This window comes from Sinohyriopsis cumingii, chromosome 1 (assembly GCF_028554795.1).
Source record: "Sinohyriopsis cumingii isolate HCF-2022 chromosome 1, ASM2855479v2, whole genome shotgun sequence".
NCBI lineage: Eukaryota > Metazoa > Mollusca > Bivalvia > Unionida > Unionidae > Sinohyriopsis > Sinohyriopsis cumingii.
The window spans coordinates 43,722,268-43,846,562 of NC_142961.1; the positions used below are offsets into that span (position 1 = coordinate 43,722,268).

Sequence of the window (124,295 nt, forward strand, 5' to 3'; positions counted from 1 at the left end):
CAATCTAAATTTTCTTCTGATTCTAAACCCACACCTATATGCACACACTCAACAGTTATTATGCCGTTCTGGATCCGTAACTACCGTTATTATATTATATGTATGTGTGCGTTAGTGCCTGCGTTTGTGCATGTTTCTGCATGTGTGTATGTATCAAACATGTTTCGTGTTAAATCTAGTGACTGACATTTTATTATTTCAAAATCCTTAGAACGCTTTTTTTTTTTACCGACTGTCAATATAAAAAGAAAAAGTGAATAAACATGAATTATTGTTATATAATATATGTTTAGTTTACATCTGGTTCCATTTTTTAATTTCACATTAATATTTTTTGTGTTTGGTTTTTCGCATTTTTAAATTGTTTTAATTGGCTTACTCTATGAGCAATGGGCAATTGTGGGCACGTGGTTAAATGAACTGAACTGATAGAAAGACAAAATTACAGACGAATAAAAGGATGGAAGGATGTTCGAATATTTGAATGAGCATATAAATGGAAATAAAAGCGCATAGACGAATCAACGGAGATTTTGACAAGTAATGAGTTGTCAAATGAATAATCGATGGAGGAGAATTTTCAATAATGGTGGTGTATTAGTTTAGACAAGTCAGCAGACCATTAAAACGACAACAAACACTTCAAAAGACAGAATAGTTATGACTGATTCTGCACCAATTCGATCGGTTCGGAATAATTGAAACCTGATATAGACAACAAATAATTTTTTGAAGAAGTCGGTTTTTGAACACTACCAAACACAACATTTCCTACCGAAGGCATCGCGTGTATTTCAACTTTCTTCATTGTCTTCAACGAACTTCTTCATTTATTCTCACCGGTTAGGATGCCGTTCTTGATCCGAACACAAAGTATATATACATGTGTATCTGTGTGTAGTTCTCGTGTGCGTCAAACCCTTACTGTGCAAAGGTAGGTCACTCACATTTACAGCAGTTCGAAACAGAAGGAAAAAAATGAAAAACGTGTATTGGTATTTATGTAATCTATGTTTGCTTAGTTTTTGTTTCATTTTTTAAAATCACATTAATAGTATTTGTTTTTGTTTCATCCCATTTTTCAATGGTGTTTGCGACCTTTCTTATAATTAATAGACAATTGGGGTACGGATTACCAACGGAATCGATCGACAAAGTTGCAGACCAATAAAATGATGGAAGGACATTCAGACAGATGAATAAGGGTGGCCAGATTGGGAGGAAAACGGACAGAAGAAAGTACAGACGAGTCAACCGAGATTTGGACAAGTAATGGTGTTGTCTAATGAATAATTCAATAGAAGAAAATTTCCAGTAATTAAATAATATTCGTTTACACCAGGGGTCTCAAACACGCGGCTCACCAAGCCATATCTTGTGTCCCGCAAAATGATTGGCAGCACAAGGTGTCATGAGAGATAGCAAAGATGGTGCGGCCTTTGGGCCATCGAAAATGGCCTCATGCGGCCTTCGGGGTGGTTTAAGTTGGAGACCCCTGGTTCACAAAATACGAGATCGTTAAAACGACAACAAACACTCCAATAGATTGAATCAGGTGTGCCGATTCTGTGAAATTTCGGTATAAAGGAAACTTGATATGCCCAAAAAATTAAGTTTGAACATACTATATCAGACACACATTTCCAAATCTCTGTTGATGCAATATTTCCACATTTTCAGCGTTTAAGTCGCTTCTTTTATTTATGTAGCCATTCCTTGTCTCCCTTGCTCTCCCCTTCCTTGTGTGCCTCCTCATCTCTCTTTCCTAGGGTCATTTCATTTTAAAAATGGACTAGTTTTGCAGTTTTTATGAATTTGTTGTGGTTGTCTTCCTGTTTTGTTATACATTGGCTCTGGAGTCTGGATGGACCGGAATTGAGAAATGATCCAGTGTTTGAATTAAGTGAAGATGAATCTCAGGAGTGGCTAAAGCGTGCGAGGGAGTTGATTGCTTTCGCGAATAACGATTTGAGTTATGTACCTGAGATGACCTATAAGAGCTCCTCATGATTACTAACAAGCTAATGTCAAGGAACAAATCTACACCACTTCCAACTACCTTCTCTCCAGTCGACCTTCCGGACATGTTTGCAAATTTCTTCCGTGACAAAGTACAAACCATTAGAGATAAGCTTGACACCATAATTTTAATTGACTCGTCGTCACCATACAGTTGGGATACAGAATTTGAACGGCAACCATTAGAAGCATTTTAACCTGTCTCTATGGATTTCGTACACACAATCCTGATGAAGAGTGCACCAAAGTCATGTGAACTTGATCCAATTCCAACATCACTGCTGCTTGAGTGCTTAGATCCAGTATTGCCTTCACTAACTGATGTTATTAATACCTCTCTCTCATCCGGGGAATTCACATCATTTTTCAAAACTGCCATTGTAAAGCCTCTGCTGAAGAAACCAACACTAGACCATAACGATTTAAAGAACTACTGCCCAGTTTCTAATCTCCCATTCATATAAAAAATCTAGAAAAGGTTGTTCTATCCCAGCTTGTATTGCATCTAAATTCAAACAGTCTTTTTAGCAATGTACAATCTGCATATCGCCCTTGCCACAGTACTAAAACTACTCTTCTAAAAGTAGTTAATGACATTCTCTCTGCGTTGGATAGCGGAAATATTACAGTCCTCACCTTCCTTGATTTTTCTGCAGCATTCGACACAATAGACCATGATATATTATTTCACCGTCTCCGTCATGTATTTTGCATTCATGATACAGCCTTACTGTGGTTCAAGTCCTACTTTGTCAACAGGACACAAATTGTATCTGCAAATGGAATACACCCCAGCCCAGTTCATCTATGTTGTGGTGTTCCACAAGGGTCTGTTGTTGGACCTGTTCTCTTCATTCTGTACACTTAGTCTCTCTCAAGTGTCATAGATCATCATCCAGTGTCTCGCCAATTGTATGCTGATGACACTCAAATATACAAATCTAGCCACCCAACTGAAGTTGATGCTACCATCCAAGGTGTAGAGAGGTGCATTTCTGATGTGAAATCATGGATGACATGTAACAAGCTGCAGATGAATGATAATAAAACTGAGGCCATTCTGATCACAACACAGAGACTTTCTCATTCACATCCTTTACCTCAAACAATAAATATCAGCAACACCAACATTAAATTTACACAATCAGTACGAAACCTAGGTGTTGCTCTGGACAGTACTCTCACATTGCACCAACATGTCATGAACATATGCGAGGCTGCATATCTTGAGCTGAGACGCATCAGCTCAATTCGCAAATATATTTCAGTTGATGCCACTAAAATACTTGTGTATTCATTAGTACTTTCAAGACTGGACTATTGTAATTCAATTCTGTCTGGTTCATCTCAATATCTGCTCCAGAAACTTCAATAAGTTCAAAACACAGCTGCTCGGATCATACTTAGAGTACCACGATCAGAGCACACCTCCCCGCTGCTCTGTATCCTACACTGGCTATCCATTCGATCCAGAATCAAACACAAAAGTTGTTCTCTGTGCTACGTTTCACTGTCGGACTCTAGTCCAACATACCTATCCGACCTCACCCATGTGTACACACCAGCAAGATACTTACGCTCTTCTTCTGACAATCGTATACTCATTATTCCAAGTATGAAAACAAAGTCATATGGACAGCGTTCTTTTGCATACCAGGGCCCAACAACGTGGAATGAATTTCCCACTGAAGTGAGACACAAAGACACAGTGATCACATTCAAGAGGGCTCTCAAAACTCACTTATTTCGACTGCAAGAACAAACTTAAAGACCTAATAATGTTTCCTACCTTAAATATTCTCAGCATGTTTTTTTTAATGTTTTCTAATTTCATGGTGTTTGTTTTTGTAATCATATCATTATATGTTTTTTATCTTATAGGTGTTGTCTAATGTTGTAAAGCGCTTAGAGCTTCTACAGATTAGGCGCTATACAAAGTCCTCATTATTATTATTATTATTATTATTATTATTATTATTATTATTATTGTGAAGAGATTGAAGGAGAGAAGGATCGCTGGGTGAAGCAGCAGCGTCCAGTGCAACGATAGAATTATCAGTAGAACATCGAAAAATAAGTTGAAGCATTTTCATTTGTCAGAGTCCGAGTGAGATGATTTTTGGTACTGGTTGAATAAGATGACTCGTGTTCAGTTGGTAGGTCGTGCGATATTTTTAAAATCGTACTATGTGTTCAAGCGTATCTTTGAGAAGACAGGTCTTCACGAGCATGCGACAAAATTAAGACAGTCTCTAAAAAGAAATTCATCGAGGAGTATGAGAAAATTATTTCGGAGGCACGATCGAAGTCAAAGTGGCTGTTGGAATCTACGAGTTGAGTTTTTTCAGGATCGCCAAACCACTGGACGCACGATTTCTTCCCATTTGTAGAGACGAAATTTCAGCTTTGAAGAGGATTTATTCATTTTTTTAATTCCTTCTCGTAAAACTATCCTTGGATGGATTGTTCTGAATAATCTTTGAGTGTGTATGTAATTGGAATATTTTTTGAACGGTGACATGATCTCCTACTTTGAATTTGGATCTAAAAAATAGGGTCTCTGCGACATTTTGGGGGGTTTTGGAAGATGCTTCCTCTGGAGTCATTCGAATGCCAGGTATGATTGTATTGGCTGACGATATTTAGCAAGAAATCTAAGTATCAGTTGGTATTACTTTTGGTGAATCTCTTCCACATGCGATTTTTGAGAGTTCTGTTAAAACGTTCGACGATGGAGGCCTTGACGGGATTATGTGTGCTGTACAAGGTAATATTTGTTTAAGCCAATCAGAGACGGTTTTGTTATAAAATTCACTACCGTGATCTGACCAAAGTTTATAAGGCTTTCTGAGAGGAATGACCCAGGCGTATTTACTGCCTTGAGATATTTGAAGTGATCGTTGAACGCGTTTAATCTCTTACATCGACATGTGATGCCCATATCTCATCTACGTCCCCGGCGATGACTCTGCGTCGTGGAAAATCCTTGCGTGCGGGTTTATGTATTTCTTCTGCGAGTCCCATTCCCAACTTATGTTTAGTGCTAATGATGCCAAATACAAGAGCTCGGTATATAGGTTCCCTGATTATTTTAGGCTTGAGTTCCTTTAAGTCCCTCAGAATGAATCGATCACATCCCGCTTTATCGTTATCGTCGGGATGATCTCGGTAACAGATATCGTGATGGCATCGACACCGTTGAAGCGTTCCTGATCTGGCAATTTCTGATCATTTTCATTCAGATGTTGTTCTAAGGGATTCCATATCCCTGTATATTATGTCGTGGCAACGTCCATCAGCCACGGGGTTTAGGAAGCTTTCCGATGAGGACATGGGCATCCATGGCTACCCCGAGAATTTGTTGATGTCCACATTCTTATCAGTCTCTCACGTACATATTTCTTTCCACGCGAAGGTCCTCGAAGCTCGTATGGAGATCGCAGTCTGCAATGGTGCATTTTGCATAAAAGTCATGACACTGAGCTTTACCGGTGATAATATATGCTTATTTAGAACCACGCAAGGCACACCTCGATTTGATCATGATGACTTATGGCGACCTACTCGACGGGGTCGGCACTGTACGATTCGGCTTCACATTTAAGACACTACGAGTTCATGATAGTTATATGAGGAGTGGATTCTATTTTAGATCTAACACCGTCTCGACGGGAGATTGTCCCTCCTGCCTTTTCTGGATGTAATCGATGCAGTATCATCCACGGGTGCCATCGTCGATGTATTTAAGTAAACGAGTTATACACAGCTATTTTAAATAATATTTTGAGATATTACACGACTTCATCGGGAGGAGGTAAACAAAACGAATCGAAATACTCCACGTCATCCCAATGAGGATCTTTGACGATGGCGACCCAGTGAGTGCCATGTTAATCCTAATAATTTTGCAGGTTAGTGATGCTGCTCTCGTCGGAGGGGATGTGTTCAGGAAGCTGAACTTTAGACAAGACGCCTTTGAAATTCTTAACGCTGCATGTAAGATGTTTTCAAGATCGGAGTTGCTTAACACCTTTTTTCTCATGCCTTTACCACGCGCGGTTTTCGGCAGCTGAAGTCCTTTTCCGAGACCTAGCAATCCGGTCATTAACGATTCAGCGATTCCTGCTAACAGAGATCCGATGAATCTTCCTTGTTTGGACAGCTGCGTCAAGGATAAGTTCAGGGTGAGATCTTTCCGCCCATCCTTATGGTAGGCGACAGACGTCGCATGATGGTGCGTCAGCATGACCCTATCAGGTCCCATGAGTGCTGATGCCTTCAGTCTGACTGAGACAGGTCTTTTATGCGTGGCTGCCACAACAATGCTTTACTTCTGCTGTGGTGACAACAAACTACGACTGGTGCTAGATTAAATGCTAACTTTGTTTCGTTTTCTGGTTGAGATCTTTTGGTGTTCTCTTTTACAAACTCTGCTGCCATGCATTTCTTTTCCCATGACTGCTTTTTGAGTAGTTCTGGTGATGCGATTCAGCTAGTCCTAACGGTGCAAAGACGGAAGCAAATAACTTTGGAGCCATGGGCTTGACAAAGGTAATGATCGCATCTGCTATTCCGTGACCATCTCTGCGCTTAGATTACTTTTTTCCTGGTATGATTGTTTATACGAGGATGTTTATTATTCCGATGAGTAGATTGAAAGTCATGAATCGATCTGAGCTCACCAGCCGTAACAGAGGTAATCTCCTCCTGGAGCGACAAGTCATCTGATTTCGATGTCCGTAGGAGAGTCTTTCAGACGTTTGGAGTGTTTGGAGACATCGAAGTGAAGGATATGATACAAGTTTGCACACAATCTTCGAGCAAAATCTGCATGCCTGTATCTAAATTCCAATCACATTAGCGACATCCACCAGAGATTACACAGGAATCCGCGTCAGCAGGAAATTCATTACTCATCTCAGCACCTGTTTCTGTATGTGTGAAGCACCACATGTCACTAGCGCACGATAGCATATAGTCATCACTGTACATGATTTAGTTCAGGATCATGCTGGCTGGAGATAAGTAGCCATTGATTTCTGCCACGGTCTGATTGGTCATTTAATACTGTACCGACTTGAGTAACGACCATCCATTATTTCGGAGCGTTGCTTACATCAGCTCCATAGATTTCACCTGCCACAGTTTGCATTTTCCGCAGACTTCCAGAAAGGCTTTATGGGGAAGCAGATACACGTCTTCGTCACGCGTCTCTTTTTTTCGATGCGTGCTTTATTTGAGGTTGGTGATGTTGGTATCCTGGTACTCGACGTGCTCGTACTCGGTAGTCAGAGACGAAAATAATCGGAAGAAACTCTCGATTACACGATTCTATGTAGTATTAGTGTGATAAAAAAGTACCATGTTCGTTTTAATCCATTTGAGGACATGATGGCTCCCACGGAGAAACTTTGTACACCGACCTTTCTCTTCAGGACTTCTTTCTTTCTTTCGGATCTATCGCTAAAACCCACTGCAGTTTTCAGAAGAGCCTGTTCGGCCTGCATAGACAGATCAGAGAACGGAACAGCCTGCGTCACGGGCATGATTTGGATGGCTATGTTTTGTCCCACGACCGTTCTTGCGCCCGAGGTTTCGCTGGTAGCTCCTGCTTTGGTTGGTTTGTGGAAAATATGTGGGGCTTTCACGGCAATACCTGAAAGTGGTGCTCGCACGGAAGGAAATAGCTACCCACAATTTTACGTCTTTGTACTCGTTGCTTAATTTACCTGCGACCATTTTTATGCTTTTCTACATCTCACATGAAGATAATTGATCATTCTTTCGTTGTTATCGACGACATTTCCCGACTATTCAACCACATGGTATTTTCCGAGATTGCGTACGTGCTCTAGATGATATAGCATATGAAAACCTTTGGAAAAATTTGCATGAGTGAGCCTATAGGAACATTAATCGACGTGGAACAAATCACGCTGCAGAATGAACCCACGGAGGAGAGCGATTCCTGAGTGATCGAGCAGTTGATGAGGAGGCTATTGACGTCAGTGATATTGACGTGCAGATCTCCTGCTTATGCTCCATTTTGCGTGAGAGTAGTACCCAGGCTAAACCCCAGGAGAGATCCGATCGTGTTGGCAGTGTCAAATCGTACGATGTAATTTCCCAATTCTGGTACGAAGCGTAGAGTAACTCGGTTCAATTTTAATATTGGCAGACACTTCTCCATTAGCGGTGATCAAGCGTGAGATTTCCGTCAAAATGTCCGTGATGTTTTATCCCTCTGAGGAACTCGTGATTGTATTTTGTTGATACGGGATCACGTACGAAAGCCGATTGTTGTTTACAGTGACGTTAAAGAAGCTGTTCCATATTCAGCGGAGATCAACGCGATTTCGGCTGCTGGTCTAATTTCAGCGGGGGATAATACCTCACCGTAGAAGAGACCGATCGAACAACAACGTGGTGTCAATGATAGCCATTCTATATCAGATCCTCGTACAAAATGCGATACTGATCCGACGTCACCAAATTTTGATCCAGAAGATGATTGAGGATTTCTACCATCTCGTTATCCATTTCCGCACCCACATCCCTGCTTGTTAAGAAGCAATCATTAACTTGAGTCGCGAGACAATCTCAGCGGGAGTGTGGAAGTAGCGGATACTACCACCTCTTCTAAGTACTTGTCTTTCTATGTCATCAGAAGAACCTATGTTTACTAATTGCTTTTTCACAGAGTTAGATTTGATTTGTTTTCTTTTCTCCTCTTGACATTGTTTTTCTATCTTCTTCAACTCTGAAAACGTCAGTGCCTCTGCTTCTTTTTTTATTGTTATTTCGTCTCCTAAGTATGAGTAATGACAGTGATAGCCTCCGTCTCTCGGTAATAGTTCATCTTTCCTTTTTCATCCATTGCTCAGGAATTACCTCCTCATCAGATTTCTTCACTGGATGAGCACTGGGTTCTTGCACGGGAAATAAAGGTCTAGATCCAAAGTAATTGACTATTTCCTTGACTTCGATTTCCCCCCTCACTGCAGCTTTGTACTGTTTTGACTCTCCAAGCAGCTGTCTCAGGTATCCTTTTTGGCTTTCGTCTTTGATGTTTGGAATCCATGGTCCCTATACTCGGTTGACGTCAGTGACCATTGCACTTGCAGCTACCGCTTTATAGTAGTTGCTCTCGGAAGACGATTCTAACAACACATTATTTTTTTATTTCCGTAAAGCACTCCAACCATTATTTGCTTAAAGTTAAAGGTGGCTAAAACTTACTTCATGTATCAGTTCACCTATACCTTGTCTAGTCTTAGCTTGCTCACGTAGTTTGGCTAATTCCTCTTCCGAAAACTCTTTCTGAAACTTTTCTCTTTCCAGCTGAATCCTTTCTTCCTCTTGTCTTATCGTGTCGAGAACAGCATCAGTGACCATCTGTTTTTCTTTCATCTTTTGCAGATATGCGGCTGTTTCATTTTGTTTTTGTCTCATTTTTTTTAGTTCAACCTTCTGACTTTCGCTCGTCTCATCATGTCGGCGACGTCACCTACGAGAGTAGGTGGTGCTAACTTCTACAGCAATCTCTTCTGTTGTTATTGGGTAGATTTCAGCTTATTCAACAACTGATCTTGCTTGAAATTGTACGCCGTTTTGGCCTCGTCGATCTCTATCAATAGGGATATAAACAATTCTCCAGCCACATCACACTGAAAGGACTACTGACCCACTGTGTTCTGAAGAACACGTTGACGTAAAGCAGCTCGTTCACCGATACAGGTTTTAAGAACGGCCTCGCGTTGACGGTGACTGGTGACTTTTTAAACGACATTCTCCTATAGTAATCAGCACGGTAAAATTCTCAGAGCCTCTGCGACAACTTTCAGTACTCGTTTCTGCATCGCGATGAAAGGTCATACAGTTGTCTGTAGGACGATGTAGCTGAGGCATAGCAGTCACGAAATTGTGGGGCTGTAATGCCACTGCAGTGGTCTTTCACGATAGCGTCAATGTCTCGGTAATCGAGTCCTGAAAACAGCAAAAACATCCCGTATTCCGTCGGATGTATTTAGTCACATCGTAGTACGAATGTGTCGGATAGAGGCTGTTGCAGTGCTTGTGCCTCGATGACGAAACTACCTGCAGAATTTATTCATGTTCTCTGAATGAATTTTAATGTCGTCAAACACGATCATCATGTGCTGGTCTGAATCCATTTCTTCCACAGGTTTAATCTCTTCTGGATCCTCTATTCACATCTTCGGTGACATTGTCTCCAAACTCGTAAAACGTGTAGTATTTTTTCCTGATTAAGCGTGTAAATTATCATGTGATCGTATTTGTGTATGTTATTCAGGAGGCCAATGCTGAGCGATAGACGCACGTAAATGTCTGGAAACACCATTAAGGGTATTCCAAAGACGACTCAGTCGAGTAACGGTACAGCGGCTATTTATGGAAATGTGATACGATAAGCTGTCAATAAAGGTGGAGACGCACTGACTTGCAATGTGTTTTTCGCCACGGGAGCACCATTGATGATTATGGACTACCCCCAGTACCCGACACCAATTTCACTCCAAAACAGTATGTGGATACTCGCCGCATCAAAAACAATGTGGGATTTATCCCACCACTGTCAGGAAACACAAATAATATAAATGGTATCGTTGTTTCGTCATCGTCAGAATACTCGACGAAGCACAAGGCCTACTTCGTCTTTGCTATTCCCGTGGCTTTGGCTAGAGCTGCCAGCGAATGGGCTACCAACGGAGTCACGACCAATTTTTGGTGGCAGGTACAACTTCCTTTTGCTGTGCCGATATGGAAATTTCAGGTGCGTGAACGTGCTGGTGGTAAAGAGAGAATATGTCTTGGGGTATCAATGACATCAAACAGATATAATTTATAACCGCTCCACTAACATTGGATTGATTCCTTTAGAACGTTATGTCACCAACACAATCACGAAGTATTCTACGTTTAAATTGACGGCGCTCACAGCGGAGCTTGATAAACTTGGATTGAGTTATTTTCAATTATTTACTAGGGATGATCTGGTATAGATCATGGCGATAACCGTTAGCATCACAACAGGGCTACTTTAGTTGCTGTTCGATGATACATAGAGACAGGACGTGACTTACGCTGACTACGCCCAGCTTAAGCAGACTACAGAAGTTCATGCGGAGTTGAACTATGTGAGGCATGCGGGTAATACCTCATTGGAAGTGGCAAACTAGCGATGGAAACATCTAGTCATGAAACGGTCTCATCTGTCTGTGTGACACATGCGCCATGAGCAGCTCAGAGAGGCTTTCGATAGATACTGGACGATATTTAACGTTTGTAATGATTGGAAGTCAACACGGTTTGTAAAAACCATCGAAGACCTCGTCCATGTCATCATTCACGAATTACATCCATATTTCGCAGAAGTGATCGTGAGAACTGGCTATGTCAAACGACGACGTTTTGGTCGAAAGAAAGACGACAAGGCCCAAACAAAAAACACGACTGCATTGACAAAGTGATTTCACGAAATAGTTTTCGTGGTCAACGAAAACTGCGTGGCACAGTCAACACACGTACATTTCATTTTTTCAACAGGTGGGACTGGAGTACAAGGATGTGGAAACGATTAAGGCAGTGATGGCGCTTGACGAACGCTCTGCTAGCGGAGGAACCGACGATGGGAATACAGCAGGATTTGATCTAAATAAGGTTAGAAAGAACATGGTTTACTATCCGCTATATGTGGAGCATGGACAAGCAGATACCATACTTGTGGCGGCAGCGTATCACTATATCCAATGTCTAAATATGAATCCCATAGAATTTCATCTTAGAACAAGTCTTCGGAGTCAGTGGAAGAAAGGGCATTTTAAATACTACCCTGAGGCAGAGCCAGAAATGAATAAGGCCATCGATGAAAGAACTTTAAAGATTGAGGGATATGATACTATCCTGAAAGAAAACAGAGTCCTTCATGTGAATATTGTAAGAGTTGCCGCCATGTTATACTTTATTTACACATATCACCATCATCTAGATACCGATCCATTAACAGTAGTGTTTGCATACACTTATCTGGAGGCGATTAACCTTCAGGCCTAAACAGAAACCCTTGCCAGTCTTATTTAAACTGAATCAGCCCACCTCGAACGATACTACTCCACTCTATCTCACGAGTTAACATTGGGTAGATAGTGACATATCGGGCCGAATCAAAAACAAAACATTAAGTGTCAACAAGTATAAGGAAATGCAAAAGAATCCGTTGACCGATCTAAAGACATTGTTTAGTGGAATGAAGCCCATCCTCGACTTCAACCATATGGACGAGAACTTGTCGGTAGAGCAGCGTCGAGAACATGGATTGTATTACCGCTATTACCACCCATGAGTCTACGTGTACAAGCATGAGTATCGACGTTACAAATTCATCTTAAGAGTCATTTATATGGTCCCACTCACCGTGACGGCCACTGGAGTGATTTCCACAGGAGCGCTGGCAAATCCGGTGATGTTGATTGTATCTGGTGCTGTACAAGCTATGCAGACTCTGATAAAACGCTTCGAGCCAGGATTGCAGGCCACAAAATATCACCAAACAGGCCATGCTGTCCTATCAGAAAATGATCAATAAAATCCGATCGCACCAGCGTGGAGCTCCCTTGGATATAACCTGGCTGATTCATGAGGTCCGTTGACGATTTCATTGTGGACATGGTAGAAAATCAGTGTGGTTTGACGCTACTTAGCCGATTCGGAAAGGAGTATGACCAAAAATAAGAGATATAATTCTATAAAAGATGTCTGTAATCTCACATCAATCGGAGACTCGAGACAAAGCCATCGCGACCGTGTTACGAAATAATGCTTCTGTGACGCTCGAATTAACACTGACCAAAACACAAGGACCAGCGAGATTGTAAATCTTACTAAGGCGAGATCATAATGAGGAGTAATCTCGGAATGGCATCGTCAGGATCTATTACGATTTGACTAGACAACACAGCATGCGCTTTATGAATGTAAAATCGCTCAAAATTATTAAAATTGATATAAACATGGCTGAAGGATATTTCACAATGAAGTGGATCAGACACTAGGATATGACCTATGTCATTGTGGAAAATTGAAAGGATCTCGAGGATGCTACCGCGAGCTTTCTCATATCAATATTGCTATCAGCGTAGCTCTCGCGATCACCAAAGGGGTAAGGATAGAAAACGATCTCCTGTTGCTTACGCTGGCGGAACAAAATAACTCTATGACAATGGCATTCTCAGCATCATCTATACATCCATTTCAAAAGCTTCATCTCTTGCACGCATCGGGAGGATCTCTTCATGTTATTGTACAGATGAGTATAATAACACAATAAATTACGAAAACATAGTTTTTGAAATAGTTTTGCTTTCCGTCAATCCTTATGTCGAAATTACATGGTTGATTATCTGAGGTATCTCCGTTGAGATGGAAGACGGAATATCCAATAGGAACTACTCCTCGATGAGCTCCAAACACAAAACGATGACTGTACTCGAAATTCTCACTCCATGGACAAACTCATGAAAGATGGAGTAGCCTGTAGTGCTAAACCTCACCACGTACCTGTTTTTCGTGCGTACTCAACGCACCGCTCCCTCCGTATTAGATTCGTAACGACTAAATACGGGATGCACTTTCCACATGGTCATGCTTAATCTTGGTCAGAAACTCGTTGAACAAATCTGAATGGTTTTGGGGTTTCTGCGTAGTTCTTGATTTTTCGTCGTAATCTTTAACCACCCTGATGTTTCGTCCACCGCAACATTGACACACCTGGAGTTGACTTCGACCTCTTTCCTGGCACCGCAAACAGTGTTACATCCCTGGACACCTATGCTTGATCAGAGTATAATGCTATACACAGTACGCTCTCATGTTTGACTTGTTGCACGTTTCCGTGCTGCCCTGAGGTAATTGTGCACACGTATTCGTCACACGCAAAGGAATGCGCCTATATAATATATTATATTGTTCATATACAATCAATTAAAGATAGAATCTCTATCACCGCAAGACAGACTAAAATCTTGTTCAATATCAACGAAATCTGATCGAGGGAAAGAGTTCATCCTTTGTCATGATATTGCTTGTCGACTCAGGAGTATCGCTCGATTGTTAAATGTCACTCAAACTCCCTATCCCAGATCGAATGCCGCTCTATATGATCTCATCGAACCAGTCAGAGCAGACCTCAGGACAATGCCAAAATATCATCCTCTCCGTCGTGAGTACCAGGCACTAGCCGAACGATAAATCCTCACCACGCATCAGTACCTGAAGCAACTGCGAGACAAGCATAAACTCTCACGGGAAAAACCACTACTTTCCAAACTATTCGACTTAAGCATGAAATCCTGAGTCGATCACGTCGAGCTCATATCGAGAAAACACTACCCAAAATCGATCTGCAAGCTCTCAAACGACAACGCGATCATATCATCAAGGATTTATTTACGATCAGTTCCATATTACACGGCGTAAAGTCGATGGGAAACTCATGCAATGCATGTTGCATCCTACCATCAAAAAAAATAACTACGCGTACACACTGCTATCAGACTTAACATCAGAGTAACTTTCAACATTTATCTGGTCAAGGAACACAAGAGCCTCGACGTGTGGATCAGAGCCAAATCTCGCATCGTAATTCGCAGTGATGATTTCAGCCACATCTTTGACATCGCCTGGTCGTTTATTCAGCGTCGCATCGAAGATTATCAAAAGTCAGGACTAGCATAAGTCTTCAAACAGTCAACTCTATCTCGTTTCAAACTTCCAAATTCACACCTATGCGTGGAAGCAAGTACGTACCGCTACCCAGGAAAGCCTGCGTCAACGTAAAATATAACGATGTCTACTGCCTCCTGTGGGCTATCCTTTCCGCGCTACATCCCGCTGTGGATATTTACAGTCGCGACTCCACGTAAAAGACATATTTTGGTAGCCTCTATACTACCGGAATCACCTTACTTGTATCGGTTAAAGACATCCCTAAAGTAGAAGAGCTCAATGAGGGACCATCCATCAATGTGTTTGGACTCGATGACAAGAAGGTGGGAGATAATGAATTCTGATATCTCTTTATTCCAATAATACATATCACTGGGGCATGTTACAACTCCTTCCCATACCATAGGTGATTTTCCCTGGATCACAGAACAGTTCCTCCAAGAAAGACAAGAGGGATATCATCATGACTGGGGCTCTTTCGTTGAAGTCGATCTGGAGTATCCACCACAACACCGTGACACTTATAACGATCATCCCCTCTGCGCTGAACCATTCCTCATCACAGCCTCCATGCTTTTTACACAATCACTCGAACAAACAACCCGGTTTGGTATAGGAAATACCAAACTAAAAATTCAAGTATCCAATCTCGATCACAAAACACGCTACAAGTCACATCATCAACTGCTCGAGCAACCTCTTCAGCATGGACTCGTTCTTAAACAAGTTCATAGAGATCACAAGTATAAAAAATCTCCATGGATGAAATCCTATGTCGACTTCAATACCCAACATCAAGCCAAGGCCACTACGGATTCAGGTAAACAATTCTTTAAACTCGTGAACAACAGCGTCTTCCGAAAAACCATGTAAAATATCAGACGCGGAAAGAAAATCGAAATCATCAATAACCAACGACGACGATAAAAGCTTGTAGCCAACGAAGCCTTCGTCAGCATAAAACTCTTTGACAAAGAACTTGTTGCCGTCGAATCCAGAAAAACACATCTAATGATAGATAAACCCATCTACGTCGGTCCAACCGTTCTCGACCTCTCCAAAATGCTCACTTCATCAAACGACACTATGAAGATAAGACCTCGCTGCTCATGAAGGATACCGATTCACTCATCTGTGAAATTCGTACTGACAATGTCTACACAGGTCTCTTTCATCTTCTAGATCTCTTTGATCTTAACTATTATCCAGGAGAGCAGGCCATTTCTCAGCAAAAATAATAAAAAGAAACTTGGAACGTTCAAAGATAAAACTTGTAGGATACCCATCACAGAATTCATAGGACTTTGATCCAAAATGTATTGCATCACGATCGATATGATACCTTCACAAAAAAAAGACAAAGGAGTCAAAAATCCTCGGTCGGTCGCATTACCACCATCGATCATTACAGAGAGTCATTATAGGGACATCTGCGTTACTACTCAATCAGAACGTTCCGATCACAATGCCATCATCTCATCACCATGCTCATCAACAAACAGACGAATGCTTCTTCGACGATAAACGCTACTCCAACTATGGTATTCACCCACTCATACATGAACATTATCCCATGAAGTGAGCCAGGACCCTAAAAACGTGAGCCAGAGCACAGTAGTAAGGTTCCATGACAGGAACACCTCACCAGTTGAGCCATTTCTATTTTTTTTAAAAAGTGCACAGTGAGCTAGAAACCCATAACACAGTATGAGATTTAAACGGGGGAGATCTCTAGGTTATTTTTTCATCACACAGAGCAAAATTACATACAACTCCATAACCTGTATAATTTGTCACTTAAGTGTATTAAAGGAGCAATGAGAGACAGGCACCTCTTTTTCATCAAATATTGTAAACGCGTGAATGTAAATCGATAGGCTTTTTTTCCTCAATGCTTTTGTTCTATTCAAATATTTAGCTGGTACTGCAGTCCATAGTACGTTTTCAAATTATTAATGAAACTGTAACAACTTTCTTGGTGAAATAAGTTTAAAGGTAAGTCAACGCTGTTTTAAAGGGTATTTGTATTGATTAATAAATGATCCCTATTTAGGGAACTCTTAAGTGTCTGAATAAACCCTAGCTTATGTAGATGTCGGAACTAATGATTTATTATGATGTGTGAAGAATTTCTATTTGTTTCAAGGACATATTTATTTGTTAGTCAACGCTTAACAGGTGTATGATTCTATTCTCCGGAGGACATCGCGATAGTCAATTATGCCATCCGAATATCACAGCGGTGTTTAGTGTAGACTAATTGTTTTGGGCCTTTTTATATCTCTTTCGCTTGTATTTGAATGTGTAAGGTTATTTTGAAACTGGAAAACCGGATAGATACATTTTTTGAAAGTTACACGAATCAGTCGACGAGTTCGACTGTTAGTTGGCAATTTTGAAATGACTCTTTGGGTACCATGTTACGATAAAATCAAAATCGAACTTAAACCTTTTGGAAACAACTTGAAAATATCCTGAGTACATTACAGATCACTGCCAACTCACCCATTTCTGGGTTGGTTGAAGTCTCTTGCTCGACCACTGTTGGTATATGAGAAAGCTTGCCAGCAGCTTTCCTTGAGCAGGTATTTTTTTTTCTGGGGTTTTCTCCGCTTCTTCCTCGACAGTTATTCTGACCGCCATGTAAAGCCTATGTTGTGCTGAAAAACGGCGTTAAACCCAATAACAATTTAGTGAAAATGTCCTGACCAAATTTATAGACAGCCAAATAGATAAGTAATTCTACTGAATGCACCTACAATACAGATCAAGAGCGAAGAACGATATTTACATGACAAAATCCTAATGAATACATGAAATAATGACACAATTAAGTAACAACTGTAGCAAACGAATCAAACTGAATATGATCTCATTTTAACTCATTATTCTAGAAGAACATGCCTTTGAAAACAAATCAGGTTTTTGTTTCTTTTTTGGGCATCAGTTTAACAGATATGTATCGATATAACATTAGATGTCTTTATTTGTGCCAGAGGTGAAAAGATAATTATTAGACGTTTTCTTGTTTGGGTACCGGGTTAGAAGCGCCAATGGACAACGTTTTATTATTTCTTTTTTAATATAGAAGAGATTCAAAATATACTGAACCATCTATAATTATATCCTTAGAGAGTGTGGCCAAAGTAATATGCACAAAATACAAAGAGTAATACTCCATATACAACTAAACTGTATTATCTCCCCTTTTCAGTGACTCCCCATCCCACCCTGCCATTTGCAAACCTGAAATAGAATTAATTAAAAATATGCTATAAAAAAAAAACTTGATAACCGTACTGACTCAACCCCGCGCGAGACACATTGTTGTTTTTATACGGAAATCACGCGCATAAGCACATCCTGAATGTTATTATGCAATCTTATAAAATGTTTCCTCGTGTATTTTCAATATAACAACTTTATGATTTCCTAACTCTCTGGTAAATTTCCACCTTCGCGCAATGGTATTCCTATAAACAGATTGACCTTGATGTGATGTCTACTTTACTTGAAATCGGATTAACCTCTATTTTGCCTAGCCCTCCAGCTTCCTCCCCAAACTTTGTCTTCGCTTATTTTCCCCGGCCAGTGAGCTGGCTCCCCCTGAAGTTGTTCTCAACCTTGATACTTAATGACTCTTCCAATGCCTTACACATAAAAACATAAAGACGCAACCCACTATTAATTATAAATAAACAAATTAGTATTTACCCATAGTTTCAAGTGATACTGAAAATAACCAATAATAGTAATTAGGGGTGTAGTGCCGTGGGAACGGCGTTCCTTTGTTTTTTTTTTTTTTGCCCCCCCCCCCATCTGAGTAGCATTCCATCACGAACTTTTTTATTGCGTTCTCTCATTTATGTATTTAGCATAACACCATTTTTAGTAATAATGAAGATGAATTATGGGGCTTGGTTTGACCACATCTGATATTAAGATGAAGAAACGTTAATGTTGTTTGTTTTTCAGCAGTAGCTTTGATACCTTTAACTAGTTTAGAAATAGCAAAAGTAACTGCACTACATTGCTAAAATAAATCTTCCGTATAAATTGAATAGTTTCACCTGGAAAAAAATAACAATGATACGAGAACCGTCAGCGCATAATGCAATTAACCTTAGAATAAATGAAAAATATGATTCCATGCTGAGAATGTCTACAAAAAAAACCACAAATAATTAGAAATATCTTAATTCTGATAAATAACAGCTTAAAAAAAAACATGAAGTTAGACAATTTAGAGACAAATTTTAAGATGAATGTGCTTAACAATTCAAAATATAGTTTGCATTCCAGACCCCACTTTTAGAAATCGATACAGATAATTTAGCGCAGGGTAATGAATACGTGCATTACAATAATGGCAATTACATGAACTCGTTACATTCATTGTTCCAGTAAACGCTACTTTCGATATTAATATAATCAGGGTGGCCTAGTTGTTGGCATTGCTGACTCAAGAGTTAGAGGATTGCATTTTTGCATTTTGCTGTAGTGACGTTATGGAAACATTGACCCTGTTCCAGTCAGCATAGTCACAAATGTATTCCCAATCTCGTAGAACCACAATCCTAATCCTCGTTCCATCCCTGGGATAAGATTATCCGAATTAAAGTTTTATATGTTCATCTTTTGAACCGTTTACAGTTTCAGTGCTTCATGAATGCGTTTTCTGCTTGTAATTAGTTATTACTTATACATGCATGAGTTAAACTGGAATTGACTTTAGTTTTTTACCCAAACTTTCTAGCATGGTAGATGTAATACAATGTTTGATGTTTATTTAGCTTTTGAAAATAACTGTTGTTGCTGTGGGCTTGGCGCCATTTTTGAGCACACGATAGACTATGTATGGCGGCCAGTTCGACTGATAGAGGATGACCACGGTAAAACCACAGGGAGAGCCACCGAGACTTGGGAACCTACACGCAGGGTTTCTCACATCCCCGCATAAGCCACGAGAATTAAAACCATGCGATCATGCAGTGATCCATAAAGACGAGCACTTTGCACCACTGGGCTACCCAATGACCCTGAATATAATTGTTATATTTAAAGTCGATATATTAACTCCCATGATCTAATGCATTTTACTGAGTATTAATAACTGAAATTAAATAAAAATTCTGTTTCAACCGATATTCAGCTGTAGGTTGAATGGATCTCCTCCATGTTACAACTTTAGGAAATGATTTTGACGCTCTGGCCAAACGGGCCAGTGCTGTACAAGAATTCATGACTAAAATATATTTCAACTTAGACGCGTGGAAGGATTCAATAATCCAGATAATGTGTACAATTTTACATACCCTTTCATTTCTAAATAAGAAAGCATTTGTTCTTAATCCTCTATATTCATTTCAATTTAAATTACATTTGACTTTGTTCATTGTCATTGTCTTGAGGAGCTATCACCAAACCACCATCTTGCCACGTTTGCATAACCGCGCGTAAGGCCATGTAACACTTAGGTCAGAAGAGTGTACATGATATCACCGTAACACCCGAGTCACCTACACGGTCAGCCAGTGATGAAAGTGAAACATATTTATGGTCAGAGAAACGCTAAATACGCTTTTCAGACTGTAATGGATTATATACCATAAACTTTCGAATATCCACACTGGTCTATGCTTTAAAGGTAGATCTATTCACATGTTTACCTCTAACAATATGCTGATATATTTGGTCTACAGAAATAGCTTTCTGAGTAATGTTATTTCACAAACGTGCTGAAGGTGATTTCATAAATTAAAAGAAGACTTTCTTAAATGTCAGCAAGCAGTATGTATGTATGTATGTATGTATGTATGTATGTATGCATGTATGTATGTATGTATGTATGCATGTCTGTATGCATGTATGTATGTATGTATGTATGTATGTATGTATGCATGTATGTATGCATGTATGTATGCATGTATGTATGTATGCATGCATGTATGTATGCATGCATGTATGTATGTATGATTTACGCCATTGAGTAAGAGGAGACACTGCAAGAACGTTAACAAACAGGAGAACTACTATATGGGCAATAGTAATTGCTGTATTTTTAGCATGCTCGAACTCTTGTCTGATCTTGTATGAAAATCAAAAGGTTCTCGAGTAAAATATTTTTGCTGAATTACTGAATACCTGTCATTCTCGTATTGTATTTTCTTTTGTAGTGGAGTATATACAATAACATTTTTTGAATATCCGCACCAGTCTAACCTTTAATGGTAGCTACATTTGCATGTTTACTTATAACAATCGGCTGATATATTTGGTCTAAGAAATTTCTTTATGGGTTGTGTGTTACAAGTCATTTCGTAAATTAAAAGAGGACTCTTTGAAATATCAGAAAACAATGTATGTATGTACGTACGTACGTACGTACTAGTTACGAAGACCGCCAAGAAAATAGTTTTAAATATTCAATGAAATCGCTTACATATTCTTAAACTTTATGCGCTAATTTCTGATTCCGTAGCTTTTTCTTCCTTTCTCGTTTCATTAAATTCTTCAAATAAATCCAACTATTCATAAGGCTACATACATGTTGGTAACAAAATCTAGGTTCTATGCGTATCTTTACGTGACTGAGGCCTTCAGACAAAACGGTTTGTTTTAGTTCTTTATTACATTTTTTTATCGTCTACATTTTCGTTACATTTTCAATACGTTTCCGTAGTACAGAGCCTATAAACCGGTAAGTACATATAAACTTTATCATTCTTTACATAGAATCCTCCTGAAATTAAAGATAAGTTGGAGAATGAATTGTTGTCATGATACATCAATAAATGATTTATTCTTATATTGATACGATAAAACATGAATGTGATAAAAGGGTCAAAACATACATTTATAGTTGATAGTTAATAAACATGGCGAGGTGAATTGGTACTAGCTTCGTAAAAAATACTTCATGTGTGGGTGTCCATGCACCGATGGATCCGTTAAAAAAATAATTTTTAGAGCCAGTTGGGTAGGTGGCGCCTTTGCTATAAGAACTATTTCAAAGTCTAGCGGTTCAGTGCTATTATTTTAGCTACTATTTTGGCTACCCCTGAACAAGGTTTCATGCTTTAACATTTTGACGATGACATTGCCAGGAGTAACGATTATAAGAATAACTTAACTACTACTGAGGTGATAAAGTCAGGAAAATGTGACGACCATTAAGCATGAAGTTTTCAATACGTTTTGAGGTTTTGAGCAAGACTTTGTAATAACATGTTTACGATTAGTTAGTCAGATATTTTCATCAACCTTTTGGGCGTTAGTGAGACATGTTCTTCTCCTACAAATTGCGATTTTTAAAGATAAAGATTAAAGGTCAACAGACCCGTGAGTTACGCTTTCTATACTACTTGCCAATAGTTAACATAGCAACTAGTCTACACTCCTATGTCGATATCGAAAGTATCATTTACTGTGAAAATACATGTACTTAACCTGGGCTGAATTATCGGTGTAGATACATTGACGACAGACCTAGTAAAATGGGACCCGAGCACAAAATATTCTTTCTTTTATACTTGTAAAGACAGTGATCGAACTATTGGGTGTTAAATTACCGACGCATTTAACAGGTTTAATGCATACTGGTATCTCTACCACGCAAGACTAGCCCATTTATTGCATTCACCGCTTCTTTGAGTAAATAAATAAAAACAATCATTGAACCATGCATTAACTAATATTTGACATCATTTTGTTTGTCTTCAATCGAGTACATCTATCTTGAACAAGTTGCTAGAATTAAAACTTGTATTACAAAAGACTAAAGGGATTTTGTATATGTGAGCAATCTAAAAAAAAATTCTAAATCGAAATCCACACCTATATGGACACATTTAACAGAAAGTCATTCTGGATCCGGAACCACCGTTATTCTAGTGTATGTGTGTGTACACACTCGATAGAGTAACAAGATGAACTGGGTTGTGGCCAGATCACAACAAAGATATTAAGAACGGTAGCAGTAGCGAAATTATGATGTTTATTCATAGACGATTTAAAGGTAGAGAAAACCTATACCAAAACTCGTGTGCAACAAATCCAAATATTGGACATTTAACACAATGATGCGCACGGAGGTAAATAACAGAAATAATGCTGATCCTAACTGAAACGAATTGAACTTTAAAAACGAAAAATGTTCTGATATTGAACAAAATGAAATGAAGAAGCAAATATTAACGAATCCAACAATGTGTTTCCATTCAAATAATGATAAAAAAATTCACAATCACGAAAGTTTTACAAAATACGTTTTCACTCAAATAGTGATAAATTATGTTTTCACTCAAATAGTTAATAATGATAACTTTTTCATTCAAATAGTGATAAATAATAGTAAACACAATAAAAAAATGTTCTCGCAATTAGATATAATGACGTATTCCTGGTCTTATAGTAATGATGGTTTATATGCTCGAGTAGTGACAATGATATGTAACCCAAAGATGGGAAATAACCTGTGGAGTCCAGATGGCAAACACATGACATCTTCAGTCCCACCACTGTTGAATGGTCAAGGAACCAGCACGAATGGCCCGCCCCTCCCAGTCTTCCCAAGAAGGCCTCAGACCATGCAGGCCCGTTGGTCCCGGAGCTTTGGCTCCTCAACTCGAGATAACCACAATATCCCACCAAGCCAACGTCACCACTGACAGCAGCACACTAGGTACCTACCAAAGTCACGAAGGACCACCACTCGACATCCAAACCACCACCACGGCTAAGAACACCCCATGAAATAACAAGTTCCACAGCTGACAATATGGACAAGCCCAACGGCTAAACTGTGGCCCAAAGTACACATCCAACACTGGCAGTCACTGGCTTTCACGTAAGCCACATCACATCAGATCACAGACAGACATCTCAGTAACAAAGACGGACAACATCGACAGCTTTACAGTCGCCACACTGTCCAACACAGGCAGCTCAAACAGACAGTGTTGACTTTGACAAAACACATCATCACTCATCACAGTCAAAATAATGCCTGCAAGACAACACAAAAACAAAACACATGAAAATATAGATCCTAAATCCATGTAATATCGGTGACACGGTCATGTATAACATATAATAAAATGTGATTAGTTTGTAAAAATATTATATAACATAAAATAAAATGTGATTAGTTTGTAAAAATATTATCGGGACCACTGCACAAGGTTATCATAATCAGATTCATAAATGAAACTGTATCTGACAAGAACCTTACAGAACTTGAAAAAATAGTCTCTCGTCCCTTAATACATGCAACATTAATGTAAATGTTCTATTCAGTTGCAAACAGGTAAACTAGAAAACAGACTATAATAAATCTAACATTGCATTACATAGTTCCGAACTATCCAAAATATGCACAACATTAGAACAATACTCAAAACAATTATATCTTATAACACTAACAGATAAACAATTCACATACCTCTACAGCTGGAGATAAACGCCGTAAATTTATTAGTTTGGTCCATCTAAGACTACATCACAGAGAGGACCTCCTAGTGCTGAAATTTGAATGATTTTATGTTTTGTTGCCCCCCCCCCCCCCCCCCGCCCATAGTACATGTAGTGCTTGTATATTCAAAAAGAATTTTGACAGATTTATTAATTTGGATTAGGGTTTTGTACACCGTCCTACTGTATTGTTTATAGAGCTCCTTAACCCTGGCTGGTTTCGGATCATTAATTACCCTAGTGGTCCTTGCCAGGGATCTATGTTGCCCCATGTATCTTATATGCATATGTATGTATGTATGTATCCATGCATGTATGTGTGTGTGTGATTAAGATTTTTAACGTAGCTTTATCAATTTTTCAGTTATATCGCTACGATGACTGCAGTGTGGCAGTTTATAGTGATGTCTAGCACTGGGGCATCATGCCGTAGATATCTAGCATGATGTCCCACCCAGTCACATTATCATGCCACCAGGCCGACCAGTCCTAACACTAACCTCTTAATGCTGAGCGTCTAGCGAGGCCTCTGTTAGTACCATTTATATAAGTCTTTGGTATGACTCGGCCGAGGTTCGAACCCACGAACTACCGCTTCCGAGGCGGACGCTCTAACTACTAGGTCACCGGAGCGATATATGTATGCATGTATGTATGTATATATGTATGTATGTATGTATGTATGTATGTATGTATGTATGTATGTATGTATGTATGTATGTATGTATGTATGTATGCATGTAAGTATGCATATAAATATGTATGTATGTATGTATGTATTGTTGACTCAGACAAAATGTGTGAATGCTCCTTCAGATGTTACTCTCAAATGTTGCTTAGTATCGACATTTAATTATATGTGCTATTTAAATTTATTCATAAGTTTTAAATCCACAGTTTGTTGGATTTCAAAAGGGAAAAAATTAATGCAGTGCTGTTTTATCACTGTGACCGTCTGATCTTTAATAAAACCAAAAGACCTTGAAAGTTTACTCATTTACTGTATATCGGAAGTGACTAGCTGTGTCCGATTCGTTTTGGGGGTGAAGTGTTTTTAATTTCTAAAATGTACAATTTGCCGTACCAACAAGAATATTATCGCTCTATACACCACCTGCTTAACATGTTTAATCTTCATCAATGATATAGTCCACACTTTTGCAAACATGGGGAATTTAGTCTAGTGCACTCGTTCGTGCATTCTCATTTTGAACATCGCTTACATCAATTTAAAGATAATAGTTCAAAATACTCCATAATCAAACTAGACTGGGGTTTGTCTCACCCAACACACGTATTGCTTACAACACGTCACCGTGTCCTTGACCTCTTAGAAATAAGAACCTTTGGAATAGCTCTGTCTCTCTATCGATCGATTCTGCTGCTTGTGTTTCAGCTCTTGCAAACAGAAATTTCTTCTTATATGCAATCGTTACAAAAATATATCAACAATATATTTTATATTCAAAACATATTCCAGCTTCAATTCTAGTTATACGTGATCCGAAAGGAAAGCAAAATGTTATAATAAAAACGCACTATAATGCTCATGATTTGTCTTAGCCTATCTATTAGGTGTCATACCTGTTCCACTTTTGATTCCGCATTTAGTAATTATACATATCGTATTCGGTTAGGAAGTCTAATTCTGCCTTACGTATTTTTATCTAGCATCTTGAGCTACGTCTAGGTAATAATTATTCATATACACAAATGTTTTTTTTTTTTTTGTTTTTTTTTTTTTTTGTTTTTTTTGTTTTTTTTTTAAATCTGACATTACATTAACTTATCTTAGTTACAAAGATCGCCAGGAAAATTAAGTTTTAAAGTAAATGCATATATTCATATGGATGCAGTAATGTTGCTGAAAAACAATCATGGTTCAATGCGTATACTTATGTCACTTGACAGAAACCTTCAGGTAAAATTATTTGTTTTAGTTGTTTCTGTTAATTTTTTTTTTATTCAGTACAGTTCATTAAGTTGCCGATAAACCGGTAAATACATATAAACTTCATCATTCGTTGTACAGAATCCTCCTGAAATGAAAAACAGAAGTTGGAAAATGGATTCTTGTCATAGCCTTGGTGGGATGTTTCTTATTTATGCATCTTACGGCATATAAATACGTTAATAGACATCAATAAATTCTTTGTTCTCATAGTAACAAGATAAAATGTGAATGTGATAGATAGGTCAAAACAAATATTTATATAGTTTCATAGTTAATAAAACAGGGCGAGAGGAATTGGTGCTAACTTCGTATATTATACGTTTCCTTCTGTGGGTGTCCATGCACCGGTGGATGTGTTAGAACACTTATTTTGATAGCTAGTTTGGCAGGTGGCCACTTTGCTAAGGTTTCATCTTGACGATGGCATTGCCAGGAGTAACGATTACAAGAATACCTTAGCTACCACTCAGTCAGGAGGTAAACTAATGAAAATGTGACGATCATTAAGCAATAGGTTTTTTAACACGTTTTGAGGTTTTTAGTCAGAGTTTTTAATAATATGCTAACGTTAGAGGGTCATAGATTTTTATCACTTTTTGGGCGTTAGTGAACGATGTTCATTTCATAGCAATTGGATGATCTTTCAGGCAGCAATTGCATTTTCTAAAAGGTGGTTATTGGTCATGATTTTCAGCAACATTGTGCGGACCTCTGGTTCAAGGTAAAGGTTAGAATTGAAGGTTGAACGTTAGAGGTGGAGATCAAAGGTCAAGAGGCTCAAGAATGAAGTTTTCTATACTGCTTGCCAACAGTTAGCAAAGCAACTAGTCGACACTCCTAAGTCGATATCGAAAGTAGCATTTACTGTGAAAATACGTCAACTTAATCGGAGCTGAATTATCTATATGCATATTTATGACAGACCTAGTAAATAGGGACCAGAGAAAAAACTATTCTTGCTATTGTAATTGTAAAGACAGTGATCGAGCTGGTGCGTATTAAATTACCGACGTATTGAACTGGTTCCTTTCATACTATTAGTCTTTACCACGCTTGCTTGAGTAAATAAATTAAAAGCATAATTAAATATCAACTAACAAGTATTTGAAATCATTTTCTTTGTCTCCAATCGAGTTAATCTATCTTGAACAAGTTGTTAGAATTAAAACTTGTATTACGAAAGACTAAAGGCATTGCGTATATATGGGAAATCTAAATTGTCTTCTAAATCTAAATCCACACCTATATGCAGACACTCAACATTTTGCATGCCAATCTGGATCCAGAACCACCGTTATTCTATGTTGTGTGTATGTGTGTGCATGTGTTTGTGTGTGTGTGAGACACCGTTATCGTGTTAAATTTAGTGACTGACATTTTCGTCTATCGAAATCCTTAATACGTTTTATTTCTTTTTACAGACTATCAATATAAGAAGAACAAAGTAAATAAACATGAATTATTTTAATTTAATATATGTTTGTTTAGATCTTGTTTCATTTTTTAAATTCACATTAATATTTTTGTTGTTTGTTTCATCGCAATTTTAGATCGCGTTAGTGGGCTTAGTATACGAGCAGTGGGCAGTTGGGGCACGTGGCTAAAGGAACTGATGGAAAGATAAATCAGTAGTCCATTAAAATGACAACAAATACTCAATACGATGGAATAATGTGTGGCTGATTCTGCACTCATTCGTTCGGTTCGGAATAATTGAACACACTATATCAGACATACATTTCCGGCCAAAGGCATTGCGTATATTTAAACATTCTTAATTGTCTTCAACGAACTTCTACATTCACTCTCACCAGTTCAAAAGTATATATATATATATATATATATATATATATATATATATATATATATATATATATATATATATATATATATATATACATGTGTGTCTGTGTGTAGTTTTCGTGTGCGTCAAACCCTTGTTGTGTAAACTTTGGTGACTGACATTTCTTCTGTCAAATTCCTTTTAATGTTTATTGTATCGCAATTCGAAATAGATAGAAAAACATGAAAAACATGTATTAGTGTTTATGTAATCTATGTCTGCTTAGTTTTGGTTCCATTTTTTTCAAATCACATTAACAGTATTTGTTTTCATTTCAACCCATTCTTAAATGGTGTTTGTGTACTTTATTATGATCAGTAGACTATTGGGGTACGAATTACTAACGGAACTGATGGACACAAAAGTTTACAGACTAATAAAATGGTGGAAGGACGTTCAGACTGATGAGTGAAAGTGTAACCGGATAGGTGGCACGATTGAGAGGGAAAAATGACAGAAAAAAGGCACAGACGAATCAACCGTAATGGTGTTGTCTAATAAATAATGCAACGGAAGAAAATGTCCAATAATTGAATAGTATTCTTTTATACAATCAGAGATCGTTAAACCGACAAAGAACACTCCAACCTGGTATGCCAATAAATTATTTTCTGGACATACTTTATCAGAAACATGTTTATAAAGCTCTATTAATATTTAACATTTGCAGTTTTTAAGTCGCATCTTTTGTTTAAATATCCACCCCTTGTCTCCCTCGTTCTTCCCTTTCTTGTGTCACTCCTCATCTCAATTGCCCAGGGTCATTTCACTTTCAAAATAGCTTAGTTTTGCAGTATTGATGAATTTGTTGTTGATGCCTTCCTTTTAAATTGATATTATAATTATTTTGTTGTTGTGTGGAAGGGTGTTATTCTTTTTTGTCACGAGCGATCAATGACAACCAGAAAAGTCTTTCTCGTAATACATAAGGTTATCATTAATTTTTCGACCAAATTAATCATAATGGGAAATACAACGTGATATACAAATATATTCGATGAAAAGTACAGTGTATGGACACTGTATCAGGATTTCACTATCTTTTTCTAACTCCCCATCTCTATACTAATATAGTACCCTTTACATCAGTTTAAGTCAATTAGACATTTAAAATGCTGACACAATAGAGCACTTATAACACAGCAGTACAGATAAATGGGGGGTTCTGGCTCATTTTTCATCAATGCGTGACGAAAGAATGACCTAGAAATCTCCCCCATTAAAATCTAATCATGTGTTATGGGGTTTCTGACTCAATCTGCTCTTTTCTAAAGATAGAAATGTCTCACCTGATGAGGAGTTCCTTCCATGGACCTATACTACTGGGGTACAGAGAGAGATGGCTCACTATGTTAGAGATGTGTTTGAATTATAGGGAGGATGGAGTTTCCGATTTGGCTCTGGAGTCTGGATGGACCGGAATTGAGTAATGATCCAGTGTTTGAATTAAGTGAAGATGAATCTCAGGAGTGGCTAAAGCGTGCGAGGGAGTTGATTGCTTTCGCGAATAATGATTTGAGTTATGTACATGAGATGATCTATTGTGAAGACAGTGAAGAATAGACGCAGGAGTGGGTGAATCGTAGTTATAGTCATCAGCGTCCAGTGCAGTATTACATCAAACATAAGTTGAAGTGTGTTCATTTGTCAGATTCCGAGCGATATGAGTTTTATTACTGGTTGAATAAGGTGACTCGTCTTCAATTGGTAGGTCGTGCGAAGTTTATAAAATTTGAGTATGTGTTAAGCGAATCTTTGAGGAGACGGAAAAATGTCAGTTTCTGGAAGGAGCATGATCGTAGTCAAGGAGGCTGTGGGAATCCACGAGTTGAATTTTTGCAGGATAGCCAAATCACTGGACGAGCGATTTATTTTGATAGAGATGACTTTCCAACTCTGAAGAAGTTTTGTTCTGCTTTGTTTTGTTTGTTGTAATTCCTGCTCGTAAAACTAGCCTTGTATGGGTTCTGAAACACCGTTGATTGTATAGGTAATAGGGGTGGATCTTTTAATGGTGACATGATCTCCAGCTTGGAAATTGGATATAAAAATTAAGGCCTCTGCGACCTTTTGTTTTTGGTTTTTGGAAGAGGCTTCCTCTGGAGTCATTTGAATGCTTCGATGCCAGGTATGATAGTATTGGTCGACGATATTTAGCAAGAAACCTAAGTATCGGTTCGTATTATCGCTGGCCATTGTTTAGGCGTATTATCGCTCTTCCACATACGATGTTTGAGATTCTGTTAAATCGAACGACGACGGAGGCCTTGATGGAATTATGCGTGCTGTACAAAGTGATATTATTTTTTAAGCCAATCTGAGACGGTTTTGTTATAAAATTCACTAACGTTATCTGCTCAGAGTTTATAAGGTTTTCATTCAATTTTATCCAGTGCATCCACGATAAAAGTACCTTTTCTGTTCTTGAGAGGAATGATCCAGGCATATTTACTGAAGACATCGATGACTGTCATGACATATTTGAAGTCATCGCTGTACGCGCTGTATCATATTGACGAGATCCGCTGACCATATTTCGTCTATGTCAACGGCGCTGACCGTATCTCATCTATGTCCATGACGATGACTCTGTGTCGTTGAAAATTCTTGCATGCGCGTTTATGCAATTCTTCAGCGAGTCCCACGCCCAACTTTTGTGTATTGCCAGTGATGCCAAACACAAGAGCTCGGTCTAAAAGTTCTCTGAAATTGTATTAAGTTTTCAGCATGACTCGCACGCACCCCGCTTTATCGTCGGGATGATCTCGGTAAAAGATATCGTGATGGCATCGGTACCGTTGTAGGGTTCCTGATCTGGCAATTTCTGATCGTTTTCATATAGCTAATGTTCTAAGGGATTCAACGGCCCTGTATAAGTATGTAATGGCAATGTCCATCCACCTCGAGGTTTAGGAAGCTTTCCGATGAGGGCATGGACATCCATGGCTCCCGCGAGTATTCGGCGATGTCCACATTATATATAGTCTCTCACGCACAGATTTCGTTCCACGCGATGGTCCTAGCAGCTTGTATCTTGATCGCAGTGCCTGCAGTGGTGCATGTTGTATACAAGGTTATGATACTAATCTTTACAGGTAACAATGTGTGCTTCTTTAGAACCGCACACGGCACACCTCGACTTGATCATGTGTCGATGATTCTTTGGTGACCACTTTGGTTTTACACTTAAGACACTACGAGTTCATGATGGTTATATGAGTAGTGGATATTACTTTAGATCTAACACTGTCTAGACGAAAGATTGTCCCTCCTGCCTTTTCTGAAAGTAATCGATGCAGTACCATCCACAGGTGACATCGTCGACGTTTTTAATTTGTAACAAGTTATACATAGCTCCTTTATGTGCTGTTTGGAGATATCGCACGACTTCATCGGGAGGATGTAAAACAAACAAATCGAAATAGTACACGTCATCTTAGTCAGTGCCATGTATATCGTAATAATTTTGTAGGTTTAGTATGCAGCTCTCGTCGTAGGTGATATGTTCATGAAGCTGACCTTTAGAAAAGACGCCTCTGAAATGCTTAATGGTGGATCCTAAGATGCTTTCAAGATCGAAGTTGCTTATCACCTTCTTTATCATGCCTTTACCACGCGCACTTCTCGGCAGCTTAATTCCTTTTCCGAGTGTGAGCAATCTGGGCAGTAATGATTCAGCGATTCCTGCTTACAGAGGTCGGATGAATCCTCTTGTTTGGACAGCCCGTCGCGGATAAATTCAGAACAGGGCCTTTCCGCTCAGCCTTATGTTTTGCGACAGAAGACGCTTGATGATGCGTTAGCATGATCGGATCGGGTACCATGAGTATTGATTCCTTCAGCCTGAATGAGACAGGTCTTTTATGCGTGGATGCCACTGTAATGCTTTTTTCAGCTGTGGTGACAGCGTAACTTCGACTGGAACATACTACATGGTGTTATACTAAATGATATTATATTTTCGTTTTTTGGCACTGGCCGAAGTCATTTGTCGTCCTCTTCAGCAAACTATGCTGTCATGCATTCATTTACCCAGGACTGCTTTATAAGTAACTCCAGTGGTGTCTCCCTTGGTTGTAGCTAAAACCGAACGATGTAAAGACGGAAACAAATAACTTCGGAGACATAGTTTTGACAAAGCAAATGATCACATCTGCTATTCCCTGACGATCTCTGCGCTTAGATTACTTTTTATCCTGGCATGTTTATCTATAAACATGTATTCATTTTCCGTTGAGTACGTCCGGAGTCATGAATCGGTCTGAGGTCACCAGCGAGTAACATAGATAATCTCATCCTGGAGCGACAGCCAATTAGCTACACAATGGAGTAACAATTGTAAATACGACTCAAAACTCTTGTAGACGGATATGCCTTTGAAAACCAGTACGGCTTTTACTTTTCGAGCTTCAGTTCAACGAATACGTATAGAATAAGATGATCATATTTTTGACTTACGTGTAACGATTAGCATTTTTCATGCTTGGTTGAAGTGTTAAAGCGCCAATAGGCTTCATTTTTATTAATTCATAGTTTATAAAGAATAAATTCAAATATACTTACATGTTTATAATTATATGCATAGAGACTGTGGTTAAAGTATATGTGCAAAATAAAACAGTAAAACTGCATATACATGGAAAATATATCATCCCTCATTGCCACCCTCCCTACCCTAACATGCCGTTTGCACTTATGGTTCAAGTAATATATGGAATGGAAACGAAATCCTATAAACCTTGTAACAATGGGACTATTTTGGTAGAATGTAGCACTGGGACATTTTCTGACTGTATTGATTGCTTACAAAAAAGCAAGGAAGGAGTCGGTAACGTCGAAGTGGATACTACATAACTAGAGTGTAACGCGAGATATCTTGGATGGCAGTGGGACATTTGAATCAAACTGGCGACCAAAAGATGGAATATTACATCCACTTAACTTGGTAGTATATTTTTGACATAATATGTCTATCAAATGACTTTTTTCTTAAAGTAACTGGTTGGGCATGGAGATCAAGAGGTATCCCATATTCAAAGACGAACGAATATGCTAAGAATTAGTCGAACCCGATTCCATTTATTTCCAGTGTTTGTAGTCTGCGAGTCGCTTTAATCAGTCTGTAGCTTGTTTGCACATTCCAATGCTAAATAATTTTTGACCGACCACATGTTTCCGTATTCATTGGACAAATGTACTATTTGTCCACCCCAACCCATTCCCCACATCTGTCTGAAACACGATTGTTTAAAGTCGTAATGATTTCTTTACATCTGGTCGAACATTCAAGCATAATACAAATTGGAAATAACAGCTTCAATATATATGATGTTTTATTCGCCTATCGAAAAATAATTATACCCAATTATCGATCAGGTTTCATCCTGATAATCTAATTTCATTGAAAAGATACCCATTCGAATCATCATATCCAATCCTTAGTCACGCAGTAATATCCGGTAACTCCCACAACGGCAAGGGAATTAATTATAAAAACATATGCAAAGGAATCTTTATAACCTTGTAGCCATCCTCACCGCATCGACGCTAACAGACGACACACCTGTCAAATTTCACATATTGTGCGTGAGACACACGCATCCTGTACAAAAAGCAAGCTTACATGCACATCTCTTGATACTTAATAAATCTTCACACACACACACACACACACACACACACCTCTCTACTAATATCTAATAATAGACACGTGTTAGTTTTCATCCTTATTTTCAAGTGATGCAGACAGTCCACATGACCAGTACTAATGAAGCTGAATTAAGGTGCTTGGTGTGACAAGATCTGACATGATGGTGAAGAAATATTTTACAAAGTCTGATGTGTCATTTACAACTAGATATCAATTTCGACATAAAATGTATCAAGGAATCGATTGGAAAAGGAATGCTTGAGAAGACACCTTGGTAAATGTACAATGTTAGCAAAATATCGTTGTGTCTACCCTTTTCCTTCATATTCGCCTACTAGTAAAAAATATTTGTGAAAAATAATAATATGACCGAGTTCGTGGTTATAATTGAACACCAGATAACGACTGCAATAATTCAAATCTGAAGTATTAGTAAAGTTCTCATTGTGTCACCAACAAACAGAATATTACAAGAATGAATGCGACCCGGTTAGATTAACGAGATATCTCATGTGAGGTCATTTGTTTTGATCACGTAACAATACAGTCTCAGCGTTCGAATAGCGGAGGGCAACTCAGTAGAATATGAAGTACGGAACCAGACTAAAGAAACATTCGTGTTATTTATTTGACAGAAGTAAGTACTACATGTTTGATCGATCTACACAAAGCAAAATTAACCACCTCATTCAGAAAATAAAGTTTTCGCATAAACTAAATAATTTCATCATGAAAACAATTCACAAAGATGTAAGGAGAAGTAACCGTACATGATGCAACAAACATTATAAGGACTAAGGAAATGTTTACCATGTTGAAGAAACTTCCAGAATAACCTAATAAAAACACATCAGATTCGATAAGCACAGACAGGAAATAGAATAAGAATTGAATGAACTTGCACATTTATATATACGTTGTAGTTCACAAGCGGTACAAATTCATCATAAATTTGACATCATCGTCATGTTTCAGCAAAGATCATAACCCATAAAGAAACAGCACTATCGTAAACAGAACTATAAAGGATATGTATTCAGAAAATACTATTAAAATCTTATATCGGACTGATTATAGTCAAACTTGTACTTCGTCCTTTTTTTCTTAATGGTCTACAAACGCTGGTAAATACATTCGATGTGCTAAGCAGTGTTTGAAGAAGATAACTAACATGACAAAAGCTAATTTAAACAACCGATACTTTAGAGACGAGTCTTCAGATGAATATGCTTACTGATTTAATATAAAATTTGCATTCCCATCCCCACTTAAAACGTGTTTGTTCCATATCGATGTAGGTAAATCACTTCAAGTTTATAATGACATGAATTGCCAAGAACGATGCTTGCAAGAACTCGTCACATTATCACAGTGAAAGTTATTTTCTTTTATCATAGATGGCGTGGCCTCGTGGTTGGCACAATGACACAAATCGATTTAGAAGTTAAAAGATTTCAATTTCACACATGTCAGTTTTGTAGTGACGCTATGAAAACAGTTGCCTTGTTCCAGCGAGGATGGCATCTCAGCAGAAGTCATCAAGTTCGGCTGTAGCGTGCTGCTCACAAACCTGCACGATCCCCTCTGCCAGTGCTGGGATAAGGATAGTGCCTCAAGACATGAGAGACGAAAATATCGAAACCCTGTACAAGAACAAGGGCGACAGAAGCGACTGCAACAACTACAGAGGCACATCCCTTCTATGCATCGTGGGTACAGTTTTCGCACCCGTCATCCTGAACAGACTGCAGACGCTTGCTAAGAGAGTGTATCCAGAGTCGCAATGCGGATTTTGCGCAGAGAGGTCCACAATCGACATGATCCTCTCCGTCAGGCAACTGCAGGGAAAATGCAGAGAATAACACAGATTCCTCTTCCTGGACTTTATAGACCTCACCTAGGCGTTCGATCTGGTCAGCTGAGACGGACTCTTCACAATCCTGGCGAGAGCTGGATGACCTCCAAAGCTGCTAAGCATGATTCAGTCCTTCCACGATGACATCAAAGGCACAGTGCATTATGATGGCTCAACATCCGACCCCTTTGACATCCGCAGTGGAGTGAAGCAAGGCTGCTTCCTTGCCCCCACGCTGTTTGACATTTTCTTCGCAGTCCTGCTCAAACACGCCTTTGAGACATCCACAGAAGGGATGTACCTGCAGACGCGATCAGACGGCAGGCTGTTCAACCTGGTACTAGTGAAGGCAAAGAGCAAAGTGCGTGAAGCAACAACCAGGGACATCCTCTTCGCAGACGATGTTGCTCTAGCTACTCACACAGAAGCTGAGCTACAGCGCCTAATGGACCGATTTGTTAAAGCATGCGATGAGTTTGGGTTGACCGTCATGCATCATCATCAACAACTACGAACTTGAGGTGGTCAGACAGTTCACGTTCCTCGGCTCTAACGTCACCAACAAACTCTCGCTCATGCTGAGCTCAAAAGGCGGGTCGGAAAGGCATCAACAACTCTCCCCAAGTTGTCGCAGAGAGTGTGGAACAACAGCATGCTGACCCTGAACACTAAGATCTCCGTGTACCGTGTCTGCATGCTAATCACTCTCCTGTACGCCAGTGAAACCTGGACTCTGTACGCCTCACAAGAGAAATGCTTGAGCGCCTTTCACAAGCGATGTCACCGAGGCATACTCGGGATCACCTGGAGCGATCGAGTAACAAACAACGAGGGGCTTGAACGTGCCAAGATTCTAAGCACGGTCACACTCCTCCGCCAACGTCGTGTCAGAAGGCTGGGCCATGTACCTCGGATGGATGACGGACGGATCCCCAAAGTCATTCTGTATTCGAAACTTGCCTCTGGCAAAAGGTCGAACGTACGGCCACATCTCCGTTTCAAGGATGTCTGCAAGCGCGAAATGAAAGCCCATGACATCGATGTCAACACTTGGGAAGAGCTCGCTCTAGACATGTCCATCTGGCGACATGCTCTGATCACTGGTCTGAAAGCCGGCGATGATAAGCTGCGTTTTCTAGCTGATGAAAAGCGATCCCAGAGGAAGAAGAAGCAGCTCCAACCCACACCAGACGCAACCTTCAAGTGCAACAATAGCCACAGCCGACGCTGCACAGCCACCAACCGGGACATCTCCCATGGGCGTACTTCATTCGTCTCTCAAGACTAACGGATGCCAACACATGTTCCAGCCAATGCAGTCATAAATGAATACCGAATCTCGCAGCAACATAGCCCTAATCCAGCGTAAGATGTATATGTTCATCTTCTGATACAGTGTCATTGTTTCATAAATGTGTATCCCTCATGCAATTATATATTGCATATACATGCATGTATTACATTGTAAATGCTTTAGTTTGAACGTCACCCTAATTAATGTAGTTAATAAAATCAAATGTTTGTGAAGATAATAGTTGTTGTTGTGGACTTAGCGCCATTTTGTAGCACATGATAGACTCAACAGGGTGGCCGGTGTAACTGTTGGTAGGAAGAACACAGCAAATTTCCGGGGAGAAACAACAACACACGGGAACCTAACCTCAAGCTTTCACGCATGACCGCGTCAAGTTAAGGAGCCACTTCTCTACGAGATTTCATTAGTAAAATATGTTTCAATTTAGAGGCGTGAAAGCTTTCAATAATCCAGGCAAATGTACATTTTCCCATATCCTTCCTTTTCTAAACAGGAGACCATTTGTTTTATTAACCTTCTAAATTCATTTCAATATAAATTATAATAAGCGACAGATACGACGGCTGGTTGCATGGTGTCCAACAATCTATCCCATACTCTCCGTAGCTCCATACAACCAAATAATATTACTAAGCTTAAAAATAGTTCATTTTTTCATTGTCGTGTATTCTCTGTCGCTGAACGTCATACAATCAGATTACAAAAAAACAACGATTTAACAACTAAATATTTCATTTCAAACATGGTGTCAAGTTGCAGTACATGTGATTTGCTATTTAAACCCAAAGCGATTTGAGTTATTTCTTTCTGCGTTTAGAAAAAAATATTTACACGAATATTCTACTTTAAAATTATAAATATAAAAACTCCGTACTCATTTGAAAACAAATTAGTGTATATTCTCTCATTTGCATTTCAATTGGTGTTATTATACATACGAATCATACATTATTTTGAGTCACGTTAAAAAAGAAACACCAAATATGTTAAATATATATGCGATGCGTTTTCTTATTTCTTTTGTAAATATATATCCATTTATACAAGTAGCTTAGATTTATCGAGATTTCATACAATAGAGGCTCACGGTAATTTACAATGACATTAGTCAATATCACAGTTAATTTGTGAATGTTGGATGTAGAGATTTTAGCTTTCACTGATGTAGTCAGGTATATCAATAAGAATATAACAAAACATGAAACTGAAATTTAAACTAACAAGAATATTGAACCCATTTATGTCAAACATCATTGTCCATGCACATTTATACTTACATGCATGCATATACTATAATGGCTGCGATCATTACCTGTTTAAAGTGAAAAACGGCCATAATATTACTCATTTAAAATTCAGATAAGTATTTTGCATTTATCTCAGATGATGGTCATACGTACTAAGACTATCGATTCAGTTATTTGACCAAACATCCGAATACTGTTTTGACACGGGTGATAGGTAGGCTATGCTGAAGATGATCTCTCCTACTATGAAGACGACGAAAAAGAAAACGTCAAGAGTGTTTCCAACCTCAACCCATCGCAATTCCGTTGCATCCTTAGTCACTAGACAATATCGACAAACTAAACGGCGACAGATCCAGGCAAATTTCTGAAGACACCTTGGTGGTTCAAGAAATAGCTGATTCTGGGTTGATGTATCTTCAACACGATTCGCGATACAAGACCAGCAGCAAAGTCGATGACTTGATGCTTTGTTATCATTTCCTGTTCGATCCTCATCCTCCTTCACCTCTTCAATCTTCGTCCCTCCATCCTCTTTGTTTTGCTTTTTCTTCTCGTCTTCAATCTCGTTCTGTTTGACCACTCTTTTCTCGATCATCAGAGTGCACAATACGAGGATGGTTATAACAGCGCTAATGGTCATCATCACCGTGAGGTAGTACACCAAAACAGAGACGGGTGCAGAGGACTTTGGTAGAGATGTGACAATGCTGTTCATGAAAACAACAAAAGCCAAGAAACAAGTCACAGAATATCCTGCTCTCTCTCCAGAACTTCTTGGTAAGATGAAGACAAATGTGTTTAATCCGGACAATATTAAAATAGGTAGAAGGTAGTTCAGGACATAATTCAGTGACCTTCTTGCTATTCTAATTTGGAATTTCACATGGGATTTTGAGTCCTGGACTAACGTCCCTGCAGACGTTTTTTCCACACTCCACGCAACGTTCTCTTCAAAATAATCCTTCTTGAAACTAGACGCTATCAGAGTCAGCTCACTGGAGGTGTATGCACGCGAGGTAAATTTGAATGAGCAGTCATGAACGTCAAATGGATAGAAATAAACGTTCGGCCTACATGACCCTTGAAGGACAACGTTTTCAGTCCATGCGCATCTACCAGATTTCAAGTACATTCTCACCTGGGATTGTTCTTGTACGATTTCTGTGCTCGCTTCCGCCGAATTGACTAGTATCAAGGACGGCTTCCAAATGCTAGCTGCCGATATGGTAACTGACGTATCAGGGGCCGTCGCACCATGGGCGTTAAAATAAATTTCCTCTGTCCACTCCATAGAGAGATATGTGCTTATATCCATGATACCCCCAACATCGTCAAAGTTGTTTAATGCCAGGAGTTGCATCCCTAGCGAAACATTCAATGTTTTCGACAAGTCTTGCAGTGGAATCACACTGGTCTTTCCTTCATATATCATGAATATATTTACAACCTCAGTCGATACACTGGACCAAGATTCGGCATGACAATAATGAGCAAGGAAGAATAGAAAACAAACGTTTATGCAGGCAATGTATATAGGCATGTCAATTACTGATAAACGCTCGTTGATCATTACACAACTGAGTATCAAGTGACACTGCAAGAACGTTGCCAAACAGAAGAACTAATATCGTTGACAATAACAACGGTTGTATTTTGATCATGCCCTGATCTCGTGACTAATTCTGTATGATAATTGTAATGTCCTTTGGTAAAATGACTTGCTGCATTACTGAATACCTTTTATTCGCATATACTATTTTCTTTTGTAATGGATTATATACCATAAACGTTTGAACATACGCACTAGTCTAACCTTTAATGGTCGACCAATTTACAAGTTACTTCTGACAATCGGCTGATATATTTGGTCGAAAGAATTTCTTTCTGAGTGATATTATATCAGAAACTTGCTATAAGTGATTTCATAAATTAAAAGAAGACTCTCTAAAATGTCACCAAAGAGTATGTATGTACGTAGGTAGGTACGTACGTACGTACGTATATATATGTATGTATTTATCGAAGGTCATGAAATAGCTAATCGCCCATTGTTGACTAAAATACTCCCTCACCTGTTACTCCCAAATGTTCCTTAGTAACCACAGTTAATTACATGTTTTATATACAAGTTTTAAATCAAGATTTTGTTGGATTTGAAAAGGCTGGAAATAATAAATGCGTTGCTGTTTTATCACTGTAACAGTCTGATGTACAACGTGTCGTACCAACAAGAACAGTATCGCTCTTTATGCCACTTGCTTATCATGTTTAATCTTCATCAATGATTTTGTCCATACTTTGCAGACATGAAGAGTTTAATCTAGTACACTTGTTCGTGCATCCTTTATTTAATTCTCCTTTTGAACATCGCTTACACAGACTTAGTTCATAATACTTCATAATAAAATTAGACTGGGGTTTGCTGACATACTGCTTATAACACATGACCGTGCCCTTGATCTCTTAAAACTAACAACCTTTGGAATCCCTCTCTCTCTCTCTCTCTCTCTCTCTCTCTCTCCTGTTGCTTGTTCTTCGGTCTCTTTGAAGCAGAAATGATGTGCTCTCTCTTCTTACACGCAATCGTTACAAAAATATATAAAAAATATATTTCATATTCAAAACTTAGGTCACCCTATCCCGTTTTAATTCTAGTGATGCGTGATCAGAAAGGAAAGCTTAATATGTTCAAAGGTGAAGGTCAGAGGTGAAGGGTGAACGTAATAGGTAAATATCAAAGGTCAAGAGACCCATGAATTAAGCTTTCTATACTACTTGCCAACAGTTATCAAAACAACTAGTCTACACTTACATGTCGATATCGAAAGTAGCATTGACTGTGAAAATACGTGTACTTAACCTGAGCTATAATTATCTATATAGATATTGATGACAGACGTAGTAAATTGGGACCAGAGTACAAATATGTATGCTTTTGTACTTGTAAAAGACTGTGATCGAAATACCTAAAGTAGCCTTTACTGTGAAAATACGTGTACTTAACCTGAGCTAAATCATCTCTATACATATTGATGACAGCCGAATTTAACGTGAGAAAGGCGTAATTGTTTCTGATATTTCTTTGATAGATTTGTTTGGAAATAAAAGGTACTTATCAATAATAATTACTCGGATTTCAGTAAAAGCATGATCGATGGACCGAAAATGTAACGTCCACAAGAGGTGTGTATGAACTGCAGTTTATATAGTAGTTAACAGGAGACCGATACGTAAATAGTATTTGGTAAACATTGAAATGGGTAAAATTTAGTGTTCTTATACTCAGTTACAAAAAATGGCTTGTCAAATATGTTGGTGCATGCCAGCAATTAAAGGTGACTAAATGATAAAAGGCAGATATGTAACTGGACACAAAACTGCCCCAAAGAACAGGACATAATTAAATCATTAAGATTTTTAGTGGGTGTGTTTTTGGTGGGGGAGGGCAGTTGCGGGGTATGAATATTTCAGTGATAGTTTATTGTTACCTTATTTTCCTGCTGGATGCATAATTCTTTAATCTGCATAATCATTAGAACTATGCGTTGAAAGATAAAGAAAAATGTTAGTATGAAAACACGATTAAAATTAAACTAATGCAGCTTTGTTCTTGGTTGTTTAATGCTTTCCCTCAAAGATCGCCTATTGGATCTACGACATCATGCTTGGGGATGATATCAATGGAAGCTCGCATAAATAAGCAAAATCTCGTATTCCTTGGTCGCATGTGTAGAACATCAGCAAACTTAACTGCTAAAAAGGTTTTCCTCTGGGCTGTTGGAAATTTTATTTTTGACCCCCAACATAGCTACAACTCTTTTATATATGATATAAATACTGTACTCAAAAAGTATGATTTAGAAGACTATCTCAAGGACTTTATTTTCACTGGAAAATTCCCAGACAAAATAACATGGAAAAACTTAGTTGGGACAAGAATACAGATATTTGAGGAGAGAAAACATGAAATGAGTATCAGAAATCCATCAGAGGGATTCGGTAGATTTTAAAAATTTAATCCAGGACTAAAAATGCATCATCTATGGAAAATAGCTTACACTGACTCAAGCAGAAAAATGGAATATGGGACATTAATTCGTATTGGAGGAATGCAAGCAAGAGCTGGACTGTGACCCCTATGTGGCAAAATGAGTCATGACCGTATTTTGCACATTTCGATGAATTGTGCCTTAACCTCAGACGACAGAAACCACTTGATGGAAAGTCTATTTTCGTATATGCCTCCAGTGATTTACCGTGATTTCTGTGATCAGATCAATGATGTTATACTGATTATACTACTTGGTGGTTTATATGATATATCAGAGCGTTTAGAATTTGAATCATGGATAAATATGGTCAGACTATCTACCAAGTATTTCAATAAGATAAAGGATATTATATATTCGATTTCAAATGTTCTATCGTATATAAATCTCTATCTAGTTTAGTAATTATTTTTATTTATTTATTCGTTTGCTATTGGAAATAATTCAATAAGTAACGAATCCACTTTTTTGTTGATTCTATTTATTTAATTGCATTTCTTTTTTGTCTTAAAATCTTCAGAAAATGGAGGAATAAAAGAATATCATCATCATCAAATCGAGCTATTTCAAATCACTTTTCTAAGTAACCATTTTTGGGGCAACCTCAAATTTTCCAAAGGGCGAGTTTCATTTTTCTGCCACCTTGACGAAATTGAAAACATACTTAAACATGTATAATTATTTCTGTAGTGATTATGGTCCAGTTATTATGCACAAAATACAAACAGCAATACTCCATATGCAACTAAAGTGTATCATCTCCCGTTCCAAAATCTCCTCACCGCACTTGGCCGTTTGGAAACGTGGCTTAAAATAATGTTTGGTACGAGTCCTACCGTTTATGCAGGAAAACACTGTAACACTGGAATTATTTTCAAACAATGTAATAAAACGAGTATTTTTAAACTTGGTAAGATTAGGGTCATTTTGGAAGCATGGAATACGGGGAGGGGGTGGGGGTTGAAAGACTGCAATCCTGTGAGCTTTTTCTGCTTGTATTCATCATTTAAACAACACAAGAAGGTTTGAGAAATTACTACGTAGACACCGCAAAAATAGAGTGTGACACGAGGTATCTTAGCGGCAGGGGGGACATATACCTGCAAGCGGCGACTAAACGTTGGAATATTACGTCAATATAACCTTGGAACTGCGTCTCTGATACAATGCGCCCATCAACGGTGCTTGTTGTTGTTGTTGTTATGGGGTTTAACGCCATTTTTCAGCACAAGATAGGCTATACATGGCGGCCAGTATTAATAGTGGAGGAAGAACCAGGGAAAACCCCGGAAAGAACCACCGACCCACGAGAGGCTACCGGCAAGCTTTCTCACATATCCACATTGACCGAGCCCGAGACTCGAACCCACGTAGACAGAGGTGAGATGGCAGTGATCCGTGACGGACAGCGCTTTAGACCACTCGGCCACTCGGGGCCCCCAACGGTGCTTGTAATAATTGATTTGTTTGAAATCATCACTGTTCACCTATTCAGATGGGAACGAATCGACTCAGAAAAAGTCGATACCTTATCCACCTAATTCGAGTTTTTGTTGTCTGACAAACGCTTTCATCGGTCTGTCACGTCCATCAACATTAGAATCCTTGACAATGTACCCATTTTAATCATCCTTAGAGCCGAGGTAATGGGCAGTAACTGGCAAAACGGCAATAGAATTAGTTAAAATATATGCTAAAAAACAACAACTTGATAACCTTACCGCTCTCCGCCACGCCACAACGCACACAAGTACCATACCTGTCATGCCTCACACACTGCGTATGAGACTCGTTATTTCTATCTCGAATTCACTCTCATATGCACATACTGAATCTTATCACGCAACCTTATCAAACGTCTCCTCGTGTATTTATAATATAACGAATTTATGGTTTCCTAACTCGCTGGTAAATTTCCACCTTCCTTCAAAGGGATTCTCCAATAACAGATAGACTGTGATGTGAGTTTTACTTTACATAGAATCTAGTTTGCCTCTATTTCGCCTCTCCCTCCTGCCTCCCTCCCCACCCCACCCCCAACAGTGTATTCGCCTATTTCCCCCGAGCAGTGAGCTGGCTTCCCCTGAAGTTGTTCTCATTCTTGATACTTAATGACTCTTGATATATCTGACACATAAACACATCATGTCTAACCCCTCTACTACTAATTATATATATATATATATATATATATATATATATATATATATATATATATATATATATATATATATATTAGTATTCATCCATAGTTTCAAGTGAAACTGACAATTACCAATAATAGTAATCTGCTGTAGAGCGCCATTCCATTACAGCTTTTTGCTCTCGCCTTTTGTCCCCCGCATCTGAATAATATTCATTTCCAAACATCTTCGTTGCATTCTCTTGTTTCTTTATTTAGCATAACGCTACTTTTAGAAATAATGAAGATGAATTGGGGTGCCTTGTGTGACCAGATCTATATTATGATGAAGAAACGTTAATGTTTTTATTTGTTCTACATTAGTAACTTCGATATCTGTAGTAAATATGTTTGGTGGTTCTGGCTCAAAGACCCTAATTTTCCCAGGAAGAATACAAATATTCACGGACAGACCCCTTTCCACTAATCCCGCCCTAAACCCACTTTTTCGTGGATCGGGTCGGGTATTTCTTGGTCATGTATTTTGTCTGTCTCGTTGGTGTTCGTATTGTCCTGGGAAAATTAGGGCCTTTGAGCAATAACGTCCCTACTACTATACAATTGTTTTATGTTGTTGATTAAAATAAAATTGTCAGATATTAGATTTACCTTACGTTGTTAAACTTCTTCGCCAATCGTCAACGTTTCAACAGAAGATATCAGAAATATGTCATCATCATGTTGATACAGATAGAGTTTCAACTTCCCATTTAATCGTCATCGGCAAACAAAAAGATCTTTCTTCTTTACTTTATTAAGCGCATACTTACTTTCTGAATAATATACTTTTGATCGATCAAGATTTATTGTTATTTTCGTATATTTTATTTGACTGATCCGATCATGGAAGTTCTTAAACTTCTTGCTCGAGATACACATCTCGATTCACAAATGAATTTGCATGTCCCGACTCCTTTGGAGTTCCTTCGTGCTTTTATCATTATTGTTTAGTCATCGACTAAAGTCAGTTTGTCGTTGATTGGAATTATGTCTATTCCTTCACCTATGACTCCGTCATTACCTTCAGATTTATTTGATTTTAAAAACGTACTCTTTTTCCTGTCGCATTCACTGCAATGCTTTTCGTCATTTTTCTATTCTTTTTGGTTATTAAGATTACAGATATATCTTTATCTTCCGTTTTGCTTTGCTTCGACACTTAAAACAATACCCTGGCATTTGTATATATGATTGCTAGACAAAATTGCTTTGTTATCGTTAATTATAATTTTAACGCTTATCAAACTAACGAATAAACTTCAGAAAAATATTTTACTCCGGTCCATTGTACCGTGACATATGTTTGATAAATATAACACTATAATAACCACAAGCCCCAGTTCCAACTGGCTGTAGTTCGTTAGAAGAATATTTTTATTTATTTTCGGAACGCTAACGTTATGTTGACAAGTTTTTAAATACGTCACTCTCTGGAAGGCCAAATGAATCATTACAAAAATTTATGTAAACTGCTATACAGAGCGTTCCAGATTCAGCATTAAAATCTTGTATGTTGATAACACTACATTTTGCTGAAATTACTTCTTCAATTGCTACGCGATCGCGTTCATCTTTAGAATATGCTCCAGAAAGTCCTTTAACGGATTTTAGTTTGTTAAGTATATCAACGTTATTCAACGCGTGCGTTTTTAGCACATAGTATCCGGCAACATCAAACCACGGTCTTTTAATGACGGTTTTCGTCTCCTCGTTGTCATACCCCGACCTCAAGTAAACATGCTGACCATTTTTGAAAAGAGACTTCCAATGGCTCCTGCGACAAGCGGACCTGTGAATCCTCTTTATTTCATTCGCTTTCCACGAGTGGCTGTTTCTTTTTCGGTGACATTTTTATCTTTTATTGTCACATACAATTTCATCTGCGTCTGTTAGATGATTTGTTTGATTCCCCAGTCTGAAGTATCTCTCTCTCTCTCTCTCTCTCTCTCTCTCTCTCTCTCTCTCTCTCTCCCTGTAGCTCCGGATATATAGCCCCGGATGCTGCTGTTAGCCCTAGTGTTTCGAAAACAGGTAAGATTGTTGGTAATATTGTATTTGCAACTGTTGCAAGTGCTGGCTTGAGGAATCAACCATGTCGAGCGATCACTGTTACCTGAGCAAGTGATAGATTAAGTAGAAAAGGTTTTCCTCTTGACGTTTTCGTTATCTGCTGATTTGTTTTTAGAAGTTCGATCAACTTTTTTCCAAAAGATATTTTAATCACTTTGTATAGAAAACGCAGCTCGTTTAGCAACCGCGGCTGACAACTTCCTAATTTGATCTGGGGTTAGATATATTTCTTGCGAAATGTATTTCATTCTTGTTATTGCATTTTGTTGGACAATATTTTTGTCAATAAACTGCATAGAAGGTTTTACATTTGCACTGTCATAAGGCCTCGAGTTGCGTAGATGGTCAAAGATAGGTCACTGACAACAAGTACATATGCGTCTTTAGCAGGACCTGGTGATGCGCCCAGCGTCCACGCTGCTTCGATAACTTCGGTTGATCAAACAGCCCGTTCTGAATGTTTTGAAACGTAAAGTAGAAGATCGAACAAAGCGTTCGCAATTCTTCGATTGAGATCTGAGATCACCTATCAGCGTCTTGATATTTTTGAATGGCTTCCATCAGGTACATGTAGGGTCTTGATACGTTTCTGTCGGCACCAACCGAGAAATTGCATTCGATTGCTCGTTTGCGATACTGTTTTGAGTTTATTAAGACAAAGATTCGTCGTACATCTGAACTATCAAACACGGCATTGTATTGCAGTTTACTCCCACGCCATGCCTGTTGAAGAAACACAGTAAATACATACCATGGAGGCTGTTTGATAATCACAGTTGTAATACTCTATGTGTAATCAGTTGTATTTGGAATAGATGTTTGAAATTTTTTATTTTGCATGAAATACAATCTTTTAGTGCATGTGTCAAGTGCGATTGATTTGCTGATCGACGAAATAATACGGGCCATCCACAACGAGAGTCTTGCAATTACGAACTGCGCATCACCTCTATGAACTCGAATCAAACAATCGTTTTGATTAGCTCGATCGAGAACAAATGTGTGTTTTAATCAACGAAACACTTTATTGTAAGCGCAACAAGATACAAAGACTGTGCTTAGCGAAAGTATCACTTTTATTTGATTTGATTTGCTGGCAAACGCTTTTTCTATCATACCCTTCGTTGTAGCTTGGTCGCCGTTCATTGCCGAGGGCACTTCTTATTGCTTCTGCAATAATAGTCCCTCCAGCCGCATCTACTGTTAACGATGCTACTATATGTTGTGCTGCTGAATTAGCTCCACCCGCCGTTAAAATAAGCCCGTTTCCATCAGCTGCCGCAGCAGCAGCTCATCCAGTTTTAAACTCGTTTGCATTTGCTGCACCATTCCAGTGTCTTTGAACCACATCATATTTTTTGCTACGGATCTGAAATAATCTTCGCGGAACTGGCAAATGCATCGAAATATCTTCCCCGATTTGATTTGCAAGTTGATATCGTGCGCTTCTGAAAAGACTCAAGCCATTGTTGTCCAATGCAGCTTCAGTTCCGGCTACGATCAGCGCCAGCTACTTCAAATATTTGACCAAGTACTTCAAGTAGGGACTTGTGCGGCAGCAGAAACACATCTTTGTATCATATGTTGAACGTACTGGGCTCATTAGACTTTTAGTCGAGGTATTCAACGTTCTCGAATTCGGTTGTTGAGTCATCAGCAGTAAATTCTTTGGTAAGGTCGAGATAATTTTTACATAACATATTTTATCTTTAGTCGTACAAACAACTTCCATGGCGTTTATGCTAAACCTCAGAAATATCCTTACGCGGCCTAGTTTTCGTAACCAGTTTCCGTACAATCTCCTTGCCAGTTGCGGATAAAATTATCTGAAGTAGGTGTTATTTCTGAAATTAATTGTTTTACATCTAATCTTTTCGGCAATATTTTCTCCGACAGCGTTTCCTGGTGAGGATGCGGTACTTGTCATAAGCGACTTTGATGTGTCAATTCCAGTCGGGGAAACCTTATTTGCAATGCCTGGTACATTTTAAATAATCTTAAAAAATATATTTCCTAAGAAGTCTCCGACAATCTCTCGTCTTATACATTTTTCTTTGCTTCAATGTTATTTTAAAGTGTCTGATAAACTTCGTTGTTATCAAACCCAGTATTTATTGAATACTGCGTAGATGCAAGAAGTAGGTAACGGCTTCATTATTGAGATCTAGTTGTCGTTCATATTGATCTGTAAGTTGCATCATGACTCGTGATATTTGACTTTCCAAAATTATCGGATAATATATTATCTGACGCGGATTAACTTGCATCAACGACCCTGTGGAACGTCAGCCGAAAACGAGTAAATTGTTTGACCTCGACTTCCATATGCTGTATATGATCCTGATGCAATAGAACAGTTTATCAAGATGGTGTTGACCTGTGTAGCGTTAGCCGGAACCTTGCCGTCATAAGAGACACTTTGTATACTAATATACCCATATTTCCGCAGAACAATCAACAAGAAAAGTGTTTTTAACGTAATTCTGGCACGTAGCGTGTTGCTGTTCAGAATATGTTCTAAATTATCAGCAGTGGCAGCAACTCCGTTATTTGCCATTAAATCTTTGATTTTTTTCTTAAGATCAGTCACGTTATACGCGGCCTGCGAAGGTTTACAAGGCATCCGCGATAAACGTAAAATCGTCGTTGACGTGATTTCCGACATTGGCCATTGAATGCCAGGCAGTTTCAGAAATTAATTCCATTTCGTATTGAGTTTCTGGATCAAGTACAACTGGCAAATTATAATTAACTGAACAGTTTTCGTTGTCTTCTCGTGATTGAAAAGAATCAAGTAAACGTGTTGAGGAAATAATTTATCTTTAATCGAACCACAAAATTATTGAATAAGATCTAGATGCAAATTCTGATACTCTGCTGTTGTCAACGATCCGTTTGAGCGAAAATAATCCAAGATATTAAGGATCTCTATGTCGATTTCCATGCTAACGTTTCCATATTCTTTTGACGATATCAGAAACTTAAGTCTATCAGCCATCTCATCCACTGATGTAAAAGCCCGTAACGTTTGACCAGTTGTTACTGGTGCCGATGGACGTGTTGGTGGAACAGATTGTAATATTTGTGTCTGAGCTGTAGATGGCTGCCTTGACGCTAAACTTTGCGGTGCCATTGGTCTCTTTGATTTAACCACACTAGACAACTTGTATTACAATGATACGGATTTTTTATCGTTTATTTTGGTCAATAAGTTTGTCTTCAGCAATCAGGCCCAGTGTGTAAATATAGGTCCTAGTGATTGATGCTTTTCTTTATATTTTTACGTAATCATAAGTTTCAGTTAAAAAAAACTCGAGTAGTATATGTTGTCGTTGTACTCTAACACTGGACAACAAATTTTTACAAAAGTCATGTTACTGAAATAAAATTAGTCAATTCTTATCAATTTTTATGTGCTGAACACGAATATGACAGTCAAATTGCAAAATTGGCTATAGTTTTTTTGTAATCTGCAAGAAATTAATGTTTACATAACGAAATGCATTCCAATAGTAAAAGGTCAACTGTAATAGCCTACCTATAAAAAATCAAGTCATTGACTACATCTTAGATTTCTTCGCCTGTCTCTTGTACAGCTGTTCGGGAGCATCTCTGAGGAGTGTCCAGCAGTAGTCAGCCAGCATTGTAGTGGACCATTTTCCCTGGTATCTTTGTTCCATTGTTGCGATATCTTGATGAAAACGTTCGCCGTGTTCATCACTAACAATACCACAGTTGCTAGGAAAGAAATCCAAATGGGAATGAAGGAAGTGAATCTTTAGAGACATATTGCAGCCAAGTTTCTTATACTTCATCAACATGTCTTCTACTAGTTCCTTATAGTTTTCTGCCCTAACATTTCCGAGGAAGTTTGTAGAAACTAGGCGAAAAGCATTCCATGCTTGTTTCGCGTCACCTTCCAGCAAGTTGTTGAACCGGTCATCTTTGAAAAGCTCTCGAATCTGAGGACCCACAAAAACTCCCTCTTTAATCTTTGCTTCGCTGAGTCGAGGGAATTTTTCATGCAGGTATCGGAATGCTGGCAAAGTCCGGTCAATGGCTTTCACGAAGTTCTTCATCAAACCTAGTTTGATGTGAAGGGGTGGTAGCAAGATTTTCTGAGCCTCAACCAGAGCTGGGTGTTGGATATTCTTCTCTCCAATGGCTACATTCTGCCTGTGAGTCCATTCCTTCCTCATGTAGTGCATTTCCCTTGCTCGGCTATCCCACTCGCATAAGAAACACATGTATTTTGTATATCCTTGTTGCAGTCCCATTAAAAGGGCAACTACCTTCAAATCACCACAGAGGTGCCAGCTGTACTTGTTATACTCAATGGAATTCAGTAGCTGCCTTAAGTTATCGTATGTCTCTTTCATGTGGACAGCATACGCTACTGGAATAGATGGAAGAATGTTTCCATTGTGCAAAAGCACAGCCTTGAGACTCAGTTTCGAAGAGTCCACAAATAGTCTCCATTCTTGTGGGTCATGAGTGATTTTTAAAGCATTCATGAGGCCCTCAATATCGGAACAGAATATCAGATTACTTTCCTTTCTGAAGAAAGGCTCCAATTGCTGGTGGCGCTTTCGATATGCAGTAATTGTGACATCTTCTTCTAGAAGATTCCATTGTTGGAGTCTTGATCCTAGCAATTCTGCCTTGTTCTTTGATAAGTCCAAATCACGAATCAGGTCATTTAGTTCTTCCTGTGTTATTCTGTGTGGGGTTGATGATGCACCACAGTGAAAATCTGGATCACTGCATGCTGATGGACCAGGAGAAGAACAGGTCGACTCACCTTTGTCTTCGTCAGATGAATCAAGAGAATATTCTGCTGGAGGTTCTGGAATAGGAAGTCCCTCACCATGTGGAACTGGTCTCAATGCAGACGGAATGTTTGGGTAGACTATTCTCGACTTCTTTCGCTTCGTTATTCCGCCGGAAAGAGGAGGAACCAAGCAGAAGTAACAGTCATTTAGGTGGTTGCTTGGCTCTCTCCACACCATTGGGACTGCAAACGGCATTGATGACCTTTTGCAATTCAACCACTGTGAAAGCTGTGTTGTACATGTAGCACAGCATATATGCGGAGCCCAAGGCTTGTCTTGGTCACCAACCTTGCATCCGAAGTAAAGATGATATGCCTTCTTCACTTGAGAATTGATACTTTTCTTCTGGTTGGCAAATGTCACTTCCCCACAAATATAGCAAAAATTGTCCGCGGTATTAACACACTTTCGAGGCATTACTGTTCTTTATTGTACGTAAATGGATAAAATAATAAGTTTTATGTAACAGTAGCTTGAACTGTCTCGCACAACGTCTAAAATATTTTAAATGCTGAACCTATCTGATTGGGCTTTATATAGTACACTGCTTACGTCAGCTTCAGCAGCCGCCTGGCATTAGTATAATAGGCCTACACATGTATAGTACACTGCTGACGTCAACTTACTTCAGCAGCCGCATGGCATTAGTATTGCATTGCATCAGAAAATGATGCAATCAACTGTGGATGATGTGAGCATGATGGTATTATGCAATGTTACATCATTATTCCGGATGTTGCTGCAGTCCTACTGGAGAAATTTACACAGTGAAACATAGAAAATGAGGTATATGAATATCTTCAAAACGAGAGCCAATACAAATTTTTCACGGTTATATTCGTGTTCGGCACACCAAAATACTACAGATTAGGGCCTTTTCAAGTCAGTAATGATTTCACTGTTGACCAGTGTAATCGTTCTAAAAAGAGATTTACTGTGGTTTTCAATGTACTCGGTAAAAGTTGTAAGTTGTAGAATTGTTTTTTTATCCCTGATGTATATTAACCCGCCAAAAGCCTCAATTTCAACTTGTTTGAACGCATCATCTGTTAAGCTGTTGTCGATTTGGGTCCGAGCCGCTTTACATTCTTCGAGTCTACTTTGTTCTTTGCTTCGTTTTTTCCCCGTTCCAATTGCAATCGTTCTTCCTCCAAGCGTAAAGCAGAGGCAGGATCACTAATTCTCTCAACATTTTTTCTGTCTCCGTGTGTTGTTGCTCTTTTAGCAGACCAAGCAGTCCTTTGTCTTGTAGTTTCTTTGTTTTTTTAGCGGATATCTTAGATGTATCCGGTTGTTTGCCTAATCAGTCATCAATCATTGGCGGCTCAGTCTAAAGAGACCATGAGAATCGCTCCCGTGGAGTTTCGTCTGTCTCGGGGTTTTTGGCATCATCTGCTGTGGCTGTATATGCATATGCTCTAGTGACAGTCGCAATTGTACATCAGCGACTGTTATGCCCTTGCTTACTGTCAGTCTTCAGGAGCCTCGGTCCTCGTCCTGCACTTCCCATCCGTCGGATGAAATGTCGCATGCCTTCATGTCCCTCTTGCACACAACGTTCTGTCTAAACGTGGCTCTTGTTGCCGCAAATTTCTTTAGCAAATAAATTTTCGATTTATCCATGTTATTGTAATGCGTCTGATAAAATTACAAAAGTCGATCAATGTAACAACTAAACATTTTCCTCGAATCTCGTACAAGTTTATCTAATGAGAAAAAATTATACTTGTCTGCGGTTGCCTGTTGATAAAGTTCGGTGAACTTCCATTTTGATATGTATCCATATTGATCATATGTTATATTCAGCACGTCAACTTTATTAAGTGCAGGAAATATAAAAAAAAACATCCGGCTTTCGTCTGATAAACCTGTCTATCTTATAAAATCCTTGTACTAGGTTAACGGCATTATATTTTTGGTTCCTTGACAACAAGAAGTACGATCTGATTTTTTGTTCATCTCGCTGTTGTTCAAATGAATATCGCCAAATGCAATTATCTTTTCTCACATGAATCGAGCTCTTCTACCGGAATAAGATATTCAGGCTGCTTGATAACAAAAATATCTTCACCAGCACCAAATGTTATATATATTTGATTTAAATTATATTTGATTTAATTTACAGCAACAGACACCGTAACTACTAACGGAACCGTGGATTTATCAGGCTATCTCAGAAAGCTGGAGATACAATAACCGGTAATTGGAGTATGTCCGGTCAAGATTCTATACAAAAAAATGATAATGGTTACGGTCTCATTACTACGGAAACTGAATGAAAATGTGAAGAATGAAAAATTCACAGAAACAACTAAAACAAGCCGTTTTACCTGAAGGCATCAGTCACGCGACATAAACATACGAATGGAACCTAGACTGCTGTTAGCAACCTATATGTAACCTGATGAATATATGAATTTATTTGAAGAATTTAATGAAGCGAGAAGTTATTAAAAGCTTACAGGATCAGAAATTAGTGGAAAATGTTTACGAATAATTTAAACGATATTACGTAATATCTCAAACTTAATTTTCTTGGCGGTCTTTGTAAGTACTACGTCAAGAGAGATTATTTAATGTTATGTCAGATTAAAAAATATAATTGACGTCTGTGCATAAGAATAACTATAAACTAGGGATAGCTCAAGATGGTAGTATAAAAAAGAATTCAGGCAGAATTAGAATTCCTAACCGAATACGATATGTGTAATTACTAAATGCGGAATCAAACGAGGAACAGGTATGACACCTAATAGATAGGCTAAGACAAATCATGAGCATTATAGTGCGTTTTTATCATAACATTTTAACCTTTTATTTCTGATCACTTATCATTAGAATAAAACTGGATAGGGTGGCCGAACGTTTGAATATGAAATGCATTGTTAATATCCATTTGTGACTTTGCATGTAAGAAGAAAGGATACACCGTTCCTGATTGCTTGCTTGCTACAGGTTGAAACACAATCAATATAATAAAGAGAGAGAGAGAGAGAGAGATAGTTATTCCAGATGCTCTTATTTTCAAAGAGGTCAAGGTCACGGTCATGTATTGTAAGTAATACATGTGTTGGGTGTAACAAACACCCAACCTAAATGTATCATGGAAAATTTTGAACCGTTATCTTTAAATAGGTGTAAGCGATGTACTAAAGAAAAATTTAATAATGGATGTCACGACCGAACGAGTGAATTTGATATTTTCTCCATGTCCGCAAAGCAGTTGGTATAAAGAGCGATACTGTTCTGTTCGTTATGACAAATTGTACATTTTAGACAGGAAAACAAATAAGGGACACAGATTAAGACTTCTGTTAGAAAGGAATAAGTGTACGTCCAAATATTTTGGTACTAAATAAGATCAGACGTAAACAGTGATAAATTAGCAGTGCATTTAATGCTTTTCCCTTTAGAAATCCAATAAAATCAATTCTAAATAATTTTCATTACCATACATTTAATTAACTGTAGTTATTAAGGAACATTTGGAAGTAACAGCTGAGGAAGAATTTATATATTTTGATTGAAGTCAACAATGAGTGGTTCGCCATTCCATGACATTCGATATAACTCTTCATACATACATACATACATACATACATACATACATATACGAACGTACGTATGTACGTGTATACATACATACATACATACATACATTCTGTTTGTTGATATTTTAAAGAACTATCTGAAATCAATTACAGAACGTTTTTAATACAACACAACCCATAAAGCCATTTCTTTATACCAAATATATCAGCAGATTGTATGAAGTAAACATGCAAATTGATCTACCATTAAAGCTTAGATTGGTACGGATATTCAAACAGGTTATGGTATACACTCCATTACAAAAATAATACTAAAAGAGAATGAAAAGTATTCAGTAATGCAACAAAACATTTTGCTCAAGGACATTACAATTTTCATACAGAATTGGACACGAGATCAGAGCATGATCAAAATAAAACCAATGGTATTAGATTTCTTGCTTGGTAACGTACTTGCTGTGTAACCTCACACTCAATAGCGCAATGATCACCGATGTTCTTGTCATGGCTATGTACACTACCTCTATAATCGTTCTTTATTTATTCTTCCTAGCTCTTGACCGCCTTGCCGCTTCTTGTGTCCAATGTATCGATTGAGGTTGAAAACAGAATCACAATATATTATGGAAAGACCAGCGTGATTCTGCTGCAAGACTTGTCAAAAACATTGAATGTTTCTTTTGCTCTGCAACTCATGTCATAAAATAACTTTGACGATGTTGAGGGGATCATGGATATAAGCATATATCTCTCGATGGAGTGGACAAAGAAATTTATTTCAACGCAAATGGTGCGACGGCTCTTGCTACATCAGTGATGATATCTGCAGCTAGCATCTGGAAGCCGTCCTTGATACTAGTCAATTCGGCGGGAGCGAGCACAGAAATCGTACAAGAACAATCCCAGGTGAGAATGTACTTGAAATCTACTAAATGTGAATGGACTGAAAATGTTGACCTTCAAGGGTCATGTAGGCCGAACGTTTATTTTTATCCGTTTCACGCTCATGATTGCTCATTCAAATTTACCACACGTGCATACTAGTCAGTTCGGTGGGAGATAAAGCACAAATCGCACAAGAAGGATCGCAGGTGAGAAAATACCTAAAATATGGTAAATGTGAATGGACTGAAAACGCTGTGCTTAAAGGTTCATGTATATTTTTATCCGTTTGAGGTCCATGATTCAACACTGACATTTACCTCGTGAGCATACAATTCTAGTGAGCTGACTCTAATGGCGTCTTGTTTCTACAAGGATTATTTTGAAGAAAGTTGAGTGTCGAAAAGATGTATGCAGGGACATGAATCCAGAACTCAAAATCATATGTGAAATTCCAAATTAAAATAGACAGAAACTCATAGAATTATGTCCTGAACTACTTTCTATCTATTTTAATATTGTCCGGATTAAACATGTTTGTCTTCATCCTACCGTGAAGTTCTGGAGAGAGAGGGGATCAGGATATGATGTGACTTGTTTCTTGGCTTTTGTGGTTTTCATGAACAGCATCTCTACCATAGTCTTCTGCACCCGTCTCTGTTTTGGTGTACTACCTTACGGTGATTATGATCATCAGCGCAGTGATAACAATCACCGTATTGTACACTCTGATGATTGGGAAAAGAGTGGTTAAGGAGAATGAGGTTAAAGATAAGAAGACAGAGGAAAAAAAGGAGGATAGAGGGACAAAGAACGAAGAGAAGAAGGAGGAAGAAGATCAAAAAGAAAATTATGACAAAGCATCAAGTCATCGACTTTGCTGCTCCTATTGCATCCCAAGTCGTGTTGAAGATATATCAACCCAGAATCAGCGATTTCTTGAACCCCCAAGGTGTCTTCAGACTTTTGTCTGGATCAGTCGTCGTCTAGGTTGTAGATATTATATATTGTCTAAGAATGCACCCTAAATGTGAAGGGTTGAGGTTCGAAGTGCTCTTAACGTTTTATTTCTCGTCTTCTTCCTAGTAGGAAAGATCATCTTCAGTGTAGCTTACTTATCACCAGTGTTACAACAGTATTCGGATGTCCGGTCAAAACACTGAAGCTATTGTCTTAGTACGTATAACAATCATATGAGTTTAATGCGAAATATTTATCTGAATTTTTAACGAGTATTATTATGGCCGTGTTTCCCTTCAAACAAGTAATGATCATAGTCAATATAGTATATGCATGCATGCATTTATTGATATATGTTTTTATGTAGGTATAAGTAACAAGAAATACTGCAAATATAAATGTTTACTAAGGCACTTAAACTAATTAAATACACTTTTTTTATTCTGGCTTTTACTCTGCATGCATGTATTTGTTGACCGACATTGCATATAATGCTACGATTTGATACCAAACATCTCTGTTGATCTACAATTCAAATTAAGAAAGCAACTTGTTTATCATTGGAAATGTTTCCCAGTTTATGTTTTGTAAACGTAAAAAGAAATAACCCAAATTGATCTCGGTTTAAATAGCAGACTACATGTACTGCAATTTGACATAATATTTGAAATGAAACGTTGAGCTATTGTTAAATCGCTGTATTTCAATTATTATATGACGTTAAGCGACAGAGACTACATGATTCATTGTATTCCATTATACTAAAATGGGAACATAAACTGGATACAAAGTTGCAACGACAATCGAAAATACCACTCTTCTTGTATTTAGTAATATAATTTGGTTGGATGGAGTAACGGAGAGTATGCTATGGTTTGTTGGACCTTACAACCAGCATTCGTATATGTCGCTGAATGGCTGGAACACACTTTTGATTTCCAGATGGGTTCTCTATTTCACATGTCTTTGCACATGAGCGAGAATCAGGAGTTTGGTAACTGACTCATAATCTGGACAGCGTATTTAGCGATTACCTGTCCATAAATATATTTCATTTTCAACACTGGCTGACTGTTTTTGTGACTCGGGATTATGGTGAAATCACGACACTCTTCTGATCAACGTGTTACCAGGGCCTTACTCTCGGTTATGCAAAGGTGGCAATAAGACTGATTGGTGAGAGTCCTTCAAGACAAAGAAATGCACGGATCCAAATGTAATTTAAATTAAAATGAATATAGAAGAATTGGAAATAAAAATGCTTTCTAATTAGAAAAGAAAGGTATATGAAAATTTACATACTAGCTGGATTATTGAAAGCTAGCACGTTTCTAAATCGAAACATATTTTAGGCATGAAATCCCGTTCAGAACTGACATAATTGGTAAGGCCATAAAAGTTGTAACATGGATGAGATCCATTTTACCTACAGGAGAACCTCGGTTAGAACAGAAGTTTTATTTAGTTTCAGTTATCGATACGCAGTAAAATGCATTAAATCATGGGAGTTATTTTATAGAATTTAAATACAAAATAACAATTATCTTTAGGATCATAGGGTAGCCGAGTGATGGAAAGTGCTCGCCTTTACGGATCACTGACATCTCACCTATGTCCGCGTGGGTTTGAGTCTCGGTCTTGGCTGATGAGGGCCTGTGTGAAAGCTTGAGTAGGTCACAATGACAATAATTATCTTCAAAAACATTGCATTTTATTGAATATATTAATTCGGGTGACGTTAAAACTAAACTCATTGCCAGTTTAGCATATGTATGTATATACAATAAGAAATTACATGAGGAACACGCTTTTATGAAGCAGTTACACTGTATCAAGTGTAAAAGATGAACATACATACATCTGACGGAGGATGATACTATCCCAGGCATGACGATTAGGGCTATCGTACTACGAGATTGGTTATACATCTATTACTGTGTTGACTGGATCAAGGTAAATGTTTTCATAATGTCACTAGAGAACTGACCTGTGCTAAATTGGAATCTTCTACCTTCTAAATATATTGGTGTCAGCAGTACCAAGCACGAGGCTACGGTATGTATGATGAAAGAAAATAATTTTTACTGGGACAATGTGACGAGTTCTTGCAAGTGTCCTTTTTGGTAAGTAATGTATTTATTAATTTCAGGTAATTTATCTACATCGATGTAGAACAGACACGTTCTAAGTGGGACCGGGAATGCAAATTTTATATTAAATTTGTGAGCATATTCATCGTGAATTTCGTCTCTAAATAGTCGGTTGTTTAAATTTGCTTCTGTCATGCTGGTTATCTTCGTCACATACAACCTTATCACACTGACTGTGTTGACAAACTTTTCGTGACTTTTAATAAATAATGTACAAAGTACACATTTGACTAAAATCGGACTGATACAATATTTTAATTAGATATTTCCAATCACATCTACTATATGGGTCCTTTGCATGACAGTGTTGTTTCTATAAGGGTTTTAATCTTTGCTGTTTTTAATACAAAATGACAATGATGTCAAATAAAGCAGAAGAACATTAAATTACATTATGATGTATGTGTACTGCATGTGAACCACAACTTATATATAAATGTGTAAGTCGATTCAGTTTATATTTATCAAAACTGACGTGTTTTCATTAGTTATGTTATTCTTGAAGTTTTTTCAACATGGCAAACAGTATCTTATTCCTTATTAGGCTTGTTGAATCAGGTATTGTCGGTTCATCTTTGAGAATAGTTTTCCTGGTGAAATTATTTAATGTATACGAAAGATTAATTTAGCAATGACGTGCAGTTATTTTTGCTATTTGTAGATTGGTCAAACATGCAGAAGATTATATTGTATAATAAATAATATTAACGTTTCTTAAGTTTGGTTCCTTGCTTCGTATGCTCCCTGAGTTGCACTCCTCTATTCAAAGTCAGGTGAACGCAGACGCCATATTTTCACGTGATGGCCTCATATAGAGAGATCTAGTTAATCTTACCGCAGCACTTTTATTTCTTTAATGTTCTGTTTGTTGGCGAATCAATGTGAACTTTAATAATCCTTTCGAATTGAACTATAGCAGTCGTTTCGTCTTTGAATAAGGGATACCTCTTAATGCCCATGCCCAACAAGTTAATTTAAAACCAAAAGTAATTTTATAGACACATTATGTCAGAAACATACTACCAAAGTTATGTTGATTAGCCGCCACTTTGATTTAAATGTCCCCTCCAAGATATCTCGCGTTACACTCTAGTTTTGTAGTATCCACGTCAATATTACCGACTCCTTTCTTGTTTTCTATAAGCTTTATAAGCGATCAATACAGGCAGAAAAAGGTCCCAGAGCTACATTCTTCCCAAATAGTCCCATTGTTACAGTGTTAATAGACTATCGTACCCATTCCATATATTTGTTTGTTGAATTGAAGCCCAAAATGTAAAAGTGAAGTTTGTTTTCGAAGGCTTGTCCGTATAGAATAATGAGTCCAACTCAGAATATACTGAGTTTTAGTCGTATTTACAATTGTTCAACCCCACACAATTTGTAATTTTTACTAGTGCGGCTGGATTCAGAAAGAAGAACATTTACGCTTAACTACAAACACACACACACACGCACGCACGCACACACACATGCACATATGTGTGTGTGTGTGTGTGTGATACAAATAACATTTTCACACACCTCTGACGCATTGACTAACAAACTAATGAGCACATTTTCTTCACAGCCAGAACTGAATAATTGCTTTGGACATTTGAGGAGGCCTGGTTTTTTTTTCTTCAGAAATGTTCTTTCTTTGAATTTGAAAAACCTTGAAAATGTACCTCAGAGCTCACCAAATTTGCTCAATTGTCGTATAAGTAGAAACAGTGTTTCAAATCATTGAATTAAGTTTCAATTTATTTTATCAAGGGAATACGTGTAGGCAAGTTGAACAAGTACTATGGACTGCAGTATAAGTGCAAGAATTTGAAAAGAACCGAGCTGTTGAATGAATAGCATATCGATTTCGATTCAGTATTAAACACTATTGTATAAGATAAGTTAGCGACGCGGATCTCTAAGGGCTCCTTTCATATACTTAATTGACATTGAAGTTCATCATAGTTCTGCTGTGTAAAAAGTTTTATAGTGTGTCTGTATTTTAAATTTGTAAGAGAGTTAAGGTTTTGGAAATGGTACTATATTAGTTACAGAACATAGTTAAATATATAAGAAAGATAGGGAGATAAAGAGAGAAATTCTAATAAGGTGTCCGAATACTGCTTGTGTGCATATTCGTCTCTGTGTACTTTCAACGAAAGTATTTATGTATAACAATTTTATTTTGAAATTATGAATAATTAGACCAAATATTCATAAATTACCATGCACATTAGGAATAAGTATTTTCTGCTGATATTGATCTCTTTTTATATAAAATGACAGAATGGAAAGGCATCTCTTATGAATTCGTCGATCCGCGTGTCTAGTCTAATTTTGAAGTAAAATGCCCTGGGTGAGGTGATGAGCGAAGGAACACAAGAGCGAGGGAAACAATGAATGGGCATTTAAATGAATGAGGGTAACAAATGTCGGAAAGGGCAAAATGTTATATCAATAGAGCATTTGAAATGGGTTTTTTTCTGATAGGATGTGTTTATGAACCAACTACTATTGAGAAACGAAGGATTGCGTTCAAAATTAGACACACCCTATCCCAACTGTTCGAATTCTTGTTGACCGGTTCTAGTCTTAATGGTATCTCACTTGTCGGAACGAGTACTAAACACTTAGAGACAATTCTGCGCGTGGTACCATTCAATTACTCATTGAGCAACTTCATTACTTGTCCAAAACTCTATTAACTCGTATATACATTTTTCTGTCCGTTTTTCTGCTCGATCTCACCATCCGTTTATATGTTCACTAATCTTTCAAAACTTCCTTTCATCCTTTTATTCGTCTAGAAGTATGTCTATCCATCTTTCCTCTAGCCATACACCGATTCCCCGATCCATCTATTAGCTCTTGGCTGATCCGTGGTTTTCTTTTTTAACTCTGATCTTCCAGTAATTCATCCCATTTTGATCTATCTATTGTCCTGTTTATCCTCCAGTCTAAGCAATCGTCTGTTTTTCTTCAAAAAGTTCAATGTGTATAGTGCCGTCAGATACTTTTGTTGAAACAGCAGATATATTAAACTGTAATTCACAATGACAAGTTTGCTTTCTTTGATAGCTGTACCGACAGTTTTGCGCTTTAAGGGAAATTTTTAAACATTGATTCAGATGAAAGAAATTCCTTAAAGAAAATGTTGTACTGAGAAAGACACTTGTTATTGTGGATCATGTCCATATCTACGTCTCTTCATATATTGTTCATATATACAGCAACTGCATATTTGGAAACAGCTCAGGATGCATGTCATTTGACATATAATACTTTCCAGCACATTTGCTTAATGTTTTCTTAATGTTTGCAGAAAATAATTCATATTGTTCACCACACATTTATTCGCAAGGAAATAAAGCACAGTTATATTCGAATCACCTCGGTATGGGGTGGAATAACTATAGGATTGACAGAGAAACTTCAAATGAGAAAATTATTTGATGCATTCGGTATGTCGATGTCAATCATCGGCAGTTATTTGGTATGCACTTAACGTACGATTCGTAGGATTGACCAAGAAGTTGCGAATGTTCTAGCCGTAAATCTGCATTTACCCCCAACGTAGCTTTTTCAACTTTTCATTCACTTTGTGTTCAACTTATTTGTTGGTATAGACGTTAGTAAACACCAGCCTTAAAAACGTCATGAGAAAGATGAAATCATTTCGTTGTAAAATATCATCACTACTGTAAAATGTACCTATATCCTTAATCAGGATTCGTCTTACGGTGTTTGGAATTAAACTTTCCGCATCTTCTTTAACCTTTACATTGATATTAACAATACTAATGAATATGGGTCATTATCTCTTGAAGTGAAACTTTTAAACTTTTATTTTATTCACATAACAATGTATTTATACTTAATTGAAGATTATAATCATCATCAAGTTTCTAAAATCCGTAGTGTAATATGCATTCAATTAATGATTATTAATTTCTATCTTTATTCTAGTTATTAATACATCTAAATGATTAACACTTGTTATTTAGTTCATCGGTGAGTGTTTTCTTCCACTTGTGTATCTGTTTATTTACTATTTTCAAATATTATTTCGCATTGCTTGTATATATTTATGTCTTTAATATAATTAATGCTAGCACTAATAGTTTCACATTTTAATTACTTCATGATCTGAATATATTTTAATTTTTAGCAATCTCTTCTCTCCATACCTTACGATATTTCAGATTAGCATGCTCTAAAGCCCTTTCTATTTGACTCTTTGTACAAACAGTCCAGTTGATTCATCAGCTAATCCTATACGTTTACCTAAACGTGTAATAAGGTTGTTATTGATATTTAGCTTTCACTATTGGGTAAATTAATTTTCATTAGCCACTCTAATGAAATTGGTTTGCCTTTCTTTCCATCCTCATCTTTAGCAATTTTATACTTGTATTATGCCCTCAGTATCTAAGCTCGAAAAACATAGTATTCAAACTATAATATATCGTTCTTTTCCTCTTCTAAATAATATAATTTTGAATATTATTGTTCTAAAATATTTTAATTATCGAGGTCTAATAGGCAGTTTGTTAAGTTCTACATTCATATTTACTACATGAAAATGATTTTAAAAATGTTTCATTATTGCTGTAATACTTTTTAAATCATTTATAAGCAGGGTTAGGAAGTCTATAAAACAATCGATTCAAACCCAACATTTACTGGAATAGTAATATCTTGTCCAGGGTCTTTATCACGTGTAAATGGTATTGTTCTTTTCTTGTTCTAACCAGAATAATACCTTTTGCAGCTTAACAAAAATACAAAAGTACTATACTTCCGTTTACTTCATGATAAAACATTTCTAACGTTGTATTATGATCATTCAACGTTTTATTAATATCACCATCTAAAAATGCTCTTAAATCCCGCATAACGCTTTTGGTTTCTGATTCCATTTGTTTCCATATCACGAATACGATTGGATAACTCGAGTGCACTACAATAAAAACACTCGGGTTATATACTCAGCAAAGATGCTATCAGATTTTAATCAAAAAGGGGCATTAATCCTTGTCACCTAAATAATGGAGGAGGAGAAAACAAAAACTGAGGAGGAGAAAAGGCCATGGTTCAATATTTGCCTGACACTGACGTTCAGTCTTTCTTCCTTGCTTCTTCACTGTATTAGGTTTCTGTTGAAATCCAAATCCTCAAATATATGCTCTCTAGTTGCCTAAGCATTAATCATTTAATCGCTACTGAATTTAATATATATTGTCCCATTTCGCAAACTGCTGTTTGAAAGTATGTCTGCAAATCAATCACACAGCCATACTTGTTGATAAATTGTGCATATTTATTTATAAATTCTATACTTTGTTCAGTTGTTCATAAAACACATACATTGCGACAGATCCATGCATCAATCAGGTTTGTTGATAATTCGATACATTGATAATATTTGTTCCTAAATCAATACATCAGTCATATATGTTGATACGTTCAATATATTAATCATTTCCGTTGCCAAACGAAATCTTTTAAATTATTTGCTGAAATACATGTCATTTATCGTATCCATTTGGGAGATGTATCGTTTTGTTATATCCGTTTTGGGGTTTATGTTTGCATATATTGAGTCTCTCTTGTCATAGGAAATATTTTAATAACCAGCATATAGTACATTCTTTATAATGAAATGTATAGTGCATCATTTCATTATCGATGCATTTTAAAGCAATATTTATTCTTCTGGCTGTACTTCCATTGTAATGTAACTTGATTTTGTTGTTCGGTAAGTTGTCTTCACCATTTAAGCAACTAGAATCATTGTCTGATCTACGATAGCAGTCCTGAATTCCAATCTTAATCAGTTGTTGCATTCACTATCATGCTATATTAATCGTTAGTTATTTCATTATCGCCTATTGATTACTGAATATTTCATCAATATTATTAAACGTAGTTATAGTAGATGTTACAATCTTATCGTATTTAAAATCTTTATAGTATAATTGATTTTTTCGTTTGAAGCTTTTACATCAAACCCTAGCACAGTTCCACAAAAAACCATAAAAGATTAAGGCATAATAAGTCTGAAACTACAGACTGTTGTAACTTCTAAACTTTGAACTGCAACACCCATTCCACCGATAACAATTGTGTTACCAACATTTTTCTTAACTTCACAGTTGTCTCCCGTATTCAACTGTTGCAGTACTGTTATCAATTGTAAGAACTTAAGACAGCAGCTGGTGTAGGTCCTCCAATGACTTGACCTTAATTTATCTCATAGAGGCACATTATCAATATATTTTGTTCACTATTATATCTCCAATCATGATTCGGGGGATATTAATCTTCTTAAAAGGTAATTCACATTTAATTAGATCACTTGTGTTGCATTTGTTGGATTGAATGCATATCATATATGTATGGCATTGAGCATTCAGACAGCAGTTTTCGTATCTGAATGATACATAACACAAATATCTTCATTTTACAATTCTAGCACACTCATCTATAAAAATATATTCCACATCCTGATGCTGCCATCAATGCTACCGAGTTGAAGTCAACTTTGACAAAGTTTCATAACGCATGGTATACTGTATTTCTTCAACGAAAATAAAAAATATCTTCTTGGTGGTAGGGATAGGTGCTGGGTGTTTGTAAATCTATAGTTTTTAATCTGCGGTTGCCCTGGTCCAATGGTTCCGTTGTTTAAAAAACTCGCTGTCATTTATGTCGGTAATCTTGTTATTGTAATAACTATACGGAGAAAAAGTGGCAGATGGTGTTTTAGTTATAACAACTGTTCTGACGAAAAATGATCCAACGGTCATCAAATATTGACGCTGATCCAGAGTTTTTCAAACGACGATAACGCAGTAAATGAGATACTCGTGCTCGTGAAGGAGATGCATCCATGACGTATTGTTGTGTTCAACGCATTTTCTCGATAAGAAAAACCAGTTACTTTTGTATTTGGAAACGCAATTTTTTTCACTGTTGCATGGTCATGTCTGGTGATCTGCGCTGCGTCAACTCAAGCACTATAAGGATGATGGCGAGATGAGAATCAAGGTTTTCGTAAAATTTGTATTTGATGCCAATATTTGCTGGGACAATGTAACGAAATGTTGGAAGTGTCATTATTCGCATTGTACATATTTATTACTTTAGATAAATTATGAGTAAAGATATTGTTTAGGCGCGATGGTCTTAAACCAAGTAACAGCGAAAGTAAAATTCAAAAATTTAGAAAATTCAAGAAATAATTTATTTTCCTCGAATACAAAGTGCAAATTTAAACGAATATTACTGCATTGTGATTGAATCATTAAATCCCAAATAGTCCTAAAAGTTCTATTACTCTCTGGCGTATTCAAAAACTTCAGATAAGTCAGCTACACCAGCTATGGACTTGATCCGTGTTGGTAATATTCCGTACCAGGACTAAGACGTGACGCGTTGCTCAAGTACAGCATTGTAAAGTTAGAAATGTTGACCGACGTCAACATGTTTAACTTTATCGAATGCGGAATCCGTGGCGGAATCGGTGTAATCACGAAAAAGTATGCGAAAGCAAACAACAAGTAGAATCCGGAAGCTATGTTGAGTTACATAATATATTCCTACGCAAATAATTTATACAAATATGCAATGTCCGAACCAGTGCCGAGCAGTGGATTTCATTGCATTGAACCTGAAAAATTTCTCCGGGAGACTGACAAACAAATACCTGACAATATTTCGTATTTCGTTGAAGTTGACCTTAATTATCCTGTCGAATCGCATGAACTGCATAACGATTATCCGTTCAGCGCAGAATCAATGATGATCGACTACGAGATGTTATCGGGTCAACAGGGAACGCTGGACGGCGATAGAAAATATTCAATGGTTCGTAAATTAATTCCGAATCTAATGAACAAGAACCGATACGTGATTTATTAGAAAGATCTTAAACAAGCTCTATATGTTGGACTAGTATTACTAATCGTTCTTCGTGTGTTAAAGTTCAAACAATCGCGGTGGATTAAAGGTTACATTGACTCATATACTACACGAAGAGCTGTTGCTACCACGGAGTTTGAAAAGAACGTCTTCAAGCTTATGAATAATAGTGTGTCTAGCAAAACAATGGAAAAAATCAGAAAACGTGTCAACGTTGAAATTGTTAACAATGTCGATCATCTAAATAAACATGTTGCTTCAGATGATTTCGTTAGCATGAAAATATGTGGCGAGAATCTTGATGCTATGCAAAAACAAAAGACTAACCTAAAGGTAAATAACCCGATTTATCTTGGAGCTGCTGTACTTGATCTGTCAATATAGCTCATGTACGACTTCCATTATGGATTTGTCAAGAAGAAATGGTCAAGAAGTAAGTTGCTTTTCAGAGATCCGATTCGCTCATGTACGAAATTGAATGCAAAGATCCGTATGAAAAGATCAAGGACAATCGAGAACTGTTTCTTTTGTCGGATTATCCCAAAACATCGGGTTTCAGGATAATGCAAATAAGACTGTTATCAGAGAGTTCAAACACGAACAAATTTTATTTCGATATCAGAGTTTATTGGCTTTCGAAGTAAAATGTATTGCATGAAAGTGGCCACGGACATCAACGGTGTCGCAAAAGTCAAAACACGAGTGAAGGGAATAAAGAACAATGTTGTCGAACGAACGAAATTTCAAGATTATAAAGCCGCGTTGGACGAAGAAATTAAACACGTGCTGATGATGGCGATTAAATCCAATCAACACAAACTCGAGACCCACGTGATTATAAAACGCGGATTGTGCAATTTTTACGACAAGTGGTACTGTGAAAATGGAATTGATACATTTGTACTCGGGTATTAGAAGCTGAACTACGATTTTCTTGATATGGCATTGTCGTAACAAGTATGAAATTTTGTCTAAATGTTAAGATCGTGTTTGAAACATTGACAGTTACCGATAGCAATGAACCGCTAGATTAAACATATTCTACTTGACAATAAACCATTGACCGTTACAATGACAAATGAAATTTCTGGCATCTTCTTTTAAAGGTGGACTTGATAAACTTAAACGTTCTTTGATTCGAGGAGCAGACTTGGAGAGTCCGTCCTAATATTTCAAGTTTCTTGAACAATTAAGTGTAGTTTTGTTTGAGAAGTTTAAGAATTTCCATGATCCGATCGGTCACAAAGATATATGAAAATAACAATAGACCTTGATCGATCGAAAGTATATTATTCAGAAAGTATGCACTTAATAAACTAAAGATGAACGATCTTTTCAATTGCCGATGACGATTAAACGGGAAGTTTGAAACTCTATCTGTATCAACAAGATGAAATATTTCTGATATCTTCCGTTGAAACGTTGACGATTGGCAAAGACGTTTAGCAACATAAGGTAAATTTAATATCTGATAGTTTTATTTTAATCAAGAATATGAAACAATGGTATAGTAGTAGATGTACCTGGGACTTAATGGCGCAAAGATCCTAATTTTCCCAGAACAATAAAAACGTCAAAAAGATAGACAAAAAATAAAATATCTTTAAAAAATACCCGACCCGATCCACGAAAAAGTGGAGGTAGAGAGGGATTGGTGGAAAGGGGTCTGTCCGTGAATATTTGTGTTCGTCCTGGGAAAATTAGGGTCTTTAAGCCAGAACCATCAGACATACTTACATCCGATATCGAAGTCACTAGGGCAGAACAAATAACATTAACATTTCTTAATATTAATATCAGATTTGCTCATAACAAGCACACACAATTCATCTTTATTATTTCTAAAAGTAGTGTTATGCTAAATAAAGAAATAAGAGAATGCAATAAAGAAGTTTGGGAACGCATGTTACTTAGATGCAGGTGGAGAAATAGCAAGAGCAAAAAGAATGTACGACTGATTAATGTTATTGGTAATTGTCAGTATCACTTGAAACTATAGACGAATACTAATATGTATATAGAATTAGTAGTAGAGGGGTAAGTATTGATGTGTATATGTGTCAGATATATCATGAGTCATTAAGCATCTAGAGTGAGGACAACTTCAGGCGTCCTGAAAACAAGGCGAAGACACTGGTGAGGGGAGGTATGCAGGAGGGTGAGACGAAATACAGGTTAATCCGATTCACAGTAAGGTAAACATTACATCAAATTCAATCTGTTTGTAGGAATCCCATTGAGGGAAGGTGGAAATTTACCAAGAATTGGGAAACCATAAAATCGTTGTGTTAAAAATACACGAGGAGACATTTGATTAGATTCCGTGATAACATTCAGGAAGTACTTATGAACATTTTCAAGGATTTCAATGTTGAAACAAGTGACAGACCGATGAAAGCCTTTGTCAGACAACAAACACTCGAATTTGGTGGATAAGGTAGCGACTTTTTCTGAGTCGATTCGTTCCTATCTGAATAGCTGAAACGTGACGATTTCAGACAAATCAATTATTAGAAGGTCGGTTGATGGGCACATTGTATCAGAAACACAGTTTCAAGGTTATATTTACGTAATATTCCAACGATTAGTCGCCCTTGCAGTTATGTGTCCCCCTACTGCTAAGATATATCGTGTTACACTATTTTTGCGGTGCCCACGTACTATTAATTATTGTCTCTTAACCCCATTCGGTTCTTGCTATGAGAATGCATTAGTCATAAGTTAAGAAATGTCTTTGCCCATGGTTAGAGAGAGAGAGAGAGAGGGAGAGAGAAGAAGGAGGTCAGGCTCTTTTAACAAGGGCGTCACCCATAACGGTGTAGATACGGCTACATCTTGGGGAATGAGGTACGGAGTCTTTGTAAGGAAATGACAGAGCTGTTCTGATTCGAGGAACAAACTTTCTTTTGAAATAAGTTGTTGTTGTAGGGTTTAACACCATTTTTCAGCACACGATAGGCTATACATGGCGGCCAGTATAATTGGTGGAGGCAGAACCCTGGAAAACCCTGGGAAGAACCACTAACCCACGAGAAGCTACTGGCAGGCTTTCTCACGTTTCAACGGTAGCCGAGCCTGACACTCGAACTCACGCAGACAGGTGAAATGGCAGTGATCCGTAACGGTGAGCGCTTTAGACCACTCGGCCACTCGGGGCCCCTTTTTCAAATAAGTGATATATATATATATATATACTTATATATATATATATATATATATATATATATATATATATATATATATATATATATATATATATATATATATATATATATATATATATATATATATATATAATACATTCTAGAGATACATCTATAAAGCCATTATATTGAAAATACACGAAATTCATATAATATTACACTTTTCCTCGAACTTATCAACTTCGTACATTTGCATAATTTCTGCATTTTATTTGCGATTAATGCAACAATCATTTTGAAGAAATATATTTTACTAAATTTAATGAGTAGTGTTTAGTTACCTATTCCCAAGTAGTATTCTATTTTAAATTTAGTAAAATACATTTCTTCAAAATGATTGTTGCATTAATCGCAACTATTGAATTTTATACTAATTGGCTGTCATGAAGTTAATGGAGATTTAACTATCTGTATTACATTCTAAAAGGTAGAAATTATACAAATGTATGAAGTTGGTAAGCTCGAAGTAAAAGTGTAATATTATAGGTATTTAGTGTATTTTAAATATAAAGGCTTTATAGACGTATCTCTAAAATGTAGTATTATATATATATATATATATATATATATATATATATATATATATATATATATATATATATATATATATATATATATATATATATATGATACGTTGTGTTTTTCGTTAAGCGAAGAATATAAGAAGAAAAATCTCCGAGGGTTGCAGTCTTTGAAAATCCTCCCAGTATTCAGTGGTTCCAAAATGTTATTAGTGTTACCGTATTACAAAATACTCGCTGTTTTACATTGTTTGAAAATAATGCCAGTGTTACATTGTTTGAAAATAATGTCAGTGTTACGATGTTTGAAAACAAGGCCGGTGTTACGATGTTTGAAAATAAGGCCAGTGTTACGATGTTTTTCCGTATAGACTTTCGTACTCATGCCCAATATTATTTTAAGCCAGGTTTGCAAACTATCAGGTGGGGGGTGGGCAGGCGTTGGAAGGGGAGATTATACACTTTAGTTTTATATGGAATATTACTGTTTGTATTTTGTGCATATTACTTGGTCCAACTCTCTACAGATATAATTATACATGTTTAAGTATATTTTGAAATCTTCAAGCTGGCTGAAAAATGAAACTTGCCCTTTGGAAAATTTGAGCTTGCCCCAAAAATGGTTACGTAGAAAAGTGTTTCGAAATAGCTCGATATTTAAGAGAGAGAGAGAGAGAGAGAGAGAGCATTACACAACCAATAACAAAGCTGCATTAGTTTAATTTTAATCGTGTTTTCATGCATTAAATTTTTCTTTATCTTTCAACTCATAGTTCTAATGATCATGCAGAGTGAAGAATTATGCATCCAGTGGGAAACTAGTTAATTCATCACTGAAATATTCACCACCTCCCACCCCCATATACCCCCCCCTCCCCGAAAAACCCAATTAAAAAACCGCACTGATTTAATTCTATCCTGTTCCTTGGGGCCGTTTTGTGTCCAGTTACATATCTGCTTTTTATCATTTAGTCACCTTTAATCGCTGGCATGCACCAAAATATTTGACAAGCCTTCTTTTGTAATTGAGTATAAGAACACTTAATTTCACCATTTCAAAGTTTACCAAATACTATTTACGTATCGGTCTCCTGTTAACTACTATATAAACTGCAGATCATACACACCTCTTGTGGGTGTTACATTTTCGGTCCATCGAACATGCTTTGATTGAAATCCGAGTCGTTAATCATTAGTGACGGGTATCTTTTATTTGCAAAAAATTCTATCAAAGAAATGCTGAAGTTATTATGTTAACAGTTACGCCTTTCTCACCTTAAAATCGGCGATGTACATAAATATATCACAGAGTCGGCAAAACAAACAAAATACCCGTGGCTAGGTTAGAGAAAGTCGGCAAATCCAGGATACGTACAAACATCACGACCTATATGTAATATATCCATTGGAATATATATATATCATTATTTCTCAAGACTTGCTTCGGATATTAAATATTTGCATTATGGTGTCTGTACGAGAAAATTAGAGTAACCTTGACATTGAGTAAAAAATGGAAATTGTATTGTGACTTTACAAACGGAACACTATCTGAATTTTTTGGACTTGCCAAAGCGCAAGTGCCATGGAAACTTGAGCTTGACAATACACATTTAAATTCAAGCGAAAGAGATATGAAAAGGCCGAAAACAATTCGTCTACACTAAACACTGCTGAAATATTCGTATGCCATAAATAACTATGCAATTTCCACCTGAGAACATTTTCATACACCTGTGAAACGTGGACTAACAAATACATATGTCCTTTAAAAAAAGAGTAGAATTTCTTCATACGTTATAATCAATCATTCGTTTTGACATCCGCTTATGCTTATGAAAATAATTAAAACTTACGTGAGAGCTCACCAAACATGGATCATTTATTATACAAAGACAAAGATCCTTTAAAAAACCATTGACTTACCTAATTCCCTGCCGACATATATACGTATATACTGACCTACCTATCTAACTACCTACATGTATACGTATATAAGGACCTACCTACCTACATACATACATACGGACCTAATTCCCTACCGACATATATACGTATATAAGGACCTACCTATCTAACTACCTACATATATACGTATATAAGGACCTACCTAACTCCCTACCTACCTACCTACCTACATACATACATACATATATACATGTATGTTTACAGTGATAAAACAGCAATGCATTTATTATTTTCCTACGTTTCAAAAATAACAAAATCTTGATTTAAAACTTGTATATAAAACATAATTAACATTGGATACTAACGACCATTTGGGAGAACAAATGAGGAAGCATGTATACGTTTTGAGTGAGTCAACAATAGGCGATTAGACATTCGATGACCTTCGATATAAGCTTGATTCTTAGTACATACATACATACATACATACATACATACATACATACATACATACATACATGTATGTTTACAGTGATAAAACAGCAATGCTTTTATTATTTTCTCACTTTTCAAATACAACAAAATCTTGATTTAAAACTTGTATATAAAACATAATTAACTTTGGATACTAACGACCATTTGGGAGAACAAATGACGGAGCATATATGTCAGGACAATTACTCTCTCCACAGATCTTTCTAATACTGATGCAGTGAAGAATGCTTATGATAACGGAAGATCAGTATTTTATTCCCTTGTTGGAACTGGCATCGGAAAGGATGGAATGAATCCAATTAAAAGTGCTAAAATATAGTCAAAAATAGTACTCCCTGCTATGACATATGGATGCGAATTGTGGTCCAACTTGAGCCAGTCACAGATATATGATCTAGAAGTATGTAAAAGAAAGCTGCAAGAAGAATTATAGGTCTTGATCAGCGCTGTTCTACAGAGACAACAATTAGCAGTCTTGGACTGTGGTCAGTTTAGGGATATAAAGATAAATCCAAATTAGGTTCACTGGCTTTTATGTCAGGACAATGACTCATTACTTCATATCCTTTAGGGCAAGAGAGTGGACATCTTTGATTCTATGGATGATCAATCATGGCAGGCATTCAAGTGTGTGGTGCCTGAAGGAATAGCCGCAATGTTCAGAAGAACAAATGAACTTGAAAACGATATCTGATATTATACTTGTTAATTCAATTAAGGAAATGGACCCATTTCAATTTCTATCTTATAAATTATGTACAGGTATTCTACGTGAGAGCCAATGTGATAATCCATTTAAATCGTTCAAGTCGAACGTAAATAATTCCAATTCCTTTATTTTATTCTCTTAATCTCTGTTGCATATATATGTCGTTTGCAATGAGTATTCTCACTCATGTATTTTAGATATTGCGTTTTCTTTATTTTTGTAGATATATAGATATATTACATGGTTAGTGTACTTTCAATCCATTAATGTCAATCTATGTTCCTATCTCTTATTTGTACTAATAAACAACTGAAATCTCTTCTGAAGAGGAAACAAATAAAGTCAGTCAGTCATACATACATACATACATACATACATACATACATACATATGTGCATACGTACTATTTGCTGACATTTTAGAAATTCCTGTTTTAATTTATGAAATGACTAATAGCTTTTGAAAGAGCATCACGCAGAAAGCAATTTATTTAGGCTAAATATATCAGCCGATTGTTATAAGTAAACATTCAATTTGACCTACCATCAAAGCTTATACTATTACGGATCTTCAGAACCATTATGGTATATACTCCATTACAAAAGAAAATAATATATGAGAGGGAAAGGTATTCAGTAATGCATGAAAAGATTTTTATGGACATTATGATTTTAATACAGAATTAGACACGTGATCAGCGTGTGATTAAAATACAACTGTTGCTGTTGTCAACGATATTAGTTCTCCTGTTTGGTAACGATCTTGCAGTGTCACCTTATACCCAGTGGTGTTATTATCATCGAGCGATTAGCTGTAATTGTCATGACTATGTACATTACTTCCATAATCTTTTGTTTTCTATTCTTCCTTGCCCATGAGTGCCATGCCGCTTCTTGGTCCAGTGTATCGACGGAGGTTGTAAATATATTCACGATATATGAAGGAAAGACCAGTGTGATTCCACTGCAAGACTTGTCCAAAACATTGAATGTTTCGTTAGGGATGCAACTCCTGGCATTAAACAACTTTGACGATGTTGGGGGTATCATGGATATAAGCACATATCTCTCGATGGAGTGGACGGAGGAAATTTATTTTAACGCCCATGGTGCGACGGCCCCTGATACGTCAGTTACGATATCGGCAGCAAGCATCTGGAAGCCGTCCTTGATACTAGTCAATTCGGCGGGAGCGAGCACAGAAATCGTACAAGAACAATCCCAGGTGAGAATGTACTTGAAATCTGGTAAATGTGAATGGACTGAAAATGTTGACCTTCAAGGGTCATGTAAGCCGAACGTTTATTTTTATCCGTTTGACGTTCATGATTGCTCATTCAAATTTACCTCGCGTGCATACATTTCTAGTGAGCTGACTCTGATAGCGTCTAGTTTCAAGAAGGATTATTTTGAAGAGAACGTTGCGTGGAGTGTGGAAAAGACGTCTTCACAGACGTTAATCCAGGACTCAAAATCCCTTGTCAAATTCCAAATTAGAATTGCTAGAAGGTCACTGAATTATGTCTTGAACTACATTCTACCTATTTTAATATTGTCCGGATTAAACATATTTGTCTTCATCTTACCGAGAAGTTCTGGAGAGAGAGCAGGATATTCTGTGACTTGTTTCTTGGCTTTTGTAGTTTTCATGAACAGCATTGTCACATCTCTACCAAAGTCCTCTGCACCCGTCTCTGTTTTGGTGTACTACCTCACGGTGATGATGATCATTAGCGCAGTTATAACCATCCTCGTATTGTGCACTCTGATGATCGAGAAAAGAGTGGTCAAACAGAGCGAGGTCGAAGAGAAGATGAAAGATGATAATAAGGAGAATAGAGTGAGGAAGACCGAAAAGGAGGAGGATGAAGATCTAAAAGAAAATGATAGCAAAGTATTAAGTCATCGACTATGCTGCTTGTGTTGTATCCCGAATCGTGTTAAAGATCTACCAACCCAGAATCAGCGATTAATTGAACCCCCAAGGTGTCTTCAGACTTTTGCCTGGATCTGTCGTCGTCTAGTTTGTAGGTCTTGTATATTGACTAAGAATGCAACGGAATTGCGATGGGTTGAGGTTGGAAATACTCTTGACGTTTTCTTTTTCGTCTTTTTCCTAGTAGGAGAGATTATCTTCAGTATAGCCTACTTATCACCTGTGTCAAAACAGTATTCGGATGTTTTGTCATGAAACTAAATCAATAGTCTTAGTACGTATGACAATCATATGAATTTATTGCGAATACTTATCTGAATTTTAAATGCGTAGTATTATGGTCGTGTTTCCCTTCAAACAAGTAATGATCGTAGTCATTATGGTATATGTATGTATGTATTTATTTATATATGTATGTTTGTAGGTATAAATGTACATGAGAAGTGATAATTGACTAAAATAGGTTCAATATTCTTGTTAGTTTAAATGCCAATTTTAAGCTTTGTTATATTCTTATTGAGATATACTGTTCAGTGAAAGATGGAATCTATACACCCCACGTTCACCAATTAACTGTGATATTGACTTATGTCATTGTAAATTATCCTGAGCCTTTCTTGTATGATGTCTCGATGAATCTAAGCTAGTTTTATAAATGGATATACATTAGCAAACGAAATAAGAAACCGTATTGTGGTATCGCACATCTGTTTAAAATATCTGGTACTTCTTTTTTAAGGTGACGCATAATATTGTATGATTAGTATGTGTAATAACAACAATGAAACGGCAAATGAGTGAATATAAACTAATTCGTTTTGAAAAGAGTACGAACTGGCATATTTACAATTCAAAGTAGAAAAATCATTTGAATATTTTTTTCCAAAAATAATCAAGACTGTCCAACAACAAAACTTACACGCTGAAAAGTCGATACTAAATGCAAGAGATTTGACATTAAAAATAACTTTATTGAAAGAAATAGACTAATGTGTCACATAACACTCAGAAGTAGCACGAAACACTGCAAATATAAACCTTTACTAAAGCAATTAAACTAATTAAATACACTTTTTCATTTGGCAGTTTCCTCTGCCTGCATGCATGTATTTTGTGACCGACATTGCATATAATGCTACGATTTGATACCGAATGTCTATGTAGCTCTAGAATTCAAATTAAGAAGGCAACTTGAGTATTATAGGAAATGTTTCCCAGTTTATTTTGTAAATGTAGAATTAAATAGCCAAATTGTTCTGGGTAGGCAACTTGAGTATTATAGGAAATGTTTCCCAGTTTATGTTTTCTAAAAGTAAAAAGAAATAACCCAAATTGCTACGGGTTTAAATAGCAAAACAAATGTACTACAACTTTATTCCATGTCTGAAATGCAATTTTTCGTTGTTGTTAAATCGCTGTTTGTCTATGATTGTATGACGTTAAGCGACAGAAACTACATGATTCATTGTATTCCATTATACTAATATAGGAACATAAACTTGAGTTTAGTAATATATCTTGTTGGATGGAGCTACGTAGGGTATGGGATGCTTTGTTGACACCATACAACCAGCCTTCGCATCTGTCGCTAAATTGGACAAACATAATTCCTGATTTAGAGAGTGGTTCTCTATTTCACATGTTTTAGCATTTGAGCAAGAATCAGGAATTTTCGGTAACACTTACACATAATCTGTTACAGCGTATGTAGCGATTCCCTGACCATAAATATATTTCACTTTCAACACTCGCAAACCCTTTTGGTGACTTGAGATTATAGTGAAATCAGGACACTCATATAACCAACGTGTTACCGGACCTTACGCTTGGTTTGGTTATGCAAAGGTGGCAAGAAGATGGGTTGGTGAGAATCCCTCAAGACAAGGACAATACACAAAGCAAAATATAATTTAAATTGAAATGAATCTAGAAGGCTAACAAAACAAATGCTCTCCTGTTTTGAAAAGGAGGGACATGGGGAAAATGTACATACTGCCTGGATTAGTGAAAGCTTTCACGCGTCTAAATCGAAATATATTTTAGTAATGAAATCTCGTAGAGATCTGTCTACTTTGGTCAGATCGTCAAAAGCACCCAATGAAACTGTAACATCGATGTGATCCATATAACCTACAGCGGAAAATCTGCTACAACAGAAGTTTTATTTGATGTAAGTTAGCGATAGACAGTAAAATGCGATAGACAGCAAAATGCTTTAGATCATGGGAGTTATTATATCGACTTTAAAAAAAAAAACAAAGCAATTATCTTCAGGGGCCCTAAGTAGCCGAGTGGTGAAAAGTGCTCACCGTTACGGATCACTGCCATCTAAGCTATGTCAGTATGGGTTTGAGTCTCGGGCTTGGCTGATGCGGGCATGCGCGAAGGCTTGAGGGTAGGTTCTCGTGTGTCGTTTGTTCTCCCCGGAGATTTCCCGTGTTCTTCCGACCACCAGTTAAACCGGCCACCATGTATAGCCTATCATGTGCTGAAAAAATGGCGTTAAGCCCACAACAACAAAAACAATTATCTTCAAAAACATTTGATTTTATTAAATATTTTAATTTAGGGTGACGTTAAAGCTAAACCATTTACAACGTAACACATGCATGTATATGCAATAAATAAATACATGAGGGAAACACGTTTATGAAGCAGTGACACTGTATCAAGTTTAAAAGATTTACATATAAAACTACGGAGGATGATGCTATCCCAGACATGACACTTAGGGATATCGTACTACGAGATTGGGTATTAATTTATGGCTATAATGGCTGGAACAAGGTAACTATTTTCATAACGTCACTACAAAACTGACCTCTGTGAAAATAAAATCTAACTTCTAAATCTCTTTGTGTCAGCAATGCAAAACACGAGGCCACGCTACCTATGATGAAATTACTTTTGACTGACGATGTGACGAATTATTGCAAGTATCGTTCTTGGCAATTCATGTCTTTATCAACTTGAGGTGATTTATCTACATCGATGTGGAAAAGACACGTTCGAAGTGGGGTTGGGAATGCAAATTTTATATTAGATTTGTAAGCATATTCATGTGAAGAATCGTCTCTAAATAATCGATTGTGTAAATTAGCTTTTGTCATGCTGGTTATCTTCTTCAAACACTGCTTAGCACATCGAAAGTATTTACCAGCATTTGGAGATCATTAAGAAATAAAAGACGAAGTACACGTTTGCCTATAATCGGTCCGATATAAGATTTTAATGGTATTTTTCGGAATACATATACTATATTGTTCTGTATACGATAGTGTTGCTTCTATATGGGTTTTAATCTTTGCTGTGTTTTATGCAAAACTAAAATAATGTTAAATAGAGTAGAAAAACATTAGATGATCTGCATCGACATTATGATGCACGTGTACTGCATGTGAACTACAACTTATACATAATTGTGCAAGTTGATTCAATTCCTTTTCCAGTTTATACTTATCGAAACTGACGTGTTTTTTATTTGGTTATGATATTCTTGAAGTTCCTTCAACATGGCGAACATTTTCTTATTCCTTATTAGGCTTGTTGCATCAGGTATGGCTGGTTCATCTTTAGAAATAGTTTTCATGTGAAATTATTTAATTTATACGAAAGCTTTATTTTATGAATGTCATGGTTACTTTTGCTATTTGTAGATCGGTCAAAGATGTAGAAGTTACTGCTGTCGAATACGTAACATGAACGTTTCTTTAGTCTTTTTCCGTGCTTCGTATGCTCCCTGCGTTGCACTCCGCTAGTCGAAGTCAGGTGAACGCCAACGACATATTGTCACGTGATCAAAACAAAAGGCCTCACATGGAACGATCTGGTTTATCTAAACGCATCACATTCATTCATTTAATATTCAGTTTGTTGGTGACGTAATGTGAAATTTACTAATACTTTCGATATGAACTATTGCAGTCGTTATCTTGTGTTCAAGTGTAACCACTACCTCGGTGATATTATTATTTTTTTTTACAAATATGTTTTTACTAGTAGGCAAATATGAAGTAAAAAGGTAGACAACGATATTTTCTAATATTGTATATTTGTCATTGCGTCATCTCAAACATTCCTTTTCCAATGGATTTTTTGATAAATTTTACGTCGAAATTGATATCTAGTTGTATATGACACCTCAGACTTTGCCAGATATTTCTTCAGACCTTGTCACACCAAGCACCCTAACTCAGCTTCATCAGTACTGGTCTTGTGGACTGTCTGCATCACTTGAAAATACAGGTGAAAGCATGTGTCTATAATTAGATATTAGTAGAGGTGTGTGTGTGTGTCAGATATGTCAAGATAGTATGCACCGAGAGTGAGATGTGCATGTGAGCATGCTTTTTGTACAGGATGCGTGTGTCTCACGCGCAATACGTGAAAGTTGACTGGTATGCCGCGTGTGTGTGTCGATGTGTAGGAGATGGCTGTAAGGTTTTAAAGATTCCTTTGCATATGTTTTTAAAATTAATTCCCTTGCCCTTTTTGGAGTTACTGCTTATTACTGAATGGCTAAGGATATGGTATGATGATTAGAATGGGTATATTTTCAATGAAATTAAATTATCAGCATGAAACCTGATCGCATAATGGATTATCATTTGTTTTCGACAGGCGAAAAAAAAAACATCGTTTATATTGGTGGCTGTTATTTCCTATTTGTGTTGTGCTTGAATGTTCGACCAGATGTGAAGAAATCATTACAACTTTAAACAGTTGTGTTTCAAACAGATGTGGGGAAGGGGCTTGGGTGGACAGCTAGTAAATTTGTCCAATGAATACGAAAACACGTGGTCTCCAAATAGTTCTTTAGCATTCGAATATTCAAACAAGCTACAGACTGATTAAAGCTACCATCAGACTACAAGCACTGGAACTGGATGGAATCGGTTGCGACTAATTCTGAGCATATTCGTTCGTTTCTGAATACGGGATACCTGTTGATCCCCATGCCCAACATGTTAATTTAAGAAAATAGCCATTTGATAGACATATTATGTCAGAAATATACTATCAAAGTTATATGGATGTAATACCCCAGCTTTTGGTCGCCACTTTGATTTACATGTCCCCCTCCCATCCAAGATATCTCGCGTTACACTCTAGTTATCCAGCATCTACATCGACCTTACCGACTCCTTTCTTGCTTTTTTATAGGCGATCAATACAGGCAGAAAAATGTCCCAGTGCTACATTCTTCCCAAATAGTCCCATTGTTGCAGTGTTTATAGACATTCGTTTCCATGCCATATATTACTTTAGCCATGAGTTGCAAATGACAGGATGGGGGAGGGAGGGCGGCAATGATGGATGATATATTTCAGATGTATATGGAGTTTTACTGTTTTATTTTGTACATATTACTTTCACTACACTCACTATGCATATAATTATACACATGTAAGTATATCTGAATTTATTCTTTATAAAAATGAACTAATAAAATAAAGCCTATTGACGCTTCTAACACCGCAACCATGTATGAAAACACTAATTGTTACCTTTACACGTAACGCACAAATATAATCATCTTATATCTATACGTATTCGTTGAACTGAAGCCCACAAAGTAAAAGTCATACTGGTTTTCAAAGGCATGTCCGTCTACAAGATCGTACCGAGTTTGAGTCGTATTAACAATTGTTACTCCATTGTGTATCGAATGACCAACAAAAAGGGGTGAACCACGGTTGACGATTTTCACACAGGCTCTCCAGTTTGCTGTATCTACAATATCTGAGCCGTCGAACATAACCATGTTTCAAAAACTCCAAGAATTGTACTTGTATTAACAAATATTGAAGACATCAGATATACGTTAACTTTTTAAACTTGCGTTTCATTTTCAAAACCAGGCAATCTCTAATTTCCACTACTGCGGCTGAATTCAGGATAACAAACATTTATGCTTAATTACACACACACACACACACACACACACACACACATACATACATACATACATACATACATACATACATACAATATATATGTGTGTGTGTGTGTGTGTGTGTGTGTGTGTGTGTGTGTGATAAACTGACAACGAACAGTGCGAAACCAGTATCTAAAAGGCCTGAGCGTTCTTTACTCTTTAAAGAGTCTTTTTCAAAGGCAAGTACAAAACATATACAAGACAAACTAATTAAACAGAAAAACGGTTATGTTTGCAAAACGTAACATGGCTGTTTCTACAGGAATTAAACCTTTAACTGTATTATGTTTCAACTTGTTGCTGATACTGAAAAATATTTTTATTGACCTAGAAATGGACGAGATATAACGACATCTGTTATTTTATGTAAGTTTATGAAAGCGCAAATTATATCCCAGATATTTCATTGTTTTAGTAGTCATGATAGGCTATTGAGCAAATTTAGAGAATGATTTAGAAGACTAGAAAAAGACAGTCTTGCACAAATAAAATTATCTTTCTTTCAAATAATTCTCTAAATTTTTTATATATAATATCGTTCGTTTCCTCTTCTAAACACTATATTTTATAATTGTTTTGTTCTGAAATCTTTTAATTGCGAGGTCCATTAGGCAATTTTTTAAGTTCTACATTCATATTTACAACATGAAAATGATTTTTAAAAATTTGCCATTGATGCTGTCATACTTTTTAAATCATCTATAAGCAGGATTAGGAAGTCTATGAAAAATCAATACAAAACCAACATTTACTGGAATAGCAATATCTTGTCCAGGGTCTTTATCACGTGTAAATTGTATGGTTCTTTTCTTGTACTAACCAGAAAAATACCTTTTGCAGCTTAACAAAAATACAAAAGTACGATCCTTCCGTGTAGTTCAAGATAAAACATTTCTAACCTTGTATTATGATCAGTCAACGTTTTATTACCACCATTTGAAATACTCTTAAATCCCATATAACGTTTTTAGTTTCTGATTACATTGCAATCTATATCACGAATACGATGGGATAACTCAAGTGTAATACAGTTACAAAAGTCACTCATGTTATGTCCCCTGCAAAGATGTTATCAAGTTTCTTTTCTAAAGGGGCATTTACCCCTTGTCACCTAAAGAATGGAGGAGGAGACACTGAATATTTCATCAATATTATTTAACTTAGTTATAGTAGATGTCACAATCTTATAGTATTTAAAATCTTCATAATATAATTAATTTATAGTTTGAAGCTTTTCCATCAAACCCATGTAAAGTTCCATATAAACCCCGTAAAAAGTAAAGGCATACTAAGTCTGAAACTACTAATTTTTGCAACTTTTAAACTTGCAGCTGCAACACCTATTCCACCGATAACACTTGTGATGCCAAGATCTACAAACAACACTTGTGATACCAACATCTCAAGTCCACTGACTTACATGCTTCTTAATATCTTTTCTTACACCTCTGTAATGTTTAATATTTTATATCTTTAACTATACCATTCTTGACTTAGTTAATTGTCAAGACGGTAAACTTAATCCATGGTCCATAGTAATGTATGTACAATTGAATTTATTTGATTATTTTGAATGGTGGTCTCTATTGTGCTATTTGATTCTCAATCATTATGATGTAGTTTGTGGAATCTATTTTAAAAGCAGTGTCCTCTTGGAAAAATTACTGTAACTTTCAGTATTAGTTCCGTGTATTGCTGCTATGTCCAAATGATAATTATTTCGTCCATTTCGCTTGGCATTTATTAATATAATCTTATTAAACTTACTCATACGTCTACTATTAACAAATCTATTAAATAGGTAGTGAAAATTAGTTGGCTCTTGGAAGGATCAAATATTAGGCCTATTCGTAACTACTTCTTCTGGAAATGGTTATTTTAGTTTTGCTTCTGTTTAATATATTGCACGCATGCCTTCAAACATATAGCAACAATTACGCGAGATATCACTGAATAAATGTCGTAGCAAATTTCAGCACCAATCACTTCAGTTATCTCAGTAACCAGACTATTTTAAACTATTCGGTTTGGAGTTTTAAAAATGACGTGTTTCTTTTCCAGTTTGTTTTTGCAACTTCAGCTTTAGGCGGATCTTATAACTTTAGCGAGTTACTTTTTCTGGCGATCTAGCAACCATTAAATCTTCCACAGATTCACAGTTACTACCTTCTAGTTATTTTGTAACGAAACAAAAGCTGTTCTAAACAGTTATCACATTTTATTTCAAGTTACCTAGAGGTTATTTTCAAGATACTTCAGGCTATTTCCAAATTGTTTTTCAAGTTTGCAAAGATTCAAATAGTATTTACAATTTTTTATTTCATTTCGTGCCGAAATATTTGTAATCTAAAACTTGTCCTCTTTGCTCGTTCTCGTGTATAAATTAAATCTGCTTAAACATTATCCAGCTGAAAATGATAATTTAAACCTGAAATGTAAAACACCGCTAAAGTATCTAATCACGTTGTTAAATAGTCGTCTTTCAACATTTTCTGTATTACATTTAAGTTGACAATTGGTATTAGTGGTAATATACTTATAAATATATTTTACCTGTCATTATGGAATATTACTTTAGCTGCAGTTTTAACTAATGTAACATTTACCCATAGTTCGTAAACTCTCTTAAACTGTTTTGAATCCATTATGTTAAACGCCTCATCGGTGAAGTGTCTAATATTTATTTGCTTATTTGTTTCATTCACTATACAAAATAAAATGGCTCGTCAAAGATAATGTGCAACAATTGCTGCTGTTTTTAATTCTTCAGCTTTTGATATTATAGCAACAGATTTGGCATAATGACCAAGATTTGTTAAGAAGATTAGCAATAAGTAGCTAGTTAGATAAAAATAAGGCTCAATATTTATTTACATTTCGGATAAAGTGTAGACAGAGCATTGCTTTATATATTTGATAGTGTAATAATCTGGATTTTAACACCAGCCATGAAAACTATGTTTTCAAATAACCGATACTGCCATTTTGTTAACACTTGCATTAATTAGCGCGTTCTCTGCAATTTTACTCAAATGTTTAATTGTTGTAACAAAAGCGATAAGATTAAATAACTATTAACAATTAACTACCTAGTTATTCCGTTAATCTGTTAATTTATATCAAAATGAAAATTTGCAGTAAATAATACCCATATATTTATTTGTCTTTTTAATATATATTCTCTAGATCATCTGTTCTGTCTAGATAATTTTTGTTATGATTATTGTCCTTGTTGTCTACCTTACGACGAATTATTACATATTATTAGTTTCAGTCATTGTATTCTTTATCACTTTTGGAATGTATCGTAGGAGTTATCCATAGTTTAAATGAATCCATTTTTATCACTAGTATTTAAACTAGTATTATAACTTTGCATTCACTAGTATTATGACTTTGCATTCACTAGTATTATAACTTTGCATTCACTAGTATTATAACTTTGCATTCACTAGTATTATAAATTTGCATTCACTAGTATTATGACTTTGCATTCACTAGTATTATGACTTTGCATTCACTAGTATTATAACTTTGCATTCACTAGTATTATAAATTTGCATTCACTAGTATTATGACTTTGCATTCACTAGTATTATGACTTTGCATTCACTAGTATTATAACTTTGCATTCACTAGTATTATAAATTTGCATTCACTAGTATTATGACTTTGCATTCACTAGTATTATGACTTTGCATTCACTAGTATTATAACTTTGCATTCACTAGTATTATAACTTTGCATTCACTAGTATTATAACTTTGCATTCACTAGTATTATGACTTTGCATTCACTAGTATTATAACTTTGCATTCACTAGTATTATAAATTTGCATTCACTAGTATTATGACTTTGCATTCACTAGTATTATGACTTTGCATTCACTAGTATTATAACTTTGCATTCACTAGTATTATAACTTTGCATTCACTAGTATTATGACTTTGCATTCACTAGTATTATGACTTTGCATTCACTAGTATTATAACTTTGCATTCACTAGTATTATAACTTTGCATTCACTAGTATTATAACTTTGCATTCACTGGTATTATAACTTTGCATTCACTAGTATTATAACTTTGCATTCACGAACAGCTGCATAGCGTAGCCTATCTTTTAAATTTTTAATATATTGTTAGAATCCTATTGAGACGTTTGCATCTGAGTCATAACGATCTGTATCTGAAATTAAACGTTCAAATAACTCTTGGATAGATTCTTGTACAGAAGAAATAGACTGTGTGATTGGTGTTCTGTTTTGTACAGTTGCACCTAAAAAAGAAAATAATATGATTACACTTTAAGTTATTCATGCGTTAATTGGCCCTTTACTATCTAGGTTAGTGGTTAGAGAGTCCGCTTCGGATGTGACAGGTTGCGGGTTCGAACCCCCGGATGAGTTATACCAAAGATTTATAAAAATGGTACTAAACAGCTGCCTCGCTAGGCGCTCAGCATTAGGAGGTTAGTATTAGGACTCGTCGAGCTGGTGTCAGGATACTGTGCCCCTGTGGGACAGGATGATACATGTCTGCGCACCACTTTCCACTGGCTGATTTATTTTTTTATTTTTCTTAAAATGACATTTGTCTCCAGTATTCAACTGTTCAAGTTCCATAATCCTTTGTAAGAACTTAGCATAGCAGCTGGTTTAGGTCCTCCTATAACTTGATCTTATTTTATCTCCTAGAGGAACATTATCAATATATTATTATTTTTCACACTACAATATCTCCAGTCATAATCCGTGGGATACTAACCTTATTACAAGTAATTTACATTTAATTAGATAACTTGTGTTGTATTTGTCGGATTTAATACATATCATATATTTATGGCATTGAGCATTCAGACAGCAGTTTTAATATCTGAATAATAAATAAGACAAATATCCTGATTTTACAATTCTAGTATACTCTCATCTATTAAAGGAGAAAAGGGATGTTCACCATTTTGATGTTGTTATCGATGCTACCGCGTTGAATTTAACTTTGACAAAGTTTCATATCATACCCTCTACTGTATTTCTTCAAATAAAATTAAAAATAATAAATTTGGTGGTTATCGATATGCGCTGGGTGTTTTATTCTGTGTTTTATGGTGTGCGGTTGCCCTTGGCCAACCTCTGATGTTATAAAAACTGGCTGTCATTTTAGCTGGCAGTCCTGTTATTATAATAACTATACGGAGGACAAGTGGCCCATGGTGTTTTGGTTATAACAATTGTTCTGGCGACCAATGAGCAACGGTCATAAAAAGTTGACGCTGTCCCAGAGTTTTTCAGACGAAGATAACGTAGTAAATGAGATGCTAGTGCACTTGGAGTAGATGCATTGATGACGCATTTTTGAAGACTGTCCTGGTGATTAGGAGGTCGTGTTCAAAGCATTTCTTCGATAGGAAGAAACAGTTACTTTTGCATTTTTAAACGCCATTTTTCTCAATGTTTCCTGGCCATGTCCGGTGATCTGCGAAACTCTAGCACTGTACTCACCAAGGATATTTACGAGACGAGATCCAAGGTTTTCATAAAAAAAATTATCTGATGTCAATATTTGCTGGGACAATGTAACGAATTTTTGGAAGTGTCTTTATTCGCAATGCACATATTTATTAACTTCAGATAAATTATGTGTAAAGATATTGTTAAGACGCTATGGTCTTAAACTAAGCAAAAGAAAATGCAAAACCAAAAAGTTTGGAAAAATTCAAGAAATAGTTTTTTCCCTCGAATACAAAGTGCAAAGTTAAACGAAGAATACTGTATTGTTAATTAAATCCCAAGTAGTCCTAAACGTTCTAACACAGTTCGAAAAGAATAAAGCGTTCCGAATGAGGGACACTCACTAATCCAACCTCGCGCCACATATGCATAACCAAGTGTAAGGCCTGGTAACACCTTAGTACCAATATAACCACGATTCACAAAAAAAGACACCTAATCATCAAAATGAAACATATTTATGGTCAAAGATTCGACATGTGTGTGTGCTACCAAACGCATGATTCTGCTTTTCAGGAATAGATTGGCATCCAGCAAAAATCCGCATACTATCCGTAGCGTCATCAAACTAGAGAAGTTATCGAAAGTGGAGACGATATAACTAAACTCTAGAAGAGTGAAATCTTCAATTATTCCTTCAAGTTCGTATCCAATAACTGAAACATCGTTTATGTTTCTCTTTTAGTGCAGTGGAATTTAACGAATCATGTACACTCCGTCGCTTTGCGTCATAAAAACAAACGAAAACAGCAATAAACATCAAACATCGTGAAACGTTGCAATACATGTGATCTGCTAATTAAACCTAAAGCGTTTTGGGTTATTTTTTCCCAAGTTGTCAAAACAAACAGAGTAACATTTCCTTTAAGAATCAGGTTACATTCCTAAGTTTGAATGGTAAATCTGCAGATATATTCTGTGTCAAATCGTACATTCTGTGCAATGTCGGACAGCAATCATGGGTATGGGAAGAGAGGGCACAACCGAATTAATATATGTGTTTATTTTAAATGCCTCATGAACTGTTTATATTTGCACTGTCTCTTGCTACTTGTGAAATTTTTACGACACATTTATTTTGAAAAAGTTGTTTTTATGTCGAATCGCTCCGATGATGTTCGATCGTTTTCATAACCGACCGTCAAACGTGTATGTGTCGTTGTTCGACAGTCATGGCTATTATTGAAAAGCATATTCAATGGAATATTGTACTTTAGAGTTATCAATATGGAAATAAACATTCATTTAAAACAAATTAGTTGTTATCCATTCGTTTGAGATTTTTATTTATTTATCAGAAAAGATTAAAAGTAATATTTCTTTGATTAACATATTCTCTTGCCTTGGGCTAATTAGCTTGTAAGAAATATATAATTAATATTCAGCTCATAATTAATATTATGTTAATCAAACTCAAAAGTTACAACTCCGATAAATTCAAATTGGATGATGCCCATAATATTTTACATATACTAATCATAAATCTTGTACGCCTTCTTAAACATTAAAAGACCTAATATTAGAAATATCTTGGTTATACCAGCATAATTCTTCTTTATTTCTTTTGTAATTTTAGTTTTGAAGATATACTGGGTTATTCGAAATGTATTAATACTGACGGTCACGATAAGTAACAATGACAACAGTCACGATCACATTTATCTTATACATATGAACGTTTTCAATCTTCAGTGACATATACAGTCGGGCATATGAGTGAGAATAACGCTGCATAAGAGCTAGAATCGGTAGTATAGAGAATACTGAATACTTTAATATCATCATGAACCTTGCAGGCACATATTTCAACAAACATAAATACATGAATGGCTGCAAATACTACAATGACTACAATCGGTATGTTTTTTGCAGTGAAACACCGACACAATCAAACTCACAGTTATTCTTATAATGGTCATACTATTTCTAATGTATGATGACATGCTAAATCGAGCTTAAATTGTTCTGCGGAAGATTGCTGTGACACCGGTGCTAGGTACGCTGCACTGAAGACGATATCTCCGACAAGAAAAAAGAGGAAGAAGAAAACGTCAAGAGTGTTTCCAATTTGAACCGATCGCAATTCCGTTGAGTTCGCAGGCAACATACAAAATATAAGACGAAGGATCCACGCAAAACTCTGAAGACACCTTCGAGTTGGCAGACTTATTTGAACATCAACAACAAATTGGGCTCGCTGCTTTTGGGCTGACATCTTCAACAATATTCAAAGTAAAACAGCAACAGCAAAGTCGATCATTCAATTCTTTATTATCCTTTCCTTTTTTAAATGTATCCCCCTTCTTCCTGTCATGTTTCGTCTCTGCATCCTTCTTCATTTCATTTTCCTTCTCCTCCTTCTTTCCAATGATCAGAGTCAACAGTACCAGGACAGTTATAAGTGCACTAATGGTCATCATCACCGTGAGGTAGTACACCAAAACAGAGACTGGTGCAGATGGACTTTGGCAGAAAATTAACAATGGTATTAATGAAAACCACAAAAGCCAAGAAACAAGTCACAGAATATCCTGCTCTCTCTCCAGAACTTCTCGGTAAGATGAAGACAAATACGTTTAATCCGGACAATATTAAAATAGGTTAAGGACATAATTCAATGACCTTCTGGATATTGTAATTTGGAATTTGACATGGGATTTGGAATCCTGTGTTAACGTCCCTGTGACGTCTTTCTCACGTTCCATGTAACGCTTTCCTCAAAATAATCCTTCTTGAAACTCGACGCTATCAGAGTCAGCTCACTAGAATTGTATGCTCGTGTGGTCAGTTTCACTGAACAATCATGAATGTCAAAAGGATAAAAATAAACGTTCGGCCTACATGACGCTTTGAAAACAACGTTTTCAGTCCATTCACATTTACCAGATTTCAAGTAGATTCTCACCTGGGATTGCTCTTGTACGATTTCTGTGCTGTGTCCCGTTGAATTTACTAGTGTCGAGGACGGCTTCCAAATGCTAGCTGCCGATATAGTAACCACCGTATCAGGGGCCGTCGACCCTTTGGCGTTGAAATAAGTTTCTTTTGTCCACTCCATCGAGAGATATGTGCTTATATCCATAATCTCCGCAACATAGTCAAAGTTGTTTAATGCCAAGAGCTGCATCCCTAACGAAACATTCAATGTGTTTGACAAGTCTTGCAGTGGAATCACACTGGTCTTTCCATCATATATCGTGACTATGTTTTTAACCCTCAGCCCACACATCTGACCAAGAAGCAGCATGACCCTCATAAACAAAGGAAATAACTAGGTAAACGATTGTGCAACAGATATAAATATCCATACTCATTACGTTTCTTTATTCCACTCAGGGTGAGGCAGGACTGCAAGGACGTTACCAAACAGTAGATGCAGTATTATGATAATAGCAATAACTGTATTTTGAGCATGCACTGGCCAGGAGAACTGATGCAGTTTTAAAGGTGAAATTTTTGATGCGCTACTGAAAAGCTTTATCGTACTGTATTTGCTTGTAATGGGTTGGACACCATAGCCTTGTGAATACCCGTGCCTGTTAATGATTTTGCAGGTCTACAGCTGACAACCGACTGATATACATATATTTTAATATATTAGTTCCGAAGGAATGGGTGTTATTTCTAAAGGGTGGTATCTGTGATTTCATAAAGCATAAAGAGGAATCTTTAAAACTAACAGTAAACTATATATATATATATATATATATATATATATATATATATATATATATATATATATATATATATATATATATATATATATATATATATATTGTGTGTGTGTGTGTCTGTGCCTGTTTGTAGTTGGCCTAAACCGATGACATTCGTGAGATTATACACCTTTTCGTGGACACATCTCCAACCCAGGACGTCCTCGGTTGGAAAAAAATGGTAAAATCTTACTTCTACCAACCATTTTAGCCTTGAATAACGTACAGTCATGATTTGTAGGAAGGTCCCCGTTTACAGGCTTGGTGCTTGTTCACGATGTTGGAGTGTCTCTTTCTTCTAAAGCTGGATATACACACGCCCGAATCCATGTCCTCGATTGCCCGGTGCTTCGCTATCAAATTACACGTTGCACAAACGCATTATCTCCTTTTAGACCCAAGCTTCAAATACCAAATACTTAGCTAAACTATAAGAAGAAACGTTGGTACATATAACACACCCGGATATTGTTTTATTATCTCATGCATGTGTGACAATAGTGGTGGAGTACTCACGATATATTCATGACATACACGTCAATTATATGCAAATAAATGTACGATATGTACGAAAGAAGTACATCCAAATGGTATTTGAAATATACATAAATTCATTGTAGAGTTGTACCGAAATTGCGTAATTATCCGACCCATCTGTAACATTAAAATGTCCTGTCTGCGGCGTGATTTTACAAACGTACAGATATTTTTTTAAAAAAACACCGTTGATATGCAACAAAATTTTTATGATCATTAAATGAGCTATATCCGCTCCATTTCCTCATTTGCCTACTTAGTATTCGAACGGGGAGAACAAATATGAATCAAGTGAAAATTCCCGATAAAGTGAGATCGAATTTTTACGAGACTGTTCGTCTCATAAACTCTTAATCAAGCTGTTTCCATGACGCTATAGGGAGAGAGAGAAAAGAAGAATAAGAAGTGTAAAGCTCTCTTGAAAGAGGTGTCACTTTGACAACGAAGATATGGCTACATCTGTGGAATATGGCGAAGCGAGGGTACTTCGGGATGTTGTAACGACACAAGCCTCTTTGAGTTTCTAACGAATGGACTGATTTATTGAAATACTCAACATATAAAATTACATTCCAATATCAATCTACATAAACTTAAATTACGCATATATGAGATACATATAAAACTACGATATTCCTTCACTTACCAACATCATACATTTGTATAGTTTCTGCTTTTTAGAATATAATACAGATAATTAAATATCAAATAAATTCACGATAGCTAAAGAACCTAAAATTCAATATTTCGTACTAATACCGCAATCATTTAATATAAATATATTTTACTGAATTTAATCTCAAATGTCAACATATTAAACTCTATTATTTAAAGAGTATTTTATTTCTAAATTAACTAGTACTGATATAATTGTAATACCGAAATAAATAGATTTAATCTTAATATATTTTAATAGAAAATTACTTTCAATATAATTTAATTAAAAATTACTTTTAATACAATTTAGAGAAAATTTCATTCTTATTACTTGTACTAAAATATTCTGTCCTAATAATACCCTCATTTGAGCCGAATTCTCAAGGCTGGAGAAAACAAAATTACATTCATAACAAGAAGTTAAAATGTGAAAGATAAAAAATCCAATAATAAAAACATTGTGACACATTTCGTAAAGTTCAAAAATACATAAGAAAAACACTGCAAATACTGAGTAAAATACAAAATATACAATGAGAAAAACGTTGCAAAATATTCAGTAAAGTACAAAAAATACAATGAAGAGTACTTTGCAAAATATTTAATAAATTCCCCCAATAATACAATGAAAAGAACATTTCACAATATCAAATAAAATTCACAAATACAATGAAAAGAGCATGGCACGACAGTAAATAAAAGTTTGAAGGAAAACAATGACCAAACGGGTTTTAGAATATTTAAGTAAAATTCTACGCAATCTACTTCTACGACTAGGCTTGTCAAATAATTATAAAACTAATATTGTCATGCAATTCTTGCTATCTTTATTTTTCTTTTTTTATATGTTAGTTTTACTCTTTTTTGCTATTTTTAATTAAAAAAATATTTGTATAACATCAGCATAACATATTTATGGGTGGCTACGGTTATTATTTTGCTTCAGCCAAGTGTGGTGAAAAGAATTCTCTTTCTTCTGGATGGTGCTAGTGAGCCGATATTGAGTTTATCTTCCTATTACATACATACTATCAACAACGAAATACCAGCAACATTTAAGTAAAAATGGTTGCGGAGAGAATGTCGTCAGAATTTTGTATTGATCAAGAGTTAGGAAAGTAAACATTTTACTGTTGTGTTAGTTCTACCTTAATAACCATTACGTCCATTCACTTGCAATCAAACCTTGACCTGCGCGTGTATGAAATAGAGATCGCACTGTAACTAACCTAAGAGCAATAAGTGAAAATATCATTATAATCTTAAAATTGTTTCGGTGTGGTTTAGTACAATTTTGAAATTGGCGTGTATTACCGAAGTTACATGTGACGTAGGAAAGAAAATGTATCGCCGTTATCGTTCCAAACAAAATTGACTCAGAAGTTGGCAGTATGTAGGCCAATAGCTGCTCATGTCTTATGAGAGCCATGCAGCACGGGAACTCGGTGTCGAGCAATCGCTCCGACACTTTGGCTTTTTTATCATTTCAACATACATATATAATAAACAACACGGCAACATCAATCGATGTTGCCTAACCAGGGAAGGAAGTACATCTACCAACTGGTTTGAAGGCATTAAAGCCGTTTCTATGGCGTTATCGCCTAGACAATACCATAAGGTACACATTCATACGATTCGCATGAAGACGTGAGACAAAAATCTCAATAACTTTATCGAGCCCATTCGGGCTGACAAAATAAACAACATCTGCATCAATATGTCTGAGACGGCTAGGCGGAAATTACAATTCCAAAGCAAAATTGGAAGTTACACGCACAGAACTTCAGTAAATATATAAATGTGGCAAGATAACCGGGTGGGATTTCGGATTTACAACAGAACACTTTTGATGGTGATACAAATACAATGTTTAATACGAACGACTTGAATGAGCAATTAATTATGATTACCACCATGTCGGCCAATTCTGCGCGTCGCGTAATTCTGCGCAACGATACGTCATTTCTGTAAACATTGGTATACATTCTATTCTTGGTCAAAAATCCATTTTGTATCAAGAAAGAACGATCTTACTTTAATTAAGAAAAGTGATATTCATTAAGTGTACAAAAATATCGCACATTTCAACTCGAAAGGCATATGAAAATATGATTTATAAATGTCAACATGAAGACCCACTCCGTGACCTTCTTAAACCTGTAACCCAGAAAATCCTAGTACTATGTATCTTTCAGAATGATTCAAATAAATACATTATATAAAATGGAAATGTATACCTTAAGAAATTCTGCATCTTAATCCAAGTTTCCAATTTTGCAAGAAGTTGTCCCACATGTACAATATCTTCTGCTACCCAACGTGTCAACTTGCCGATACAAAGGGCATTCTCAAGAAATTCCCCGGCGAAAAGTCTGTGTCTAAATTCTTTAGTAATTCTTCCTCATAAACAAGATGTTGTAAACACATTACATTCTATTCACTGTTGTTTCTCTTCCACAAAAAAGTTTTTTGTCTTTTTTTTAAATCGTGAACTTTACTAATGTTTTCTACAAGATCGGTTTAGTTTGCTTAATATCACATGCCATTTACTGGCATTGTTACGTTGAATTTTGTAAAACTAACTATAAACCTAACCTGATTACCAGAATGAAATACTGACAGAAACAGTCGAAAGTAGGTATTTCATTTCTAAAACCCGACGGATAAACATGACATCTTTTCAAAGCTGTGTGCAGAATAGGCAAAATAGTCACGAAAACACGGGGGTGGTATCCCATGTGTCCAAAATTAATATTATTTTGAACAGAATATTCTGGTGACAATTGCCTTATTTCAAATGGTAAACATTGTAGTATTTTATTTTTCGACAATCGGTGGAATTCGGTAATCATTTTGCTTCAATATCAGAGACGGAAACCTTAAGTGCGCAGAAATGCCCGACATCATTGTAATATATGCATGTATATGATCCAAATATTGGATCAATTAACATAAAACGCACGGACTTAATAACAAATACGCAAATAAATAACCTTACATAGTACAAGGACAAGGGGTGAATGATTCACAGTGATTTCACAAAGAAAAGATTGATGTGTTTTACTCAAATAGTCAAACAAAATGTAGTATTTTACTCATATAGTAAAATGTATTCACACAAATTATCTTTACAGTCCCAAAACCACACTGGATTTTACAAACCCCCAAAATTAGCCCACGACTACACGATTCCATATATGGAGTTACACACTCCGTTACCAGCACACTCTGCTACCAGTCACACTGGCCAATCAAGCAATCAGTATTCCAGGATGGTCAATCAAGCAGCCAGCGCCCACCAGTTTCGGTCAGCAACGCCCGATCACCTGCTACTCGACCAGCAACACTGTTTATTCAGCTCTACGGCTGCTATGGTTCAGCTTCACAGCTGCTATGGTCGACTTCTATGGTAGCTCTACAGCTGGTACCACGTCGACTCTTATCACTCCCATAACTCTGTGATCACTCGGGTCACTCGGGTCATCACTCAAATCACTCTGGTCAGCTGAAAATACATCCAACACCGTGTACTATGCATGACTCGGGCATATACGATAAAACGTAATGACGTTATGTACGGTAAGTTATACAGATTACATTATCGGCACAATAATTACAAAACAACAAACAGGTGTAGATGTAAACCTAACCATGCCCGACAAGAATCCTACAGTACGAAACGTTTCTTAAAAATGCAGTTAGAAAAATTGCTAATATAAATCCCTTGCTAAGTCACAAACCAGAATAGAAAATATTTGCATTACACTACATAAACCGAAGCTACATAGGAAACATACAAAATAAACGTGGTAGTACAATAGTTATAACTTAAACACAAGAAATTAATAATTCACATACCTATACAGCTGAAGATGTGCAAATCCTTAACGTAGACTGCTCACTGACAAGACGTTCCGTAATGTGAAGATTTAATCTTACGGTAAGGCATTAATACACAGACGAATTCGTCATACGCTGCCTGGAAGTATTCAGTTTTTCCCATTGAAAGCACTTCGCACGTGCGGCATAAGATGAACCGAACTCACTATTTCGAATTATTGCACAATATACATGAATCACCCTCGGGTATCGTTGTATACAAGAAAGGAAACCCGAGTACATGTATTTAAAAAAATAAAAGGATTTATACAATTCCATGGAAATAGAAATATAATTATATAGAGGTCAAACATTTATCATCAAAATGATCATTGAATTACAACAATGTTTTTCATTATCGAGCTTTTAAGACCCGTGACTTCATGTGCAAGCAATCGTAAACTGTTGAATGCATTCAATTTCTTTTATATATATATATATATATATATATATATATATATATATATATATATATATATATATATATATATATATACTTGCATCATTTGGTGATTTGATGACTTTGCTTAACATATCATGAATTATGTTTGTATCGATAGTTCTGTTGTAAACGAAGTCTTTTTAAAACAACACACAAAATGTAAACACAAGGTATCAATCTATATTGTTTTCCCAAATTTAAAGAGGTTTCTAACAATAGTCAAAACGCTCAGGATGTTGACCTGAAGTCACTAAAAGTCAACTATAGCATCATGGAGACTCACTAACACTTCACTCCGTGACGTTTGCTCCTACTAATTGGTTAATTATTTCGGGCATAAGGATTTTTCCATTGCACCGAGTTCCAATAATCAAACAAGCAATTACACAAATCTAAAAATTCCTTACAACGGATCACTATAACCAAATGCGCATACTCCAAATTTCTTACAGTCTGATCTCCAAAGTGGTCGATTAGTCCTACTAAAGTCTAATTGTAGGACAATCAGTCAAAAAATAAATTCATCAGTCAATCAATAACAACAAAATATATATTCAAATAATCATGTAATTGCACTAAAGAACAGTTGTAGACGAAACCCTTATAGTGCTTACAGTTACTTAATACTAGTATGCGATTTGGATTTGATTTTAACGTAGCTTTAACAATCTTTCAGTCATATCGCTACGATGTCTGCAGTGTGTCAGTTAATAGTGATGTCGAGTACGTAGTATGATGTCCCACGCAGTCACATTATTCTGACACCAGGCCGACTAGTCCTAACACTAACCTCTTAATGCTGAACGCCTAGTGAGGCAGGTGTTAGTACCATTTTTATGTCTTTATTATGACTCGGCCTTGGTTTGAACCAGTAACTTTCAGAATCCGAGGCGGACGCTCTAACCACTATGCCACCTGAGCGGTCGTCCTGATTGTTAAGATTGGCCTAGATATGCAAACATGTCCTGGTTGGTCATAACATACCAATATCCACGGTCTCCACGATTTAGTTAAATAGTTTGCGTCCTTCGTTGTTCAGAATATTTGTGTAAACGTGGGCGTTCTCGCTTGCATTGCTAAATTTCATATTCCTTAGAATTGATAATACAGTTCCCTCCTTGATACATCACCATTTGCTATTAATTTACTTCATCAAACTGTATTTCCTTTCGCTCTAACATCGCCAGAACAAATATCCTCGGTACACGGTTCCTTACTGGAGTCCTCAATATCCACCAAATACAAAAATGTGTGTGAGCGTGCACGCGTGTGTGTGCGTGTGTGTGTCTGTTTCATTTGTATGTATGATGAGACAAATGTGAAGCGCCCACTGCTTTAGCAATCGAAACGCACAAATAATCCATCAAACACTCACTCACTTATGTTCCTTAATTGCCACAGTTAATTAATCAAATTCTATTGTAAGCTGATTTTTAAGGAATGTTTTGATGGATTTCAAAAGATATAAAAAGTAAATACTGAAATGTTTCTGTCAATTAACATGAAATCTTATGCAATGCCAAAGAGTTTAAAAGGACAAGTATTATTCTTAAGACGTATCCTTTATTTCTTCTTATGCCTAAAATGTACAAGTTGTCGTACCAATGACAATATCTGTATCTATATCTATATCTATATGCCAACAATTTGTTATTTTTATTACTCCTTAATGACTTGATGATTATGTCTCAACTATTGCAAACATATTGCTAGTACTCATGTTGACTCACTTCATGTGTCCATCATTCGATTCTCCTTCTGTACTTCGCTAACTAAGATTTAGCGAGGAAGCCGATATTTGGCAAGATATTAAAGACAATGAGTAGTCGACAATGACGACAATGACGACAGATGAGGGTCATTAAAGATATTTTGCAAGATATCATGGATTCCTTTTTGTAAGCTGCTTTCCATCTACACCATCACACCAATTCAGACATGGTGGTAGCATGATTGGAGATATATATATATAAATAACAGAACATGTTTGGAATTCTGAATTCAAGCTCAGGTGTGGAAATGAGGATTGGAGTGGCATGGAAAATAAAATTGAAATTTTAAAGGTTCAGTACATATCATGCCTTGGACATTTAGTGTGTGGCGTTTGCACGTATTGGAGTGGGGTTCTTCCAATATAATTTAATTAAATTATGATGAAAGTTCCACCCTGGCTCGTTAGGTTAGAAAGTTAAATTAGTGACAAGATAGATTTACAGCTCTGAGCCCCCAGTCAGCAATGCCGACGGTTAAATTATAGAGAACACGAAGATGAAATTCAATCAATAACAATTTAATAAATTTGATAATTTAAAACGATAACTTCCAATCACTCGTCTTTCCCTCGACCAAGTGACAGCCTAATTCATCCCGTGATTTACAGTGAGTTCGATTTTCCCCCTGTCCTTGCATCTACTCATCTATTTCTTCCCGCTGATTCCTTCCTTCTTTCCGTTCCTCTAACTCCTCCTTTGTCTCCGTTCCCTCTCTACTATCTCCTCCTCCAATTTCGCTCCCAGACTTCGACTTCTCCTTTTTTTTCCCTTTCCCTCTCTATTATCTCCTCCTCCAATTTCGCTCCCAGACTTCAATTTCACCTTCTTCTCCTTTCGTCTCCTTTCCTCCGTCTCTCTATCTGAGACTACGGGACCAAACTGAAACTGGTCTGTCCCTCAAAGCTTCCTGTGAAAAACCACAAGGCGTTAACATATGTTTTATCGAATCTCACCTCACACTATAGCGACAATTAATCATCAGATAGCTATCACTGTTTCGGTCACGCATGCATACACATCGAAATTCCCACACACTTCTTGCAGGGTAAACAATGGCGTAATAACACGGTATCAGCGAATTGTTATACAGACATCAATACATTGCGTCACGTCAGTATATACACATATATATTTAATCTCATCGTGCTACAATCTGACAACAATCAGACGCATGTCTGTACATTACAAATATTCAACAATGGCAAAATCTATAATCATATGAACATATGTGTTAGTCTACTATAAAATACCCACATAGCAAATTACAATATTAACTCTTACGACGGCTAGCAAGCTATATAATTCTTTACAAATATCAACCAACTCATTTCTTTAAAATATGCAAACATATTAACAAAACAAAGTAATTCTTCGTACTACGATTCTAGTAATAATAAAGTATACATACGACCTACAATTAAAATGCAGTCGCATTCCACAAAGACCGAACAAATATCTACTGACCTTATTTGAAGCTCTCTACTTAGAATTTCCTGCTCTAAGATTTTTCCCGCCAATAACGAATGGCTATTCGGAGTTACGCTAACCTCTTCTCTGGGTAATTTGTCTCAGCGAACTATTTGTCTCAGCGAACTAACTTTTGCCGGAAAACGCGGGGATATCATTCTACCCAAATCAAGGTCTCTCCCCTATCTCGATTCTGATTGGGTGGCGCTGTGCCCCTGTCCAATCGTCTTAGCGGCCAGTTCAACCTGTCTGTCTGTTTGCAGGGAAAGAAGTTAAGACACTCCCACTTCTTCAGGCAACTTCTTTTGATTTTGGAAAACATTTCGACACCTAGGTGATAATTGGCTATCGTGACTTCGCAACTCCGATGTCCGGCTTTCCCCGTCTAGCTACGGCAATCTTACGTAACGGATTAGTGCTAGCCTTCGGCAATGTTTGACATCAAATAATGGCCTGTCCGAATTACCTTGATTATACATGCTTCAACTGGGCTACTCTGGGTCGGAGTAAACATGGCATAGTGATATAAATTATAATTCTTAGATTTTTCAATTCGTATTTTTTCCTGTTTCAGCTTAGATTAAATGGATTGCATCAGTAGTACAACTTTGTGGGTTCGTTTTGACTATCTGGCAAATCAAAACATTTCTGAACCAGAGCTGATGACTAAAATATGTTCTGGTGTAGACTCATAAACCTTTGAATAAACCAAACAAGATGTTCATTGTCACAAATTTATTTCATGATCCTTTCTTTTCTAATAGGCAATTATTGTGTGGTTAACCTTCGAGGTTCGCTTTGGCGATGTACAGTGTCACTGTGTTTAGGGACAATCACTAAATCCGACCTCATGCTACGTATACATAACCAAGTGTAAGTTTGTATATAAAGTCAAACATAGATACACAGTAATATGCATTAGATTATTACAGCTTCTATAGCGACTTTAAATGTAAAATGACAATTATCTTCAAATGCTTAATAGTAATCAAAACACTGTATCATATAAACTATTTTAGTAAAGGCAGGACTGTGGATAGGGAAGAAAAATTAGGAATACTTTCCGAAGGCACAAAACGATCCGTGGGCACGCCGCATTCACAATTTGTAATTCATATAGTCCCACTTCAGGATTTTCCTAGGGCAAACAAATCATGTCCACGGCCCTGAATAAACGTGACGTAAAATCGAAATCGAAACTAATTTCAGATTTAGCACTTGCAATGTATACACACTAAATAATTACTTGAATACAACGCATTCATGAAGCTGGGACTCACTAACAACTTTGAAAATGAACATCTAAAACCTTACAGAGGATAATCTTAGCTTAGGCATGAGGATTAGAACTATGGTATACTACGAGATTATGTAAACATTTAATGCCATATCGTCATTAAGCAACTGATCTGAATTGGACTTACCATCTAATTTGGAGTCAACAATGCCAACCTCCAGGCAACGCTATATATGTTCGTCAGATAACAGTTATATTTTTGACATTGTTTTAATCTTGGCTGTGTTTTGAATCCAAAATGACAATGAGTTCATATACAGCAGAAGATATAAAGTAACATGCATCGACGCTACGATGGACATGTTCTGTGTACTACAATGCATACATAAACGTGCAAGAGGGTGAAGTTCGATTTTTACCAACGATATATTTTACTAACGTAATGTAGTTACTTTTGCTATTTGTAGATTAGTCCGAGATAATGCTGTTGAATAAAAAACATTAACGTTTATATCAGACATGTTCGCATTAAACATAATAATTAATCTTCATTATTGCTGTTATTGACAATTGTCTGTATGATTTAAACTATGGGCGAATGCTAACTTGTCTCTAGAATTAGATAGTTATAGAGGTGTGTATGTTTGTTTATTCGTGAATTTGTTCTGTGCATGTGTGTGTGTCAGAGACGTTAAGTCATATTAATTATAAAGTTAGAGATCTTCTCTAGGGGGCGGTAACTCCCTGGCCGAGGAACCGAGACAAAGATTGGAGAGAAGGGGAATAGGGAGAGGCGAAATAGAGGTTTATCCTATTGAAAGTAAACGTCGCCTCACGGTAAGTCTGGTCATAGGAATCCAATTACGTGAACGTGATTTGATTAAAATTACATGGGAAGAATTTTTTCAAGCTAGCGTGAATTTTGGTACCAATTTGTGTATCTCACGCGCAAGGTGTCAGACTTGACATGTATTATGGTTTGATGGTTTGAGCGTTGGTACGAGTGTGTTTGGTTTTGAAGATTTATTGCATATTTTTTAATATCGCATATAATGTTCTGATTTCACTAAAAATATCTCTGCATTCAAAAACTTGAAAAGCCAATTAGGAATCTTATAAATATGTTTTAATTTGAATATTAGTTGTCCGTTTTGGCAATCATCTGACCGAAATGTTAAAAGTCCTTACACTCAGTTAGGTGAGAGTCCTTAAGGACAAGGAAAATGCATATCGTCAAAGAGAAATTTAATCATTAAATAAACCAAGAAAGTTATAAAAACACATATTTTTTCTTTCTATACAGGATAGGAGAAAGAATTAAATTTGCTTTTACACCTCTACATCGGAAATGAAATATTGTTCATAACAGGTTCATTTAGTCAAATCGTCAGAAAGCAAACCGTCAGAAAACAAAATTCATAATTGTAAAATATAGATATGATTCACCTAACTTGAAGCTGAAAAAGGTTGAAAGAAATATTTATTTGAATCCAATATACATCAAAACAAACTTATGCATTTGTCATGTTGGTAAAGGTGATGTAAAACTAATGTCCAATTCAACCCACGGATGCGGAAAAATTACACACACATAATGCTCTCTAATATATACAATAAATAATATTTTATGTATATTAAGATCCACAACATTCAATTAAACACCATAAGTGTGAACATGCATGTAATTATTTCTGGTGAGCACGCTAACTTAATAATTTTAGACATAAAATTTGCCTTACCAGATATCAGCATTGTTGATTTATAAACGTGGTTGAGACCACTTATGTGATTTCTAATATTGATAAAGCTGGACATGTAAACTATAATGGTAATCATGAGCCAATTTTACTAGAAAGAATCGTTTCACTCGAAAAGCCTGTCAACGATGGCATTTGTAGAAGGAATCGGTTTCATATTGGCAAAATAATAATAATAATAATAATAATAATAATAATAATGACGACTTCGTATAGCGCCTAATCTTTAGAAGCTCTAAGCGCTTTACAACATTAGACAACACCTATAAGATAAAAAACATAATGATGTGATTACAAAAACAAACAAACACCATGAAATTTGAAAACATTAAAAACATGTTGAGAATATTTCAGGTAGGAAACATTATTAGGTCTTTAAGTTTGTTCTTGCAGTCGAAATAAGTGAGTTTTGAGAGAACTCTTGAATGGGATCACTGTGTCTTTGTGTCTAAGTTCAGTGGGAAATTCATTCCACGTTACTGGGCCCTGGTATGCAAAAGAACGCTGTCCATATGACTTTGTTTTCATAGTAGGAATAATGAGTATGCGATTGTCAGAAGAGGAGCGTAAGTATCTTGCTGGTGTATACACCTGGGTCAGGTCGGATAGGTATGTTGGACTAGAGTCCGACAGTGAAACGTAGCACAGAGAACAAATTTTGTGTTTGATTCTGGATCGAATGGATAACCAGTGTAGGGTACAGAGCAGCGGTACTCTAAGTATGATCCGAGTAGCAGTGTTTTGAACTTTTTGAAGTTTCTGGAGCAGATATTGAGATGAACCAGACAGAATTGAGTTACAATAGTCCAGTCTTGAAAATACTAATGAACACACAAGTGTTTTAGTGGCATCAACTGATAGACATTTGCGAATTGAGGTGATGCGTCTAGATAAAGATATGCAGCCTTGCATATGTTCATGACATGTTGGTGCAATGTTAGAGTACTGTCCAGACTAACCCCTTGGTTTCGTACTGATTGTGTGAATTTAATGTTGGTGTTGCTGATATTTATTGTTTGAGGTAAAGGATGTGAATGAGGAAGTCTTTGTGTTGTGATCAGAATGGCCTCAGTTTTATCATCATTCATCTGCAGCTTGTTACATGTCATCCATGATTTCACATCAGAAATGCACCTCTCTACACCTTGGATTGTAGCATCAACTTCAGTTGGGTGGCTAGATTTGTATATTTGGGTGTCATCAGCGTACAGTTGGTGAGACACTGGATGATGATATATGACACTTGAGAGCGACTGAGTGTATCGAATGAAGAGAACAGGTGCAAGAACAGACCGCTGTGGAACACCACAACATAGATAAACTGTGCTGGAGTGTATTTGTTTGCCAGTGCGGTTAGGTGCAATGCATGACTTCTTTTCTTTCATGCATAAGTGTTACGTCATGGCCTAATCGATTAGTGTTACATTGTTGATAGAAACATTATGCGTTCGAACCATGCTCACGTAAAATGATATTTTCTTTACTAACTGAGTAAACGTCGATCACGGTTTGAATTGAACATAAACTTAGTAAGCCAAATATGATGATGTGTTATCAGTGTTGATTAACACTACAAGGCACCCGACATTCTTTGAGACGTAATCTGGCTTTAGACAACCTCTGAACTGTGTAGGATGTTGCTTGGCAAATTCAAACTGTTGTAATCAACATGGATCATTAACACGTATGTTAACTGCCCAAAAATGCGTACAACAGCTGACGATAGCGGCATTCCTATAAATATTAAACAAATACTATCGACATGAAAGTGTTGCCTTTTGTGAAAAAAATATTATACCAAATATTGCAGCGAGTATTATGTAATGTCGAAATTACCTCTGTTTGACCCGTACACTGATGTGGAAAAATCGATATGTGTAGCTGATACGGGAACAAAATTACCCATTCAGTGGAGCAATCAGAAAGTTGCAGAAAGATCAAATAGTATGTTTAGCTTACTGATCAAATCGACTCAAAAGTACTGTATCCATTGCACACTTAAATATTAGCCTTATTAGGGGTCGAGTTAGAACTCGCACGCCAGAAACATAGCGATTAATAGAAACAGATGCGTGAAAAGTGTATGAATTTTAATAAGAAAGATTTAAATTATTGTAGACTTTGACCTGATAAGGCAGTAATAATATTAAAACTACCAGTGAAGACATCGAAGTAACTAAAATTACCTATGATGACAGTAACAACATCGATGACATTAAAATGACAAGTGAATACAGCCAACAGAAGATTGTCTATGACAATTCATTTTGATATTGAGTTTGATCTATTAAAACAGATTCGTACAATGGCTTAACATTTTCTCTATCCAAATTCCTTCACGGGCCAGGGGAGTCGAAACTGCACACATAGTCACTGACAAAGATAATGTTGAATCTCAGCACCAATTGTCGCTGATCCTGTCATGTATTTTAAGTAACGACCCCCAAAGTTCAATCTGCACAAGAGTTTTTGTGATTTCGTGACTCGCATAATGATGCTCAGGAGCCATCTTGGGAAAAGCACCCTGAAATCATATCAATATCTCAACACGCTTACGTAGCATGACTTACGTCTACATCCGGGTTCAAGGTGAACATTACTTTCATTGCAGATTTTATCCACAAAAGATCCCAAAGAAACACAAATATCAAGGGGACACATTCACAGGTTTGGAGTGTGATCTTCAGTCGATACCAAGACCATCGAAAACAAAATAGAAAAAGGTTTTGAACTGATCTTCAGTAAAAGTTTGGTGCTTACGCCTGAGCGTGTTCATGATGTGTTCTATACATATGCTTGAAATTCATGTTCACATTACAGCAGCTATAAACGTGGATGTTTGAAAGGCTAACTTATCTCAGCCCCAAGTCGCAAGCGAAAATACAGATCAGTATCTAATGTACAAACAGCACGAGGGCGCATTAATGTTGGTTAGCAGAGAATCACAAGTACAAATTACATACATCATCAGGTTGAAGCAACTCAACACTGACTTTGCCGTTAATGTGTTCGCTTGGAACAGTGGCCTTCAGCCGATTCGCTTTTGCTCCACACACACACACACACACACACACACACACACATTTTAATATGTTGCTGTACAGGATTAAGACGCGCAATACCACTATCTATGGAAGACTCAACAAAGACAAGCAGAAAACATTTCTGTGTCAACGATTCGTGCATGCGTTTAGCATCTCAAGGTGGCTGACGACCATGACGTTTACTGCTGAGAGTAGGTGAAGAACCGCAGCTTACGATTAAGAATGACCTGAAATTCAATGCAACTCAATGGAAGATGAAGTGTCCGTATGTCATTACACAGACTATAAATCCCCAAAGGCTGAACAGGATACGGACCCTATCATGCTGCAGATTACAAAACTCATTCTTGAACAAATCCCATGGGTGATTTGCTGCATTGATGTCCTATATATGATGGAGTTGCTCAGAGGTCAATATTAATTCGCTTGCAGTACTCGAGGTTGCTACATGATCCTTCCAGTCGTTCCTAACCATATCAAACAGTGTTTAATGCCTTATTTTAGCATGTCTTTGAAGATGAAAGGTAAAGGCTTTTAAACCCATTGTATTAGATAAGTCATAGAACTTAGCTCACTGGACCAAATGATCAAACTCTGTGACAGGATTTGGAGACTGATCACTATTACAAGCATCTAGGTTGACAACAGAAGACATACTTGTATGCGAAAATCTAACGTCTGCTGAAGAATGTGCACCCCATGGTAAGTTGTTTGTGGGTTCAAAATATCATTAACAAAAATATTCCTATTACCGACAAAACGGGCAAAGTATATGTAATGCTTACATGGCTTTCCTTAGAAAAGAGTACTTTTAGGAGTCACTATCACTTGAGAAAGGGTCGCCTATAAATACTTTTGCTGGCTTGGGTTTTCAGGAATTGTCGGCGTCAGATCAATGGAAATAATGGTCATGGGAACTGAATGGTGGTAATTATACTGTATGTGCTTCTGTTGTCGGAATTATCTGAATAATATGTGTCAGTAGAACAGCTATCACTGGAGATATCCAACAGGGTTGAAGTTGTTGTAATGGACGGCAGACCCAGTTGATTTTGATGTAGCTTGGCTAGGCAAAGTGAATTATCCTGGTCGTAATATAATTTAGTGCAACTCTGTTTCGTAGGTGGTAGATAGTTGTCCCCACTTGACTATGAATTTCTGCTTAATGTGATATATATATATATATATATATATATATATATATATATATATATATATATATATATATATATATATATATATATATATATATATATATAGATAGATATATATCTGTGTGTGTGTGTATGTGTGTGTGTGATAAAAGAGCATCGACAAAGGTACAGTTACGGCGTTTTAGTGGTCTGAAAAATGTAGTGGAAAGCTCGTAACTTCGTCGGGACTCCTCCCACAATACAGATCGCCTACCATGATATTGCCTGACCTGTGGGTGCTGTAGATGGAGTGCTGCCTAAAAACATGTATTTTTTGTATTTTGTATGAATATTTGTAACTTCTTGGTTTCGGTTTATAACTTCTCGGTGGAGAGTAGTGGTCACTTATCTCACTGCAAAATATATGATTGACATAGATAGGAACTAGCCTCCACCATCTAAACATTTGATAAAGACAAGATATATTAGTCCGTTCAGTCTTTGGCAATACACGTGGCTATGACGTAGGTATAATAAAGTCTTTGAGATAAAATAATTCAATGAACCCATTGTAAACCACTTACCGTGATTAGGCCTCCATCTCTCTTTCCACGACCTTGGAATGGGTATCAACTCACTTCGGCATAGGTCTGAAACAGCTCTCGTAGCCGTATAGTTTTATATATATTTTGTCTCCTCCTGCGTAATCAAATTTTAATTGCATTGTAACTGCGAAATTGGAAACAAAGAAACTTGAAGAAGATCACTTAAAATGCAGTTCAATGTAGCAATGAGTATCGTTCACATTTATTTTTCACGGTCCTAAAAGCGGCAGTAAATATATTAAATGTGGCAATTCGTGCGTCTAGAAGATTACAGGAACGTTTATGCTCCATATCTATATATCTAATGGACCACACGTTAATAAATGCGTGCATTGCAAATTAAGACACTTCCAAGATCTTGTCCCAGAAAATCTTGCTATTGATATTAACATAGGCAGTGAATCCTGGTGGTTGTCACTCAGATTTAAAATTTAAATGATTCCTAAATTACACTGTCATTGCTATAGTGACGTAATGAGACATTCAAACTGTTCCAGTCTGTATAGCCATACATGTATATCCAGTATCGAAATTACATAATCCTAATCATCGTGTCTGGGTTAAAATTACCCTATATATACCTTTAAATTTTAATCTTTGTTACTTGTTTCAGTGTCACTGCTTCATAAATGCGTTTTCTGAATGTAATAATTTATTGTATATACTAGAGAACATTATGGGTGTATATTTCTCCGCATCCATGAGTTGAATTGGAAATTAGTTTTACGTCATCTTTACCAAAAAGACAAATGCAAAAGATTGTTTTGATGTCTATTAGGTTCTGACTTCAAATAAATCTTTTCTTCCCAAGTTTTTGAGCTTCTGGTTATATGAATCATATCTATATTTTACAATTCTGAGGTTTGCGTTCTGACTGTTTGACAAAACGAGCCTGTTCTGAACGATATTTCATGAGTGAAATATGTTACGATTTAGAGGCGAGAAAGCATTCAATAAACCAGATAAGCTGTACAGTTTCACAAATTTATTTATTTCTCCTCTCTTGTATAAATATAAATATGTGTTTTCATAACATTGTTGGTTCATTTATTGATGAAATTTCTCTTATGCGTTGTACTTGTCATTATAGACTCCCACCTAACCGAGTGTAAGGACTGGTAAGATTTCGATCAGAAGATCGAGGTCATTCGATCACAACCACGAGCTGCCAAACGGACAGCCAAAGTTCAAAGCAAAAATAAATATTTATAGTGAGAGAGTTCCCAAGGAGGCTGCAAAGATTGCGCGTGTTTGCTACTATAAGACTGATTGTACGTATACTTAATTTAGTGTATGTGTAAAGCCCTCTGAAATAGAGAATCAGTCTAGAAATCAGAATGGAATTTTATATCATCCACCCACAGATACGAATGCTGGCTAAAATTCCATCCAAAAGATTGGCGTCCAGCAAAAGTCGTATACTCTAGGTAGCTTCACGAAACCAGAGAGAACCTCCGATGTGTGCAAGATATAATTATACTCTGCAAACATAAGACATCGATTGGCCCTTTAAGTTTCTTTTTCCAACTACTCATACGTTATTTATGTGCCTATTTTTGCAATATGGAATGCAAAGAATCGTGTACTATAGGACGCTTCATTTCAGAAAAACAGAGGAATCTAGCGAACTAATAATAACTGAGTATTTCATTTGCAACATGGTGTCAAGTTCCAATAGAGTGATTTGCAACATAAACAAAGTACATTTAGGGTTATTTCTTCCTACACTGAGAAAAAGTTGCCTTAAAATTCCTAATTGGCCGTTCAAGTTTATGAATTGTAAATATACAGAGATATTTTTGTGAAATTATAACACTGTATGCAATATTTTAAAAAAGCTAAAGAAAATTCATAACTATACACCCCCGTACCAACGCTCAAACGTACAATATATGTCAAGTCACACACCTTGTGCGTGAGACACAAAAATTGGTAACAAAAATCCACGCTAACTTGAAAAAATTCTTCCCATGTAATTTTAATCAAATCACGTTCGCGCAATTGGATTCCTATGACCAGACTGACCGTGACGCGACGTTTACTTTGAATAGGACTAATCTATATTCATCCAAATGTCGTATACTCTAGGTAGCTTCATGAACCAAAGACACCTCCGATGTGTGCAAGATACAAGATACAAGTAAACTCTGACAAATAAGACATCGATTGGCTCTTTACGTTGGTTTTTTTTCCAACTACTCATACGTTATCTCTGCAATTTGGAATGCAAAGAATCGTGTACTATCGGACGCTTCATCTCAGAAAAACAGAGGACAATAGCTAACTAATAATAACTATTTCATTTTCAGTATGGTGTCAAGACTCAATAGTTTTGATCTGCTACTAAAACAAAGTACATTTAGGGTTGTTTCCTCCTACATTGGGAAGTTGCCTTAAATTTCCTAATTGACCTTTCAAGTTTTTGAATTGTACATATACATAAATATTTTATGCGAAATCATATCATTGCATGCAATATAGAAAAAAATGTATCAATAAAGGCAGAGGACACAACCAAATAGGACAATCATTAAAATGAGCGCTTTATTTGACCTTTACCCTTGACATTAACACTCTCTGAACTTACAGCTTTGGAACTGTGAGCAAAGTAAGGTGATACCAATCGACATTTAACCAAATAATTGACTCTGAACGAATTGATGTGTGGAGCATTGCAACCAACATAATTTGGCCTAAACAGCACAATATGACACTGACAAGATCAACTTAGGATGAATGAACTGATTCCTAATACCCATGAACTGATCTACATGCAAGAAGAGTTTAAACGTGCACAAGTACCTTATTCTAATTTAAAATATACATCCGAGTCAGGATACAGTATATAAAATACTGCAAAATCGTGTACATAGGAAAATCCTGGGTTCCTGCTAGTTCACACTAGGAATTCATTTCGTCAAGAAAATAAAATTGTTTTTTCACTTCGTAGCACTGTTTTACTTTCTGTTCCAAGATATATATATATATATATATATATATATATATATATATATATATATATATATATATATATATATATAATTGACTACAAAATAGTTTTGTTCGAGAGTAAAACATCTTCAATGAAATATAATCCATTTATGTATTGCCTTACAAGCGCAAATTGTCAGTAAGAAAAGAAACAACTACAAACAAAAAAAAACTACTTGCAGTTTCACGATATATTTTATTCAACCACGTTTTATATTAATGAAGCGTTTGTAAAATTAAAAATGCATTTATTGAATATAATTTCTTTAGGTAATGTGTATATGTTCACTGTATCTTGCTGCATTTCAGCGTTGTACGACACATTTGTTTCCAAAAGGTTCTTTTATATGTCAAATCTCCCATAAGACATTCGAAACGTTTATAACCTACTTTCCTACGTCTATATCTCGTTGCTGGACGGTCTTGAATATTTTTCTTTTGCATAAAATATTCAACTGAATATTTTATTTGAGAATATAAACATCCCAAACATTACACTTTTTAAAAAACTAAAAGACATAATGATATTCACTTCTTTGATATTTCACTTATTTGTCAGACAGGAGTAAAATGAAGACTGCTTTAATTACATAAAATAAACATGAAAAAGACCCAAAAAAATCTTGAAACACCACAGCCATGCAACAACAATGTTTCTGAATTTCTTAGTAAGCGATATTTATTTATAAAGCTTGCTTAGGCTGTTATATATAAAATTAACAGTCACAATAAGCTAAAACTACAACAGTAAAGATCAACTTTATCATAAAAGGTAAACCAGAAATATCCAGAATTTTTAATATTTGCATGTCATATATGATCTTGCAGGTACTTACATATATACATTCTTACCTGGACTTATACTGGATGCCATTATAGCATATATTGAACTGAGATATGACGTTAGACCCAAAACAAAACAAGAACAGCAACAACAATTTACTTTCCTTGCAAATATACCCATTCTTCTAATTATCATACCCTATCCTTAACTTCCAAAACTACAAAGGAATTTTTCAAAAGAAATATGTAAAGAAACTTTATAACCATACGCCGCACACACACACACACACACACACACACACACACGTGCAATTCATGTCAAGTCTCACACCTAGCGCTGAGATACATAAATCTGGTACAAAATTCACGCTTACACACGCATCTTCAAATATAAACTTCTTATGTAATTTTAATCAAATTACGTTTGCGCAATGGGATTCCTTAAACCAGGCTCACCACCGTGACGCGACATTTGCTTGGAATTGGATTAACTCCCTTTCGTCTCACTCTTTCTCCCTTCTAAGGCTTCCCATCCCCCCTCCGATCTTCGCCTATGGTCCCCAACCAGGGAACTGGCACCCCCTGGAGAAGATCTCCACTTTCATACTTAATGACACTTTATATCTATGACACGCACATACATAAACCAACATACACGCGTAAACGAACATACATAAACATACATACACTTATCTATACTACTATATAATTCTAGAGGCATGATAGTATTCGCCCATATTTTAAGTCATGCAGACAATTACCAATAACAGTAATAATGAAGATGAATTGAGGTGTTTAATGCGACCACGTTTGATATAAACGTTAATGTTATTTATTCATGAACATCCACATCTTGAACTAATCTACAAATTACGAAAGGAACTGCATTACATTACTGGGGCCCCGAGTGGCCGAGTGGTCTAAAGCGCTTTCCGTCACGGATCACTGCCATCCCACCTCTGTCTGCATGGGTTCGAGTCTCGGGCTCGGTCAGTGTGGATATGTGAGAAAGCTTGCCGGTAGCATCTCGTGGGTCGGTGGTTCTTTCCGGGGTTTTCCCGGGTTCTTCCTCCACCATTAATACTGGCCGCCATGTATAGCCTATCTTATGCTGAAAAATGGCGTTAAACCCTACAACAACAACAACAACAACAACATTACATTACTAAAAGAAAGTGCTAGTAAAAATAGGATAATAAAACCAAAAATACCATTCCCACTGATACATCGAGAACACGTCGACGCCCGATGCAACAAGTTTTACAATGGATGAAAAAATGTTCGGCATGTTAAAGAGACTTCAAGAACAACTAATAAGAAATATATCAGTGCTGATAAATATAAACTGAAATAAGAATATGAACTTTACCCTCGCTTGTACGTTTCTGTATTCATTGTAGTACACAGAACAAGTCCATCATAACGTCGATGCACCGTTATTCATGTATTCTGATGTATCTGACATCATCGTCATTTTGCATTCCATACACAGCCAAGATTAAAACCAATGTCGAAAACATAACTGTTATATAAAGGACCCATGTTGTATATTCATTCGAATAATATCATTCAGATATAACGTACGGCTGATTTTATACCAAAGTGAACTTTTTATTTTATTTGTCAAATGAAAAACATGGTAAATACATTCAGTCTGCCAAGTCGTGTGCCACAAGGAAAACCAGCATGACAACTCGATTTGAATGCTCTAGATGAACGTGTTTACAAATTTAACACAAAAGTTGCATTCTAGACCCCACTTAGAACGTTTCTATTCCATATCTTTGCAGATAGTTTACTGCAAGGTAATAAATACGTGCATTGCAAATAGTGACAATTCCAGAAATGCTTTACATTGTCCCAGTAAATGTTACTTTCGATATTGACATATGTAGTATTGCCTGGACGTTGGCATTGCTGGCTCCAAATTCCAGTCCAATTTTGCGCAGGTCAGTGCCTTAATGACGTTAAGGAAATATTTACCCTGTTCCAGTAAACATAGTATTAAATATATGCCTAACCACGTAGTATACCATAGTCCTAATCCTCATGCATGGGATCAGATTATACTCTGCAGGGTTTTATATGTTCATTATTTAAAGTTGTTAGTGAGTCATGAATGCGTTTTCTTCAAGTAATTATTTATTGTAGATGCATGCAAGTGCTGAACTTTCAAATCAGTTTAGATTTTATATCACGTTTATTCCGGACCGTGGACAGGATTTGTTGGCCATAGGAAAATTCTCCAGTTGGCCCCTATGAATTAAAAAATTGTGGAGGCGGCTTGCCTCTTGACCGTTGTCTACCTCCGCAAATTCCTCCTATTTTCTACCCTGCCCGCATCCCTGCCTTTACTAAAATAGTTTGTATGATACAATGTTTGGATGACTAATAAGCATTTGGAGGTAATTTCATTTTATATTTAAATTCGCTATAATAGCTAAAATGATCAAATGCATTTATTGTGTATCTCTGAAAGACTTTAAATACAAACTTACATATTGCACTTACGTATATGTGGCAAGAGGTTGCATTTAGTGAGTGTCCCTCCACACAATGACACTGCAGATCGCCAAAGAGAACCGCGAAAGGTAACCATACAATAATTGGCTGTTAGAAAAGTAAGGATGAAGAAATAAATTTGTGAAAATGTACATCTTATTTGGTTCATTCAAAGGTTTTATGAGTCTAAACCGGAATATATTTTAGTCATCAAATCTTGTTCAGAAATGGCTTGCCTTGTCAGATCGTCAAAACGAACCCACGAAGTTGTGATATTGATGCGATCCATTTAAATTACAACTGAAACAGAATAAATTACGAGTTGAAAAAACTAAGAATTATAATTTGCATCACTATAAGTCCAAGGCATGATATGTACCCGAACCGTTACAATTTCCATATTATTTTCCATGCAACTCAAATATTAATTTCAACACCTGAGTACAAATTCAGAATCCCAAACACATTCTGTTATTTATTCCTATCTCTCTCCAATCATGCACACCACAATGTCTGGGTCGGTGTGATGGTGTAGATGGAAAGTAGTTTACAAAGGAGTCCATGATATCTCGCTATTTTTTCTTTCACCCTCACCTATCTTCAATGTCGTCTTCTAATTGTCCTTAACATCTTTCTAAGTATAAGCCTCCTCTCTAAATAGGAGTAAGTGAAGGACAGAAGGAGAATCGAATGATGGACGCATGAATGGAGGGCACATGAGTACTAGCAATATGTCTGAAATAGTGGGGACACAATCATTAAGGAGGAATAAGAATACCAAACTGTTGGCATATATACAGGAAGAACATGTACAAATTAGGCATAATAAGAAATAAAGGATACATCTTGATACTAATCCTTGCACATGCAAACACTTAGGTATTACATAAGATTTCATGTTCACTGAGAGAAACATTTCAATATTTACTATTTTTGAAATCCATCAAAGCATTCTTTAATTAATTAACTGCGGTAATTAGGCAGCCTTTGTGAGTGAGTGTTTGATGGAGTATTTGTGCGTTTCGATTGCTAATACATACATACATACATACATACATACATATATATATATATATATATATATATATATATATATATATATATATATATATATATATATATATATATATATATATATATCGTTTACTTTCAGTTCAAAGGATTCCTCTTTATGCTTTATGAATCACATATAACACCCTTTAGAAATAACACCCATTTCTTCAGAACTGATATATTAAAATATATAAGTTGATTGTCAACGGTAGACCTGCAAAATGATCTACCTTGAAATCTTTAACAGGTACGGGTATTCACAAGGCTGTGTTGTCCAATCCGTTGCAAGCAAATACAGTACGATAAAGCTTTTCAGTAGCGCTTCAAAACTTCACCTGCGAAATTGCATCAACACTCTAGGCCAGTGCATGTTCAAAAGATAGTTATTATTATTATCATAATATTGCATCTACTGTTTGGTAACGTCCTTGCAGTCTTATCTCACACTGAGCTGAGTAAAGAGACGTAATGAGCATGGAAATTCATATATGTTACACAATCGTTTACTTATTGGTATCCTTTGTTTATGAGGATCATGCCGCTTCTTGGTATGATGTATCGGCTGCGGTTAAAAACATAGTCACGATATATGATGGAAAGACCAGCGTGATTCCGCTACAAGACTTGTCAAACAAATTGAATGTTTCGCTAGGGATGCAGCTCTTGGCAGTAAACGACTTTGACGATGTGGCGGGGATTATGGATATAAGCACATATCTCTCGGTGGAGTGGACAGAGGATATTTATTTCAACCCCAAAGGGTCGACGGCCCCTGATACATCGGTTACTATATCGGCAGCTAGCATTTGGAAGCCGTCCTTGATACTAGTTAATTCAGCGGGACACAGCACAGAAATCGTACAAGAGCAATCCCAGGTGAGGATCTACTTGAAATCTGGTAAATGTGAATGGACTGAAAACGTTGTTTTCAAAGCGTCATGTAGGCCGAACGTTTATTTTTATCCTTTTGACGTTCATGATTGTTCAGTGAAACTGACCACACGAGCATACAATTCTAGTGAGCTGACTCTGATAGCGTCGAGTTTCAAGAAGGATCATTTTGAGGAAAGCGTTACATGGAATGTGAGAAAGACGTCTGCAGAGACGTTAACACAGGATTCCAAATCCCATGTCAAATTCCAAATTACAATATTCAGAAGGTCATTGAATTATGTCCTTAACTACCTTCTACCTATTTTAATATTGTCCGGATTAAACGTATTTGTCTTCATCTTACCGAAACGTTCTGGAGAGAGAGCAGGATATTCTGTGACTTGTTTCTTGGCTTTTGTGGTTTTCATGAACACCATTGTTACATCTCTGCCAAAGTCCTCTGCACCAGTCTCTGTTTTGGTGTACTACCTCACGGTGATGATGACCATTAGCGCAGCTATAACTGTACTCGTACTGTTCACTCTGATCATTGGAAAAAAGGAAGAGAAGGAAAATGCAGTGAAAAAGGGTGCAGAGACGAAAAGTTGCAGGAAGAAGGGGAAAAAAGATGCAAATGGAAAGCATAATAAGCCATCTACGGACCGACTTTACTGTTGCTGTTTTGCTTCGAATAGTGTCGAAGATATGTCAATCCAACAGCAGCGAGCCCAAATCTCTAATGATGATGAAATACGTCTGCAACCTCCAATGTGTCTTCAGGGTTTTGCGTGGATCCTTCGTCGTATATTTTGTATGTTGCCTGCGAAGTCAAAGGAATTGCGATGGGTTCAGATTGGAAACACTCTTGACGTTTTCTTCTTCCTCTTCTTCCTTGTCGGAGAGATTGTCTTCAGTATAGCGTACCTAGCACCCGTGTCACTCCAATATTCGGCAGAAGAACTCAGGCTGGATTTAGCACGTGATCATACGTGAGAAATATTATGACCATTCTGAGATTAACTGTGGGTTTTAATGTGTTGGTGTTTCGCTTCAAAAACGTAACGATTGTAGTCATTGTAGCATTAGTATCCATTCATTTATTTATGTTTGTATATATATGTGCCTGCAAGATGACATTAAATTATTCAATACTACTGATTTTTGCTCTGACGCTAGCAATATTTTTATTGAAATGCCCGACTGTACAAGTCGCTGAAGGTTGAAAACTTTCATATTTATAACACAACTGTGATCTAGATTGTCGTCATTTATGCTTATCAGTATTAACATATTACGAGTAACGCGAGATATCTTAATAAATAAAGTTAAAAAAGAAATAAAGAAGAATTATGCTGGTATAACCAAGATGTTTCTAATCTTAGATGTTTTAATACTTACAAAGACGTACAAGATTTATGATTAGAATATGTAAAATATTATGGGCATCATCCGATTTGAATTTATCGGAGTTGTAACTTATCAGTTAGATTAACATAATATTAGTTATTAACTGTATATGAATTATATATTTCTTACAAGCTAATTAACCCAAGGAAAGAGGATATGTGAATGAAAGCAATATTACTGTCAATCTTGTCTGATAAACAAATAAAAATCTCAAACGATTGGATAACAACTAATTTGTTTTAAACGAACGTTGATTTCCATTAAATATGTTTTTACAAAAATGCTCATGACTGTCCAACATGAACACAATGAACGGTCGCTTATAAAACTTTTCGAACATCATTTGACATAAAAACAACTTTTTTCAAAACAAATTGGTTGTATAACATTCAAAAGTGACAAGAAATAATGTAAATATAAACGGTTCCTAAGGCATTAAAATCATCAAATTTGTAACCATTCAAAACTAAGAATGCAACGTAATTCTTAATGGAAAGGTTGCATTGTTTGCTTTGACAATTTAGGAAGAAATAGCCCAAAACACTCTAGGTGTAAGTAGCAGATCACCTGTGCTATAACTGGGTACTTTGTTTGAAATGAAACTATCGGTGATTGTTGATTCGCGGAGAGTATGTGGCTATTTTTGCTCGATTCCAATCGGTTATGCATATGTGGCACGAAGATGGATTAGTGAATGTCCCTAAACAAAGTGACACTGCACATCCCCAAAGAGAACTTTAACCAGTATCCTCGAAGGCCCAGATCTAGGGTCATATATTAGAAAAGTAAAATAGCATGAAAAGAGCCAATTGGAGGCGCCCAGTTTAGAGACAAAACGCTTGATAAATGTTTTTACATTTTTAAAACAATTCCATATTCCAGAGAATACGTAAAACGTTTCTGCTCAATATTTTATGATTATCTATGTGTGTATTTTCCTTTTGTTCATGATTGTAGATCATTTGTAAACAACATATTACATAGCTAACGTTAGTATGTAATTGTAGTTGTATTTTAAGATAGTATTTCTAATCATGTTTGCAAGGCCGTTTAGCGCAAAAAACTCTGCAAGACTACCTGCTTTTTGTATTGTTTGTAAGTTACAAATTGGATGTATACTGATACTGAGTTCAATGTCTAGCCTTAGACTGTTTTTTTAGTAGAGAATATGTTTACGAATTTTATGGAAAACTGACCATTTTACTGTATTTTAAATTTCAAGTTGGTACAAATTTGAAGTAAACAACTTTATTTAAGTTTGAATAGTTTGGAATAAATCGCTATTTGGGTAAATTGTGACTTCATTCATGGACATTCTAAATTATAGCATTGTCATACATCAACGATATTGCCACATCAACACATTCAATACTGGAATTCATTCGGAACGCTCTAAACTTTTGAACCTGTGTTCGAACTTTTAGGACTAATTGGGATTTAATGAACAATACACTAATTTTCGTTTAAATTTCCACTTCCATTCATGGAAAATAAATTATTTCCTGACTTTTACTACCATTTTGGTTTTGCTTTCTCTGTGATTTGGTTTAAGGCCATAGTGCCTTAACAATATATTTCCTCATAATTTATCCAAAGTAATAAATATGTGCATTGCGAATAATGACACTTCCAAAACCTCGTTACACTGTCCCAGAAAATATTGATATCAAAGACAAATGTTCTGAAAACCTGGAGTCTCATCTCGCCATCATCCTTACAGTGTTAGAGTTGACCCAGCGCAGATCACTTGACATGGCCAGGCAACACTGAGAAAAATTGTTTCCAAATAAAAAAGTAACTGTTTTCTCCTATCGAGAAAATACGTTGAACACGACCTCTTAGTCACCAAGACAGTATTCCAACTGCCGAAGTGCAGCAATACGTCATTGCTGCCTCTCCTTCACAAGCACTAGCATCTCATTTACAATGTAACGTCGTTTGAAATAATCTGGGTCAGCGTCAAGTTTTGATGACCGTTGGCTCATTTTTTGCCAGAACATTTGTTATAACTAAAACACCATTGGCCACTTGTCCTCAGTATAGTTATTGTAATAACAGGACTATCGACCTAAATGACAGTCAGTTCTTTTAACAACGGAGCCATTGGACCAGGGCAACCGCACACTAGAAAATATAGAATAAAAATAACTCAGCGCCTATCTCTACCACCAAGAATATATTTTCATTTTATTTGAAGAAATACAGAATACAATATCTTATGAAACTTTGTCAAAGTTGAATTCAACTCGGAAGCATTGATGGCAACTTCAGGATGTGGAACTTCTTTTCCCCCTTTAATAGATGAGAGAATAATAGAACTGTCAAATCAGGATATGTGTCTTATTTGTCATTCAGATATGAAAACTCTTGTCTGAATGCTCAATGCCATAAATATATGATATGCATTTAATCCAACAAATACAACACAAGTGATCTAATTAAATGTTAATTACTTTGTAATAAGGTTAATAGCCCACGAATCATTATCGGAGATATAGTAGTGAAAAAATAAAATATTGATAATGTGCCTCTAGGAGATAAAATAAGAACAAGTCATTGGAGGACCTACACCAGCTGCTGTCTTAAGTTCTTACAATTGAATACAGAACTGGAACTGTTGAATACTGGAGACAACTATCATTTTAAGAAAAATGTTGGTACCACAAGTGTTATAGGTTGATGTTGGTATCACAAGTGTTATCGGTGGATCTTGATATCACAGGTGTTATCGGTGGAATGGGTGTTGCCGCTCCAAGTTTAGAAGTTGCAACAGTCAGTAGTCTCAGACTTACTATTCCTTTACCTTTTACGGGGTTTTTGTGGAACTTTACTAGGGTTTGATGTAAAAGCTCAAACGAAAGTCAATTATACTATAAAGATTTTAAATACGATAAGATTGAAGCATCTACTATAACTACGTTTAATAATATTGATAAAATATTCAGTAATCAGTAAGCGATAATGAAATAACTAACGATTAATATAGCATGATAGTGAATACAACAACTGATTGAGATGGGAATTCAGGACTGTTTTCTTAGACCAGACAATGATTCTAGTTGCTTATATGGTGAAGACAACTTACCGAACGACAGTCAAGTTACAATTCGGTTGCATTCTTCGACAATATACAATATCTACAACCTATACGATGACTGACCCAGGCAAACATCTGAAGACACCTTTGGGGTTCAAGAAATCGCTGATTCTGGGTTGATATATCTTCAACACGTTTCGGGATGAAGCACGAGCAGCAAAGTCGATGACTTGATGCTTTGTTACCATTTCCTTTTCGATCTTCATCCTCCTTCTTCTGTTCATTCTTCGTCCCTCGATCCTCCTTATTTTCCACTTTCTTTTTATCTTTAATCTCATTCTGCTTGACCACTCTTTTCTCGATCATCAGAGAGATATATGTGCTTTTATCCATGATCCCCGCAACATCATCAGAGTTTTTAGTGCCAGGAGTTGCAGACCAAACGAAACATTGAGTGGTTTTGACAAGTCTTGCAGGAGAATCACGCTGGTCTTTCCATAATGCATCGTGGTTCTGTTCTCAACCTCAGTCGATACATTGGACCAAGAAGCGGCATGGCTGTCAAGAACATGGAAGAATAAATAACAAAAGAGTATGGAAGTAGTAGTATACACGGCCATGACAAGTACACCTGAAAGTTCGGTAATCATTACGCTATTGAGTGTGAGGTGACACTGCAAGTACGTTACTAAACAGGAGAACTAATATCATTGACAATAGCAATAGTTGTATTTTGATCATGCACTGATCTCGCCATCCCAAGAATGTAAGGTCCTTGAGTAAAATGTTTTGTTGCATTACTGAATACCTTTCATTCTCTAATAGTATTTTTTTGTAATAGAGTGCAAACCATAACCTTTATGAATATCCGTACCAGTTTAAGTTTTAATGGTAGATGAATTTGCATGTTAACTTTTAACAAACTGCTGATATATTTGGTCTAAAGAAATTGCTTTATGGGTTGTGTTGTATCACAAACGTGCTCTAAGTGATCTGAGATGACTCTTTAAAATAGCAGCAAACAGAATTTATATGTATGTATGTATGTATGTATGTATGTATGTATGTATGTATGTATGTATGCATGAAGAATTAAGTTTATATCGAAGGTCATGGGATGGCGAACCACCCATTGTTGACTCAATCAAAACGAATAAATTCTCCATCAGATATTACTCCCAAATGTCCCTTAATGACCACTGTTAATTAAATGTGTTGTATTAAAATTTATAATTGATTTTACATCAAAGTTTTATTGGATTTCAAAAGGGGAAAAGTATTAAATGCACTGCTAATTTATCATCGTTTACGTCTGATAATATTTAATACCAAAATCCTTGAATGTACACGTATTACTGTATAACGGAAGTGTTAATCTGTATCCATTATTTATTGTCCTATCTAAAATGTAAAATTTGTCATAACAACCAGAATAGTATCGCTCTTTATGCCAACTGGTTAACCTGTTAAATCTGCTTCAATTATTTTATAAACACTTTTGCGGACATGGCGAAATTATTCAAGTTCACTTGTTCGTGACATCCATTATTTAAAGATAACGGTTCATAATTCTCCATAATACAATTAGGCTTGGGTTTGTTACACTCAACACATGTATTGCTTACAATACATGACCGAGACCTTGACCTCTTTGAAAACAAGCGCATTTGGAATAACTCTCTCTCTCTCTCTCTCTCTCTCTCTCTCTCTCTTTATTATATTGCTTATGTTCCAACCTGTAGCGATCAGAAATGATGTGTCCTTTCTTCTTACATGCAAACGTCACAAAAGGATTTTAACAATACAATTCATATTCAAACGTTAGGCCACCCTATCCCGTTTTAATTCTAGTGATACGTGATCAGAAATAAAAGTTTAATATGTCATAATAAAAAACGCACTATAATGCTCATGATTTGTCTTAGCCTACCTATTAGGTGTCATACCTGTTCCTCTTTTGATTCCGCATTTAGTAATTACACATATCGTATTCGGTTAGGAAGTCTAATTCTACCTTAATTCTTTTTTATACTACCATCTTGAGCTACGCCAGGTTTATAGTTATTCTTATGCACGAATGTCAGTTCTTTTATTTAAATCTGACATAACATTAAGTAGAAGTTAGGAAGACCGCCAAGAAAATTAAGTTTGAGATATTCCATAACAACGTTTAAATTATTCGTAAACATTTTCCGCTAATTTCTGCTCCTGTAAACTTTTAATAACTTCTCGTTTCATTAAATTCTTCAAATAAATTCATATATTCATCAGGTTACATATAGGTTGCTAACAGCAGTCTAGGTTCCATTCGTATGTTTAAGTTGCGTGAATGAGACCTTCAGGTAAAACGGTTTGGTTTAGTTGTTTCTGTGAATTTTTCATTCTTTACATTTTCATTCAGAGTTCGTAGTAATAAGCCCGTAACCAGTAACTACATTTAAACTTTATCATTCTTTGTATATAATCTCTTCTGAAATTAAAGACAAGGTGGACAATGGATTGTTGTCATGGCCTTGGTGTGTAGTGTTCTTAGAGATGCATCTTAAGCCCTATAAATATGTTAATATACATCAAGAAATGTTTTATTCTTATATTTATCAGATAAAATGAGGGCGTGACAGAGCGGTAAAAACAAATATTTATATAGTTTGATAGTTAATAAAACAGGGCACAGGGAATTGGTAGTAGCTTTGTATAATATACTTGTCCTAGTGTGGGTGTCCATGTACCGGTGGCTGTTAGAAAAATTATTATGAAAGCCGGTTGTGCAGGTGGCCCCTTTGCCATAAGAACAGTTTCAAAGACAAGCGGTTCAGGGCTATTGTTGCTATAACAACTATTTTGGCGACCCCTGAACCAGGTTTCATGTTATAACATTTTGACGATCAAATTGCCAGGAGTAACGATCATGAGAATAACTTAGCTATCGCTCCGTCAGGAGATAAACTCATGAAAATGTTACGACCATTAAGCATGAGGTGTTCAAAACACTTTGAGATCTTGAGCAAGATTTTGTAATAACATATTTAAGATTAGTGGGTCAGATATTCTGATCGAATTTTTGGCGTTAGTTAATAATGTTCTTTTCATAAAAATTCTAAGTTCATTCAGCAAGTACTTACACTTTCTAGAAGGTGGTTAGTGGTCATGTTTTTCAGCAACATTGTGCGAACCACTGGTTCAAGGTGAAGGTCAGAGGTGAAAGGTGAACGTTAAAGGTAAAGATCCATGGTCAAGAGACCCATGAGTTACGTTTTCTATGCTACTTGACATCAGTTAGCAAGGGAACTAGTCTACACTCCTATGTCGGTCGATTGTGAATATGCATGTAATCAACCTGAGCTGAATTATCGACGTGTGTGTGTGTATATATATATATATATATATATATATATATATATATATATATATATATATATATATATATATATATATTGACGACAGACATAGTAAATGGGGACCCCGAGTACAACATAGGTATGCGTTTGTACTTGTATAGACAGTGGTTGAGATATTGGATGTTAAATTGCCGACGCATTGAACTGGTTCCTTGCGTACTGGTAATCTTTACCACGCAAGACTCAGCCCATTTATTTTATTTACCGCTTCTTAAATTAAGACCATAATTAAGCATCAAATAACCAGTATTTGAATTCATTTTTTTCGTCTCCAATCGAGTACACCTATCTTGAACAAGTTGTTAGAATTAAATCTTGTATTACGAAAGACTGAAGGTATTTCATATATGTGAACATTCTAAATTTTGTTCAACCCACACCTATATCCCACACACACAACAGTTAGGATGCCATTTTTTTTATCAGGAACCACCTTTATTCTAGTGTGTGTGTGTGTGTGTGTGTGTGTGAAACCTTTATCGTGTTAAATTTAGTGATTCACATTTTCTTCTGTCAAACTCCTTCATTAATTTTATTTTACCGACCATCAATATTGAAAGTAAAAAGTGAATAAACGTGCTTTTTTGTTATGTAATAAATATTAACTTGAGATCTGGTTTCATTGTTTTAATTCACGTTAACATTATTTGTGTTTGTTTCATTGCATTTTTATATTGTGTTAATGGGCTTACTCTATGAGCAATGGGCAATTGTGGGCACGTGGCTAAATGAACTGATGGAAAGACAAAATTACAGACGAATAAAAGAATGGAATGACGTTCAGACATATGAGGGAACATACAAATGGAGATGCCCTTACACGGATATAAAGATAATCAGATTGAGAGGGAAAACGGAAATAAAAGCGCATAGACGAATCAACAAAGATTTGGACAAGTAATGGAGTTGTCCAATGAATAATCGATGGAAGAAAATTTTAATATTGGTAGTTTAGACAAGTCAGGATACCATTAAAACGACAACAAACACTCCAAAAGATGGAGTAGTTTGTAACTGATTATGCACCCATTCGTTCTGTTCGGAATAGGGAAATCATATATGACCAACATATAAATGTTTGAAGAAGTCGGTTTTGGAACA

General features: G+C 36.5%; 1 protein-coding gene and 1 long non-coding RNA gene across 3 annotated transcripts; one reads left to right on the plus strand and one right to left on the minus strand.

Annotated features, from left to right (window-relative positions):
• Nucleotides 1-22,741: 22,741 nt before the first annotated feature.
• LOC149806791 (uncharacterized) lies at nucleotides 22,742-112,586 on the minus strand. Of its 2 annotated transcripts, XR_016425384.1 has the most exons (3): nucleotides 112,294-112,586; nucleotides 107,130-107,244; nucleotides 22,742-23,770 (listed from the first exon to the last, which is right to left on the minus strand). It is a non-coding gene; the product is annotated as an uncharacterized LOC149806791 (long non-coding RNA). The 2 variants fall into 2 exon arrangements; XR_016425380.1 differs by lacking the exons at nucleotides 107,130-107,244; nucleotides 112,294-112,586 and adding an exon at nucleotides 24,206-24,336.
• A 2,547-nt stretch (nucleotides 112,587-115,133) lies between these two features.
• Nucleotides 115,134-116,345, plus strand: LOC149806792 (neuronal acetylcholine receptor subunit alpha-7-like). Its single transcript, XM_089963478.1, has one exon. The coding sequence runs from the start codon at nucleotides 115,134-115,136 to the stop codon at nucleotides 116,343-116,345; it is 1,212 nt and encodes a 403-aa protein (XP_089819604.1).
• Nucleotides 116,346-124,295: the final 7,950 nt, after the last annotated feature.

What these genes read in the sequence shown, in the direction of transcription:
- LOC149806792 (XM_089963478.1), top strand. Translation starts at nt 115,134, where the DNA reads ATGCAGCTCTTGGCAGTAAACGACTTTGACGATGTGGCGGGGATTATG.